The following is a 142,746-nucleotide window of genomic DNA, read 5'->3' as shown; positions in this document are numbered from 1 at the left end:
TCAGATTGTTTTTAAAAGTGTCAATATCAATCTTATCAATATCAGAGATAGGTATTGTTGGTTCCATTGAATAATTGTTCGTGGTAAGAAAGAGTACTTGTAAGGCCACTCCAAATAAATTCTCTGTTTCCCGTCCTGGACTCAAGCATATTTGCATGCGGGCGGGCGGTCCATTTCCATTATTCATTATAAGATTAGCAGCTTTTTAAGCCATTATTTGTCTAGCACAACCATAAAAAGTTGCATAAAAGCATACTTAAGTTTATTCCTTCCTTTTACGCAGCAAAAATAGCACAAACGTGAAGTTTGTGCCGACTTGGTAGCACTGCTGACACGTGAGCTGACATGGTTTCAAGTGAGCCTGTCAGTATACAACAATAACCGGAAAATAATGAAAGAATACGGAATAATGGAATATTTAGAGCTGACAGTAACTAGATGCGGGCGTAGTCTCGCGTGCCAGACGGTTTGTGTGGGGGCGGCAAATAAACCGTCTGGTCACTGTTGCACACTTTCCGTGAACTCACTGGAATGCAATTAGATTACATCACGGTATTGTTTTGCGCCAAGGATGAAGTAATAATCGTTCCAACCACTTCTGTCAGCAGACTAAGACGATAATTGTACTGGTATTGTCCTGGTGACGTATTTGAAACATTGCTGAACGTCTTCCTCTACAATTCCGCCGTTTCACAAATCCGTAGTGAACCATAATCGTTCTTATACCAACGCTTTTAAGAGCCCTGTACTAGAGAAACAAAGATCCTAAACCCATGGCGTTGTTAAACTTTCGAAAAAGTAATCTGTGTAGCCGAGATTCAGTTCTTTATTACACTAAGAATTTGAATTATTAGTGTCTGTTTCGTCACAGAGTCCGCGAAGCGATCTGATTGGCTCTGCCAACATTCCGGCAGCGGTCCCGGAATGTGTGCAACAGTGACCAGACGGTTTATTTGCCGCCCCCACACAAACCGTCTGGCACGCGAGACTAATGCGGACGGTGGACGGGAAACAGAGAATTTATTTGGAGTGGCCTAAACATCGATTCTTGAATGTTGGTAAGTGAAATAGCTTGAGGGGGTGGTTGGAACGAGTGTATGATACTGGAACTGATGGAGGTATACAATGATCAGGTATGACTATTAACCTTCTCAAAATTTTGAATAGCAAAGTAAGTCGAGTCATTGTCCTGTCTTGGAGACTATAGGCCATTCAAGGTATGTCAGCATTATTATATCTGTTACACTGTCGTGCTGTTGCTCACTAGATCTGAACCACAGTTTGTTTAGAACAAAACGAACAGCCTGATGCTGGATCATTTCAAGTTTGTATATACTTGTGTTGTGGTAGGGATCCCAGATGGCTGAACAATACTCAATGGATAGTTGTTTGTAAAGATGGTCTTTAATTTCTATTGGAAGGTCCTTTTTAGGAAGCCAAGAAGTTGATTAGCCTTGCTGCAAATATAGTTGATATGGGGGTCCCAGGATAATCTGTGATGAAGACGGATACCTAGATAGTTATGTTCCAATACTGTATTGAGTGGGATGTTGGACATTTTGTATGTAAAGCTGCTTTTGTTGTGATGTAATGTTATTTGTAAAATGTTACATTTAGAAATATTGAACTCCATTAGCCAGTCACTTGCCCATTTGGTTAAAGAATTTAGATCATTCTGCAGAATGTGATGGTCATTTGGTGTTGCTATAACTTTGTAGAGTAACATATCATCTGCAAACAGTCGTATTTCACTTTTATGTTCATAACAATGTCATTGATATAAATTAATAACAGTACAGGGCCAAGTACAGACCCCTGAGGGATCACTTCACAAATACTGTAGATGATTTGGAGCCTTCCACTACAACTTGTTGTGTTCGACCGTGGAGAAACGATTTCAGCCAATGTAACATGTTTCCTCTAATTCCGTAATATTCTAATTTGTATAGGAGTCTTGAATACATGTGCTACTTTATCGAATGCTTTGGAGAAGTCTAGTATTGCAGCATCAACTTGATGGTTGTTGTCCATGTGTTTAGCAATATCATTAAAGGTAATGAATAGTTGAGACTCACAGGAGTGTTTGAATCTGAAACCAAATTGGCTTTCTGATAGGATGTTTTGGTCTTCTAAATGTTTCATAATTTGACTTACTAAAATATGGTCCATTGTTTTGCACACTACAGAAGTGAGTGAAATAGGACGATAGTTTCTTGGGTCAGATTTTGTGCCTTTTTTAAATATTGGAGTAACATAGGCATGTTTCCATTCAGATGGAACGGTACCAGACTCTAATGATTGCTTTAAGATGTGAGTTAACATAGGAGAGATTCGGTTGCTATAGTTTTCAGTACGTATGAATGAATGGAATCTGGACCAGGAGATTTGGATGAATCACAATTGGATAATAAGTTGTAGACTCCTTGCTCAGTAATCTCAAACATTGGCAAAGATGGAAATAGAGATGGACCTTTATCAGGGATGATGGAGGTAGCCATCCTCGGTTGGAAATACAGATTTAGGTAGAAACTAAGATAGGAGGGTAGTTGGGAGCCACGTAGCACAGTGAATAGGATCTTTGCCTAACGAACTGGAGGTCCTGGGTTCGATTCATGGACCGGTCATGATATGATTTTCTTTTGTCAAAGTTTTTTATTCACGTGACTGCTGGACGGATATCCACTGCCTACTTTTTAAAACTATTGTGTGTAATAGATATGTGCAAAGCCACACCTACTTGCTTGCCTTTTGCAAACTTACGTGGAATCATACTGACTACGTACCATTGTTAAGTATAGATACCGCTGTGCTTAACACGCTAGTCGACCCTCAAAACTAAAACTTAGCCCTTGGCGCACGCCTCACTTTTAATTAATCCGGGTCAGCAGGTAACACAGATTCCTTGTGGAGTCTATACAACCAGTCACAATATTGCTTGCCACACATTGCAAGCTGCCCTTGGACCAGTGTAAAATATTTGTGACTCCATAGTAGTCCAAATTTATTTAAGAATTCTTCAACTTGTGTAGCTCAGCTGGATTGCATTCTCTGCCTGAAAGTGCTCATAGCATAAGTCTTCAACTCTAGACCACCAAATTGTCAATGGCTGCAAAATGTGAGCGGAGTTCCCCAGAGTAGCAAATCTGGTACTGAATGATAGACTTTACTGTATTCTAACATATTAACTCTTTAGTGAATGGCCACACCACACCAAGCAAGATACCAAGTTGTAAGTCGACCACGTGTCACCCAATCATACTTCTTCCTTTAACCTAGTGTCAACCAGTGTTTCATTTTGTGTTTGATACCTTTTACAGTATCTGGAGCACAAATAGGTCAATTAGCTACTATTCGAAGCACCGTGTCATGAGCTACACGTATCAGCCAATAAGCAATACTGTAAAGAACAGGTGAGTTTCACACCACTGAATCCAGTACAGTAAGTATTTTGTACATATACACAAGTCTTTGCTTCACTGTTTGCTAAACCTGGTGTGAAAATTGGCTATTGTATCACCCTTTTAAACCAGTCTGTGATGTAATTAATGGATATAGCACTGTTGTGAGACTAGAGTAATCCATGTGGATTGTGGTTAGAAGTATTTTACAATTCAAGGCATTATTCCAACTGACTTGGGTGAAGAAATTCCAGCCATCGATTGCCGTGCTGTACTTAAACAATGTATGTGTGTCTGTTGTACCATTTGAATAATGAAGTATTGAATTGATACACTATAATAAAAAAAATTAATAATCATTGTAATTTCTTGCACAACTTTTATTTTAAAATCACAACATGCCATTCACCTTATAGTATAGACCTCTTATTCATTTTCAAGCATTTGAGATGGAACCACTTGATTATACTAAACAAAAATCATTTTCCCTTCATCTAGACTTCATCGCTTGACTGGTTATGGGAACTAGGCTCCCTCTCCAAAGAGCCAAACACGAGAAAACAAAAATTACAATAAGGTACATCGCAAATAAAAGTTTGCAGGGAATAGTATGCATGACTCTGATCTAGCTAGGTGGAATCACTCATCTGTTTGATCAGACAAAATTGTCTATTATTTAATTGGCTACTGCATCTTCAATGCTGTCCTCATGATGTCTCTAAGGATACTTGATTTCCAGTATGAGTTAACACAGCAGTTGCATTGTACAATACTATCAGGTGAAGCTCCAATTTGTGGCCATCTCGGATTAATAAATAATCCATTTTCTAATAATCCATTTTCTAATACCTTGGTTATGATGTTCTTTCTTGACAGCCTTTATAGTTTGCTTGCTGGTGAATAGAGAATAACAAATTCTTTAATCAGGCTCTTTGATGGATTTGCAGTATCAGTATGGCACAGATTTCATATTGGAAGAAGTAGCTCTTCCAGCTTGATACCTAAACCACAGCTTAAAATTTGCTTGCTGTCTCGTTTGCAACTCAACCTGCTCAGCCATTTCATTGGTAACTGCAAGTGAAGTATTTTGAACATAAAACAAATGGTAGTACTTAAGTGTAATGTATTCAGGTTTGTGAAGTGAAGCAATAGGCTAGGGGAATGCTGGCAAAGTTGTCTTCAGTACATATGTATCAAAATGTTCTGGGACAACTGATAGCTGCTAAACAGATGAGCTAATTCATCAGTTATGGATCTTGTGCCCTCTTTAGAATGTCACACCCATCAATGATGTCATCTAGCTTTTGCATTTTTACCTCGTGCAGAATAATTGCACAGATTTCAGTGAAGATAGCATTACCTAAGCACACTGGCTGTCAGTATAGGTTCTCCCTCCTTTGCAGCTAAAATAAATATATACACTTCTGCCAGGCAGTTGCAGTGGACACAACAGACCTGGCCAATTATTATCCAACAATTCATGATCAAGAGTATCACTTGATCATTGGGAGTAAAACAAAAAGTGTAGCGTATATTGACAGGTAAAATTTATAATTCCTTACTCAGCTGAGATGAATTTCTTAGTATTCTTACTTCTTTTACCCATCCACATACGAGTCGATTGTACACTTTTAGTCATTTCCTTGCTGCAAATTATTTTGTAGTTGCAGAACTAGTCCTATAAGTACCAAATACAACAAGTCACAGGCATCTACAGGAAAACAATCATCACTTTGTTCTAAATCTGCAAGTGCCCTGGTAAAGAAGGGATCAATTCCACACATCCACATCCCTTATAGCTTGTGTGAATTAAGAGTGCTGAGCTACAAGCAAACTGGATAAGTTATATTTAACACACCAGCTAGCTATTTTCATTGCAGTGTTTGTGTAAATGTAGTATTTGTAAATATACAAACTTCTATCTCCGGCTACATTATGCTGCAATCTGATGAGTAAGAAGTACGTACTTTAGCTAACTTCTGGAGAACTGAAAATGCTTTTATCTGTAACATGTACTCATCTGCTTGAACCAGTTGTGTACCTTCCGTGTAGCTAATACAGTGTATTAGAGTGTCTGTTGTTTACCCCATAATGAAACCTCTTGTTTCTGAAATATTATTCTAGTCTCATGACAGTGCACTACATTGCAGACTGGTTTAAAGGGTTTGTCAAACAATGAAGCAAAGGCTTGTGCGTACGTGCAAAATACTTACTGTACTACCATGTACCAGTGTCTAATTTCCAATAGCGGCTTTTTGCTTCCCATCATATTTCTGGTAGCATCCTTAAGTGGCTTTGAAAAATTGAAACAAATTAAGCTGGCGCATTTTCACCAATTCACAGTAATTTGCAGTAATATTCATAGGAAAAAATTTGCGCTATTTACGAAAATTTTCCACTACAAAAATTTGACTCCATATGGTGTAGTAGTGTAAGTGATCTAGTTGACTAGCACCTAATGTTGGCTGTGCTTGTTTAATCTCGACCAGTTTGTACAGGCCCAAGAAAGGATAGCAGATCAATTGTAAAGGTTTTGAAACTTTTGGCATGTGTGAAGTTTGAATAGCACCTGAGTATGGTGTTTTGAGAGTTTCTGTGTAAGTTGCTCAGGGAACTAAACAGACCCTTGTACTAGACAGATGTTAACAACATAATGGGGCAAACCTGAGTGAGTCAAGTTGCATAAAATTGTATTTGTGCACAGTTGAAGATGCTGTACATATGCTATGTTGTGTGTTGGTATTTTGTAGGTGAATGAGCAATATTGTGCAAAATTGAAAAAGATAATTTGCTAGTAAAGGGCAAAGTATTTCTGACACATTTACTTAATTGCGACAAATCTATATCTGCATGAAATTCTGTCATTTTAGCAATGACACTTGGTTGATTAAGCCATATGGAAACTCTCTCATGTGCGTGTCATGCTGTTGTCTTTCAGTTGTTCTAGTGTTTCTATTTGTCTGTTATGTCTGTCATGTTCCCCTCTTCTTGCATGCTCTCCTCAATTCTGCTTCTTCTGGTGTTTTCTCAACTAAGTTCCCTGTGACGAGTATGGAGCAATTCAACTCTATCATCTGAACTAGCTGGTGTGGGGCTCACTCAGGCTTGCCCCAATGAAGAATTCGAAGAAAAAAAAGATGGTTAATGGAAAGGGCAAGGCTGACACCTCATGAAAACAGTGAAAAGTATGTCAAGTTTTCGTGACAATCCTGTGTGTTCCAGTGTAATCAAAAGAAATCATTAGTAGACTGTGTAATCCGTGATGTCAAAGAATACCACCGGCAATCTGCTGCATGTGCCGTACTAATCCAAACAAGTGATATTGGTATTACTGTGTGATGCTGTGTCGCAAGCTGAGACCACTGTTAATTTACCATGCAATCCCAAAATGATATTGTGACACTGAGTCGCAAGACAGGAACACTGATAATTCACTATGAAACCTAGTGATATTGTGTTGTTGTGTGATACTGCAAGCATTGCACTATGTCACTACAAATTACAATGAAATATACCACAATTTGTGAATGGAAGAATGCAGTATCTGAACAGAAAAAACACCAGCCAGTGACAGAATTACATGGCAAGAGAAGGCCGTCTAAATTTCCAGAATAAATTGTGATGTGCATTAAGAAATATAGTGCGTGGCGCTGTGGAGTTTGTAATTGGGGCAGCTTCGGGTATTGTTCAGCACATTAGGACTGACCTATTGGAGTGCAATGTGTAGGAACTATGTAATTAGAACATGAACAATGATAATCATAGATGCACACACAGTTGTACACATGTCCATATTGTATGTACTGTCACGTGATTTAATGATATGCCTCGTGTCAATCCTACATGGCGCCGCGAGCAGCTACGACTCTATTGTAACCAGCTGATTGATTCCCTGGTGCCGGTTAGAGGCACCCGCTAAGCATTCCACTGAGATGCCATACGCCTTCAGACTTAGCGATCTCCCGAAGCTCGACCTCCAAGTGGACAGAGGCGCCGACTTCGTTGCTTGGAAGACCCAATGGAGCTCATATGTTAGTCTATCCGGACTAGGTGAGGAGTCAGCTGAAACACAAGTGCACGCATTAACACTGTGCTTCTCATGTGAGACACTTAGTATCGTCGATAATCTCGGGCTAACTACAGACCAGCGTAAAGACTAGTGTTGGGAGTAACGCGTTACGTAATATTATTACTTTTGTGGTAACAAAGTAATATAACGAAATACGCTATGAAAACAGGTAATATAACACAAGATACTTTACTTACAAACGTAACGCGTTACCTAAGTAATATAATTACTGTAACGAGTCTAATATGATGTAATATTATTACTAAAAGTAACGAAGTTACTAATCTCGTTAGTAATCCTCTGAGTAACGCCTAACCACAATGGAGTAACGGGGCCTATTGAATGAACCTTATTCACTAGCTTCTTACTTATAACCAAGATTTGTACATTGTCCAACAACGCAATCATGTCACGTGATAAGGTGGTAGTTTCACACGTGACAGCTTAAGGCTGTGGACACAAAGTAATATAATATGTAATATTATTAGTTACTTTATTTTATGGGTAATATGTAACTGTAATTAAATAGTTCTGTTGCAAGTAATATGTAATATGTAACTAGTTACTTTTACTAAGTAACTTGCCCAACACTGGTAAAGACACGCAAGCTATTATCGCCGCTATTAAACGATACGTTGACGGCCACATCAACGAATCAGTCAAGCGTCGCAATTTTCGGAAACGGATCCAACAGCGTGGTGAAACCTTCGATGACTACCTGGTGGCTCTTCGTGAATTAGTTAAGACTTGCACCTTTTGCTCACCCGCATGCACAGCAAAGAATATCCGGGACCAGATCATTGAAGGTATCCTAGAGGGTGACACGGTTGAACACTTGCTCCAGCGACAAGATCTTACATTAGATACTGCCATCACAACATGTAGAGCAGAAGAAGCTGCAAAGAAGCAGCAAAGAAGCAACGCTCTGCAATTTCTCAGCCACCATCCTTACCTTACGAAAACAAGGACCATATCACAAGAGAGCTGGCCTTCAGCCCACCAGTCCCGATTGTCTAGGATGTGGAGGCAAGCCGCACCAAGGAGGCCGCAGTCGCTGCCCAGCTTACTCTTCCACGTGCCACAACTGTCAGAAGGTTGGCCACTATGCACGTGTTTGCCACTCTAAACAAGTTCAGCCACCATCTCATCCTAGCCTCCCGCCATCAACAAGGCAAATTCAGGTACACACAAACACAGGCTTTGAGACGCAACCGTCTACGTTATCCACCATCAAACAGGTAGCCACCAATGACCCAGCTCCAACCATTCCTATTCACCTCACTTCACTGAATGGTTCTTGCTCGACAAACGTTCTGCCAGACTCAGGAGCAGATATCTCAGCTGCTGGCACTAGTCACAGAGTGGTGTGCACCAATCGTGGTCACCCCTAAGAAGAACAGCGATCGCATCAGGATGTGTGTAGACTTATCTCACCTCAACAAGTTTGTGCATAGAGAACGCTATCAATCGTCCACACCTGCTCAAGCTGTGGCTGATATAGCAGCAACAGATGTAAAAATATTCACTGTACTAGATGCACTGAAAGGATACCACCAGTGTCCACTAGATGAGTCCAGTCAACTCTTAACCACGTTCATAACCCCTCAAGGTCATTTCAAATATCTCAGGGCCCCGTATGGCCTATCATCGATTTCTGAACATTATGACCGCAGAATGGCAGAAGCTTTTGCTGGTTTACAAGGCTTTCGTCGCATAGTTGATGACATTGTTATTTATGACAATAATACTTCAGACCATGCTGCTCATGTGCGACAGTTTTTACAGCGGTGCGTAGAGAAGAATATTGCCCTTAACCTGGATAAATGTCAGTTCTTTCAATCAGCAGTCACTTTTGCTGGCTTTCGGTTATCTTCTGATGGATATCAAGTGGACACAACGATTACTACGGGTATTTCACAATATCCAAAGCCAAACACCAGAACTGACCTTTGCTCCTTTTTTGGCTTAGTAAACCAATTGTCCTCAAGCACTGACGCCATAGCCGCACTCCTGACACCACTAAGACCACTTTTGAGTACTAAAAACGATTTTCTCTGGTCTAGCGATCATGATGAAGCCTTCGCAAAAGCCAAGGCGTCACTCACCAAGCCACCGGTCTTGTCATTCTTCAATCTCAATCATCCCACCCGTCTCAGCACTGATGCCAGTAGACAGGGTCTTGGATTCATCCTCCAACAGCAATCCAATAACAAGTGGACCTTCATCCAGGCTGGGTCCCGGTTCCTCACCGACACAGAATCTAGATATGCTGTTATTGAACTGGAGATGCTAGCTGTCGCATGGGCCATCAAAAGTGCAAACTATTTCTTTCCGGCCTCCAGCATTTTTGCCTCTTGACTGATCACAACCCTCTAGTCCCTATTCTCAACAGACGCCGCTTAGATGAAATTGAGAACCCACGCCTTCAACGATTGAAGTCTCGCCTGATGTCTTATAACTTTACGGCAAAGTGGATTAAGGGAAGTGTTAATGATGGCCCTGATGCTCTATCCCGCAATCCTGTATCTAATCCTCACAATAGTGATGCCCTTGCAGAGCATGACTCGCCTAATGAACCAGCCTTATCTATTACAGAGTTGAGAGCTATCACCACTGACATCCACGAAAGCTTGAAATTGCAAGACGTCTGCTACCATGCTTCTCAGGATCCAGAATACCAACAGCTGTACAATATAATACTCAACGGCTTCCCAGATCACCGCGGCCAGCTTCCACAGTCATGTAGACCCTACTGGAATGCACGTGAGCACCTTTCCATTGATGACAATTTGATAGTTTACGGATGCCGTCTACTGATACCACCTTCTATGCATCACACCACACTGTCACATCTTCATGAATCGCACCAGGGCACTGTACGCACTAAACAATGGGCGCGCCTTACGGTTTATTGGCCAGGAATGGACAATGACATCGACAACATGCTCACTTCATGTAAAAAGTGTCAAGATCTCCTTCCCTCCAATCCTCGAGAACCTCTTGTGTGCAAAGACAAGCCAAGTAGACCATTCCAAGAGATCTGTGCAGACTTTTGTTGCTATGGTGGTCAGGACTACCTCATCGTTGCTGATTGCTTTACAGATTGGCCTGACATAATCCCAATGGGCCACAACACTACCAGCTCCCACCTTGTTAGAGTACTGAGACAATGCTTTTGTCGCACTGCCGTGCCAGATATACTGTGGTCAGATGGCGGGCCACAATTCACTTCAAAATGCTTTCACGACTTCTCCAGACAGTGGGGCTTTATCCATAAAGTGTCGTCACCATATTACCCACAAAGCAACGGCAAAGTCGAAGCCATGGTAAAATCTATGAAAAAACTCATTGCCACTTCCTGGAACAAATGTTCTCTCAATGAAGATGCGCTTTGCCGTGCACTCCTACAGTACCGAAACACCCCATCTCGCAAGGATGGATTATCACCTGCTCAAAAACTATTTGGTACACCAGTGCAAGACTCACTCTCAGCTCACCACCGCTCTTTTCTACCATGTTGGCAAAAAGCAGTCACGGAAGCAGAAACACAGGCTACAAATTCATTGGAGCAAACACAAGCATATTACAATCTCCATGCCCACACACTACCAGACATTGGAATAGGCTCACACGTTGCACTGCAACATCCACAAACGAAAATGTGGGACATTTACAGAACTGTTGTTGACATTGGTCCTCACCGCCGCTATTTTATCAAGACTCAAAATGGCAGAATCCTGACAAGAAACCGCCGGTTCCTACGACGCAGAACTGCAACATCCTTGCTCCCATCAACAACACCAGCACCCCCTGAACAACCACAGCAAACTTTTCCACAACAAAGTACCTCAGCAGAAGTCTGTTCAAGTCCACGACATTCAACTTGCACCCACCAGGCACCCAAAAGACTTATAGAAGATCCAAACTGGCCTTAATTATCGTCAGCATTGTGCCCCTCACAAATGCTTGGGGGGAGGTGTAGGAACTATGTAATTAGAACATGAACAATGATAATCATAGATGCACACACAGTTGTACACATGTCCATATTGTATGTACTGTCACGTGATTTAATGATATGCCTCGTGTCAATCCTACACAATGGAGGGCATGTTATGCTACCAGTGAAAAAAGAACTGGGTAAAGTATCCATTGGGGAAGATGAGCTTTGTTAAGCAAAAGGCAACCACTAAAAAGCCTAAAATTTCAGTGTCAAATTTTGAGTATAATTTCCTCATAGATATTAAGGCTGCTGTTGCACTAGATGTCCCAAATGAGATGATCCTGAATTAAGACCAGACTGCCATCAAGTATATATACCAATTTCTAACTGGACAATGGCTACAGACGGTTCAAAGAGGGTTGAGTTGATTAGACAAGATGACAAAAGGCAAATCACGGCAACTTTTGCTGGTACTCTGTCTGGAGATTTCTTGCCAATACAATTAGTACACGAAGGCAAGACATCCAAATATCATCCTTCAGTTAATTTCCCGGAATGGCATGTGACACACACCACCAATCACTGGTGCAATGAAGACATCAAGGTTGACTACATTAAACTGGTGATTGTACCTTATATGAATAATATGAGGAAGAAGCTGGATTTGTCACCAGCATACACAGGCTTAGTGATACTGGATGCTTAGTGATGCTGGATGAGTTCAAAGGCTATACAATGTCAAAAATTGAGTGTCACCTTATGTATGACAGTGCCTCCTAATTGTACAGACCACTTACAACCATAAGATGCCATGCTTTTCATGCAATCAAAATTTGAGTCTTGGTATGCAGACCGAATAATGGCACAACAGCAGTATGGACAGGATATACAACCAGTGGACTTACAGTTCAGTGTAGTGAAGCCCATTGGAGCACAACAGATGGTTGAATTACATGACTACTTTAAGGGACATCCAAACATAATCATTAAATTTTAGACTCATTAGCTTTCTAGGCATCTCAAACATGTACTGTACCATGCTAGACTAACTGTTTTAAACCTTTTCCAACTTGAAAAATCACAAGACCCTCTTGTTCCAGATCCCTCCGACACCGTTTGTTTGGGTTTATAATCTTACATGTGAGCATCTACCTTCTCTTCAGAAATAACGAACACATTGAGCTTATCTTTTTTGGCAAATGCCCAACAATATTTCCACTTTGTTACTTTTATAGCAAACGGATCCTGTGCATTTCTAATCTCCCTCTGATAAAGGAGTATTTTGTCTCTAACCAGCATCCACCTATCTTTGCATATATGAAATCCTCTCACACCGGAAGAAAACTGTACTTGTGGCATTGTCTCCAGCTAGTTAGAAGTCCGTCTGCATCTCAATTAAATTAACTATATAATTACAAAAATTAACCACCAGTAACTCAGCATGTTTCTTTATTACATAAATTTTGTTTGGCTAATATTTTCAACTTTACAAAACTTTTGTGCTACAAAAATTTGGTGCTATATGGTATCTGTAGGAATAGGCAATCACTCTTGTTTCACTGTTTTTTGTTTTTTTTGCTATTCCCTTGTTTCACTACTTTTTATTCTTTGATCCCTAATCTAACTTAAAATTTTCCTTCTACTTGTTTAGTATTTAATAACTTCGGCCAGCTGTGGGTGCACGCCTGGTTTACTGAAATTGTTTTCGTATAAGTGTGTGTGTGTGTGTGTGTGTGTGTGTACCTATTTATGTTTGTCTGTACGCACCCACGTAAGCAAAAAATCGTTTAGTAATGGTAAAAGCAGCTTTTACATAAGTAAAAGTGAAATGAAATCTGTATTAAACTTCTGCACAGGTGAACTTTGCTCTGGGGTGGTTTCTTTTTGGCGGACTGAAATACAGGTGTAGCGACTTTCCTCAGACTACCTTCCCCTTTAGGTTTTCAGGCATTTAGCAACTGAAAAACAACGGTGCAGGCATCGTACAGTACACTACCAGGAATAGCCTATCGTTTCGAGTTGAAAGGGGGCGTATCCCTTACATATGCAAACGAAAATGAAGAGCAGCTTTGAGGCTTTGTCGAGAGAATTTGTGGAAAAAAACACTTTAGTCAAACTATAAAACAGTTTAGAAGATAGTTCTGTGCGTAATATGTTGGTAAAAGCGGTTTGTTTAACAAACGCTTCCTTAGCAGTGCATAGCAACATAATTGAACGAATATTTCATGAATTACGAAATACGAGAATTAGCTAATGTCATTGCACAACCCAAAATTACCCTATTGTAAAGTAATACATAGTTGGTCAATTCATAGTAGCACATACTGTCTATAGATGAGTTAGCTAGCTGCATGGCACCTGGCTTTTAGAAGTAGCACATCAACTTGTTTTTGACAACATAGTTTTGACTAATGAATCTGCAGAAAGAAAGAATGGCACCAGGCATGCCATAAAATTAATTTTGTGTCTCTAAACACATTCCCCAACAATCAATTACTGAAAAATGCAGTGACCATTATGCTTTGTCTTCCAACTATGTTCCACCCATTATGCAGCAATACAAATAAAGAACAGTATGAGAAGTGTCTGTTATCACTATGGAAAATACAAGTAATAAGCGTTAATAGTTACCACCACAGCTGGAGGAAAGCCCAGGGAAGCCATATTGCAATACCACAAATCAACACCTTGCATTGTCAGTAAAATATGGGACATAAAGGAGGACAAAGGCAAGCCCATGATGCGTGTATTGCATATACTGCAGTTGGTAAAAAGGCAAGTCTCAGGACAAAAGCAACAGTAAACAGTGAAAACATCAAGCCTGTAGCCTTATGTATTATTCAGTTGTTTGGTTATATAGAGAGAAAAATTCAAGTTAAATAGGAAATTTCAAAAATTCCACAAAACTATTTGGGATTGCTCTGAAGGCATTTTAGGGTTTGGTATAACACACAACACGTTACAGGTGCACATAGCTCAGTACTTTTTTGTATCAGTTAATACATTTCTATAACTGCTATTACAATGATATCTTATTTAAATTTGATCAGATTTTGCTGCTGGATTATGTAACTTATCAACCAGCTGTTACACAAGTACAATCAATTAAAACAGTTGTATTTTTCATGTGAAAGCACTTGAGAGGCTTGTAGGCTACCTTGTTGTGGTGTATGTACTGTATAATCATGCTTACTACTCCATTACTCATAATAACTTTCTTTTGATAACAATTACATTTAAAAAATATCTTAAAAAGTGGCTGGATGGGTGTGCACAAATTAATTAGCATATGCTTGCTGGTGTGTACTATTAGTGATATAGGCTATTGTTGTAGCTTAGATTTGTTCCTTTGTTGCTCCAGTATTATGGACATGTATGTACTTCAAGCAAGCATCAAGACACATATCTCATGCAATAACATTAAACACATTGTTTATGCATCAGTATGGTATGTATAGATAGGCTTCTGTACCTTAAGACTCTTACCCACTAATAAACAGTGCTAAGGATCATTGGCATAGCACAAGGTTACGAAGCTGTTTCCTTAACTAGGATGTACTCCACTCATGCAGGTATATATAGCTGTAAATGACCTTAACATGAATCAAATCTTGTATCTTGTTACGCAATACGGACTATCAAATCATGTTCACTAAAACAACCACTTACGACATGCACTTTTATCAATACATGACAAAAATGAACAACATTCAACAAGTATAAAATAATTAATCACAGCAATTTACAAATTACTACTAACATTAAATGCATGAAAGACAAAAGGTACAAAACCGCTAATTACATATGTACACAGTCTCAATGATTAAAATATGCATACAATCCCAATGATTAAATTAACAATGTATACATTCTTATATTTTCATAGACACACTTAACTATAACACAAGGCAAGCATAGTAAATCCATTCTATAAACCATGCAAGATCACAATGATTTGATAGGTAGTGTCAGACTTTAAATTTTCCGCTATATTGAGCTAAAGTCCGTCCGTCTGTCATGCTGCTTACTCGCCAAACTTGGTGCAAATCAACACAATCCGTTCTGATAATGAAGCACTCATCATCTGACTACTCTAAGATTACTATCCTGAGTTCACGTGTACTTCCGCTCATTCTCTAGTGTGTAGGCCAAAGTGTAGAGAAAACTTGAGTAACATTCCTTTGAAAACCACACCACATACTGTTCAAGTGGTAGAGCACCTGACCAGTGGTGTATCTACACCTGGGCATTTGCCCAGGCATCAGAAAATCTTCTGGCGTGGCAGCCACGCATGAAAATACACTGCTCACAATTCAGTAATTACGATTCTATCCACCATTGACTATAGCAAATGTTTGCAGCAAATTTTTGCATGGAAAATAAGCGCTGCACGTTTAATTAGGAGTCTGACTTCTAGTGTTGCACCGATATGAAATTTTGCCAATATTCCGATAACTGATATTGAATAATATTTTCAAGCCGATAAATGTAGCCGATCTGATATAGCAGAACATATATATTTTGTAGCAATTTTTACTAGAAATTTGGTTGTGAAGGACCAATTTAGCTTGTTTATAGCAGCAGTATTGCTATAACAACAGCTGACAGTACACTGAAGCAGTAATAACAACATTCGTGATGCAAGAAATGCAACTAAAAGTATTTGTAAACATCATTTGGTGTACACGATCATGTATTTACACACATCTGTAACCTTAAGAATATTGTACAGGATTTTTCTAAATTGCAGACCCTTTCTACCTTAGGCCAGCATTTATTAATTCCTTGTTTCCCGTCACCCGCCTGCATACCACTTTGCTTTCCGCATTGGTAATTATTATTGTAATTAGTATTTAGAAATACGAAATATTTCCGTGTTCTTACGGTGATTTCTGCTATATGTTCAAGAATATTCTTTGCCACGTGGCTATGTCGTTTAGTAAAACTATTATTGTTTACACAAGAAACTGTACAAATGTGCAAGTTACAATTGTATTAGGAAGGGTGATAGTTCCGTGGACTATTGTGGATTTCCACGAAGAAAACGTGACATTCAGTGAGTTCTTTTCTTGTATAAAGGCTGGACAATACCATAATGAAGTAACAGAGGAATTAAAGAGAGCGAGGTTACTAAAAACGTTTGTAGGGAACAAGATAGACGCTCTGGAGATGTAAAGTATGTTATAGAGATGTATTTGAAACTGGCTGTAAATTATTACATTTCAGTGTATTGTATTGTATTGTAGATACACTTACTTGTGTTTTACCGCAGTTTTTTGTAAGTATCATTTTCTAAGGTTTGACAGTAGTTGTTAATTAAAAGTACAAAATAATAAAATTTTAGTTATTAATAATAACCGCCCACCCTCACTAGTTGATTGGTTTCAAGGTGACGGGAAACAAGGAATCTTATTATGTTGGCCTTATGTAAGAGATTATTGATCTTTAGGTTTCTTCTTAACAAGGCACAGTGGGAGCAGCAAGACAATTTCCAGCTTCTCCAAATCACGTGATCACATCAAGGCCTATTGGCCAGGCTAAACACCAACCTTCCCATGTTTTTGGTCCGGATAGTAAGCTTCTGGCACGTACACATGTTCTCGCACCCTGTGCTGTAACTCTTCCTCACATTATACACAGAAAAACGTGTTTGGCAATAGGCAAGGAAGTTTGAGAAACTGGGGTTGTCTCGAGATGATTCAGTTCATAGGCAGGTACAACGCGCACATAACGGTACCACCGAAGATAACGCTCATCACCCCCAACTTACTTGTACGGCTTTTTGAATTTGTACTGGTAACACTATGACAACTCTTCCGTAGAATCACCCGAGGCTGAATCACTTCGTCCATCTGCAGTTGTAGCGTCTTTATTTGTCTTCTTCTGGAGTAGATTATCCGTCTATCAGAACAGCACGAAGAATCGCATTCACAATAACACAATCACCTCTTCAAATGTGTGGTTACTGTTTTTTAAACCATGAATACATTCTGGCGCCAAAATGTTGGCTCCTATTTTTGTATCTCTGCGATAAGATGTGATTGGCTAAACCATAGATACTAGAATACATAATACCAAGAGTTCATAAGGACTTGCAGCGTGACGTAAATCATCGTAATTGCTAAGCAACCGTAGCTGTCGGCCATGTTTCGGGACAGTGTTTTGGCTGAAAAGCGCTTTCTCAGGATTTGGTACAGGCTGTAATGAAGCGAATCAGTGTTGAGTTGTGTTGTAAATACCACACAGCTCGTTAAAAAAGGCGACGAAGTTAGAATTGGTGAGTAATGTATCGAAATTTAATTAGCCACCTATTTCACGAAGCCAATGATAAGATCTTCTATTTCGAAACCAGCCCCGCTTCCTAGTGCCACTATACCCAGCGCTTAGTGAATAAATCTCGTTACCTTCATTCTGACCCAATATGCGCCATAGAAAGTTGTCCCGAAACATGTCTGCCTAGCAACAGTTGCTTCACGAGTGCAAGTCCTCTATACCCCTGTTGAAAGGCGTATCGTGAAGTTATGACGTAACGACAGGATATTGTGGTTTGTGACGTACATGAAGCCGTAAAAGTGCAAGAATCGTTAGCACCGTTTCACACTTGCGACGCTCAGGATAGCCGTATTCGCGAATGGCCTAGTAAGAAACGCCTACGAAGCGGTCTTAACCCATGAAGGAACGATTGTAGTTGGGTGAGAAACGCTTAGAGCTGGAGTTAATTTGGTTGGTAGCGACGTTGGTTGGCACGCGTTCAATTTTTTTTTTTTTTTTATTCCGGCCCTAATGGCACTCCCATCCTCCCCGATCTCTAGCTAGAAGTTAAACCTAATTTAATTTATAAATGACAAAAAGCAGCTAAACCTACAGAGCCTACACAGGCCTACAAAAACACCGCATGGACCGCCAGCATACACACAGCAAAACCCCCGGACAGGGGCCTTAACAAGAAAGCCCTGCAGTCTACTGGCCAAACTGCAGGGGGTGGGAGCATGAAACAGAGTTCAACTCCCACAAAGGACTGCCAGGCAACAGGCTAAATAGATGTAAAAATGTCCGGGAATTGTGGCGCCACAGACAAACAGAGAGTTGCTCTAGCAGATGGCGGTATGCTAGGCCACGAGAAATGCCACTTCTGGTGGTTGTCCTCAAAGCAATATCCTGCAAGACAGGACGACTAGCAGCAGACCACAAACCCAAGGACTCAACCACCAGGGGGACAAAAACACCTCCAGCAGCCTGTACAAGCTCATCATGGTGAGCATCCTTATCTTCTTCTCCCTTAGCAGCAGCCACACCTGCTGAAACTGCAGACCGACCCAACAGAGATTCTTGTAATGGACAACGTACAGTAACATCGAAGTACGCAGGCTTCCCATGCACAAAGTCAGGGTGAAAAACATCACCCGGGCGGTCCAATCGGGAACCAGCACACCGTTGCTCTTTACGGCAACCAGTATTGTCCTGAAGTAAAGCATGATATATCACATCACATAAAGCATCGTGCCTACGTATACGCATGGGTCCATGTCCACAGCCAAGCAGATGATCACCAAATTGATCAACAACACTACCACATGGGCAGCGAACTGGAGAAGTGGCAGAAAAGAGAGGGACACCAAGCCAGTATCGAAGAGAACATACAAACTCCTGTGAGGACATGGATAGGCCTAAAGAATCACAAGGAATGGCCCGAAGCCATGAACTGGTACAGGGGTCAGCAGAAATTGAACGAATTCTGGCTTGGTCCCGAATGGTAAGTGAATTAAGCAAAAGGGTCTGACGAGCAATATCAAGTTCATGTTGGAAAACACGCTGCCCACAAGCTGGATGGATAAGATCAGGAAGGGAATCACTGTTAATCAAGGGCAGCAGAATTGAGGTAGCAACATCCTGATCCGGGATGGAAGGAAACACGTCAGGACCCCCACTAAAAGACTGGAGCAGACGATAACACAATTCTTGGGAGCTGAAACAAGAGCCTAAAAAGGCTGCTGAAGAGGTACTGGTAGCTTCACGCAAACCCAATCCTCCCATAGAACACGGTAGAGTGGCCTGCAGCCAAGATAAGTCAGATATAGAAGATTTGCAAATACGACCTAAAGCAGATCGAAGATTATAATCAAAACGTTCAAGTTGAGAAATAACACAATTTGGGGAAATAGTACGCAAGAGATGATTAAGTTTACAAACACCCAGGCAACTTCGGAGAAGATGGAGTTCAACTTGAGGGTTCCCCAAACCCCCAAGACGGTCCTGAAGAGAAGCCACCTTATCAACAGCCTTGCATACAAAAATTGACACTTTGTATCAATTTTTGTATTCAATGAATGGCAAATTAATCTACTAAATCCATTTATTGATTTAGTATCTTAATTTGCCATTCAGATTTAATAAATGGGTATTGCATAGCCATTTATTAAATCAATGAATGGCAAAGGGATAATCGAAGATTATCCATTTGCCATTCAGTAATAAGAATGATATTATTAATAATTTTTTTGCCGTTGATAGGGTGTGGTGCGGCAGGAATATTTGGAAGGTATTTAGGAGGTAAGGGGGCAGGAGTATTAACTACGGGCTTTTTGTTTATGAGTTTTGGTTTATTTTGTATATTTTGATATATGAATGTAGGTTGTCCAGTTATTTATTTGGAGTTAGGAAATTGAATAGCGTTGGGGACAGTATTAGTGAAATTTGGAATCGATACCATGTTCAACTAATGACATCATTAATTATACAAAGAAAAACGGGCGAACTCAGAAGTGTTACATCATAACTTCACGATACGCCTTTCTACAGGGGTATATGAAAGTAGGATACTCTCCTTATAGTATGTTCAAGTTGAGCTGAATCCTCAAAAACATTCAATAACTCATGGATGCAATTACTCACGATCTTGAAATTTGGCTCATTTGTAGTACTGCTTGACCCGCTAAAAATATTTCAAAATCTTTTTGTTAAAATGTTTGACATAATATTTACAAAATTTTCACAATACATTTCCTATGAGGAAGCCATAAAATGCAGTGTCCATTACATCCCTTTCCCGAACTTGTAATGGAGCCAAACCATACGTGTCTGTTGTTGACACCTTTGCTGTTACCAATAATCATCCGGTTGGCTGAAATGTTAACTCTGTTGAGAAATAATCAACATTTAAATTTTAGCTGTTTTTCAGGATTCAGCTCAGCGTGAACATACTATAGTATAGTGCCTTAGTATATATATTATGAACTCTTGATAATACATAATGGATTGGAAACGCAATACAAGCAGTAAGATACAGTCAAGTCCCCACCAAAATTGATGCTTACCATAGTTAGCTAGTTACCTCCTCTGTGTCTCATTTATCTTTGCTGATAGCGCAAGGTGTCAATTCGCACTAGATGGCTTCCCTACATTTTGATAGGAATTTTCTGAGCTTTCCGTTGTGACTTGGTTGATTGTAGAGATCATTCTCCTAGTGTTCTTTGTTTCCAACATTGTGTAAGGGGCTAAACATAGCGGAAAACAAAGCCACTTTGTTATTTCAGTAATTGATAGTTGGGGCGTGTGTTCAGACAAAACAATAAGCCTGGTGTCATTATTTCTGTTCTAATGTGGTATGCTTGGGTTCATCAGTCATAATAATGCAAAAAAGTTAACAAACAAGTAGTATATAAGGAAAAAATAAGAATTTTAGGGATCACAGAAACAAAAAGTAATGAAACAAGGGAGGTTGCCTACACCGACATTTTCAGTCAATACTCGTGACTGAATTAGGGATTAAATGTCCACTAAGGTGTTGGCGACCTCCCTTGTTTCACTACTTTATATTATTTCAGTGATCACTAATCGAACTAAAACTTCTTATACTTAGCTATAGAGTGGAACCTCAGTTATCCGAATCCCTTGGGATCAGGGGTGGTCCGTAAGTCTAAAGAGTCCATATCTCTCATCATTTCCGTAGTTCAGGTCAGGATAAGTGGGGTCCGGATAACTGAAGTTCCACTGTATATTAAAGTGCACACCTAGGACCAGCTCATTTCTACCTTATATTAATGACACAAAATTGACACTACAATAACCCATAAAGACCTTGGTATACTGTTTGATGATCATCTTAAAGTTCATGACCACACAACTGAAGTCATTGCAAAGGCCAACTGGGATTATAAGATCATTTGAACATCTTGACTCTTCAAAGTTATTTACAACATTACTTATACCCACAGTAATGCCATTTGGGGACCCCACTTTGTGCTTGACCAAAGAAAGGAAAAGTTCAATGTAGAGTCACTCAACTATTATCACCACTCCAGGATAAATCATATGCCGAGAGATTGTCTGCCTTCATCGTCACATAGACATTTGGGAGGACTTTTAATCTTACTGTACAAAATCCTGAACAGTTATTTTAACTGTGATTTCACTGACATATAATATATTATCCACTCATCTACTTCAACCAGGGGCCACCGCGATTTCAATAGTTCAAGCATCATTCCAGATCATTGTGTAGATCAAACTATTTCTTTAATAGAATAATTAATGACTGGAACCAATTGCCTGCAGCTATATTGTAAATTGAATAGTTTTTAAATCATTGTTAAAAATAATTTTACTAGAATCTAGATTTATTTTTGTATAATTATGTATTGATTGGGTATACAGGCTATAGCTACCTTTACCCGTATTATAAATAGTAATCATAAACTGTTACTATCATTTTTACTGTGTACAGAACCTCCATGCAGAGTATAGTACAACAATTAAATTGTGATTACATTTCAGATTCCTACTCAAATATAAAATTAATTTCTAATTTTTCCTTATATGTGTACTTGTTTGTTTACTTTTTGTAACAATCACTGGTGAACCATGCATACCCATTTGCCTCGTGTTCAGCTCTGTTCCATAGAGGTGTACAGCACAACTAACAAAGAACAGTGCAAGAAGGGCCTCTGCAATCAATCCACTCACTATTGAAAATTACAGACAATTCTCATAACAGCAGCCAGCTTGCAATGAAGCCACCATGCATTAACTACTGCAAATCAACACCTTTGAGGCAGTGGAGAAAGAAATAGGACACAAACAAGGACGTGCAGAGTTAAGTCCATGATGCACTGTAGCTGCTGTGGTTGGCAAAAAGGCACAAAGCGATATCAAACAGTGAAGAAATCAGGCCTGTAACATTAACCAATGTTGAGTTATGTTTGTCCGAAGGTATCAGTTAGTATTAAACAGGATTTTTGTAAAATTCCATAGAAACTTGTTGGAAGGATTTGGAGTAGCTTTGAAGGCATTTTTGAGCTTGGTTATGCTTAACGAATACCACCTAACTGTATTGAAGGAAAAGTGAGGCTGTTTTTGGGTGATATTAAAAACCAAACCCTCCATGATCCCTATACCATATAGTACCATACTGTGTATCATCATACAGTATAATAGTACTGTATAATTATTAAGGATCATGATGGTTTGGGCTTTCCTTGCCAAAAAAAATATCACCCTAAATCAGTACTTTCATGGCGCCTTGGCAGTGTTGGTTATGTATAACCAAGCCCAAAAGTGCCTTCAGTGCAACCCAAAACGTTTCCAAAAAGTTGCTACAAATTTGTATTTAGTGGAATTTTCTACCGACTGCCTGACTGATGCCTTCAGACAAGCATAACTTGGTAATGGTTTGATTCTTTCAGTTTGACGTTGCTTCAGCCTGACAGGTGCCTTTTGGCATACCTACAATGACTGCTTGAATGAGTGCCATGCAATGAATATTAATTTTACAAAGGTAACAACTCTATCGTGAGGGGCACATCTTCTAGTTTGATTAATACTTTTATTCATAAACACTTCTCCTTCGACAGAATTGTGAGACTTTGAATATCTCCATGTAAAGCACTTATCAATGTCAAGCCCCACCCTCATAATAGTAGGCACGGACATGGTGGGATTTGGCAAGCTTCTTTGCCCCAAAACTGAGCTAAAACTTGTGAATCTCTGCCAAGACAATAGGTGATATTGCTTTTGATTGAAGGCATATAGGAGATCGGAGTTTTATGCACCTGTCAATATCATGCCCCCCCAGGTGGGGTAGGATGATACAAGAAATTTGAAAAAATTTAATTCTACTGTCAAATTCTCCTGTGACTCGCCTTGCTCTTTCCATCTAATTTGCATTGTCTCTGCCTATACGTAAGCTGTACCAGTCTTATATTCCAACCAATGTATAATTGATGACTCGACTCAGCATTATAAACTGCTATAGTTAGTGAAGCAGACCTATGCCTGTTTTGTATAGGTGCAAAAAGCTGTAAACAAATTTAATACATGTGTATGAATAATTAATCACAAGTAGAAGGAAAAAGTTGGAAGATTACATAGGGATACAAGAGAAGTGAAACAAGGGAAGTTGCCTACACCTGAAGATATACTAGTGGCCCTACTTCAGTCTACACTCATGACTGAATTAGGGATTAAATTTCCACTAGTATATCTTCAGGTGCTAGGCAACCTCCCCTTTTCACCACTTTTATTTTCTTATTTTTCCTTCTACTTGTTTGTTTACTCTTTTGTAACATTATTATGACTGGTGAACCCGTGCATACTGCATTAGTAGAAATGGTGCCAGGCTTATTGTTTTTGTCTGAACTCATGCCAATTACTGAAATAGCGAAGTGGCCATTATGCTTCATTTCACAGTACAAGAGGGACCTCTGTTATCAATCCACTCACAACAGAGAACTCAGACGATTCCCACAAATGTATCACATGACGCTACCACAAATCGACACCTTGCACTGTCAGCAAAGAAATGGGAGGATACAGGTAACTCTATGAAGCACATATGTAAAACTTCAGTATATTTAAAATACTATATTTTCATTTGTTGGTACTAACTCAAAGTTAAAATTTTATACCAAAAACTTCACGTGTGCATCTTATAAAGTGTACATTGTTATAAACTGTTATTAGGTGTTGTTACTTGATACTTTCTAACATCTTGTAGGTGGTGTTTGTTAAGACTATCATTTATCCAATCCGATGTCACGATATGGATACCGGCATTTGGGGTGGGTACCTGTATTAATGTAATCATAGATTATGTAATACATTAATGGTTGTTATGGTAACCACACCTTGTCAACATCAGACATGTTACTAAGGACAACATGAGTGACCTCATTACTCACTGAACTACTAACATCACCATTGTATGTGAGGGAATGAGTTAAAGAGATAACACTCCTACTAGCTTGTAAACTCCTAATTTTCCTTACATTTATAGCATCTAAGATACCCAATCTATACACATGTACCAATCACAAAGGATATGCAACAACATATCTGGCCAGTCTTCTCTGCTCAGCCTCATTAAACCCATACAAGTGCACAACACAGCTAGTAAAAATGTCTGGTAGAGGTTGAGACACTTCCATATTAGGATCATGTGATCTCATAACTGTAGGAAGTAACATGTGGATCACATGATCATGAGCCCCACCCACCTGAAGGTCTATCAGTAGATTTAGCAGTTGTCCTGTGTCTTGCAAAATAATAGCTAATTGTCATTTAAGAAAATCAACACGATGTGTATGACTTATTAGTATTTCAGAATGTCATACAACACATCATTGCTTCCACGCATACACGCACGCACGCACGCACGCACACACACACATAGCACATGCACACACAACACACACTTTACAGTGTGACTTGTAATCCTTTGGGACAAAAGTTTATTATCTTATTAATCAGATGGCAGGTTACTTTGCACACACAAAGTTGGCTGGCCATAGTTCAGACAGATAACCTTATTACAGTGACCTTATTACAGTGACCTTATTAGTAGGTGGCAAGGTCAGTTTGTACACAACACGTTATCAAGTTGGACAGTACATGACCAGAGTGAAGGATACATGTAGGTTGGTATTCTTCTCATGATGAGATGTTTCCTAATCAGTCGTTCAGTTCCATACCAGTTGAAGTGTACAGTGGAGTGACCAATACGAGGAAGGTGGACACTGGCTGGAGTGGGGACAACACATGCAATAACAATGTAACATTATGTAATGAAGTGGTTGACTGGCCAGTATCCAAACATTAAATACAAAAAAAATTTGTGACATGCAAGACATTTTCAAGGGATTAAACTATGGGTTACTTGGAAAGAACTAGGAACTGCTAGGAACTTACTTACATTATAGAAAAGTGAGGAACATACACTATGCGACAACTCAACAGTAGTAGGGCACTTACTGCATACCCTCTCAAGGATATGCAGTTTTTTCTCGTTTCATGGTGGCACAAGAATACGCAGAGTTGCTGGGCAAGAAGACACAAAAACACTTGAGATAAAATAAGCGCGAATTTAATTACCACGGCTAGCCACTATTCGTAAAAATAAAGTTTTCGTGGTATACAATATTGCGCCACCTCTTCAATAAGTCTCATATTTGTGGTCAAGTAGACACCAAACACACAACATAACAAAGGCGATGTCCAATTGTCCATACCTTTCATCTTCTTGGCCTCCACAGCTACTCTTCTCAGTCCATCACTCAGAGCAGTCAATTTGATCCCTGATAACCTCCCATCCTTGTCTCGGGACTGAGCCACTATCAGTACCAACTGTAACATGTACACAAGAATATGAGAACTTATAAAGGTCTACTATATAATTATATTGTGTATATAAACTGGCATACAGCTGCAGTACCAATATTACATTGAAACAGTAAAGCATAGTTCATATGTATTTGTAGAGGAAAATACTTGCAAATTTATGTTTGCACTAAAACAATCTAATTGATGCTCACCATGTCTCTTCCTTGTTCCCTGCTCTGTAGGTCATCGATAGGAATAAGGTGGGCATCTCCTAGAGTAAGGTCCTTCATTTTTCCAGCTTGTTCATAACACATCTGGGGCTGTGTGGAGCGAGCAGAGAGTGCATCAAATAATCCTCCTTTACCCCATCGTCCTGAATCATCTAGAAGTGTTATTGTAGAGTGTGGCCTGGTTGTGTTAAGTTCAGCACACACTACTGGTTATGCAACCGCCAAATTTAATTCCCTATTAAATCTTCTGCTTATACGCTATATGCTTTTGCAAGGTACAGTTGCATGTGATCTCAATAGAGTGATTAATGGTTTCATTTTGTAAGCTATTTACTGTAATTCTTGCATTTATCATAGCACACAGATAATCAATATTGTTTTCTATTTTATTTCAAGTAGCTATTCAGGCTGTCCTTCGTGTTATGGCATATAAGCAATCAAAAACCATGGAGAAATCCAAGGGAAGAACAGTGAACCTATGAGACAAAGATCTAGCCAACATTGAAAGATACACTAGCCACTGATCATGGTTCCATAGCTGCAGCCAGACATTTCTCTCTACCAGATGTTTCGTACACATGCTCCTGCAAGGCATTCTCCTACCAGATAGCTACTGTGTACTGTGGTATTCTATGATACTTGAAGCCATCACTTGAGCTGCCATAACTATCAATTAGACATTCTGAAATTCTCAAATACAGTCCATGCATGATCAACGTGAAGCCGTCAAATAGATATATTGTTCAATTCGTCAAATATTTTTCCAGTTGAGTTTTCTGCTTTTTTCAGTAGGTGACATCTACCCATCCCAGACAGCAACTCTCTCCCTATCAACCCCCACACACAACACTCACCCACACAATGAACAATGATGACATCACTAGCTCCAGTATTCTGGGGGTGTGTCACATCACCCATGACATAATTAATTTCCTCTGACCACGCCTCCTGTCCATCCTCATCACCATCTGACAACACGTCCTCCTCCTCACTGTCGCTATTGACAACCACATTCAAACTAGTGTAGCCATTCCTCTTCCAGTACTCCAACCTGAATAGGCAAAAACATACAGTATGATACTAAACAAACTGGCATCCTAATACACTGTTCAAAAACCATTACATATGTGAATACTACCTTTAAAGAGCACTTGTACACAGAGTGGGCTTACCTCTACAAACCAACATACTCTAATAGCTAGTAGTCTTGCCAGCCAGCCTGTTATTTGGTAGGGACCAAATCACAAAAGAAAGTAAATAGCTAGAGTAATCAGATACTGTATTTTGAAATCAAAATTTTATAAATTTCAGTAGGAAAAGCTGATTTTTTTTGTGGTGCAAGTCCCCCACACCAGACAGCATGCTTCACATGTTGAGTACACAAGTTGTGTACATTATGTTAAGCAGTTACAACTCCCTCACTTAAAATTTTTGTTCCTTGGAACTAACTACAATGGAACACTTGAAATGTCCTAATTTTATGGGCTCATGTGGGACCATGGATAAGTGTCCTGATGATCAAGATGTCCTTAGAGGTACCACTGTCCTAAAAGGGACCACTCACAGTGGCTAGCCACTTCACCTTCTTTGTTTCCTTTCTTCCATTTTCTGTCGTTCCTCCTCCTCCAACAATCTCAATTTCTTCAGACGATTCTCTTCTCTCTGAAAATGTACACCATCTCATCAATATAGTAATGTACAGCACGTGTGTGTCTGTGTGTCTTCTCTTGCGTGTGTGCGTGCAGCTGCTGTTTGGGTGGTGGTTGCCACAGATTCTGACTGCACAAGGAGCCAAGCTCCGTTGGAGAGACAAGGTGAGGTAGGACCTGAAGAGGTTCAATATTGCTGAGGCTGATTGGCACTATCTTGCCCAAGATGAGAGATGTGTGCTAAGAAGGGCTGCAGAGTACTGCACTTTCTGCAGTTTACTTGTGAAATTTGCTATCATGAATTTTGAAGGACAGTACATCACCAGACACAAGTGTCAAACAACACATCCACGAGGTTCTATCCAGTAACAATGGGAGTGCCATTAGGGCTAGCTTCTTCTGGAAGTTAGACCGTACCAAACTAGCAGCTGTCACATCTAAACTAAAGATTACAAGTATTGTAACAAACCCCTCTAATTCAAAGATGCATCATCCAGTGGATTCAATGGCCACTTCAATGGTATGTGTGTGCATGTATTACAGGCATTAGTCTATTATGCTGGAATATCTAATACTGTTTATTTTACACAAGTTTACCTTCTTCCTTCGTTGTTCCAACTCTTCAGGTGTTAGTTGTTTTCTCTTACGAGCAGCAGGTAATGCTACCAGACTGGCCGATACTGGGATCACATGATGCCTGCTACGTAGGACCTTCTCCTCTGGTGTAGTATCTGTCACCACCAGTTGTGCTGTCATGGCAACAGGACACAAATATATCCACATTAAAGATACAAACACTTCCATATTAAGGACACAAACACTTCCATATTAAGGACACAAACACCTCCATATTAAGGAAACAAACACCTCCATATTAAGGAAACAAACACCTCCATAGTAAGGAAACAAACACCTCCATATTAAGAACACAAACACTTCCATATTAAGGACACAAACACCTCCATATTAAGGAAACAAACACCTCCATATTAAGAACACAAACACTTCCATATTAAGGACACAAACACTTCCATATTAAGGACACAAACACCTCCATATTAAGGACACAAATAAGGAGTAGTTAAGGACCAACAACACCAATAAGAAGCTTACCAGCTAACAACTCATCAAAACTCTTCTTGTCTTTGTCACTACACAACTTGGAGTAATCCTCTCCCTCGTATATGTACATGTTTTCTGCTGTAGTGTGATCTGATTGGCTATAAGTGACATCATTATGATGTTACCTTCTGGGGGCGTGTCTGACGATGGTGTTGCCATGGTAGCAGGGGTGGTGGTCGTTACCCAGCGACCACCACAAGTTGGTCCAAGTATACTAGTAATGTACATCATGATGATGTAATATTACATCACAGTATCTACCTTTCCATGTCCAGTTGTTCACTAGCAGAACTACAAGAAAAAGAAGTGGAGCTTAAATCTTCCTCACAGACTATCAACACACCTGTCTGTTGACTCCAGTAAATTATTCAGTCCAAACTTGAGGATTTCTTGTAATTCTTTCTCTGATCCTAACCCACCAGCACCTGACCCCACTGTGCCATGAGAGAACTGTAACCATAGTAACAATTGAGTTGTATGGCTTGTCAATCAACTCACCTGACCTTCGGCTATTACAGCACTGGTAAGTCTCATTTTAGAGCTGGCTCTATTTAGAATAATCTCCTCCACACTGTGTTGGTTGACTAACCGTATGACTTTGACTGGTCTGTGTAAAATAATAGCAATACAATAACCATAGAAGTGCACCGATATACAGTATGATAGTACTATATAGTAGGGACCACAAAGGTTTGGGCGTGGCACATGAAAAAACATCACCCAAAACCAGCCTCACTTTTCCCTGACAATCATGAGGCAGTATTGGTTAAGTAAAATTAGGTCTTCAGATTGACCTGAAACACTTTCAACAAGTTGCTATGAAATTTTTAAAAATTTTATCAAACAGAATTTTCTACTGACTGACTGACTGACTGACTGACTGACTGACTGACTGACTGACTGACTGACTGACTGACTGACTGACTGACTGAGTAACTGATGCCTTCAGACAAGTGTAACCTGATAACGGCTAAGGCTAAGGCTAAGGCTACAGGCTTGATTTTTTCACTGTCCGATGTTGCTTTAGCTGGACACATGCCTTTTGGCAATACAGGTGTGGCGACTCTCCTCAGACTTTGTGAATTACCTTCCCTTTGGGTTTTACAGGCGTTTAACAACTGAAAAACAATGGTGCAGGCCTCGTACACTACCAGGAATAGCCTATGCCTTCGAGTTGAAAGGGGGTGTATCCCTACGTATGCGAACAAAAACGAAGAGCAGCTTTGAGGCTTTGTCAAGAGTATTTACATGATATATGTTAAACTATAAAAAGATACTTCTGTGCATAACATGTTGTTAAAAGTGGTTTGTTTAACAAGCACTTCCTTAATAGTGCATAGCAACATAATTGAAGAATTACAAAAATTTCATAAATTACAAATCCAAGAACTACAATAAATTAATTATGTATTATTGCACAACCACTAACCTATTGATTAAAATAATCAAACGGTACAGTAGCACTGTTTAAGCATAGTACTAGTCCATATAATATATAAAACAGCGGATTAGAAAATTTCCCAATACATTTTGTATTGGGCATTTCGGGGCCATGTAATATATGGCATAATAACCTGTGACATGTGATAGTTACCTCATTCACTGACCACAGTCGCAAGGCTAGAGGCCAAACAAAGCAGCGCACAGCCGCCATTTTATGCCAAAATAACAAACTCACCAGCAGGATGTGCCTTTTGGGGTTCCGACAAGTGTAGGCCCTCTGCGCCTTGTCTTTTATTTTATCTTCAATCAGGCTACTTGTCTTCTTCTTCATCCAACGAAACCATATCAAGGCATTAATTTTCCGTATCAACATTTTCTTTCAGCAACATACTATATATAGACACCACAGAATTATTTCAGAGTTGGATTTCAGAAGTGCCCAAGTTCAGTCCTGGCGCTACCATAAGACTAGATATGTGCAAGTTTGCGATTGGGATCTCGTTCACGATAAGTTCGTGACCACGCCCATCAATTAAAGATCTAGGTAGACTAATAGCAATAGAGTACAGAGACCACACCTCTTAACAATCAAGTTATTTACTTAACAGTAAACAATGATCTCACCCCTTAGTGGTCTGGCTAGCTGCAACCTCTGGCTGACTTGAGATATACTCTAATACAACAGTCATGTATGATATTCTAATAGAACAGTCACAAGTTACACTGTAGCTAGCTGCGTTACAACAAAAAAACAAACTAGTATTTTTAATGAAGTAGGGATCTATGCAACAAAAAGTGGTAAAACAAGAGATGAATGATGGTATTACAGCATAGCTCGGTGGAAAAATCCCTACTTTGGCACATTTTGCATAGATCCTACTTCATTTTTAAATTTACAATTTTTAAAATACTAGTAAAATAGTAATACATAGTTGGTTAATTCCAGATGATTGCCTGGTTTTTAGAAGTAGCACAACATCAACTGTTTTTCTTTTTACAAAAACCTTTTTGGCAACCACCTTTTTGTGCTTTATTATCATAATATTTCAACATATATTGTGGTGCCCATACTGAAAACCGTTATGCTCAGATGTAACCAACACTAAAGAATACTGGTATCAGAATTAGTAATTTTGAAGCTAATTATTTCAGTAATCAGTATATTAGTAAAATCCCATATCGGTGCACCTCTACATAACCACACCATTGAGTGACAATGGAACATTCAGCTGTGGGTGATATGCCACATGTCCATATTGACCAACAGATGAGATGAGTATTGTTACTGACAACCTCACATCAACCACAGAAGTGGTTCATAATAGGGATCTTGTAAACCCTAATAGAGCAGTCATGTAAGAAGGCTTATATCAACTTAGCTAGACAAATGGTGTTCTCTATAAGAAAGACCTGGGTGAAATTTGGGGACATTTAAAATTGCAAATTTTACTATCTGGATAGTGAAATTCAGTGATGTCTGTTTCTCCATCATGTAGAGACATCAAATATTTTGTGCGCAACGTACGCTTGTGGTGATAATGCATGTATCATACAGTATGATAGTACTGTATAGTAGGGACATCGAAGGTGTGGGCGTGGCCAGTGATATAATATAACCCAAAAACCTGCCTCGATTTTTCCTCACAACATGACAGTATTGGTTGGGTAAAATCAAGCCCAAAAGTGTCTTCAAATTGATCCAAAACGTTCCTATCAAATTGCTACAGAATTTTATTTTTAAATTTATTCAACAAAATTTTCTACTGCCTGCCTGCCTGACGCCTTCAGTCAAGCGTAGTGGAAAACTGGCTGCAGCTACAGCCCTAATTCTTTCGCAGAAATGCTTCTAGTTCGCTTAAGAAAAAACCTTTGGTATATTGATAAACATACAATACTTGCACTATTGTCTTACCTTTTATCCTTCTTTACCATGGCCATCAGTCAAGGTTCTACCGCTGAGTGTTAACAGACTAAAGTAGGGCTTCCATCGACTGGTGTATATTGCATCAAACTATTCGTATACACATGGTCGTTGCACCAAACTATTTGAACACACGTGGCTCGCTGGTTTTCAAGTTGGTGGTTGATATCGATCAGTAAGAGCAACTTGCAGCGAACTAGCAACGTGTAACTCATTTAGTAACAATGTTAAAACTGAGTTGGGCCATCCAGGTCCCACTTTACAGATTATCCGGGTCTGACCCCACGTGCTAAATTAATTAGTGTAACGATGTGGACGTGTAGTAACATGTCATAGCGTAGCCCTGCTTCTTTCGTGAGCCACGCCCACTTATGTAAATTACTGTCTGTAGACATACACTATACCCATAAATTTTCGTGGTATGTATATTTCACGTAGGGCTGTACCAATTCCACTTTTTACCAATACTTCAAATACCAATACTTCAAATACCAAGTACTCAGCTGGGAAATATCTGCAAGCACAAGTACCAATACCAAGTACCTTAAGGTGGCGCTAAAGTAATAACGCGCATTCTTGACAACAATCTGCTGTGTCTCAACATGGTCTCAATTTAAGACATATTGAAAGCTAGTACTTAATTTTGCATACAAATAAACTATGCATACAGGAATCTATCATTCGTAGAGAGTATAAAGCGTAGAACTGCTCTCAAACCAAGAAATCGGTGGTACTTAGTGGACCACAGAAGACGCGTTATCTCTCAATAACCTCAAGTTTTAGCTCCAATACTTCACATGATGAAAGCATACTATTACAAGAATCATCCTACGTATCAATAAGTGGAAGCGATTTACAAGTCGAAATATATGGCGTTTAAAAGCAGATGATAGCCTTGTTTCACCGTTCGCACCAAGCGAAGAAGCCATAGAATGGACATATGATATACTGATACGTAGAATTATTCAGACACTATTGCTTACCATTCATACGAGGTTTCATGGCTGTTCAACCCGTGTCTACAGAGAAAAGATAATGTTTGTAACAGGCTGTAAGGCGAGTCGAAACAAATAATAATTATTAGTAGCGCTTGTTTTCACATTGTCAAGGTTGTCAATTTGTTGTAAAGGTGAGTTACATTCTACCTGAAATGTGTAACAGCAGCTGCTTGTTGTTTTTGCTAACAACTCACCTGTTATTGGTGGCTGTTTTTACGCTTGGTAAGTTTATTATGGTTCTGCGCCAATTAGCCGATATGTTACGTCATATGTATTTGCTATGGCTTCTTGTGCGCGTCATTGCTTTATTGCCACCTTAAAGTAGCTACTTCATAGTGCACACATTTATTATATAGTGCATTTCATGGTATTCTTGTACACGTTTTCAGTATGGTTCATGTTTATAATGAAGTAGCCAATCAAGATTCACAAAGAAAGAAGTCACTGAAATGCAAACCAGTGGATATTCCAGTATTCTTCTGGAGAAGTGTAGATAATTTCATAATGGTACTTACAAAAACACAAAATATTATAATACTGAAACAGTCACTTCTACCTGATTGCTCTATTAGAGTTATTGACTGTTCTATTAGAGTATATCGATCTTTTTCTCAGTAAAGCGTTTTTACACGTAGGTTTCAGCATAGATCAGTAATTTTGCTGGTAGTTAGCTATTAGTGTTATACTTGATGCTTTTAGGCATCCGCTGTGCTAGTAAAGTAAGCAAGTAAACAAACATTATTTTATTCTCTAAGCATGTGATAAGAATCAGTATCTGCAACAATATAATGGCCAATTCCGATACTCCATGAAAACAGCAGTATCAGCCCGATATCGATACTAGAATCGGTGCAGCCCTAATTCCACGGTTTTGTCCTTAGTCATGATTTTCACGTTTTAAATTTCACGGATGCCGCTTAGCCCAGAATTTTCGTGTTTAAATTTCACAGATCGTTGTTGCTCGATTTGAAATTTTTGTTCTGAACCACACAGCTTCAAAGGGTCTGCATTGATATATTTACTTCAATCATTGTACAGATTACTAAAGCATGTCTGAACCAAGTAGCACAGTAGCGGAAATCTCTGTACAAGGCATGCAGTAGGCCAGCTTTGTTCATAAGCCACGCCTACTTTAAAATCAGGAAAGTGTGATACGTTTGTAAGCATATGTGGAGTTCACATATGCCTACAACACTATCACACACCGGGGGCCACACTGATTTATTAGTGTATTAGTAAGGTGAGTAGGACTTACACGTGATAAAAAATTTCACGGTAGCTTTACTGACCATGAAAACTGTGAAAATTACGCACCGCAAAAATTTCTGGGTATACGGTATGGTAGCCATGCCAGTCTTAGTAGGGTAAAAAATAGTGGTTTCGTGACCAACCTCTGGCTAACAAAGTTTGATGGTTTAATATTGTACTTTAGGGTATTTTGAACAAAATGAGCTCCCACGCCGCTTTTTAAAATCCGGGGAAAGTTCAGTAGAGCCAAAAGTCCAAAATGGCTACTAGCTGACATGTGCAAAAATACAACAATGATAAAAAGTCAAATAAAGGTTCTTTTTAGACTAATTTGGGGTCAAGGAATCCATTTCTGATGTTAGTTTTGTGATTGGATGTTCTGTTAATGTAAAATGTTAACAATTTTGCTCAATAAGATGTAATGCATATAAATAGCGTGTTAAGTCTAATTCAAGGTTCATCCAATGACTCCAACTCATTTGATGATTCAGGTTCAGTATCAAAATCAGATTCAGATGCAGCTTCAGATTCAGCTCTGAATTGGCAGAGTCACAGCCATCCTGTTGCACTGATGGGACTGAAAGTGAAATTGGAAGGGCAGGTTTGTGTGGCACGCTGGTCTGCAACAGCCATTCACCAATTCCTAACCATGACCTATAGGAGAGGGATGTCTTCTCAGGTCATGGTGGCACTGAACATAGGCTAAAAAGTTGGAACATTTGATATGCTGCTCAAGATTGTCATCATCAGGAGGCAAACGCATTGAAGATTTTTTTCTTTAGTCTTTTCCACTTGGTTGCATGGGCTAGATTCAGAGAGGAATTTAGTGTGTCTCCGTACATGTAGCAGATAACAAAGGACTTTAGGTCATTCAAGACATCGTCACTCAGCAGAAGGTCTTCTCTATACACTTTGAGATGAGGCTATGGGCCTCGGTACGTTTTGACAATTTTTCATGGTACGTTTTGACAATTTTTCATGGTACGTTTTGACAATTTTTCATAGAGGGATATCTTGCTGTGCCCAGAAAAACAGCTGTTGGCATCACAGCCAGTCAAGACATGAAAAGGTATAAAAGATTTGGCAAAATCATCAGTACATAGACATGCTTCTGCAAAAAAAACAAAAAAACCTGCTTTTTAGAGGTATTATAATACCTGGAATGTCATGTGAAATGGCTGCAGCCTGAATGTACACATCTGTGTCTTCTGCATCAATTACTATGAGATTGTTATAGCCAGGTGATATCGATCTTAGAGCTGCATAAACAGATAGCATAATTGTGTCAGCCTCATCCTGACTAAAGCCCAGGCTTTCTTTGGTGTCACCAGTTGACAGACTCACACAGTCCTCACCCACTGAGTAGACTAGTTCCTGACTGATAGACTTAGACAGTTCTGAGAGCTGATGAGTTTTGATTAGAGCCTGGAGGCGTTTCTTATTGCCAGCAGTGCAGAGAATTGTCTTGAATTTGTAGGCCATGGGAAACAGATCAGCTGGCTTCGTATACACATTGGGTATGGAGCCTTGACCCTGAATGCACAATTCACGCTCATCATCTCTGGTGTACTCAGCATAACCATGGGGATCATTGATGCAGATGATGGTGGTAACACTGACATGCTGTGCCAGGATCACAGACACTATTTTGTTGGTGTAGTCACCCCAAGTGTATGGAGATCACTCTTGACCCATAGGTGATGCTAGGCACTACATCATGTCCACTAATTCTGTGTAGGAGTTGACATCAAATGGCTGTAATGCTAACTTCTGCAGAAGTTTACTCTTTTGAAAGTACCATTGGGATTAAACGGTGTTAGGTATTCTTCAGATATATTATGTTTCATGAGCTCAGGTAGAGACAGTAGACCACTGAAATCAACACGGATGCTAGTGTCCTGCTATCCATTTTTCCTCGTTTTATTTTTAGTGTCTTTTCAGAGACTTTTCTTGATGGAATCCCTGCAAAGGTGAGATGCAAATTATGTTTTATGCGATCATGGATGGATTTTTCTTTAGAATAGATGCGCTCATCCATAAAATTTTTATTGGCTGGGTCTCCCCATCTTGCTTGGCCTTCTTGAAGTCTAAAATGAGCTCAAGTGTAGCTGGAATAGCTAATTGTAAGGGTCTTAGAGCAGGTGGTGCTAGATCAAATGGAAAGCATGATGTTAGATCTTGTACAGCTTGCCCATCTCTGTGCATACGTGCTAAACAGCTAGCTAGTTGTTCATTCTGGTAGCTACCAAACTTAAATTTCTTGGTTATAAGACCATCCAATCACAAAAATAACATCAAAAATGGATTCCTTGACCCCAAATTAGCCTAAAAAGAACCTTTATTTGAATTTTTATCATAATTTTATTTTTGCACATGTCAGCTAGTAGCCATTTTAGACTTTTGGTTCTACTGAACTTTCCCCGGACTTTAAAAAGCGGCGTGGGAGCTCATTTTGTTTAAAATACCCTAAAGTACAATATTAAACCATCAAACTTTGTTAGCCAGAGGTTGGTCACAAAACCACAGTTTTTGACCCTACTATCTGTAGGCATGCACAAATCCATGTCCATTATTGTCTGCAGGCTTATGTAGAGCCACGCCCACTGATCAGTTGTTATTGTATCTAGTATAATAGTGCTGTGATTAACTCTTTTAAAATATTGTGACTGATTTTGTGAAAACTGAAAAGTAGTCTATTTAGTGGTCATGAGCTTGCAAAAAAACTTCACAAACAAGTATAAGAAAAAATTAGGAATTTTAAATTAGAGTATGCACAGTAGGGATATTCACTTCTATATGCACACACACACACACTACACACACAAACAAACAAACACACTACACACACACACACACACACACACACACACACACACACACAAACACACACTACACACACACACACACAAACAAACAAACACACAAACTACACACACACACACACAAACAAACAAACACACACACTACACACTACCTAGTTTGCCCCAGTCGGTGTGCCCTAGCAGCAGCCTGTAGATCATTCTGAGGGTTATAGTCAGAGTCCATGAACACCACTGTATCTGCTGTGGACAAGTTTAACCCTTGACCACCTGGAGAAGGAGGGAAGAGTACATCAATAACTATAAACAGTGAACACCAGTCAAAACACAATAACACATCCATGGTTAAGGTAAAAAATATATACTTGTAAATAATGACTTAGTGGTAGTACAACTAAGTGTCATTAAACTGACACAAGTGATAACAAGCTATTACATCACATGCGCTATGATTGGGCTGATAAATATAAATCTCTCTGGTGTACACACATAAACCACAGACTATTGTTATGAGGTAACAATTAGTGACCTCACCAGCCTTGGTACTGAGGAGGAAGATAAAAATATCCTCATCTTCAGTGAAATTCTTCACTGCTAGAAACCTCTCCTCTCCCCTAACTGATCCATCCAACCTCTCATAAGAATAACCTGTTGAATGAATAGTGTAAGTATGAACAGCATATATATGTGTAATTGAGTGAACATGCTACACACAAAAAAACAAAAGTATTTGGCACAGTTGGGAAATAGCTAGCATTCTGGATTACCCAGGCACAAGATCTGGCTGTCCCCATGCAAACTATTTAGCAAGAAATACAAGCCCATCTCTGTGGACTCTTTACTACACATTTACTTTTTAAAAACCTTTTTTTAAAGTGCATATATAGTTACTACGCTGCTGTTTGTGTAGCTTATTAGACTAACGTACTACTACACAAATAGTACAGAAGCTAAAACTAAACAAATGATGGAATAACTTAACATCCAGCCCCAATATCGTACTTCATTTTCACTCTTCTACTTGTACACACTGAGCATTTTAGCATATTTCATAACCAACATTTAAAAATTGAATAAACAAATGTTCCTCCTTAGTCCCACTTCCCGGCAGAATAGGATGGGAACCATAGGAATTAGCTTTTGTCTGTCTTTCATCAGTTTACCAATTACTTTACACGTCGAGCAGTTTCACCAAATTGCTGCACATGTTTTGACTCTCGAGTGCACAAATATAGTCAAAATATAGAATCACGTGATGCAGGGAATTGCATAGAAGTTTACTAAATTCACGGAGGAATTTTGGTAAATGTATACGCGATACCATTGTTGGAAAGTATTACAAAACACTCCCCAAAGAGATAGAATATGTATTTTTAGTTACAGAAGCACCTGGGCGAGCGCCACCATTACCAAGCTCGCTACCCAGGCACCAGCAATGATCGCCCGGGTCTGTGCCCGGGAGTCCCGGGTGTAGTTATGCCCCTGGTTTGGCTGTGTCTGTGAGGCACAACTACAGCTAACCAGAGAGTTCCAGTAAGTGTACCACTCATGTACTAGTAGCTAAATGAGATATAAATTGACATGGAGACAAACTAAACACGCACACACGCACGCACACACGCACGCACACACGCACGCACGCACACACGCACGCACACACGCACGCACACACACCTCGGTATCCAAGGTAATCTTGTATGATGTCAAGCATTCTTGTCATTTGGGAGAAGATCAACACTCGGTGATCACATGATCTCGCGTGTTCCAATAACTTGTCCAATGCCAGAAGTTTCCCTAGAGCATTAATACATTAGGACTATATCATTGTGGTTAAACAGTAAACACAAAAGGGACTGGTCGGGCCTGCATAAATATCTAGGATTGCCACAGAATTTCTTACTTTCCTTGCTCCTTTTTGTGTATTGAAGAATCAGTTTGATGTCTTAGTGTCCTAAATGTCTCGGCACTTGGGATGTGTTAGAATGTCTCAAGTTTCTTAGCTACAACCACCCATCCCTCAAATCCCATAAGGTGGATATTCAACAACCTAGAGTAATTACCTCTACCAAACCAAGAGTCCAGATTGGCTAAGAAGAAGAAGACACTATGACTAACTGTCTCAATCTGATCCCTAAACCACCAAGGAAAGATTTCATCAAGTTTATGGAAGACAGGTGTGTAATCACTATCGGGCCTCTTCAAACTACTAGTTGCTTCATGGGTGAAATGTCAAGTGTAATATACACACTTAAATAAAATATAAACAAAAAGGAGCACTTAAAAGACAAAGCACAAGTATAAGGGTTATAGTCTTGACTAAACAACATAGTTATTAGCAGCCATAGTGTGTTTTGAGAATAGTAGTTTATTGTATTGTATTGTATGTATTCTTTTTTTTTTTTTTTTGATGTTTATCAATCTACACGTATGAAGAAGGGAGGGTAAGTCATACAGACAAACAGTGACATGACCTAATGGACACTCACGTACATTACGTAAGTGTCTGGAATATAATTATGTAAGCATACGCTAGTGACCACAGTTCCAAGTTTCAGTTCTTACCACTAGATTCAACCAAGTGTTCTCCCAGTTCAAATGGTTCTGGTTCCACCCCTGAAATAAAGACACACGTGCCATTAATTACACCTCATCCATTCTTAAATAGAAAACACATGTTAAATCCCACACACTACACTACACACACACACACACACACACACACACACACACACACACACACACACACACACACACACACACACACACACACACGTACTACACTACACACTCACCATCAAACAGGTAGGGATGGTTACAACATTTCCTCAACTGCATCAACACATTCATCAAACTGGTACGAGAACCTGCCTCTCCAAACACACCTACAAACACCACACAGAACTTACAGTGCTGTACCCCCCCATATGTCAGCTCTACAATCACCACTACTAACAAGTTACACTACATACTCACTAGTGTCTCTCATTAAGATGGACTTGTAGAGCTTCTTCTGTAGAGAGGTCATTCCAGTGTACAATGTGACCTCTGACCTCTCAGGAAGATCAAGCAACACCTAATCAACAGGAACAACAAAGAGACATGATCAGCTCACTGAGCCTGATGTCATATACACACAGTATTGTTATCCATGCCAAACACATGTGACCATCGCAACAAAACCTGCACAGTTCAAATTCCTTTTTATTGTCTCACTAAAATATCCAAAAATAGCTACAAAATTTTCACGCTATACAGGAAATTGATATCCCTGCTCAAAATATTGTGCACATCATGCATGTTGTTTGTGGTTGCTATGATTACTGCTATATCCACTCTACTATGTGTAGTATTACTGACTACTGGGAGACCACCTAGAACAGTCATACACACACAGCAGCTTTTTTTTCTCACAACATCGGTTTTCATTGTGGGATTCTACATGTGCCTTACTGCATGACATGATGTTGCCTGATACACGTACCTAACAGCATGTGACATATATGTTTTTCACTAAAGTTACATGTAGCATGCACATCATTTGAAGCAGGAATTTCTTTGTTCTTCCTACTGTACGTGTCTAATTCCAAAACTTGCTCACCACAATAGACTTGGTAACCCATTCCTTGGACTCTAAAGATACCACTATATAAAATCTCGTAGGAAATAATTTTATACACAGCTGCCATCGCACATTTCGTTGATTCAGCACTACGAACTACCACATGACAGGATCCAGCTCTACTGTAATTTTCCTGCTCGTTGTCAAAATAAAACCTGCGCATACTCAAAAGGCGATTCAAAATGTCTACCGATGGTGCTGAAGGGCGAAGTTTCTGTATCAACCAAACAGCAAACATTACTGTTTCCCAACCAGTTCAAGGCCGTAACAATGTGAGACATTCTCATTCGGTTGTGACGCCTCTACGAACAGTGAATGGCACAGCAGTAGTACCTAGTTCAACTGTCTTTGTCAGTAATCGCCCCCAACCTCGCTCTGCATTAATTGATAAGTTAATTCTTAAAGCTACTTACAAAGAAGGAAAGTGTTTGTTTTAAGAAACATTGACTGCAAAGGTCAAGTGTTGTGATGATTTGAAAAATGTTATCAAAACACAGCTTGTATCAGACAACTTTGATGTGGGTGTGGAAAGTGGCGGTAAAGTAATAACTAATAAGCATGAGGACACAGGAAGATTTGTGGTCTAATGTTCAACAAGGGAAGAATTGTCAAGTATGGTGTGATGGTTTGAGGGGTAATGATTCTGTCAATAGTACTAAACAAGCTAAGAGGAAGACCCCAGATACAAGCTCCATAGTAAGAAGAAAAAGTCCAACCAAGAAGACAGGGATGAGAAGGTAGCTAACTTTGATTCTCAGTTAAAGCAAAAGCATGGAGACAAGTTTACGCCCATGCAGTGTAGGATACGGGCAGAGATACTATCACGTGGGATCCATGAAAGTTTAGACCAGCCTCATACTTGTTCAATGTTTAAGAGAGCAGGGAACAGTGACAGCAGTCGGCGAAAGCCAGACTCTTATTCAGAAGCTCTTACTAGTGTTGCAGTAGCTATTCAAACAATAGTACGCCAGTAAGTCAAGCTAAAACAAGTCCAGCTAAACACACTGAGTCTCGATCTAAGTGTTATAAGCAGTTAAACGAGCTAAGTAATTTGAAAGCTAATGGAATCATTACAGAAGACAAGTATACTGTTGAGAAAAGTGCAGTAATGGCTATTTTAAAGCAACTAAAATAAGCATGCTTCTGCCACACTGCACTGGTTTAAACTTGCATCATGTGATTTAGGTTTGAACGTGGTTTATTATGTAATCACTTATTACACATAACTATTATGTACTGTACATCTAAGTATTGTGTTCTAATAAAAGAGTCTTGACATTATGTATATCCACTGTGTTGTATATATCTGCAACAGTCTTCTCTTGTCACCCTTTCAAATGACATTGCAGTAATGCTGTTGGCATTGTGGAAGTTTGAAAAACTTGAACACCTCCTCCAGTGGCATCAAGTCTGGTGAGTATGGTGGTAAGAATATAACTTTGGCATGAGCTGTGTGTTCAGTTTGGTGAACAACATCATCAACATGGTGTATAGAGGCATTGTCCATGATTACAACAGACAGGGAGTTATTTCCATCGAACGGCTTGAGATGGGTAATAGTGTTTCAGTAACAAAATAGCTGAACCTTTCACCATTAACTGTTCCTGCCATGATGTGAACATCCATTACACCTCCCAAACTCATTATACCAATTGCAGAATACCTTGTACCACGAACAAGAATTCTGTGGAATGCCCCTAACTGAATAACTGTACTTCCTTTGACAATTACATCCAGTCTCATCAATCCACACGAACATACTGGGATCATAGATTGATATTTCTGCACCACGAACTTTGCTCTGCACTGATCAGAGCGTTGTAGAGCTATGTGTTGTATTTTCTGTCGAGTACATCCCATACAATGGAGGCTTTTGCATATTGTTGATGCATGAAGCCACACCCCACTCTTCTGCCATAGTTCTTGTTGAATTTCGCACAAATATATCCCAGGATTCTCTAGAATTATTTGCAACAGAGCCATTTCCTCTTGATCTCCAACTAAGCATGCAGGTCCAGTGCGATGGGGTGAAGGAATTACGTCACCACTAGTATAAAACAAGTTGACATAACTATAAACAGTTCGAACAGATACGTTCAAACTCTGGGCTATATGGTCAGGAGAAACACCAGTAATTGATAGCCACACTATTCTCCAATGTAAATCGACTGAATAAGACAGAGGCATCCTCACACAGAAGAGCTATATTGTATTGGTAGCCTCGTAGCTACATAGCTGGTTCGAAGTTAAACTTGCGCATGCGCAAAAACGTGTGGCTCTTTGTGACAACGAACCGGAAAAACACAGTAACAATGGCTAGTTTACCTGGAGAATTACCATGTGTATCAGGACAATGGTTACCGGTAAGAGATGAAATGCTGGCTTGCCAATATGAGACAGGCAATGTATACAATCCCTTTGCAGTCAAGGTTGTAAAAACTGGAGCTATCGTAGGGTACGTTCCGAGAAAGATTAGCTCTACATCATCTCTATTTTAGGAGTAATCACTTGTAAGATAAACCCTAAGAAACGATACTCACGAGATCTAGAGCAAGACAGCCTTGAAATTCCTTGTCTATTATTGTTTTAGGGTGAATGTGAGCTACTGGCTAAAGTTCGAATGGCTAAAGTTCGAAAGCTTTTGTCACTTAGCGAGAAGAACATATTGGTTAAGAAGCCAAGTGAAATTCAGGTTCATGATGATGTTCAAAACAAGATCAAACAACAGCCAAAGGAAAAAGCAGACTCCACACTGCCAAAGAGTAAAGGTGGAGGACACTGATGAGAAGCAGATTAACAGTTTTCCAAGAAGTTTGGGATTTGAAGTTCCTCCTCCTCCTCTTCTTCCTGCTGCTGCTGCTGCTGCTGCTGCTGCTGCTGCTGCTGCTGCTGCTGCTGCTGCTGCTGCTGCTGCTGCTGCTGCTGCTGCTGCTGCTGCTGCTGCTGCTGCTGCTGCTGCTGCTGCTGCTGCTGCTGCTGCTGCTGCTGCTGCTGCTGCTGCTGCTGCTGCTGCTGCTGCTGCTGCTGCTGCTGCTGCTGCTGCTGCTGCTGCTGCTGCTGCTGCTGCTGCTGCTGCTGCTGCTGCTGCTGCTGCTGCTGCTGCTGCTGCTGCTGCTGCTGCTGCTGCTGCTGCTGCTGCTGCTGCTGCTGCTGCTGCTGCTGCTGCTGCTGCTGCTGCTGCTGCTGCTGCTGCTGCTGCTGCTGCTGCTGCTGCTGCTGCTGCTGCCGGACATTAGAAAGCCACCTCCCCCCTCAATTGTGGACAGCTTCCTCTGCCACTGACTGCTGAACATGTTACTTTGCTGCGTAAGACTAACTGACAATCAATACATTAGTGACTTTGTATATTAAACAGTTATTTAGCAAATAATGTGTAGAGTAAGTTTTAAAGTGTTGCTGTGTTGTAACACACACATGCAAGTACGCATACACACACACAAACACACACACACGCACGCACACCTCTGACTTCACTCGACGTAACAGAAATGGTTGCAGTAACTGATGCAGTCCACCAGTGACCTCATCATCCTCTGTAATAACAATACCACCTAACACTGTGTACCTGTACCTGTATGTCCATACATTATATGTACAAAGAACTTTGTGTGGGAAGATCAAAAATAGTTCTATAGTTGCCATATAAAACAGTTTACATGCCCACAGTTCTATATCAGGTAGCTACTAGTAGCAATGACGCAACTTGTGGCAAAATAGAACTGTAAGACTGTGAAGGGTGGATGAGACACTAAATGATCAAAAGATGTTCTTTGACTATAAATCTATTAGAGATGACAGATTTCTAGACCACTGCTTTAGTTTCTAATTGCTTCACAAGTGTTGTTGAGACAGCCTCTACATCAGTTAAAGCATCATCTTGCTTGTATGTACTGTATGAGAAATATCAGACAAATATAGTACTCTGCTTTGCCTATGTTATATATGGGTCATTCCACACCAAATCAACAAAAAAAAAACCGGACCCCTTTCGATTTTCATGAAATTTGGCACAAACATGGACCCTATCAAGAAACTTTCTCACACCAAAATTTAGCTCATTTCATTGGTCTCCCTTTAAGTTATGACCACTCAAAGTTTCCGCTGAAAATTTTATTTTGCTTACACATCTTCAATAAAATGGCCATAACTTTGCTAGTGATTGATGTAGAAATTTCTAGTCTAGCTTTTTGAAATCTTTATTAAATTCTCTTTTCAGGTGATATATAATATTTTATAATTGCTCAAAGGAAAAGGTCAAACCACAAAAATGTAGCTTTTTCCTTTGATCTTCATTTTCAAAAATATATATTCTTTAATTAAATTTATTTTTGGTTTACATGTTGCTCTAATACCTATTATTCATCACTGTGAGTTTAAAGTTGGGACTAATAGTAGATCATGAGTTATAAGTGTTAATGTGTAGCCTTGTAATCACTACTGTTTGTATGGTATTTTTACAGTGTAATTTCTAATACCAATTGCAAGTAGCCTTATATTGGTATGTTAAATATCATTTATGCATTACAATAGTATTGACAAGGGCTCACTACAGTGAAACCATATTAACAAAGCCACTTTTAAAGCTAAGAAAGTTGGAAGGCTGCCTAATAAAGGAATCACTGGTTATGTTTTTGCTGTAAGTTCAGTGTCCTATAAAATAGAGGTGGCCACTATAACAAGGTGGTCTTATTATAGAGGTAGCTATATTCATAAGGGATTTACTGTACAACTAATGATATTCCAATCTATTTTTTCAATTTTACTTACTGTATCATAGTAATATTCAGCCACAGATTATGATGATAGTTTCCAATCTTATATGTGTGTATAATGGATGTAAACGACAGTTATTCATACATATGTACATGTAAAGTGGAATTGAAATGCCATGTCTTAGTGATATCCAAAGCTTCTTGGTCTTAATACCTAGATAGCTGCTTCATATAGTTGCACTAGAGTAGAAATATCCTATTTAAGTTGGCTCTTATAAAAAGGTGGCCTTTAAGGTAGCCGCTAAGGTATGTTACACTGTATATCACTTTTGAATCATACTTTGAAAGAGCAAGCCTACTACTGACCACTTAAAGGCCAACTTTATATGTTTGTACCTATAAACAATGCCTTTGCTGGAAAAATGTACACTTTTAAAACCACTTACTCGTCAGAAATTTGATGGAATAGAGTGGAAAGTTACCACCTGTATAGAAAGGCCACCACTTCATATAGGCCAATTTTAAATTGTTGCTATACACTTATGCAACTGTATTAAGCAGCTACCTGCACATTAAGGCCCAGACATTTTGGCCCTAAGGTACCTGACTTTAACTCCATACATCAACTGTATCATGATAAAAATAGCAATGTAGCTCTTCTATAATTAGAATCATAGAAATGTTCCATAGAAATCACATTGTAGAAAGGTTCACTACAGCAATTGCACACTGATACATATCTATAGCTTTAAGTGAAATACATTAACAATCGATTAAAGAAAGGGTCAAGGCAATTAACTTCAAAGTTAAATCAGAGCATTATAGTGAAACTTGAAACTGAAAGTGGTGCATATTGCATGACAGTCTCTACAATCATTCACATGTAACTTTGATATGCAATGAAATCTGATGCATTGATATCAGTACACAATTGAATTTTGAAGGTACGTATAAGTTGAAAAGACTGCTAATACTGCATCAGTCATTCATTACTACTTTTTAGAAAATCTCTAGTAGATTACAATATTAAAACATTCATGCCTGTGTTAAGAACAAAGAATGCAGCTACATAACATCATGTTTTATTTGTAAGTGTTTCAAATTACAGTGGAACTTGTCTTAGTGGCCACCTGTAACGAAAGGCCACCTTTCTATTAAGGGCCAACATTAAATTGTTCTAGTAAGACATTTATACACATCAAACAATATAAATAGCCATCTGAATATTAAGGCCAAAAAAATTGGCCCTGACTGGCTTAGACAGTTTTCACTATAGCTACATTTGTGTATCAAAATACCTACTTGCATATCAACAATCAGCATTAAATGCTAACAGTAGCAGTAGCAGTTACTGTAGCTAGTGAAAATGTCATCAAGTTCAATATTTCACTACTGTATAATAGACTTGGCATCATAATCGGAAACAATATATACAAGCTTGATCAGGGTAAATTAATTGAATATATGTATTTAAGTATAAGCTTTTACTGGGTTTTCTTACAAAACATAAACAAATTAACATTACTTACAAAACAACAATGTATTAATGATTGTGACATAGTATTATTATATAAAGTTACTTGCAATTGGTATTGCATCTTTGCATACTTGAACCATACAAACAGCAGTGATTACAAGGCTACACATTAACACTTATAACTCATGATCTACTACTGGTCCCAACTTTAAATTCACAGTGATGAATGATAGGTATTAGAGCAACATGTAAACCAAAAATAAATGTAATTAAAGAATAAATAATTTTTTTAAATGAAGATCAAAGGAAAAAGCTACATTTTTGTGGTTTGACCTTTTCCTTTGAGCAATTATAAACTATTATATATCACCTGAAAGGGAATTTAATAAGGATTTCAAAAATCTAACCCAGAAGATTCTACGTGAATCACAAGCAAAGTTATGGCCATTTTATTGAAGACATGTAAGCTTCATAAAATTTTCAACAGAAACTTTGAGTGGTCATAACTTAAAGGGAGACCAATAAAATGAGCCAAATTTTGGTGTAAGAAAGTTTCTTGAAAAGGTCCATGTTTGTGCCAAATTTCACGAAAATCGAAAGGGGTCCGGATTTTTTTTTGTTGATTTGGTATGGAATGACCCATGTGTCTCTTGCCCACTCTTTTTTGCAAGCCATATTTCACGTATAGCACTCGAAGAGATGCTTTAACTTACACAGAGTATGTAAAAACATACGTACACATAAACACACATCACCCATGTCACACACACGCACGCATGCACGCACGCACACACACACACCTTGGAGATTAGAGAACACATCACAGAAACTATCCAATGAGGTGATGTTGAAGGTTGTTGGTACAACAAATGACAACAGGGAGTATAGCTGCAGATTCAACCAATGGTAGCACAGAAATTGAGGGAGTGGCTCACCTCATTAAGATTATTCTGCACTGGTGTACCAGTCAGTAACAGCTTAAACTGGACACTCAACTATTGGATGTTATGACATAATGTGATGTCCCAAAAACTAGCCTCACTTCTTCAATCCACCTTGGCAGGAGTGGCCAAAACAACAACAAATAGCGAAGAAATTAAGCCTGTACCCTAAACCATGTTTGGCTGGAGGCACCATTCCATTTCTCAAAAGAAAATTCCCAAAGAAAGTTGGAAGGATTCTGAAAGCATTTAATTCTGCCTAACCAATACTACTAAGATGTTGTGAAGGAAAAAAGAGGCTGGTTATTACAAGTAACTAACCCTGCACATCTCTTTACCTCAGGGTGTTAACAATGTCAAACAGTGTTCAAAGCTTCTTATAATACCAGGCTAACACTGATAAAGAAGTTGTGCTCACGTTTATGATATAATTATTATGTAAGAAACTAAGTGACCTTGTAGCTCAGAAGAGCAAGTTACAGTAACTGATATTACCTGCAGTAGTGAACAGTGTAGCACAGATGATGGATTCTTGAGACGATGAGCTTCATCTACTATCAGACACTGCCACTGGAACCTGCAGTACAACAATGATGGAGGTGTGGATTACAGTGGGTGTGGCTCACTTTTTCAGGAAGCTAATATCCCTGATCACCACCTGAGGCAATCACTTACATGATAACAAATAGTGTATGGATTAGCTCATCTTACATCATAGTGTGCTAACATCACATCAAAGGGATCAGCAGCTTCCTACAAGTTGTTTGAATAATGACAACATGAAACACATCAGTGATATTGAACTTGAGGTTTCAATGTCCTGCTAAAACATTTTCAGTACATTAACCAATTCTATCTTTTGTTAATACATATGAGTGATTCAGTAACTACAAAGATTTGTATGCTAGTGCTGCAAACATTTGAGACGGATGAAAAATTCATTTAAAAAGTGCAATTCACAAATTCTTAATCAGATAAAGCCACAGCCTTTCACAACAAAAATTCTACACAGTGACATACTGTATGATTATGCGACAATGAGATAGCTAGTCACACTTTTATCAGAAGTGTAGTACTCTATTTGTAAGTAACAACATGACAAGTTTTTATATGGTAACTCATGAGGCCAGGAATGTGGGTGGGGCATGACATGAAGTGTACACACCTCCTCTAGTATTGCTTGTCTCTTCTCCTCCCTCTCTTCCTTGCTACCTAACATGTTGATGACCTTTAGTGAAGGGGTGAACCTGTATATTGTGACAATCACGTGATAACCAGCCCCATATTATAGTACCATCACCTCAGCAGTTCCTCCTGCCAGTTGTTCATCACTGATAGTGGACACACTACAAGTATAGGACCAGTCAGCTTCCTGCCCTTCAACACGAACAGCATTAGTGATATTGACTGTAGTGTTTTACCCAGTCCCATTTCATCTCCAATAATACAACCACGAGATGGGCCATATCGTCGTGCTAGCCAGTTTAGACCCTCCAATTGATAATGTCGTAAAGTAACATTGTTCAGACCCCAATTCTCCAAGTTTGATTGTGTTATAGCGGCAGGAGCAGCTGGTAAACTGCGAAGGTATTTATCCTTCTTCGAAATAAAGCGCTCCATTACTTTATAGGTTTCTGTATTTACAAATATCTACAAAGCATGTGAAATATTCTGTACACGGAAACATAACAGCACATTCTTCGATTGTCAAGTTCACAAACAAGTACAGGGAGTCATTCAGTTGTTCTTGTCAGTAGCCCAGTGATAGGCACGGTACATCATGGCCACGGTAACAGCACCAATCGCACTCTTCACTTCGCCCGGACTAATGTAGACGGGTGGCTTGGGTTCTTGGCCTTGTGGTTGTGAGAAACGCTGCCTACAACATACAACACCTTAACAACACGTAGCGCACATTGCGTTTATACTCACCTTATGAAAATGGGACACTTGCAGTCGGCTTTCACTTGACCGTTACACATTGCAATCTCTTAATCCGAATCTTTCACAGAAAAGCTCTCGATGAAGTATTGAAATGGAGGAAGAAGAGGCTCCCAACACTGTAGGCCGCACTCAAACTATCCTCTAAACACAGAAGAAAAACTAATAAACAAGTAAACACGAAACACTACCCTCTGGCAGCACGCGACACACTAAGGATACTACTCCGTATATTACCGTGTTGAAGGTGCAGCAGAAGTACGGGCTCGAAATAACACGTTCACTCATGGCTAGGACAATGAAGATGCCGAGGAAGAGAAAGCCAAAGAAGGGGAAGAAAGGAAAGACCTCCAAAACAACAGAAACGGAGAAACAAGTTGAGTCTATGGACCCTCCACAGGTCACAAAAGGTACGCTGCATGTTGAGGCATGGCAGCTCACGTGGTAACGTTTTTTTACATATGGGGCTTGTGTTTTACCATGTCACTAGTCTCGTCCTCCAGATCTATTCTCCGGGGTGGGCGCTTATCGATTGGAGATTATAAGCGTCCCATGGTGGGGCTTCAGAGGAGGGCGGAAGCGATGCTCGAAAATATTACGTTAATTGCATACCTCTGTTTAGAATTTCACGTGAGCCTCAATAGTCGCAATACAAAACTAGCGAACGGTGGGGATCACTGGGGATCATTAGATATTTAGATTGTTCTTCGTGTAAGTATTACGATGATGTACTTTGTTTTGCAAAATCACTTAGTTTTCAGGGCAAAACTGATGAAATAATTTCACGCGTAATACGCTTGCACTAAACCAGGTATGTATATTCTTCAACAAGACAATGATGCCACACTTCGTTACACCATCCACACGATTTAGTTAATCGCAGAAAACGAGCATTTTGTATAATTCATTTTAACGGCGCTTAAACCGCTTCCACCCTCCTCTGGGCTTATAATCTCCAATCGATAAGCGCCCACCCCGGAGAATAGACGATATGCACACTTTATTACTCGAACGAAAAATGATCAATTTAGCGTAGACGGCACAAAACTCATGCGAGAAAAGTGTATGGCAAGCCAGATGGCCTGCCCTTAGCTCGAGTGGTGAGTTATTGCTCGAGCCGCATTTGCTTCCCATACTTTTGTATGGGACTTCCGCTTTTAAGTTATCGTTGAGTTTTGCGCCATCTACGCTAAATTGATCATTTTTCGTTCGAGTAATAAAGTGTGCATATCGTCTATTGGTCTGGAGGACGAGACTACCATGTCACATCGCTCTACTGATCAATGTATACTTAGAGTAAGTGTGGCTATGATTGTTGAGTAGATATAGTTGGCCTTGGGATATCGTCGGAATCACCAATTGTAAATCTACAAGACCTTCCCTGTGGTACCCTAATCGAGCCTTGACCCTAATGATGGAGGGAGGGGTTTGTATCTGAACACGTTATCTACCCATATAGAAGAGTCAGACACGGAGAAACCATCTGCTGAAGACAAGAAAGTTGATGAGGCAGTTACGGATAGTGCTGGTAGTGAAGGTACTGGAGAGAAGAGTGTTAAGAAGGACCTGTCATTACAACTAAAGAAAGTTACAGGGACTAAGAGGTTAAAGAAAGGGTCAAAACCAGTAGAAGATGTAGAAACATGACTTTTGTGATGTTTATTCTGATTTGTTCATTTTTTATCATCAATCATGTACAGCTTTAATCCATCTTGTTATTAATACATGACCAGTTGTTTCATCATACAAGTTGTAAGGATAGTTGCTCTATTAGAGTAGCTAGTATTGGAATCCAAATAATAACGACATTGGTACAATTTTACTAAGGGGTTTCAGTTGGGAGCCATAATTGTTAAATACATGTCCTACACAATTCTCCAGTCAAATTTTTGCTGCAGCATGATATTGTACCGTTCAATGTAAGTGCATGCTGGACTGTACAGTCAGCTGAATAACAATTTGGAGCTCTATAATAAAATAATCAAAGACTTCAGCTCATGAAAATCGAGTCGTGCATTTTCAAATAGCTAAATGAACACTAGAAATCCCTAATTCATGTTATGTGTGGACTGATTGATGGGAAATTAAGCATAGTTGGTGGATGTCAATTTGGAAAATGACTGCTTTGAGACCATAAGGAAAGAGGAAAGAATAACAATTGGTAAGTGCAGCAAATTTGGCACAATTAGTCAAATCATGTTATAGCAGCCCTATTTGGGAGTTATTACACAGTGGTTTTCATAAATATGCTACTTGTTGATTCACATCATAATGGAGACAGGGATCGTATAGCTGTAATATTTATACACCTTATCAATCCTGGGAGTATTTTGACTCCTGAAATGGCTACTAATGGGTAATGTTTCAAGTATGATTGGGTCACTACAGTACATTATACTCACTACAATATAACTAGGAGCCCATAAGTGCCGCAACCCACAGTTAACATTAGTCAGAGTACTAGATATCACTTTAAGTATAACTCGGTGAGTTACAGTTTGATATGAAATTCAGTCAATCAATTTACACATAGACTATATTGACTGCTTGCCATGAAATTAGACATCAAAAGTGTACTATAGGCCGACGTGTAGTGTATATTATTGCAAATAAAATTTGTTTGTTTTCAAATGAATCTGTAGGGATGATGTGGTTCTGGAGTTGCAACTGTCTCGTCACGATTACATGACTATGATATATAGTTGACTTCTACTTAAGAACAAGGACTGCCTTCCAAGCATATCCACAACAGACTGTATATGGAGCAAATCACTACTTCTCTTTCAAGGATAAATACTCTAATAAAGCAGTCACATGGTCACTACACCATAAGATCTGTGTAATGTGGATGCGTAACCGTTTCAGGCAAGAGATGCGCTACACGTACCCCTCCAGGTCCCTCATAATGTTAGATGCTATACAAGACTTTACACCATGTGGTGCTGATCGATGCAAGAGTATCCCAACTAATCAATCCTTGTAGCTGTCTAGAACCACACTAGGTCATGGCTACTGCTTGACATATATGTTGAGGTTTCATTACCCATTTTAATTGTGCATAATTATGGCTATGACTACGGCTTGTGCTAACTAAAATATGCGCCTACATTTAGGTTATTATATTGCGCTTTAAAAGGAAAATTACACGTGGACACACGGAACTGATGGCTAAGAGTTTGAGATCAAAGCGAAAACAGAAGATAAAGCGACTGCGGAAGAAAATGTTCTACGAGAAAGACAAAAAGAAGGAACAAGAACACGCAGGAGACAAAATGGAAGGTCAGTTAACACCATCATCACACATCACGTGAAAGAATTGTCTACACAGCTGATCCACCTCAGGAGCAATCAAGTGATGTTGCTGCTACAACAGATTCCATGGACACTGCAACAAAGGTCGTTTCCAATTCCCAGTTGAAGAAAATGCGTGAGCAGAAGCAAAAGAAAAAACTCAAAAGGTTGAAGAAAAAGAGTGGAGGAAAAGGACGCTTCTAACAAAATGGACACACATTATAATAATTTTCATCTTTTCAGCAATTATTGCCTTCACTTGCCAAGCAACTATTTAATACAAAGTTTTTATTTATTATGTCCTGTTAATTGTCATTGTCAGTTGATTAGAAATTTTATCAGTCAAGTTGTCAGAATTCGTTTCAGTCATGTAAATCGTGAGTTGTCGTCAAAAGCGTTGTACTAAGTTACAAGTTATACAATAACAAATAAGTGTTGATAGAAGGGACACCATTATAACGGCTGTTGCTGCTTGGCATTGCTAGTTCATCAATTCCAGTTGTAATACGGGCCTACAAGGATGAGAGGATATACCATATTGAAAGAACTGAAATACAGCATAAATCTTCACAAATCGTACACACATATACAAGAACAACAACAGTACCTGGAGGAAGGCTGTTGTGTTTAGCTGCTGCTGCAGGGTAAGGTGGCATGTGAGGATGATGAGGTGGTCCCATCATAGGGTAACCAGGAGGTGGTCCCTGCATCATGTGATGTGGCGGTGGTGGTGGCGGCATCGGATAACGAGGTAGATGCTCTCCTCCATGTACCGGTGGGGGGATACCCATCCTGGGTAACGAGGAGTAACCAAACGGTGGAGGTCTCTGATCATGTTGTTGTTGCATGTACTGGTGATCATCATCAGGTAGTGACAGTAGTCCAGTCAGTGATGAGTGAGTACTGACTGCCTTCTGGTTAAGATCTGGTAAAGAAATGAACCACATGGTATACAGTGTAACTCTTAACTATAGAACCAATATGGTATAATGTGATGGGCTTATTACTTAGGTCATGGAGTACACTTTGGGACATGGTCACTACAAATCATTGATATACAACTATTAATGGCATCATGTGATCACGTCACTGGCTAGATACAAGGCGCGTTTCACTCACTACTGCTTTGAAGAGCATGACAAGACTATTTAGAACCTCTTTGGTCATTAGAACTGAACAGAATGGTTTGTAAGTTACACCCTTAGTTTTAAAAGCTAAATATTCCAACTTTGCTCAGTGTTGTAATACTCTCGTGTTTCTGTTCTTGTATGTCTACATAGTTGTTGTCTAGCAAAACTATTTGTCTCTAAGCTTTTATCTAATGCCAACAAAGCTGGCAGTACGGTGGCACACTTTGCTAATGGATTCTAATCCCTATCACAAAACCTGTAAAACTCCAAACGGCCAATGAATCTAGTGTGCGGTGCAATTATGAAAACCACATGCCCATTCAAAACACTGCTATTTTTTTAGTGTGTGTGTGTGTGTGTGACACTGTTTCCAGTCCCTATTAACAGTCGTATATCTATGCTACAATGAGGTGGATTTACTAAAGTGGCTAAGTGAAATTCCATTATACACTTAAGATTGATACAAGGTCATGAGTACCAGTACTGGTATTTTCACAAGGTACACCGTACGACTTTTAACCGATACTCCAACAATAGATATTTAAAAAATTATCCAGCCAATAAATAAGGCCAATCCGATATAAACCTATTCAGCTATAAAGTGACAGTGTCGGATTTCATAAATACTCTCTACTAATGTAGCCATCTACAACAAATTGAATGCCATGTTTCAACATGTACACACATGCAGAACCATAGTGACCTTCTAGCATGACCAACTAAAATATCACACTTTTAAAAGCTTGCTGTACTCATTATTTGCACAATCACACATCTACAACCTTCCTGCTTCTGCTGTTGCTCGCTCGCAAATACTTAACAATTGTGGGCAAACATTTTCACTAGATTAGCAAATCATAAAGCTTCTCTCTCTTTGAAGACTTGTTTCACTCTATAATTAACATCCAATATGTTCAAGAATGACTTCACAAAGAATTAACAAATAAACTGATATAAAGCAGCTGTTAGTATTTTAGCTAGACAAGTTAGCAGATATATCAATCATAGTCTAGGATACACTACCGGACCATAGACTGAATAAAGGACAGCTGTTTTCACAATAAACACATCAACACTATACCACATATACAAACCTTGTTCTAGCCTACTTGAAGGTTTATTCATCTCAGACATCTACACAGACACACAGTACAGTCAATGTGCATACATTGTTTATAGAAAAGTGTAAAACTTGATGGTCACAACTGCCTAGCCTATACACCCACAGGTATTATTTATATTACCGGAACAATTTATGACAGTTTGTAAATTAACCTGTCAATATCTTATTCACCTAATGAGCTAGTGTTACAGTCTACACACATCACAATGACTGCTCACATTTCTTGACTGCTTGAAGCTGTGTTTCATCACTGACGTGGGCATAAAGTTCAGTGGCTGGCTAACCATTGGAGGCTGAAATTACATTTGTGAATATGCAACCATTAAATGTACAGATATACACACCTTTGGTTGAGGTTGCATGGAGGGATACATCATTCCAGACATTGCTCTTTTCTGTTGCTCTATAGCCATCATTTGTTGATGCTTTATACGGGCTTGTTGTTGTTGTTGTTGTTGTTGCTGCTGCTGTTGTTGCTGCTGCTGCTGCATCTGTTGATGCTGGTGTTGTCTAAACTGTGCAGCAGCTCTCTGTCGGTGTTGTTGCTCCACTTGTTTTATTACATGTTCCTGCACACCTTGTTGTATATGGTGTTCTAATAGCCTCTTCTGGTCCATGTGCTGTTGTTGTACTGGTGGCTGCAGTGATGCCATCCTCTGTTGTTGTTGTTCAATATTAGCCAGCTCTACTGCCTTGTCCTCTTCATGCATGTACAGTGGACCCATGTCTTGTTGCTGATGTCTGGAGTAGCGGTCATACCCAATGGGCATGGGTAGAGGGTGTAAAGGTTCCTCAGAATGTAGTAATTCATTCAATGTGTACTGATCCAGTGTATTGTGTGGGGAGCCCCTTCCTTGTGAGGAATACATGACACCTCTTGTGTCTTGAGGAGATAAATGTCGATTGTTCTCCTGTAAGTGGACAGTGACACGTCTTATATCTCTATTGAAGCCAGCAGTAATACATGACAATATAGGATTTTTCTTGAAGAGCAAAGCTTCGTATCTCAATTAGATAAACGCACATACACAACTGCCCATACACACAGTCAGAGACTCCAACATGTACACACTACACAAGCACACACACGTTTACATACACAACAGAACAATCCATACTGCAACATGTATAATGATACAATGACTGCATACACACCATTAATGAAGCAGCACAACTACTCTGGATACAAATTGTACAATATATCACTTAATGTAACTAATAGTTCACTACACTCACCAATACTGGATTAATGGCAGATGTCATTCCACCATCTGGAGACTGCTGCTGTACAATGGCCAGTAACTTTTTAAATGCTGACTGGTCCCCTTCGTCTCCCTTAGCAGCGCCTGTAACATTGATGTTCTCTTTGGCTAACACTTCATCCAGTGTCAAAGCATTAGCTGGTATTTTGTTACCAACCACCATTGATTTGTGTTGTGGTACTGACTGGTTAGTCCTGTTTAGCTGGCTATTCCGGTTTACACCTAGTACCTGCATCAGTAGGTTACTGGGGTCACCAGACGATGGAGGTGGTGGCATTGCGTGATTGTGTGAAGCAAATAACTTGGACAACTGACTACCCCCAGCATGGCCTGAAGGGATACCATCATCCTGTGTGCATAAATAAAAAAGCACATGCCAAGAAGTTAAAATGTCCCATATATTGTACAAAAAGTATAACACATACATAACAAATACATATAACTACTAAAGAAAAACGCTATCCCTCACTACATTGACAGTACATTGTATGCACACCAAAAATCCTTGCAGACAGTAAAGGATTACACTACTTTACCACCTAATGAAGAATTATTTCACCAGGGCCCAAACAATAGAACTGAAAACAGTTTGATCAGTGTTAAGTCAGTTCTCAGTAATTGTATGTAGCAATTAACACTGATAGTCACATGGTTTGATCATGCTAATCGCTCACACTAACTTTAGGATTGAGCAAAGTTTGCAAATACATAGGATAAAATATGACTAACAAAAGTATCACAGTAAGAAGATAGAGGTTGCATATTGTTTTCTACATTGGATTGTCTGCATAATCTAGTACTTGTGCAATTTTTAAAATTAACATCACTAAGCGCATGACATAAATTTCATCCACGTACAGTACACCTGAATTTTATACATTGAATTCATGGGTTGACAAATCCATTTAATTTGATCACAATATTAATTTTATAGTTCCACATTCATAAAAATCACACCCACCTCCATATCATCGCAGATATTCAGGATACGGCTTAAGTCCACGGCAAACTCATCACCCGCACCACCAGCTAGTAAAGAATCAGTTTCCAACATATTATGCTGTACCTTCGTGTCAGCCAACTGGGGCTGTTCTGCACCCTGCCCCTCATTATTAAACACATCATTATCATGATCTAGTTCGTCATTGTTCACTGTTTTATCTCCGTTAGCTGTACCATCAAATGTTTCAAGGTCTCTGTCGGAAGAATCAGAAGGAGTTTCTGCACTGTCTTGCTTTGTAGATGTCTTGTTAAATGCCCGATCTACTTTCTTTTGCCTTGCCTTGAATTCTAATACAACATATCAGTAACTAAATACTCAGTGTATATATTACAAAAAGACAACCCCTTGGGAATATACCCTCAACAATCACAACACAACATCTAATCACATATCATACTAATGGAAAGCTAAAACATGCGTACAAGTTTTGAATAGAACTTGACAGCATATACGTAGAACAAAGTTTTTGAAGACGCTGATAGAGTCAGTGTCTATGTAATAGTTGCAACACGGGCATAAGGGCTTTGGTCAATGGGTCTGAGGGCAGAGGGCATACATATCAGGCAAAGCCCGAATGCCTCATGTAACAGCTAATATGTAACACTTATCAGGCTGATAGCCTGTACAGGGTGAACAATCACCCAAGCCAATATGAGTGCAGCCACTGGATATATAGATACCTAAATTTTTTGATTATGGGTCAGCAGCTAGTACGTTCTGGTTACATTCCGTTACGATGAACGGACATATCCTAGAGATATCACAGAGCATTTCAGTTACGCGAGTTTAATGTTTTAATCAGTGCTATTGAATCATTTATAGAAAAATTACTAAGTTCACTAAAGGCCTAGATAGGTAAGTTTGCTTGTAGAGTGGTCAGAGTGGTAGCTTCGTGATGGGGGTGTGTCCGTATTTGAAAACATGCAGAAAACGATCAGTGAATAAGCCATGGCACTCGTACTCACCTTAGCCCAACGTTTTTCAACTCGTAGGATGGCGAGGATAGCAAAACACTCTCTGCCTGAGTCGTTTTCAAGTGAAATCCAAGTTGTTTATCCTAATCATGCGAGTATTAATCAATCCCCACAATCAATTTGGCCTCAACGTATATATAGTGACTGCCAAGCTGTAGCCCGGGCTATATACAAAATGTAGCCTGGGCAGCTCCTTTGATCTGAGGTGTGAAAGTGTTACGTATCAACCTGTGAACTGTATCAAATATTGTGTTGAAGTTTATGGGTATATACACTCTGGCTACCAAAATTTATCTCTACCTTGATATAAGGAATTTTTTTTTTAAAACTACATTAATTGACAACAGAGATTAAGCTGATACAACCCATCACTTTTGCAACCAATGAGCCTATTAAACTAATAATGTGCTGTCTACATAGTGATTGATTGTTGGTGCAAAAATGCTCCTATCAAATATACACTACTAACATTCACTGGCATGTATACACAATCTATAGAATAACAATAACAGGAGATGGTTTGGCATGGAGGACTATTCCTAATCTAACCCTACACCACCACATTAGCCTATCCTACACTGGGTTAGTAGTAACCTGATTAATAGTGGTAGTATTTCAAACATTAACTTGAGCCAATAACATGTCATACACACCACACATACATTACTTAATATGGAGACAACACAGAGTAACATATTATATAGGCATCAAACAAAGACTTTCACTTAATAAGGGGAGATAAAACTACACCCATGGACGTTAATCTTTGCATACAGACACACATATTTCATTCAGTGTTTTACAATTAAATCTCTGCTACAATACTCTGCAATATAATTGTGGTTGGTTACAAGTGTTGAAATAATTATAAAGCCTTACAGGAATACCAAGCAGTAACAGTGATATCTCAGCAACACAAAAAGTCTCACATTACACCATTCACATGCCCCCACCTTCTCTCAATTTTTCAATCTCATCTTCTCCACCAAGCTCCATGAAGTCTGTCCTACTGCTGGGCCCAAATTGCATCCACTCAGGCTCTGGTTCACTATAGCTATCCTGCTGGTAATAGCCTTGAGAGTTTAGACTACCTCTAAATGAACCAGATGACTCGTGGTGATTGTACCGTGAGTACGATGGCCTGCTAGGTGTTTTTTCATCGTCCTGTGCAGTGCCACCATTGTAGTCTCTATAAGAGTTACCATGGCTTGTAGAGCGTTGCCAGTTATAATGTGACCCAGAGTGGGGGCCATGTGGAGCCCTGTACTGACTGAATTCTTTGTGGGCGGCTGTGTCATCATCTCGAAAAGTAAACCTTGAAGAGTCATCTGAAGTCCTGGAGGACAGAGGTGTGTTAGGCACATCACCAAAAGTCTCTTTGTTAGCCGGATCCTTTGTGCTCTTATATTTACAGCCACTACTGAAGCTGCCTCGCTGAGGACTCAGTGTCACCTCAGAAAAATTCCGAGACTCTAATAATAAACACACACATTTTAGCGATTATTAATCGTAGATTTTCAATGGACAAAATATGTAAACAAAATTGGCAAATTATAAGCCACGATTGCAACAACATAGAGTGATATAAACGAGAAAATTTCCACTAATATAAACATGGTTGAAACTACTGAATAAGCAACAAACATGTCTATACACAAACGTACGCACGCATGTACACACACAATACAATACACGTATGAAGCAGACACACACAAAAACTATATTATAAAACACTTACCATTGCCTTCTTTACGTAGTGATAATGTTGCAGGATATTTGGGCCTGTTAGGGTCACTGTTCAATAAACTAGACACACACAGCAAGTGGCAGCAGTTAGGCACATTCAACACATTACACAAATACTTTACTTCATTATTTCATCTGTCAGCTCTGCAGGCTTTAGCTTAGCTAGCTCACAATCCTTCAATGCCATTATTTCTTTCTAAAGTTAAAAGCGCGATGCAAGCACGATATGATGCAAGCATTCCATGCTATACCTTAGTGTAAATGATCCTTTCAATTGTTTTGCTACTCTCTACATCTTCATCTAGAAGATTATCATCACCACTGCCACTTCCTTGTTCATCCAAGTCTTCACCAGACTCTTCATGAGTTGTCTTGGACTTCTCCACATGTTCCTGTTGGTTACTTCTAATGGGTGACTTACTGCGTGCACTAGAAGAGTGTTCTACTTTTGAAGCTTTAAGTTTGTCACCCGGGGAATGGTGCTTGGTGTGTTTATTGCTACTGTGAGGCTTGGAGGTCACCTCATGAGATTTAGATACGTCATCTTCATTTTGTTTGTCGTGTGTTCTGTGGTGAGGTACCCGTGACTTATAACTGGAGTCTACCACTTTGTCATCCTTCTTTTGACCTTCACGGCCAACACTATTGCCCTTTGCACTACTGTGACTTAATTCAGAGTCCTTTTTCTCTGCAGTAGGTGTGTCTTTTTTTCTCGACGCAGGTGAAGGGCTTCGACCCCTTGACCGCCCAAGTGACGGCTTAAGACGTGAGCTTTGTGTCTTAATAGGTGCTGACACGCTGCGTGAAGGTCTGACTGTTGTATCAGCTGTTGAAAAAACATTAAAATAAGTACAGTTATGCAAGAATGAAGTGCATACCATTTTGTGGACGGTTTTGAGCAGGTTTCTCAGGTTTTGACACCGGCATTTCGACCAGTAATAGAAATAGTAGACTCCCCTCCGATAATAACACTTAAAACACACACACTTAGCACATTCTGACACGAATAAACTTGAATTCACCAACGAAGAGTAAAATTTCACAGTTCACTTAACACCAAAATATTCACAGAACCGTATTATATGAAAAACATAAAAGTACTAGCAAACAAGACAAAACGCACAAAACTGCGAATCTTCTCTTTTGTCTTCGGTAGAAATAAAACCCAAGTACTAAACAGCCTTTCAAACAGCGGCCATTTTTTAGTGTATCCGGAGTCCTGTTTCTTTACTCCGTATATCCACGTGACCTTCAACCGGCCTACTCACGCAGGCGCACAGCGGCCGCCCTCTTAGCAACGTGGCTCATGGCCAAGTAGCGGCAGGCTAGGGTTGTCAGTGGCAAACCAACCCTTGAGACGGTAGGACATCGTCTTTTTTAACCTATCTCAGTTATTTACTCAGTCATTTACTGATAGTTTAGGAATTAGATAGAAATTTTACCATGGCTGAGTGTTAGGCAGTTTAGCGCAGTTGAGTGTTAGGTTTGTAGGACGGTAGATAGCTCCCATCGGCTACTACTAGGCCCAATGATGGTCACAGCCCCCCCGCTACATGGCAGCTACCTTGGTGGTTATCACAATCGCTTGTTATCCGGTTCGCTAGTCAGCAACCTACCCTGTTTTTTGGCGCCTTCAGGATCTCAAGTGCCTCAATCGTCACCAACTAGATATGACATCTCGGAAGAGATAGAACCAGAGCGACCCATAGGATACGGATCATTTGGAGCAGTGTGGTAAGTTAGCGCGGTGAATATAAATGACCTTCCATTGATCGTATGTGTTTCACAGGGCGGTGCGTAATCCGCGTACTGGGTGTTCGTCAGCGCTGAAGAAAATCCCAAATGCTTTTCAGTCAGTTCTTAATGGAGTAAGGACATTCCGCGAGCTGAAGGTTTTGTGTGAATTTAAACATGAAAATGTAAGTTGTAGTAAAAGTATAGAGCATTTCCGGTACGTATACATTCACACGTGTGGGCTTGCCTTCTAAGAAATCGTACCAAATTGACCATGGGGTCAAATTATAATATTTTTTATGTTCTCTAGCTGTTGTGTGCTACTGATGTTCTGCCAGCACAGTCAGTCAATCTGATGAGTGATGTGTAAGTGAAGTGTGTAATGTATTTAAAGAATTTTCTCACACTAATAGTGTTAAGTGCGTGCCTCTTTCTGTTCAAAACATGGCTTCACCACTTGTTAAGGCTTACTGGCTTATGTAGGATGTTTGGTCAAAATATAGTTGAAACCACATTGGTTTTTCTGTTAGCAGAATTTTTACATCATGTAAAACAGTATTTTTGTGTAAGTTAGTGTTACAGTGTTGTACCCCTACACATAGGTATATTGTGACAGAACTGATGGAGTCTGATATGCATCAGATTATCATGTCCCCTCAGTCACTGAGCGAGGATCATATCAAGTTATTCCTCTATCAGATATTGAGAGGTTTGGAATGTGTAGTTTGTGACAGTGGCTGGGTCACCTTTGTTGTTGATTAGGTGTTAAGTTTCTCCACTCTGCTGGAATAATCCACAGGGACCTGAAGCCTGGAAATTTACTTGTGAACAGCAACTGTTTATTGAAGGTGAGTGTGTTGATTTGACCACAATGGCAGCCTTATAATCTTTATATAACACTGTGGTAAATCTGATGATTGTAAATTGATTTATACTTAACTTTTTTTTCTGTTTTAGATTTGTGATTTTGGGTTTGCTCGTGCTGTTGAGCCTAATCGTAACACTGCGATGACATTGGAGGTTGTTACACAATATTACAGAGCTCCTGAATTGTTGGCTGGATGCAAGCATTACGGACCAGAAATAGACATTTGGGCTGTGGGTTGTGTATTTGCTGAATTATTGGGGAGAAGGATACTGTTTGAAGCACAAGAGACAGCTGTTCAGCTGGAGATGATAACAGACCTTCTGGGGAGTCCTACTTTAAATGATGTGCACCACGTGACATCTGCTGCTTCTGTCAAACAATTACTATCAACTCGCAAATTAGTGAGCTATTGTTAAACCTGTTGTTACATGATATTCACATATTCTATTTCATTTTAGCCTCAGTTGCATAAATTGTATAACCTTTCTGGTAATGCGACACATAGTGCTGTTCACCTATTGACCCAGATACTGGTGTTTAACCCTCACAAAAGGCTATCATGTGCCGAAGCCTTGTGCCATCCATACTTGGAAGATGGTCGTATGAGATACCACTCCTTCCTCTGTAATTGTTGCTTCCAGAACATTGAAGGAGCTAGAGTGTTTAGTAAAGGTATTGTAAGTAATTTCTTTATCTAGTTTATTAAGGTTGTTTATTGCTTGTAGACATGGAACCAAACTCTACTAGATACTTCGATCCATCCTTTGAGAGAGGTCTGACATCTGTCAGTCGTGTTCGTCATCGAATGTTTGATTACATACAAGCGTTCAACAAGGGTAAAGCACAGTTGTACATCAATGCCAAATCTCAGAACTTCAAGCAGTTTCAGAAGTGAGTCAACAAAGATTCAAGTTGAAAAATTAAATGGTTTTTTCTCCTCACTGCAGTCATATGCCAGGAGGCATGGCAGCTGGGTTGCAGTAGAAGATATCAAGTGTTGTTCTATTATTGTGGATGCCACAGATTGTATTCAGTGTGTTGTGTTTGGTCGTATCTGCTGCTTTTGTCCTTATTTGCTGCCGTAATGCATGCACTAATACTCTAAGCAGACAAACGCTGTTTATTTATTTACATATTTGTGTTAGTTGTTGTCGTCGTTTTTGTTTTGTTTGTTGTAATGCAGTGAATGATTCAGAACTTGTAGATGTTTTTTTTTGTGTTGGTATCCACATTGTAGAGTAGCATGTCATATTTTTCTGTACTCAGCTAAGGTTTTGTGTTGCAACTGTTGTAATATTGCTTGTATTAGGCGAAAATTTAAAATTATTTCAATGAAAGTGAAAGGTCAAAAGGATGTGGGTTTGCGGGTACAAGACACGTGGTTAAGATGTTGGGTGGGCTGGAAGCTGTGGATAGCATCGTGTCTCGCGCCAAAAGAGGTGTTGATAAAATATTACGCATTCCAAAGACTACACAATCAACACATTGACAATAGAGGGTTGTCCTAGTCTGTTCACTTGTTGACAAAGCTATCTCCTTTAGCAATGTTTTTCAACAGCTCTGGTAACACCTGTGATATGGACATTATTATTAGACCTATTGTTTGTTCTCAGACCTCTTTGAGTTTCTCCTTTTCAAAATCAGACAGTTCTCCCATGCCTTTAACCACCTCAGCTCCATTTGGCTACAACAAACAGCTGTGAAGTCAAGTTGAGTGTACGATACTCACTCCAAGTTGGACTTCTGTAGCAAAGTACGGTGCCTCTGTTACATCAGAACGTACAAATGTACACTCCACTACATTCTTAGATTGTCCTTTCATTGCCCCTATGAGCTGGAGAGAGTATCCTTAAGATAACAGGTTCTTACAATATTTACTTACTGAGAAGACAAATCTAGCTCCAGCATAAGCCATAGAAAGTGTTGCAGATCCCTAAATTGAATTATTACAATATATCACCTCACATCTACACCACATACTGATCACAATGGAATGTACTGGACAACACTTAATATGCTTAACAGAAACATCAAATAGGTGAACAATAGGTAGAGTGATAATCTATCTGAGAAGCTCAGACGAAGAATATGGTTCTTGGCAAGCAGATTATAGTCCCACACATTCCTCAGGTAAGATAGGAATGCCAGGATGGCAGATGCCATACAAAGACCCCCAGTGGTTAACTACCACATGGCTATCATGTGGTGGAGGTAATAGAGCCCGCCAAAAACAGGACAATTTCCTGCTCTCATTGGCTTTACTAAGGCCTCTGCTAGAAAATTTTTTTTTTAAATTACACTGACAACACCTCTATATAACCTTCCACCTCTATATAACCTTCGACCTTATGACTTCAAGATACAAAGGTGTTGTTTTACTCACTGCTCCAGCTTTGGCATTCACCACCTCTGTGCCAGCATTTTGTATCCTATCTGTCAATTGCTCCAATTCTTCTTGAGTGAACTTGACTGAAGGATTTGTCTGTAATCAATGGACACCAAACATCACCACAAGCTTTAAATTATCTTAATGATTTAACAAACAAATTAGTGCTTGGTGTACAGCATCTGAGGCACGCTTATAAGGTTGTGAAACTAACAATTTTTGCTATCCCTATAAGTAAGGTAACACTCAAAATATTTATAATCACGAACAAAAACTTATCAAAACTTTCTGCTATTGTTGAGTCTCATTACAAGAGTATCATTATACAAAGTAACTCTAGTGTGTAAACAATGCCTACAGGCAGCATACAGCTCACCTGAGACAACAATGGTAGAATGGTGACACCAGAGTGTCCACCAATCACAGGTACCTCTACATCTCTGACATCCAAACCTTTAGCCTCCGCTACAAAAGTGTTCGCTCTAACTGAGTCCAATGTGGTCACCCCAAATATCCTGTGAAATGGTAAATCAAGAATAATATCTTTACTTTTGACCAGGCAAGAAACCACCTCTGATATGGTATACAGACAGGAAACCTGAGATATCACGTATATTATCAAGTACCATTGAAATATCCAACATTCCAATGTATAGGTAGCTACTGGTAGCCTCTAAGTGGAAGCAGTTAAACTGTTTGTTTTGCACACTACAGATGTTAACCATGATGTGGCAATAAAAACCATGATTACAAAATAGAAAACCATGTTCCCAGAACACATTATAAAAGGTATTCAACTTTTATTAACGTTGAAAGGCATTTAAAGGCATTTAAAGACATATACAATACTTGGAATCGAACCTGAATACATGTATAAGCACACCTACCTCTTAGGGTCATACACGCCAGCCTTCTTGTACACCTCTGAAGCTATCGGCATCGTAGAGTTGACCTGTCAACATAATAGTGGATCACATGATCCCCTAATCACCATGGTAACTTACTGGGTTGGTGATGATACACAACATAGCCTTAGGACAGTTCCTAGGATAAAATAACATTTAGATTAATGGCTGCTGTCAATTTGTAATTTATTCCATAGCAACAGTCAATCAGGCTCTGTGGCTATGATGTCACTGCGCTTGTGGGTTTTCATTTTCATTATAGAATACTACAAAGTGTTTTTCATTTTCCACAGGGAGAGATAATGTAATTTCTTTATTACAATATAACACACACAAATTGGCCACAGAACAAAATTAGCCACAAAGTGATGGTGAGAATTAACCATTATAATGAAAATCATACTTGGCAGCTGCTTCTGATAACTTCTGCACAATAGTAGCATTAGTGTTGAATAGGTCATCTCTGGTCATTCCTGTAACTCCAAATAATGCAGCACAGTGAGATGATGAGGGGAATTACCTGGTTTCCGAGGCACTCCTGCTGGTATAACAACAATATCACACCCCTGGAGAGCCTCATCAAGACCATCCTCTAAATATCCCTTCACCTGTGAAATATGAAATACATGACAGTAAACATGTGTGCATGTAAACAAGTTATAGACAAGTATTGAGTTCCTTGTAAATATTGGGGAATCCCTTAATTTAAAACCATAAAAACACATACTATCACAGAGACTGGTATGTAAGATGTGCTTAGTAAGCTGTTTTATAGTGTACAAGCTCCTAGCTGTCTTTGACAACCATACATTGGTGACTCCTGCAATCCTGGTTACTTGTAATGTTTACCCACCCAGTCAATACAGCTACTACAGACACTATGCCAAGCAGTTGTGTTGAGTCAGTAACACTATTGGGATATCAGCTGATGTGTGCAAGTTGTGTTAAGCCACTGAACAAGTAACAAGTTACCTGTAATGGCTAGCTAAGGTCACTAATACAAGCAATGATACATATTAATGGTTGCTAAGGTCAGGTTGTACCAGTAATTTGTACTCAATTAAATAGCAAAACAAGTCTTTGAAATGCACATGCAGATACAGTAATTCAATGTTTGCTAGGAAGAAACAGATTGAAAGAATTTAATAAACTGTGAAAACCCAGTGAATACCCACTGTGACACACATATCTTGAGCTCAATGAAGAAGTGATACGGGTACCCTCCCTATAAGTGGTTAGTAAATTGGACACACACACACACACACACACACACACAGCACAAACAGACTACACACATGGACAGACAGACAGACCTGAGCTGGAGTCTCGATATGGCTGAGGTCAGCAGCAACACCTACAGAAACACAAGAACGATGACTAATACATGATCACTATTATGGACTCTTGCTACACATGATCTATCAATTACACAACCCTATTACACAACCCTATTGCACAATCAGACATGTGGCTCCCATGAGTATTGAACACTGTGATGAAGACATAGGAACATATATCACCCACACTGTATGCTGACCCTGTTGTACAGTGTGTAGTGATTCTGTAGATGTGAGGTTGAGTATGTTAGTAAACAATAAGTCAGGTAGGGTTAGGCTGGATGGTTTCAGCTATAAATGAATTCACCATTTGGAATTGGACACTTCAGACCAAATAGCACATTGCCTTAAGTGCATCCGATCCTTGTTAAAATGACTAATACTACTGCACACATGTTAAAAAACACTTAGTTCCAAAAACGTTAAGCTGGTTGCTTTCAGTTGGTACCGACATTTTAAAATTTGCTTGTGGATTCAAAACTAATGTGGAATATTGCTGTCACATAGCCAGTTGTATGTTTAGTTAGCGCTTGCGTGTGTCTACCTACATATCTCTTAAAAACATTTTAAAAAGAATTCAGTTTATGATAGCAATAACTGTTGTTCATTTATACTGTGTAAATACAAGTAGTACTAAGGATGCTGTGAGGCCTTAACAAAGTGTCTAGATGCATATGTATAGGTGTCCACTTGAGTTCCCCTATAAAATACAAGTATGCTACAACATGTCTACTGTGGTGTGTACACACTAGACATATTATTCAGTTTCACATGCACACTTCGTCTAGCAGCTACTCAAGTGATCATTTCATAGAATGTATTATGTTGGTATACATGCTCTACGCCCAGCAGTTTTGCTGACACAGCACATTGCACTGTTCAACTGACTATATCCACAGCTGAATTTACATAATGGCTAATATACTCAATTTCTAAGTTTTACATAACATTGCAATATGCTTTGTTAATTTCTGAATTTATTCTTGGAAGTCCTTATGTAATGTTTGTTTACACTTTTAGTATCATAACAACAAACTTTGTATTCAACTCCTGGACTAGCAAATAGTCTAATAATGTTTCACAACTTTCCCAGCACCTCAACATTATCACTATCCTATCTCTACAATTTGTTCCCACCTGTTTTCTCAGACTGTATACTGATGTTTTCAGGTTAGTTTTTCACTACAAAGTTACACATGTGCAATGAATGGCCAATAATGACATTTTCACTTTCAGCAGCGAATTTGATTGAACTTGACAAAGAGTAAACTTTGTTGGCTATTTTCTGCACATACACTACATGATAGTGGCAGAACGAAAACCAGTGTACATGTTGTGGAGAAAGTGCTCTGAGTTGATGGCCAATAACTGTTCTCACACTAGAAAAAACATTTCCTACTTGCATATCACTGTTACTCTAAAAGCAAAACCTACCTGGATTTAGCCAGTATAACCAGTAACCCACCTAGTTTTAATTTATTGTTCCCTTACGTAACTGTTGAACGTAAAAGCGATCTGAGGGCTCACATGCAACATGCATGTACGTAATCCTGCTATCCTCCTGGGGTTTGTAAAATATTTCCAAGGCCACCCAACAATCATGATTTAACAGTGGTATCTCTCTTACAGGATAGCAACAAAGATTTTGTCCCGAAAATCACAACTCAAATAATTTTGGAATACAAAGTTTTTTTTTTTCTTAAAGGGTTGTCTATTTCCGTAATATTACAAAAACAGTTAATTGTCTGTAGGCATCCAACTCATGCAATCTACACCTGTAAACACCAGTGTACACCAGTAGTGCTAATTGGTGACAAGTGTCTTCAGATCCAGGGGAAGTTTGATACAACTGAAACTATGGAAACCGTTGCTTTGCAACTGAACACTCAAACATGTTTTGCATCCATCTTTAATAATAGTTGCCGTGGGATAAAATGCTATTCGACTTAGCAACTGTTGCCAACAACAATCATATGGTAAACAAGTACAGTCATGGTACCAGTAAAAATTATTACCTTTGGAGGTTCAGTGATTCTCCAGCACTGATGTTGCAAAGGAATAAATAATTGTCAAACCTGGCATAAAATGCCAAAAAATGCCAAAATCACAACGATAGATATTTTGTACAATATCCACCTAACTGGGTACTGCACATTCACATGTAACATATTGAAACTGACTGGTTGCTTTTATTAGTAAACATCAATCTCGCAGTTTTTAAATATGAATGTAGATTGATCAAAAGTGTGTTCAAATACATATCATTGTACAATTCATCAGTGTTGCTTACAAAGTTCATGATAAAACAATGAACATGTGACTATTGTCTAGTGAGACAAACAACCCCAGCTGGCTATACACTACTCTATTGGTGAGGTGTCCTCAATACAATAAGGACTCAAATAGAAAACCATTCAACACTATAGTTAACACTTCATTAACAACTTTTTGTATAAATGTGTTAACATTACAACACTATTAACACACATTGGATGACTAGTATACTAAGTGTAGGTTAGAGATCTAGCACGAGGATCTTTGTGGATTTTAAAAACCAAGCAAAGCGAGGTTTTAAAAATCCACAAAGATCCTCATGCTAGGTCTCTAACCTACTTAGAAAATGTATGCATTTTATATGGGCATATAGGTGGAGTCATTTAGGTTATATGTTATTCTGAAATCATCACACACTGTTAAAATAATTGCGGAAGACCAAACATGCTTTTGTCGAAGTTCTGAAAAAATCGAAGCTTGTACTGCTTCCTTTCACAAGTTCACAAGCCGTAGACTTGGATCCTACATAGCCGGGTCGAAACGGCAGTGATTGATAAGGTCGACCCGGGTTAGCGCTCGGAATAGCAGTAGCCAGTGCTCACAGCAGTGTAAAGAACACGTGTGTCAAAGAAGCAGCGTGTGTGGATTTATACAATGGAAACGATTGCCACAAGTTGTGTCTTCAGTAGCGACTTCATTATCCTTTTAAAGACCTCATTATCCTCCAAAATCAAAGCATATTATGCATATCATTTTCTAACAGTTTATATGCACTGGTGAGATTCATAATTTTATCTTCTTCAACAGAATTTGGCTAAGACTGTGTTGGAGGCTGATGGAATACCAAATAATATTCTCTCCACACTATGCAAATCCTCAGTGTAGTTAGAAGGAACACAGCACATTACCAGTGATGTGTATGAATAGTTGAATACACGCACTCACACAAACACAAACCCGTTAATACGGTCACGCCTACCCAGTGGAACATTTGTACACTACTCAGGTGCTATGAGCAGGCACAGGCACAGATATGCACCACACATGCACAGCATAGCATGTGTGTACTGTATAACATTGTATGTTACAATTGTCTATTTCACACAATACACAACATTACTCTAGTTGTTTGATCACCTATTACTGATCTTTAAGGTGATAATTGGGTGACAACTTCACAGACAAAGGACGGGATACATATTTTCATAAACTGTCATTATTTGTGGCTGGTTGGGGTACAAGTCCCTCCACAAACAATAGAGTACTTTTAAACAGTAATAAAAGGACAGACTCACAAATATGATTACACAAATTAAAGTTTTAAAATGTAAAATGTCCCATCAATCCTCTTACTAAAGCAAAAAAATAAAATAAAAAGACACCAGCCAACAAATCGCAGAACTTCAGCCATGCATTTCCAACACACATACAACCAAAGGTTACTATCTGGATCTCATAGTTGTTTCCTCCCTAAGGAGATCACCTTTCTAGGTAAATAATGAACACTCACTACATAGGAGGGGTGTGGTGTACATCACTGTTCCTATGATAACATACTATCACCAAGACACACACCCCTGACTCACCAGAACATTATGGTGCTAATGATCAAGTTATATTTGTATACTAGACAGATGCTAAAAGCATTGTGGGGCGAGCCTGATCTATAGCTAAAAGACTTGTATAGCTAGCTATACACATTAGGGATGCAACAATACAGGTAAACACCCTAATTGCGTATTGTCTTTATTGCATTCCACACCATGACCTTCTCGTAAAGTAACACTGAGAAACGAAGAATAATAAAGAAGAAATTACGTAGTCTCGTCCCAAACCACCCACGCGCTCGATCTTCGCATAAATTGAGACGGTGATGAATGATTTGAAATTCGATGTCTCTCCCTTGGATCTTCAAGTGCTGTTTCAGAATGTTCCGCATTCATAGCATCCTGTCTACATCTATAATTTTCCCTCCTCCTAGCCAATCTATATGAAAAGTATAATCAATTTTTATTATGTGATGAGCTATATCAAGAAACATGTAAGCAAGTCGGGTTTTTGCCTAGTGGGTCACATAAAATCCCATATTCAAAAAAACAGTATAGTCAGCTTATTACTGACTTATGTTGACATGCAATTTAGATGGCTATCAACACAGTCTCACTTAGTTTATTGAAAGTACTTAATACACAGTTCTTTGATAAACTTAATGTGTTACAAATTAAAGATACATACATTTAACACCCATCAACAGTCCTATTTTACCTGGCAGCACCTTGCTTCCCTCTGTTCATCAGATTCTGTTCCACATGTACGCCGATCTTGCTGTCTTCTGGTAAGCCTTTGGTGTTCATCCACGTTCTCGCGTCTAATTCTTTCATATTGTCTTCGCCTAGCCAACCTACAGTAGTATTTTCGAAAGGCACAGGTAGCAAGCTGCACTTAGTGCATGTACCGGCTATTTGCGTTTACAAACCTTGCTTGTCTTTCCTCCTCGGTTTCTCTCTCTCTTCTGAGCCTATCGCGCTCCCTTCTTCTTCTGAGCATTTCTTCTCTCTGTTCTGCACTTTCAACACTCGCCATGGTCACATCGCGCCACATGCAATAAAAGTGACCACTGTAAATTTTTGGAAACTGAATGTGACGGTCCCGACTGGGATTTTCCATGTTCTTTGCGTAAACGTTTGGGGATGCGACAATCGTACGGTCCAATGGAGTACTAACAGTGTGGAACTTTCCGTGTTCTTTGCGTAAACATTTGGGAATGCAAAAGTCATACGACGGTCCAATGGACTACTAACAGTGTGGGACTTTCCGTGTTCTTTGCGTAAACGTTTGGGAACGCGACAATCGTACGGTCGAATAGAGTACTGTAATTGTGGGACTCGCTCAGGCTCGCCCCAATAATAACAAGATTACTCCATTAAGCTGTCCCAACTTCCAAGTAAAAGCAATGGCTAAGCAAAAAGCGAAGTAATCATTATATGATTAATATACTTAATAACTGAATAAATTTATAAAAAATAATAAACTGCTCTTTAAAAGCTATTAATATCCATTAGTAATTGATGGGGTAATTGTCAGCATGACTCACTCCACTCCAGAGATAGCTGCATTTTGTGATGCTTTTATGAAATATGGAATTTCAGTAGTGTCAAGTATGAGGAAACTCAATTCTTATGAAATGTGTAATTGGATGTACAAGCAAATACATAAACACTGCACTCTACAGCACACAACTATTATTATATTATAAACTTATACCATTGGTCAATAGCCTCGTGGAGAAGAGAAGATACAACAGTTAAGCCCGAAGGAGACAAAATAGAAGAAACTAGATCGGAATTATCATGAATGGTAACTGGGCAGACTTAGATCAATAGCACTACAAACCTCCTTTAGCAGGAAGAAGAGACTGAACCCATGCTGAGGAAATGATGTTAATGTTGGTAAGATACATTGCAAACAGTCTGGAGGGAAGTGTGAACCAACTCATCAAGCTTTCCTAAAACCCAAGCTTGGGAGTGACAAAACAGTGATGTAAAAGATAAAAGGCATCGTGAGCAAACAAAGTCTCCAGACGTGAAATAAGAGTTTGAATACACCCAAGCTTGGACTCAAAACTTTGAAGGTAGTGCATCAAGAGCAATAGGGGAACCCAACCAAGTCACCTCCGAAGAATCAAGAAGACGGACACCAGGCGCAACCAACTATAGTTCATCAACAAGATGCACCTGCAATGTATGCTCCACATTTAGAAAGGTTTAAGGAGAGCCCCAGGGAAAGAGAGCCCCAGGGAAGAAGATTGGTCCAGAATAGTTGTAAAATCTGCTAATTTTACAGACTGTGGTGAGCCACCGAGTGTGCCATTATTAAGATACTACACATTAAACGACAATACAAGTTCACTAACCAAGGAATGGATGGCTAGACTGAAAAGGACTGGAACCAAGGGATTGCCTTGCTGCTCACCAGTAGCAGATGGAATGATGGAGTCACCAAAAAACAGGCGAGATAAGCAAGCCAGACAAAGGAATAAGCAACTAAAACTTCTCCTGCATGACATGAAGGAAGCGGTCACACCTGACACTATTGAACTAATATTCTATATTCAAAACCTAACACTGTTATACAGTGGCACTCCAAAATGATAATGGTATCCTTTAAGCCCAGTTACACACTGGATGTAGTAGTGTTTTCTCTTTAAATAGAATTGGCAGTAGAAATGGCTACGCTACGAAGACCAGGAGGAGACACATCACTGACCAACCAGTCCAAGGATAATAAGTATGCTAATACGAGCCTTCCTGGCAAAAAAAATTTGTACAGTTTACTCAGAGTCAGCTATCAAAGACATTCTTGAATGGTGTGAGTGCCGGCAACACAATACGTGAACTCACCAAACAATTTATGGAGTAATCCTTGTCAGATCTCACCAATTAAACTGAGGAACATTATAGCAGATATTGGTTCAAAAATCCAATACCTGGCATCAAGTTCCACCAGTTCCCAGATGTAAGTTGACTTAGTAACACAGTCACTTGAGAACTCTAGTATAATATTGACTACAACAACTGCTTCAAGTATTGCAGATGAGAAGATTGAGATCTACATAAGAACAATGTAATGTACTGTAATTATCCATTTATCTATTACTTCTTCTTGCAAACTCAACTAAGCTACACCGGCACGACTCATACAGAAATGCATATCCTTCCCCTGACAAAACAAATTTGAGCACCTAATATACAAAAAAAAACTTCTTGAAGAACTCAGAGAGAAGATTTGAGATACAAACAATAGCATTATTACCAGACCATAATCCTCTTCTAAAAGTACACACATGTCAGTCACATGGTTTCAAGGAAAAGGAACTTGTGTTATGAGGGCTCTTACTTTTCTCTTGATCACATGAATAGATTTTGATCCCAGTTGCAAACAGTTTTACAGGATTATCAGTAGCGACTACTTCTTGCAAAGAACCACAGATGCTGTACTCAATTGACACAAACAAAGAAGATGGAAATGGTCTCCATGCAGGACAGCACTCAATGTTAGTACCTTCTTAGCATTTCCCTGTGACTGATTGCACAGTTACCAACCACTGTAAATATTCTACACTGGTCCAGTAACGACTACCAAGGATCGCATCAAACGATCAATCAATTACGCCATCTTTCAATAATATTTAAAATAAACATATTGAGGTATCATGTTTAACAGGTTGGCCAGTCTCTGAACAGTGCCATCACCTATTCTACTAGTGGTAGTATCATATTAATATTCTACCTCTTAGCCAGTTACAATTACTCATATTCAAGTCTTCTTCTCCAATCATCTTAGTAGTAAGTTGATAGCTGACATTTTGGGGAAAGAAGAATAAAACGCTTGAGTCTACCAGAAGCATGATGCATCTCGCAGTATGTTGTAGTGGTTGTAAAACACTTGTAGAGTGTAGAAAATACTTGGCCAACAGATGCAAATAACTACTGTTAATGTAACCCAAGTTTACCAGCCTAGAATGTGTTGACAAATTACATACTAGCCCACTTGTGCTGTGCTGGGCCTGTTTGATGCTGCAATTTATTTCAAGCTGTACCTTTCTTTACCTGGGTTAGAAGGGGGTGATAAAGTAGTTATTGTATGGTACAGATGCCTATCAGCTGGCTCTCGCCAGTGATCACTGTGGTTTGGGTCCCATGACAACAATCATGTCAGCTGACATTGATAATTAGTCCAATGAATTGAATCTGATACATATTGTACAGTGTATAGTGAGATTTTATAGTGAAAAATTACTTTTAGCATAAAGGTGCAGATAAAAAAAGGTGCACATCATTCAACCCTTAAACACAGAAAACTGGATTTAATACGCATGCCTTGCACAAAGCACTGTAAGTTTCTAAGCGTCCATCCTATGGCTACGCAATTTACGTCACTCCGTTTGTGATGTAACAGGGATTAAAGTGATACCTAGGGTTTCTAAATGGTGAGGCCAAAACTAGCTGTGAAAATAACTTTTTGGTAAGGAAACACGCAAACCCTTTACATACTTTTATAAAATGATCGATAACTCAATGGTGGTTGCTCCTATCACCTTGCAACAACTTCAATTCAATTCTCCATTAAATTTTCTATCAGGCCATATATGACTCATGTGAGTAAACCCACGATTGAAATTAAACATGTGGAAAGAATTTTGAAACACGGAGATACAACTCATCGCTTCATAACAAGTAAGCCACTGTAGTTACAGCGTTCATACAACCTCCACGTAGCCCAGTGAACACACTTTTAATAGATGTATATTCGTGGGCTAAGGATTAAGTTGCCCCACCTAGTGTCGCCATGTGTGCCCATATTGTGCAAACAAGCATTCCCAAAAGTTCTCTGCAGGTTTAAGGGTTAACCTCTAACCATCATAACTGCCATATGGCTGACTGAGTACAATTTCGACTTTGCTATAGCTTGTTTGTGTGTTTAACAAAGCAGTGTGCTTACCCTGAAATCCTCAGGTCCTGGTTACTGGGGTAAACGGATCCCTCGTGGATTTTGTGAGAGAGATACATAATCACGAAAAAGTCTTGCCGTGAAAGAAAACTAGTTTTTTGTTAGTTGTTTGAGTTGTTAATCGTATCTATCATTAAGAAAAGACGATCTGTAACAATGGGGAGAGGTACAAGCTACTTTTTCAAAACACGGCATGGTGGCCATGTGTTTCTTTACGTATGTGCTTTGAGCATGACAGTGGAAAACCTAGACCTGATGTGAATCACTCTGTGAGTTAATACCTTGGAACAGTACTACAAGTACTGTGGTATTATACACTCTCAGTTAGTTTGATTAAGATAGAATTGTGTTTACAGTTGATTTTACCTTTTTGTGATTTTATTGATTAATAACAATCTTGTGGTTAATGCTGTGTGAACAAAAATGCTAAGTGAATATCTGTACAGGTGGTTGGCTAATACAGTGGAACCTGTCTCAGCAGCCACCTGTTTAGAAAGGCCACCTCTCTAAAAAGACCACTTGTAAATTCCCCAGGTGAACTTTATATGCACTGATTCACCTGTTTAAAGCCTATTAGGGCCAAAAAATCTTGGCCCAAAGGTGACCGTCTTAGACAGTTTCCACCGTACTCCATTTTTGCTCCTTGGTATGCTCCGCTGGAAAACCTGACAGTTAGAGGGTTAAGAAGGACTTTTGATAAGTATTTTGCATTTTAGCCTGCAGACTCAGCAGCAAGAGTCTATCTTTCTCCCAGCCTAGCTTAATGATAGATATGACTCAGTATATAAAGAGAATTCACAAATGCAATGCAATGGTGCACGCACCACTCCTAACACAGGCAGTATTCTTTGTGTTCACACTGCTAGTTAAAACACAACTGGTCTGTACATCACATTTTTTGCGCATGTCTTAATCAAGATTTCAATTATAGTGATTACCTTCTATTTCTAAATATTGTGCCACTATTATAGAAATTTAAGAACCCACACTTCAACATGTTTTATATAACCTTAATGACTCTTGGTCAGTCACAACACACAGCACCTCATCATCACAATATGATTACTGTAATCACTAACGTCCACTACTCCAGCTTGTTTCAGTACTTTTTACCAATGGGCTATGGTCCCTACTCTTAGTTGACAATTCTAATTTTTTTTGTGTACTTGTTTGTTAACATTTTTGTAAATAATTATGACTGGTGAACCCACGCATACCGCATCTGAAATAGCGCCGCACGCCCAAGCTATCAAAGTGAAGTATCCATTATGCTTCGTTGTCAGTTATGCTCAACCCGTTACACAGCATTTCGAATCAAGAACTGTTCGAAAAGCACCTCTGCAATCCACGCATACCGAAAGAAAAGGTTCCGCATGTCCCAGTTATATCAATTATCATCTGAAAAGTGAAGTATCCATAACGCTTCGTTGTCGGCTATGTTCAACCCATTACACAGCAGTACAAATCAAGAACTATTTGAAAAGCACCTCTGCAATCAAAATAGCCACTATGAAAAATACAGACAATTTCTGTTACGAAGGGAAGCCATCACGTGCTACCGCCAAATCGACACTTTTCGTTGTCAGCAAAGATGAATGGGACACAAAGGAGGACACTGGTAAGTCCATGAAGAATGCATTGTACGTACTGCGGTATGCCAAAAGGCACCTCTTGGGCAAAGCGACGTAGAACAGTGAAAAATCAAGCCTGTAGCCTTAGCTGTTATCAAGTTACGCTTGTCTGAAGGCATCAGTCAGTCAGTCAGTCAGTAGAAAATTCCGTTCAACAGTTCTTTTTAAAATTCCGTAGCAACTTGTTGAAAGCATTTCAGGTCAATCTGAAAGTTGTTTGAGCTTAGTTTTACCTAACCAGTACTGCGCCATCGTCGTCAGGGACAATTGAGGCTGGTTTTTGGGTCATGTTATTTCGTGGTACTCCTTTGTGGTCTAGTTTACTGAGTATTGTGGACAAGGGCAAATGTTATGTGGTTGATCATGAAACATTGACAGATAATGATCTAATTGCCCTTGGTATAGTTAGCAGTTTTCAGGTTTTGTCTCATTTAGAATTTTCTTGATATCATTCACATAAACAGCAACAACCTTACCCTTTGGAGTTTACTTAGCTATATTATGCAGTTCTATCATGTGATACATTGTAATATTGTATCATACAGTATGATAGAACTGTATACAGTGGAACCTCTCTTAACAAACTCCCCGAATTAAGGACACAATAGAAAAAACCTCCATACTAAGGACAAAAATTTTGGTCCCAACAGGTCTGGTTAATACATTTTTTACCTCTGAAAGAGGAAGGAAAACCTCTATATTACAGCAAAAAACTCTGGGTCCCAAAATGTCCATAATAGAGAGGTTCCACTACATTTATAATCGATCAGCTAGCAGCATCAGCAGTTTCTAATTTACACAATGTAACAAAACTATCTCACATAAATGTATTTTGTGTATACCACATAATCAAGACTATATACTCTTGACATAATTATGCACAAAATAGTTAAAGTTCTCTAATTAAAGCGCACCCACCTGGTGTTAGTACAATATCATACAAGGACAGCTCAGAGATGAGTGGTGACTGCTTGAATAACATCGACAAGGGTTGGCCTATTCCGCCAGACGCGCCTAGAACAGCAACTTTCATGTTCTGCTAAAAAAAAAAAAGGACGCAATGCTAGCTAAAGCACATCATCATCACTTTTATTTCTCTTTTTTTTTGCATCGCTTTATTGTATGTGTAGAGTACGCTAGCACTAGTATTATCGCGACTACTGCTGCAATCTTTGAGTGCGAAAAGAATTACATAAGTACCTACCCGTGCTGTGGACGATAAGCTTCTTGCCAACGCCACACGACGAAAACTGCTAATTCCAACTCTGCAAAACATCTTGTTTGAGGTAGTTTCCAGGAACCAACAAGTGAAGGTGTTGTGACCCTACTATTTCGCGCAGTGTGTGGATTTACAATGAGTTTGGTGCTTCTCAGTGAGTGTGACCAAGTGCTGTTAGATTTATAAGTGACATTGTTGCACCAGCATGTAACCAGTCCCATGTGGTCTAGTGGTTAGGATCCGGCGCTCTCACCGCCGTGGCCGGGGTTCGATTCCCCGCATGGGAAGTGCACTTTTTTTTTCGTTCGCTGAACCTTTTAGGAACACCTTTTGTACTTGTTGCTTAGTAACTAAAAAATGGCTATCCCTATTGCGTTGTGCGAACCTACGGAACTCTACAATGTTCTTACTGAGGTACAATTTACCGGTTTTGTTTTGCCATTCCTTATTATGCAGAACAAATCGCGATCGTTTAGGATGCGGCAACGCCAGTTTTGACTGACAAGAATCACTTGCTACTAATAGGTGAGCATGAACAAATATAGTTGCTAACCTATATATCACGCTATTTAGATTCTAGAGAAAGGAAAGCATACGAAGAAAGCCACGTCATTGTGGCGCGTCATGCGCCAATTAATGTGAGTAGCAAGTACATTTTTTAGTAACAACATGTAACAATATCATGAAAAACAAATTCAGCAAAGTACTTTATTTAACAGAGAACAGTTTAGCTTCAGCCTGGATTAAGTCAGTTGGCATTGATGTTAAAGATTGTCCAAAATATCCCTTAGATCTTGATCCTCGTAAACATCTAAAGGATGAATGTAAAAGGGAAAAAGATAAACAGCATCTCACCCCTCCCACCACATGAGGCCAGGCAAACGTGATTAATTGTTTCTCATCCCCGCCCACATTCCTTTTTACCCCATCACCTCTAATTTCATTATTGCTGTTACCAATCACGTGTGCACCTATTTGATGTTAAGAAGGCTGGCTATCATTTTACAGCACAGCAAAATTTCACTTGCACCTCAGAAATGGCGGTAAAACGGAAGTACTAGTTCTTAAAAGGCTTTAGCTATAATCTTTAGTAGTAACAGACAGTTTGATTTGGAGCATTTCCTTTAATAATGAATAATGAAAAATAGCCTCCCACCTGCATGGAATGATCCAATTTTTTGTGGATGAGAAACAAGTAATCAAGTTTGTCTGGCCTAAGGTGTGTCCCATTTGTGGAAAGGAGGGAGGCAAGATGCTTATAAAACACAGTAGCTTCGTCAGCCATTCCCATAGCAAGCGGTACATGCATACGTACTTATCTATTATTGCACTCCTCGACATTCCCACACAAGTGTTAATCGCTAACCCTCCACATATCGATGTTATGCCCCACCCTGAGGTTATACTCAAAAATTTAATGGGAGTCAATAAGCTTGTTCTATGTCCCCGTAGTCTCACATAGATGTCAAATCCGGGGTTGGAGGTGTGGCATGACATTGGTTGGTGTATTATGGGTAATGACCCATCTTACTACCACGCAGCCACTATAATATCTGATGGGAGTGGTGATTTCTTGGTACAAAAACTGTGTATGCCTGTCATTGACTCTGTGGTGATGATTGTTATGATCTCTTGCTGTGATCAACCCTTTAAGCATTTCTGGTTTTCACCTTATTATGACAATGATGTCCTGGAGTACACCTTAACTATGTTTGGGACTCACTATAACAAGGTGGTCTTATTAATGAGGTCACGAAGTATACCTTAGCTATGTTTGGGACCTACTTGACATGGTCACTATAATGAGGTGGTCTTATTAATGAGATCACGAAGTATACCTTAGCTATGTTTGGGACCTACTTGACATGGTCACTATAATGAGGTGGTCTTATTAATGTGGTCATGAAGTATACCTTAACTATGTTTGGGACCTACTTAACATGGTCATTTAATGAGGTGGTCTTATTAATGAGGTCATGAAGTATACCTTAACTATTTTTGGGACCTACTTAACATGGTCACTATAATGAGGTGGTCTTATTAATGTGGTCATGAAGTACACCTTAGCTGTGGTTGGGACCTACTTGACATGGTCACTATAATTAGAGGTGGTCTTCACAATGAGGTCAAAAAGTACACCTTAACTATGTTTGGGACCCACTTGACATGGTGAGGTGGTCTTATAATGAGGTACCTGATAAGTATGTGGTTTACACGTACAGGAGCTAACTGGACAAGTGACCACATTTGGTGATATTGATCTACCGATGGTAGTGAATGTGATAGTATATGACAGCAAGACTGTATCAATAGTGGAGCAAAGTTGGTGTACTATTGTTACATGATAATGTAGCTACATATGTGATACAGCACGAGCTATAAAGTGTGCTGAAATGTTGTATACTCTGGGTAGTAAGAATCCAGTTAAAGTTCTCAAAGGTGAGTACATCAACTTGATGATTTAGCTTACCTTGCATGTTGTATGCTGTTATCAGGTGGCTATGAAAGATTCTCTGCAGAGTATCCATTCTTGAGAACACAGAAAATTATTTATTCATCATTGGTAGGTGCAGATAATGAAATAGGGCGATTTACATTGCTGCATAGGAGTTGGAGCACATGCCACGATATCCTAGTGAAGTTCTACCACTATTCTTGTACGTCGGTGATCATGGTCATGCTTGTAATGCCTCAATGAACTATGACATGAAGATCAACAGTCACATCAACATGATAGCTGGACTTCCCCCCTCCTACCCTGGCTCCATTAGTGAACTACATGTTGATGTGGAGGATAAAGAGGACACTGACCTGTTGGCAAGATTTGAAGAGATTTATTCCTACATTGGTGTGTTTAATTTGTACTGTCAAAAGTATAGTTTCACATATGCACACTCGCGCACACACCCACACACACTTATGCACATTTATGTACGTATGTTACATATGCACACACACACACACACACACACACACATGCACATATTAATATTCCTATCACAGAGGCAGCTCGTCAGAAGAGTGAGCGACTGTTGGTGTTCAGTGAGTTAGGTATCAGTCGTGCTCCAGTAGCATGTATAGCTTATCTGATGAAAAAGAACAAGTGGACATTACACGTAAGACCAATTGCAACACTTACATACATTTGATGGTTTGAGATATACACACACATACTAGCATTGTGTTATTGAAATGCAGAAGTTTGCAATAAAATAGTCTAGCTATAAATTTTTAGTGTAAGGAAGTACGTTTGGCAGTAGCCCATTTGGAAGGAAGTACACATTGTGTTCAGGGGTCTTTATATGCTATTTACGTGACAACTAAGACTTATATAACTATTGTTTTTGTGTGTGTGTGTGTGCCAACAGAAAGGATATGAACATGTGTGTAAGTGTCGGAGACGTACCAGACCATTGAGAGTTTTCATCATTCAATTATCCAAATGGGAGGAGATGATACATGGTGAAGTATTGACTGATATCTCAGAACCTAACTATTAGTACTAGTCATTAATTCATCTGTATTATGTATAAACCAGCATTTAAAATGAATTTATGCATATTATCATAATATTATATGTATGTCTTGTGTTAAAGACACAATGTTAAAATCTGACGTCTGCTCGTTTCTTGCTGACTAATTTTTTCTTCCAGTCTGGCATGGATTTAAACTTTTCTTCTTCTTCTCTCTTTTCCCGGAGTCTTTCAGCTTCCACCTGCTGAAGCCTGGACAGCTCTGCTTCCTTTTTCAACATCAGTTTCTTCTTCCAGTCCGGAACTCCCAAGAACCTAGAATATAACACAGCAATATACAAACTACAGAGCTGGTTTTTAGGGTGGGCCGTGTAAGTATAAAACAAGAAATTTTGTATAATATGGTCTGTGCTCCCACGAATATTAATACTGCCCCCCGCATACACTGTGAAGAAGTTTTTATGATTATAATACTTTTCATAATTGATTTGGTCTAGCTCATATCAAAGTGCTTATATAAAAGCTTCGTAATGATAAGCATACCACATTGGTTTAAATTGCTAGTGCAAAACTAAGCAGCTAGTGTCAGCTATATAAGTAATGACAAGAGCCTCTATCACTACGATAATCAAACACATTCACACAATGAGTAATAATTGAGGAGTTTTACCTGTGATAAATGACTGTTCAATTAGGGTAGTTTGCTAACAATGGTATTTCTATTAGAGTATTAAAAGATTTTGCACTTTTGTTAGTGTGATGCAAATGTTTGGATAATTCAGATAGCCAAGGATCTGCTGTATTGGATTACTGGGATCAGTAGTTATTATTAAAAGATTGCTTATGTTGTTAATTTACTACTAAACAATTTATTCTAAATCCTTACCGAGTTTCTTCGTCCATTGCCTTTTGCTGCTCTGTCAAAAGTGGTTGATATTCTTTTAGCTTCTTCTTCTGCATTAGTTTCCTTTTCCATTGTGGCATGTCTTGGTCAATTTCATCATCTAGCATCTCAACAATAGCAGACTGTTCTTCTTCAATTTGTTCTTTTTGGCGTTTTTGTTCCCACTTCAGAGTATCCTTCTGTCCGATTTTGACCTGACTGGGCTTGACAGTAGGTGTTGACGCTTCTTCATCAGTACCACTAGCACTTTCATCATCTTCTGATGATGAATCCTTCTTTGATTTATTCTTTCTTTTTGAATCATGTTTCTTTTTCTTCTTATCCTTCTTCTTCTTCTTAGAGGAGCTCTCAGTGCTACTCTCATCTTCCTTTATCTCCCCTGAAACTTTTTTAATGGAATCCAGTTTCTTTCCTTTCCTAATGTCTTCCAACAGAAGGTTACGATTTGCTTCAACATCTCCTGATATCTTCTTTCCAGAAGAACTTGGCTCTGAAGTCTCTGCTGGTGACTTCTTATTAGAAGTAGGATGTTTTCCATCAGCTGGTGGTGGCGGGGGAGGTGGTGGAGGTGGAGGAGGAGGTGGGACACCCCCAGGAACATTAGGGGTTTCCCCTGTAGTGTCTACAGGGGGTGGGGGTGGAGGGGGAGGAGGTGGTGGTGGTGGTGCCTCATCTGGTGGTTTATCTTCATTCTTTGGCACATCCTCACTCCCATCTGGCGGTTTAGTCGCAGGTTCATCCTGCTTAACTACAGGCTCATCTGGTTTAACAGAATTTGGCTCATCATCCTTTACCGGTTTTACTTCATTGTCAGGCTCAGTTACAATCAAATCTTGGATAAGTTTGATCTCAGCAGGAGTAGTATCAGGTTCTGTTGCTCTGGTAATAGGTTGCACTGGCTTGGTCACTACCGGCTCAACTGGTTTAACAACTAGTTCAACTGGTTTAGTTACAATTGGTTCAACAAGTTTTGCTACTACTTGAGGTTCCTCTGAATCACTGTCCATTTTAATGTTATCAAATGACAGGCTAAAGGCTAGAGAGTCCAGAGTAGGCGGTTCTTCTTCCTGGTTAGTCGGCTGCTTGGGTTTCTTAGCTGCTCCAGTTGTGGTTTTCTTGGTCTGCTTCTGTTGAGGTTGCTTGCTAGCTGCTGGCTGTGACGATATTGGCTGCTGTACACTAAACAGATGAGGTTGCTGCTGCTGTGAAAACTGAGAACCTTGTAACCCAGTTTGCTGGAATGCCATGTTACCTGTGACTGTTGGGTTGACAAATCCACCTGCCATTCCTGCAGGCTGTACACCAAATGGGCCAGTATACAAAGCTGGATTACTCTGAGTTTGGAATGGCATCGCAGACTGTGGCTGTTGAAAGCCAAATGCATATTGTTGTTGTTGTTGCTGCTGCTGCTGCTGTTGAAAAGTAAACATCGGTGCTTGTTGATGAGGTTGAATCATCGGTTGTTGTTGCTGATGCTGTTGGGCAGGATGCTGTGCACTTTTTGCAGGTTGTGATGTTCTCTGTTTCCTGCTTGCAGCATTAGTACGGGATGACTTCTGTTGTTTAGTAGACTTCTGTTGTGTAGTAATCTTCCTCCCCTTGTTAACAGTTTCTTTGGCAGTTTCTTTGACAGTTTCTTTGACAGGTTCTTCTTCAGCAGTAGGCTGTGTATTACTGGTCCCCATTATCAGGTCAGACAGAGCATCAATGGTTTGTGTAGTGGAGTCTGGTGGAGGTGGGGGAGGGGGAGGAGGTGGCTTCTCCTCTTCTTCATCTGCAAGTGGAAATGTAAGCACAGGCAAGTCAGAGAATGGTGCTGGTGGCTTTTCTTTTTCTTTTTCCTTTGATTTCTTCTTTTTACGTTCAGTTTCACTACTTGAACTATCCTTGTCTTTGTGCTTTTTATCCTTCTTTTTTTCTTTTTCTGATTCAGAGTCACTTTCTGAGTCTGAACTGCTGTCAGGTTTTTTGGCGCCCTTTTCTTTATCCCTCTTTTTATCTTTCTTCCCTCGGTGCTTTTTAGATTTCTCATCTTCAGATGACTCCTTGTCTTTATCTTTATATCCTTTCTTGTTCTTGTACTTGTTACGACGTTTGTGCTTTGAATCACTGTCAGAGCTCTCACTGGCAACTTCAACTTCCTTTTTCTTTAAGGCTTTCTTCCATGCTGGTTGTTCAGACGGAGGTGGACCAACATCCATAAATTTCTTTTTCAATGCGGACACTGCTCCAGCTGCTATTGACCTACTTGGAAGCTCTGTCTCTTGTTTGCCAGACTCAAATTGTTGTCTTAGCTGGTTCATCCTAGCCTTCTTATCACTTTCTTCATCTTTTTGTTTTGGCTTTTCATCTGGCTCATCATCAGATTTTTCTTCTATCTTTTCAGAGTCCTTTGGAGTAGCAGATGGTACTGATGCCAGTTTCTTATCTTCAAATTGTTGCATTATCTTGGAGAAACCTGGCTTTTTAGCAGAAGGCCTCTGCTGTACAACAGTTGGCCTTGTGATGCTATCAACCTCAACTTTGTTGCCAGCATCAGTGTTTGGTAGACTGATCATAGGAGGAGGGGCTTTAGACAACCCTCGAGGAGGAGGTCTTGTACTAGAAGGGCGTGCCTTGATGCTTTGAGCAAACTTTGAGATAGAAATCTTCTCACGTTCTAAAAGATAAGACATAAGGACAGTAACGTAAACTTCACTGATCAATAATAATTGACCATCAATACATCTTTACATCAGTGTGCTTATCATAAGATCTTACCAGGAACATAATCTCCATTCAACACAAGATCATATATTTCTCTGTCATCTTCCTCAACCAGTACTCTTGCACCTGGCCGCAGAGTAATCCTGTAAGGTTAATATTGATAATGTGCCTGTTGTATAGTATGTTAACACACTAACTTTTCGCCCCTTAGAAGAATTTTGGTTTTCTTACAGAAGCCAACGACATCAGTTGTACATTTCTGATAGTCTAGCCAGTTCCTTCTTAGCTGGCGATATTCTATTACACTGACCATCTTCTCAACCTCAGCAAAATAGTCGATGTAATCCTCATCAAACAGTTCATCTTCCACCTCAATCAGCTCTACAGAAATGGCAAGAAAATTAATGTTTATATATACAATCTCACAAAGGCTGGTACACTAATAATGACCACTCAATGGTAACAGACTTCAATAATAATAAATGAGTCCGGGCATCTCTGTGATAAGAGGTGGTCCAAAAGAGAGAGACTATATTATAGTACCCTTTCTGTGCTACAAATACATTTATCATACCGGCCCATGGCTTCCGCTGCTTCTTTGGAGGTGGAGAGGGCTCTTCAATAACTGGAGGCTCTTCCACTGGGATAGATTCTTCCTTGCTTTTGGTTTGTTCCTTAAATGGAGAAGATGGTGGAGTTTTCACTTCCCTATCAGCTGGTTGAGTTATAGTTGGTGAATTATCATCAGCTATTGGCTTGTAAAATGGTGGAGGCGTAGTTATTTCAGTCTCAAGGTCAGGGAGACTTGCATCAAGCACAGGTGGAGGGTAGGTCACTATTGGAGGTGTAACAGTGCCATCTACCACATTGTCATCACTCTGAGAGTCACTCTTCTCTACAGAGAACTCACTATCATAGTCTAACTGAATTTGTTGGTCCTCAGCAGGTGACTTCCCAGCCATTGGTAGGGTGCTGCGATCATATGCACTACTACCATTGGAGCCTGACAGAATGGATGCTCTCTTCCTTACATTTGGTAAGCTTTTAAAATCATATTGTTCATGTACAAGAATAGGTTCTTGCCCTTCTCTGTCTAGTTGATCATGTGTCTTTACAACACCACTGTGTTTGGATACTTGTGATGACCTTTGTTTTAATGGTGATACTAAATTATCATCTTCATCATTTTCATTCAGTTCCTCCAAAATGGAATTGTTGCCACGCAGCATCAAGGATCCTTCAAGCTTTTGTAACAGGACATCTGCTTTGATACTTTTCTTGTGGTAACGTGAGCTGTGAGACATGTCTCTACCAATTTTGCGCTGCTTTTGTGATTGTGCCGAGTTTGGCACAGATAAGCTTTGATCACGGCCACTACTGCTACCAGTGCGGTTAAGAAATGAAAATTGGGTATCAATAAGGGACTCAGGCCTGTGTCCATCATACTTGACTTCCTGTGATATTGAGGCACCTGATGTGTTATTAACTGGGGATGAGGTAACTGGTGTAACCAACATATCTCCTTCACTGACTTGAGACAAATCATCAATGTCGATGGCTTTGTGAAAGTCAAAACTGTGCGTGGATTCTGATGAAATACGAGCACCCAGTGGTGTGTGACCTGATTTACTTTCCTTTGCAGCTTTCTTGCTTTCCTTTTTCTCAGCTTTGGACAGTTTTCTAGACTTTTTCCTCTTAGGTGGCTCAGATGGCAATGAGGGTGTAACATCAGTGGTGGAGTCAGCCTGGTACTGGGACATGAGCATCTGAAATGTGTCTTGTAAGTAGCCACAAATATTCCGAACTGCAATCTAAATAATAATGATATTGACATGTAAGCATCTTCATATAATTTATACTGTGCAAGAAATACATTCGTACATTATGATTGGCCTTCACTGTTGACAACTGGTCAATGAACACTATATCAGGTGGACGGACCTAACAAAGATTATTGTGTTGATGTTGGTGTATAGGTACTCAAACAGATTTACGGATATTATTAAAGAAACTATGTACTCGGCCAATTGTAAACCATAAAGATTTTCAGCACAACATGCACAACCATAGTCCTATCAGGTACTCATCATATGACCTCTTACACTCAAGTTCTGCTCTAAAATGTGCAATATGTGTAATAGTTAAAGCATTACCATGAGTGCATGTTACACAAGAAATAGAAGGGTGGGAGAGAGACAATGGTGAGTACAATATTCAGTCTTAATACCACTTGTTGAGTGTTATATTTTCGTATAGCACAGTGCTTGAAATGCTTTTTTAAAAATGTCAGGAAAATTTCCTGACATATGTAGAATTGTCAGGCATTTAGTTAATTTGCATGGCAGTTATAGTTGAAACTATGCAGATAACATTGTGCAAAGGGGGTCTGGGGGCATGCTCCCCACCCCCCAGGAAATGTTTTCAAGATTTGATGCTCTGAGATGGCATTTTGGGCAAAAATTATGGTGTAATGATGCCCTTACCTGTCTATAGCACTTCATAGCTGTTATAATGTATATAAGAGTACTTTGTATAATTATAAATAATAGCATAATTATACTTAACAAAATTTAACAAAAATTTTATATTTCATGATTTTTGTTTCCATAAAGCTGTTCCAAGGAACTCCATGTATGCTATCAATAACATTATGTCGATTTGAACAATGATATTTCTTTCCATGATAATGTAATTGTTATCTTGAACAATACTAACAATAGTGTGTCAGCCAAGTACATAATAACATAGAAGGGTAAAAGTTACAAACAAATTACATCAGACTGAGTTAGCAGGGTGTTGGATAAACCAAGTCAGATTCTGACTCCTCATCAGAAATACTAGAAGACTGGGGATTTTTCTTACGTTGTGGTATTCCATTTCCTGTTTGCTAATCTTGCCATTAGACTATTATAATAACTTCACAGCTGTTTCTGGGTTTCACTTAGCCAGAGTGAGTGCTTCAACATTGATGCATATAAGTCAAGCTATGAATGATGATGTTCCAGGCAGGGGAAGTGCCAAACGGTGCAGCGAGGTGAGTATATACAGTCGATTGCAGAATTGTCGAAATTTCTCTTCCCCTGCTGTAAACATTCCGTGGACTGGAAAACTATTTGTAGTGACGCTGGATCAGCCAGATTGAGGAAAAAGATTAGTGTGGTTCAATTGCCGTTGAATCCGTGGTAAGAACAACAAAATTTACTCACAGGGAACCCCTAACGGAAACGCTCACGGTATGGCATCCTTTTTCAAGAATTATACAATCAACTGTATTAAATTCAATATGTACATATCTATGAGATTTTTAATCCGGACATTTAAATTCTAACTCAGAAATTCCACAAATAATCCAGAAACTCACCAGTTGCTGGATGTTATTTCGAGCACTGATAGCATGACCATTTCAAAGGACTTCCAGTTTGAGCTTGAGCCAGTTGAACAAGAACACATGTAGCTACTATTATCAGTAGCCTTGAAACAACCAACTTTGTTCTCAATCGGATGAAATTCTCTGGAGTGCTTTCTTCTCTTGTTTTAGAGAGCTTTCTTTTCCTAATAAACCCATGTAGAGTTCTATAACTACTTCCATAGCACTGCGATCCCACTGTGGTCACACAGACCATTATGTTTTAATATTTCACTCAAATATCTTTAATATGACTACTCAAAGTGTATTATCATATATATACACGTAGTGTATGGGAGAGAAGAATCACATAAGACACAAAGTTTCAGGGTAGCCATATTGATCACCAAAGATAGCTTCCTAGCAAACTTTGTCTATTCAAGAAACTGTGAACAATGTGACTAGATTATGCAACGATTCAGAATGTTATGCATTCTACCAACTGGGAGGTGTTAAAGAGGGCTAGTCAACTGCTGATGAGCTGTACTTATTTGACCACACATTTCCCCACTATGACATAAAACAATGTGGTATGTACATATTAGGTAAATGATAATAACAAGTTCTGAATCCTTCAACACTAACTACAATGTCACACTATGCAGCAGCTACTGATTTCCTACCATACATAGTGATACCATACTAATCTACAAGCCATACTAGTTTAGATAAGTATTCCCTTGTTGTACACAAGCAACATGCACTTTTCATCAGCTATGGCCATGCAGTGAATAACAAAGTAGCAATGGTCCAGGGTTGACAATTGTACTGTGCATTAGGGATCATGTTCTGGCTAAACATATCACCCTAAAACCAGCTTCACAATACCTTAAAGACACCTTAGTAGTATTGGTTAGGTATAACCAAGTCCAAAAGTGCCTCTAGTATGACCTGAAACACTTTCAAAAAGTTGCTACTAGAAATTGTTGAGTGGAAGTTTCTACTGACTGACTAATTGACTGACTAATGCCTTCAGACAAGCATAACTCGATAACGGCCAAGGTTACAGGCTTGATATTGCTTTATACAGAGACGTGCCTTTCAGCATACTGCAGTACGTACAATGCACACATCATAGACTTCCACTTCTTTTAGCTGACAGTTGATTCATGGTAGTACACTAATGGCTTTGTGTTTCCTATGACGTCTGTAACTTTTGGGTCATGCATCAGATTGGTTGTAAGCTGGTTATCATTCTCTGTGTGTAGAGTTGTGTATAACCAGCAAGAATATAGTAGAAAGCTTCACGAAAACAGCTGCATTGCTATATATTTTGTATAGAAGCACTCATTTTGTCGTTCAATTATAACTTCACCCATCTGGTGCCCTTCTATTTTAATGCTGTGACAGAGAAGTTTACGAATGACTTGAGTGTGATAAGAATTAGGAAATTCATCAGCTAGTAGAGATCATTGCAATAAAAAGTACTTCAACAAGGGGACCATCACCCGAGATGCAGTGGCTCACATATTTATTGCTAATTTATGAACTAAAGTATATATGTATATAGTTTAAGAGCTATGGAAAGGTACAATACAGTGTATTTAGTAATGAATAATTGTAGCAAGTCACACAAAGAACCCGCATAGGTTTGTACATATCTATGGTAATTTAAAAAAATATTATACCATAAGGCTACTAATTGCCATTCTAACTTGCAGCCATCATAATGATATCAACTAGTATGGCTAACCACATCAGACTGTACCGTACAATATCTCTATTGATCTAAACATTATCACCAATCAAGGTGAATTACCAGTTATCCTTGTATAGAGAATTTTGGAACTAATCTACCCTATGAATGTTTCCTGACAAAATTTTAAAGCAATACACAAGTTCCAGTTTGTTCAGTATGACGAAAAAGTTCCCCCAGTTAAAAGCATTTTCCTAAATGTGGCTTTTAATTTAACAAAAATGGAATAATTTGAATCTCATGACAACTTGGGATATTGCAGTATAAAAGCGAGGTGTGTCAAAACATGATCATTCAGTGGATGAGAATTAAAACAACTATGTGGACTGAAATAATCCTTGTGATCCTGGGAGTAACTTTCTTTCCAGCAGGAGTGAAAGCTAACACACAGGTAAGGAGAAATTCAATACATTTATACTATATAAGCTTGTTGTTGAGTGGCCAATGAATGCTGCTGCTGCTGCTGTTATCGCTGCTGCTGCTGCTGCTGCTGCTGCTATCGCTGCTGCTATCATTGCTGCTGCTATCACTGCTACTATTGTTGCTGCCGCTGCCACTGCTGCTGTCACTGCTTGCTTCTGCTGTTGTTGATACTGCTAAATAATGTTGCTGCTTGCTGCTCCTGTCACTGCTGCTGGTGTTGCTATCACCATTCCTGTTGCTGCTGTTGTTTTGTTGCTGTAGCTACTTTAGCTGCTTCTTGCCACAGCCATGCTTGCTACTGGTGTCTGTACTATTGCAGCTGTTGTCACCAGGCATGGCTGTTGTCACCAGGCATGGCTGTTGTCACCAGGCATGGCTGTTGTCACCAGGCATGGCTGTTGTCACCAGGCATGGCTGTTGTCACCAGGCATGGCTGTTGTCACCAGGCATGGCTGTTGTCACCAGGCATGGCTGTTGTCACCAGGCATGGCTGTTGTTGTTTCTTCAGCTCTTGTTACTGCTAAAGTAGGACCTCCATTATCCCTACACCTGTGTGCCAGCTCAACCATAAAAGTGTTCAGATAAGAACATACACTTACTCTAACAGAACATTCACCTAATGATGAAATACTCTAAAAGAGCAGTCATTTGATTCGTATAATCGAGGTAGTGTACTGTCAAAGTTGCTGTTGATGCTTTTGCTATCACTTTTATTGCTGTTGATTCTGTCATTACTATTGATAGTACCACTGCAATAATTGTTTGTTCTTGCCACTGTTGTGTTGCTTTTTGATGATGATGTTGTAATTGCTGTTGATAATTTGATTAGCTGTCTGGATACTATAGTAAAAACATCTCTCGTTAATCAGGGGACCTGGTGTGTCATCAGAACAGTCAATTACTCTAATAGTACAATAAAAATACTATTTCGCTATATTTGTAGTTGTTAACCTAACTATATCATTAATAGGTACAGAAGGCGGACACTGTGCTACCATACCATCAGTTGATGACACCTACCTGGCTGCATACCAATGCTATCATCAACGGGCCTCATGGTCTCTTCCAAGAATACTTTGAAGTGATCAGTGCACCTCAACAGCCACTGCACCGTGCTCTACGAGTTCAGTTAGTGCCTCCTGGTATCCTAGCAGCTACCAGTCACGTGACCATCACTTTAACTATAGCAATGGACACAATCCTGGCTAATAGTAGAGATCATGATCCCATAATTGGAGTGGGTGATGGCGCATCTTTTAATGGCTTCAGAGTTCTTGACAGAGAGAATTACCCTACAGAATCACCATGTCCATTCTTTGAAGGTGACAGCAGTCGTGGGAGGATTGACAATCAACGAAGTGGGACAGCCCCATTAGTAGCCTCAAGGCGTTATTCTGGTGAAGTCAAGATCCAAATCAGACCAACTGAACAATGGGGTTCTTGTACTACTGAACATGATGAAGGGTACACCAGCGTTGGAATATACCAACACTCTATTGATATCACAAAAGGACTATTCTTTGAGTTCTATCGTGGTGATGATGTCATAGAAATGTACCGCATCAAGTATGTGGTGGCTGAAGTGAATTTGGACTAAATCTTGTAGTAACTAGTGTATGGGACATGTAGAATAGGTCTAGGCTATCATTTCACACATTTTGTATTATATCTACATACACTAGGTACACAAATTGCTTTATCATGATTTTGACATGTACTAAAACAATAATATACTGTTTGACTGAACAGATGTACAATGGTGCCTACCTCACTGCCACACTCAAGAACATGACAACAATACTCATCGATGCTTTCTGGTATTGTGGTCTTGATTCCCAGTATGTGTCTGCCATCATCATCAGCATATGATAGACTGCCAATCTTAACTGTCTTGAATTGAGCATACAGCACCTATACATGAGATGATGATTGTAGTTGGTTAAAAGTTACATAACAGAATGGAAAAGAACTTGGAAACCATGCAGTGAAACCTCTTTTAACAAAATTCCCTGACATAGTAGAGAAAACTTCCATAACAAGGGCAAAGATTTTGGTCTCAGCATGTCTGACTCTATACAATACTACCTCTAAAAGAGGAAAATCTATACATTATAGCAAGCGTCTATTAAGAGAGGTTCCACTGTATTGATTCACTATAACTTTTTTGTGGTTTACACTTGGGCCAACACCATACTAATTTTATATATCATCTTGTAGCAGTGACCCACTAGGTCAAAATAACGAAAATATAAATTATTTCAGTAGCAGCTGACTGTTTTATTAGAATATAAAAGACTTCTCTATTGGAGTATCTCAAGGTTTATAGACCCAGGAGCTAAAGCCCTTTTGAAATATGCAAAGTAGATATGTTTACCTCCACTTTGCTACAATACATGATGTTTGTGAGTCTACAGCCATATTAACACTCTTATGAGGTCACATGATTTTTATTCATTTTTGGGTTTGCCAAAACAGACCAGTTAAATTAATTAATCATGAAATAAATTAATCATGGTCTTATACATATACGCACGAGTCCATTATGAAGACAGCACACTCTAGATGTGATGAAGTCATTAATCTTGTACTTCCAGTTCCTGAAACATGCTGAAACTTGACTTGTTTATTACACACAAGTAATTGTTTTAGGCCACACATAAACTTAGTTTCTCATCTACCAATTCAGGCAAATTGTTTCATTATGCTATTAATTAGGTTAGTTATCTCAAATGTCTAAGAATGTAATTTTCTTATTCTACTCAGTAAGGAGCTTAATGGTTGGTTACATACATCCACCAATGGTACAAAAAAATCATTGATGTGGTAAGGAAAAGACAGTGGTAAGAATCATGGTTATGTAAGTGGCCTTATTTGGTTTGATTACAGAAAAGTTCTGATATGTATGTAGATTCTATGTACACAACAACACACAAGATACCGCAATCGTACCTTCTTTTTGTTATCAGCAATGTTAACCCATAGTGGGGAGATAAACAATAACTTGGGCACAGCAGAGTACCACATTAGGTTGCCTTTACGCTGCACAAGTGACATAAAGAGGTCAGCATGCTTCACACAATGTACTGTACCTGTCCTTCATCAACCATCTCCAGAAAGTCAGATCTTGACTCTGGACTCTGCCAGTCAGTGACACCCGGAATACACCCAAGATACTACATGTAAAAGATAGAATAAAATCTGTATATAAGTAGTGTCAGGTCATGTGTTAGTGTGCTATCAATCAAGTTGGCACAAACCATCAGCACAAATTCAAATTCATGTTTGTCAAGGAAAGTGAATGTAGTTTTTATAGTTGTAGCTACCAGGCAAATAATGGCTTGAAAAGCTGCAAATCGTATAAAGAGAATAATGGAAATGGACTACCTGCCCGAATGCAAATAAGCCTGAATCCAGGACAGGAAACAAGAGAATTTATTTGGAGTGGCCAAATATCGAGTCACAAATATATTTGGTGTACTATGTTAAGGTACAAAGTACCTGATACTGACTGACCCACATCATCGTAGGAGTTCACAACACCATAATGTCTTACCTTTATGTCCCATTGTGTGGACCCTTGTAGTAGACTACTGTCAACCTTCCCGATAGCTGCAAAACGAAATATGTTACAAGTAGGTAATGTATTTCTCACGTCGTTAATAAGTACAGCACCTACCTAATTAGCTACGTGTGACCATGCACTACAACAGCAGACTGGTATAGTGACTCACCTCTGTATGAGACTGGCTGTTCATCAATCTTAGGTGGCTCGTGATCTATTAGCGCTGACTGGCTAGTCTTCTTAGGTATCTGTAAACAATATTAACCGCGCATCATCACTAGCGCATACAAAATGAGAAGCGTGTGTCACGTATTACCAATTTGAAGAGAAACCCTTCACTCCTCTGTCGTTTCTGCTCCTTCGGCATATTGTTAATACTATACGAACTTTGTTGTCAGTTTCTAAAGAGCCACACCCAAGACCACGCCTAGAGTGACGCAATCATCGCAACACACCCCTTGCGTCATTAACACGTGGACGACCACAGGTGGACAATTTTTTTACTTCCTGCCCCAGTGGAGGAGGAACGGTAGCTTGAAAGATATAGAGTAGATGCTGGGGTCAGGGGGTATTGTGGGTCATATACTTTAAAATAAATTCAATAGGTTGAATTATTCATGCAGATTTAAGATGGAAGGGATGTTGCCACTTTAGATCAACATAAACAGTGATTATAAGTTAACCACAAATCCAATTTAGAGGTTACACAGGACTTTAAACTATGTCACTATAGAAACACCATTCCAGGTTAGCTACCTGTATACCCCTTACCATGTAGTAAGCAGGACAAAGATATGAAGTGTATGTACTAAGTTAACACTAAGGTGTTTTGACAGTCTTTAGAGTTCTTGCAAATGTTTCCATAACATTTACTGTAATTTTACATGAAATGATGACCTTATGAACATAGTGACTCGTAATACCAACACTTTACATGGCTTCAGGGAAAAGATCAAACGCCCAATACACGATAAGTAAATTTGCATATGATTGCACCTTTCCCTACAAGTAGTGTGAAATATTGGGGTTACTGCATGTATTAGGTGATAGTGGTGCTTTTAACTTAAGTGACTCTTAATGATCACAGCCACTCTATAGCACTTATAGTAATGCCTGCCCAACTCCCTGTTGTATAACCTAGCTAGTGCATGGCGACATTCTAATAGAGCAGTCAATGATTGCCAACATTATATCACACTTATTCCACCTGCTGATTAATAATCACGGCATGGCTAAAGAATGGTGATGGTCAACAAACTACATATACAGGGAGCCAACAGGGGTGCCCTATGTTTTAATAGTGTGAAAAAAATCTACAACACATGGCTGCTCTATTTGAGTGTCTTTATTAAAACTTTCAAGAAGGCTCATATCTAGTCTGTAAATTCTTCCCTGAGAAATGAATGTATAAATTGTTTGTGCTATAGTGCAATGCATTTTGTAAATCACTCTCTTGCTCACACACACACACACACACACACACACACACACACACACACACGCAATTGTCATGTAGGGAGTGTATACGTATAATTCAAATTACATCCTTGACAGTATTGAAGTAATGAACTGGTGGCAGAAATCCATAGACAGAATCAAAGTCAGTACTCATCTACCTAGTTTGCCAATGTGTGACTTTAAATCTACATTTGCTGACAATTACCTGTTCATAGCAATTAAAATGTACTGCATAGTGACACATCTTACCAGATGAGGGTTGCCTCCATCCTTGACAAATCAGCATCAAATCAACAAATCATGTAGATGTCAGTGTAGAGTTATTATTTAATGTATGCTAGGCTATCAGTGTAGGTCACTGGTAGACCATCAGAATTATTATTCTGTAACACATTATTACCAGATCAAGTATCGATCGCGAGTCTATGAGCACCAACTCTTAAGTTATGATACTGCTACTATTCTTTATTCCAACCCTCCTATAGTTGTTGGAGGCAATTTTGAAGGCATTCCCTAGCTTGCTGAATTGCTATGTCTGTTCCATAATGGCTTATAACACTTATCATATGCTACAAACAATGCTTTCAAAATGGTCTAGAATTCACCAGACCACAAGTAATGTAAACAGTAAACAGTGATGGCAGCTAGTTCCACTAAAAATGGCTGTTTTACTCAGTGATAAAGGAATAAGAGTGAGTTGATCGGCTCTCTGAATTGTAGAAAGGGTTTACGACTTCTTAGGGATTTATAATAACTTAAGAAATCCAGACTAAGAGCACATAAGATAGCTGTATATACACTAACTCATTAATATTGTTCCAAGCTACATGTATAGTTTACAGACAATATGCTCTGTTACATATTTGTAAATCATCATTAGACATTTCTCATCCCTTCATCAATACATTATTCTACCCATTGAAACTGACTTAGAAGTGATTACTATACATTGTTACTATGTTACAGCTCCTCATTTTGTTGCTTCGAATCAGTTCAAATTTTCATTCATTCAAGACCTAGGCTTTAAGCCTTCTCACAGGTCCTTAGTGGGCTATATAGCATCCACAGAAAAATTTTTCTAGTTTAAAAGGCACCTATAATTTACCATCTTCTGCATTAAAGCAGCCAAGTAGTTACCGTGGTTTTAAGAAGGAAACATTGTAACAGCTTCCATTTAGCCTTGATTTTTTTCATACCATGTAGCTGCAAATTTTTGTAGAATGGTACTTTTACAATTATGCAAGTAATGATACATATATCATAAACAATGTAAATATGTGTGTATGAATGTTGTCTGGGCTTGCATGAATTTAAATAGTGTTTTACAAAAGTTTCATCCCTTGACTATACGGACTACATGTATGTGTGCCCCTCTGGCAGAGAAGAGTAGCTTTGTCCAACAGTCTAAAGACTATTGATCAATCAATCAGTAAATTCTTAGTAACAATTCACTAGGCAAAAAGTGTACTATAACTGCAGCTTTAAAATGTGAACATGCAGTTTGTAGTTTTGAACACTTTTACTAGTTTAAGTGTTTAGAAGTTCCACATAATAAATTGAAACTACAGGTACAACAGTGCACAGTCATACATGTTTATAGCTGTGTGACCAACTCAGCAAAAACCTGTAGTTTTGCACATTCCTTGAATTCCACTTCATTGCTCCCCTATTATCTGTTACTGGATTTGTGAAAAGGTACCTTTTCCACACTAAGACTTGCACCCTGCTTGTCAGAGCTTTTGTTAATTGTGCTTTTATTTTACGCATGGCAAAATCCATAGGTTGCCTTCTTTGACCATTTGACCCGGTGAATAAGAGCCCCACCATCAAGCACATTAAATGTCTGTATGTTGTGCCAGCAAACAAAGTAATGTAATATTTGACTCCTTATACGATTTATCTTGCTCTTAGTTTCACAATGTAGCCACACACTTTAGCTGCACTATTGGAAAATGTCAGGCAATTATATGCAGTGATATATAAAAAAGTTATGAAGCTTCAAAGTTAAAAAAATAGGTCAAATTTTGTGTGCAGGTGAAATAGGTAATTGGTTACATATAGTAACATTAACAGTTTTACTTTTCAGAACATGCACATTATAGCTAGTAATGGACATGACGTGACGTGACATGCAGCTGTATCTAAATATTCCCAGTATAGAACACTAAAGACACCATCACTCTAAATAATAATGCACTGTACATTAATTTCAATTTGGAAATAAAATAAATGCGCAACTTCTGAACATCTACACACACTTCTATACTGTAGGCATTCAAAAGTCCTACAAATTAATTATTAAGTATGACACCTACACTTACCTAGTAGGTGTTCAGAAGTCTCACATGAAGTTAAAGTGTTATAACTGTTCACATATTTAAGCCATAGTTATGGTGCATGTACGTTTCTGCTAGTGAATTCTTACACGTTTAGCCAAGCACCAAATAATATATTGTTCTTGTATAGGTACTTCTTTAGAACAGAGCAAAATAGTTACAATAGTTTCAAAAGTATCTGAGATATGACTAACTGTGTTATCAAGAAGTCACACAAAAGAGAGTGCATATTTGTCAGCACAACAGAAAACTTAACTGTAAGGAGTTAGTGTTATGGTAGCTACTCAACTATCATAAAATTTTGTTGTACCTTTAGCTCTGACAATGGCTTTGGAGTTCTTAAGTTAGTATGAAGCTATTAATGGTGCTACTTCAAGTTCTTGCTGCAGTGTATGGTAAGTTACTATGGATTGTGGCTAAATTATGTCTGCATGTGTGAATACACCAGGCTGCATAACATATGCATGTGTGAGCAGCACAGCAGATATATTGGCAGTTTGTTGCACTATACAATTTTTACTCTCATAGATATAATATGAAGGTTCTACTGTACATGCAGTCTTTGGTTGGTTAGTAATCACAGCTATTGCAGGAGTCTGTAACTATGTACATAGTCACATAATGATTTAGTTTGTTCCAATAGTAGAAGTGCTCACATGGTTTGTTTTTATAATTGCGTAACTGAACAGAATACCAAAATATTTTTAGGGGCAAAATTTTCAAGGTTGAGCAATGTAAAAGAAAATTTTTTTGTGGATGTGCAAACAATCCATTTGTAATATATGGAAGTCTAAAATTTTCAAGCCGGGATAAAAATTTCAAAAACCTCAAAAATAGTGAACCCCCTGAAATATTTAGGCTATGCGGTAGCCAATGACATAATAGAATCATTTAAGCCATACAAAGTGAAACAAAAGTGATATAATAAATAGCCAATCAAATAGACTGACAATAGAAGTGCAACAAGTAACGACATTTGAATGGCCAATCAGAATTGTGATATGAAGCCTTTAAAGTACAACAACTGTACACACAATCATGCACTACACTATACAAATAGTTGCAAATGAGATGTGCTGAAATTCTAAAGATGCACATGAAAGGAGCTATATTTGTACATTTAAAGCTGATAAGGTTAATCATGTGGGAGATACTGCCTGTAATCTATACTACAAGCATGTTTAGTATTAAAATCAAGACACATGGTAGTGTGTCGTGCAGCCCAAGAAGCCGGCGCGCAACACCCGTGAGTATATTGACAGGACAAAGAACGAAAATGCAATTTTCGCACCTCCATAGCTCTGTGCTGCCTTGATGAAACAAGACGATTTTTGCTGTGGACATTCCCTCCAACTTCAGTACTCCACATACCAAATTTGAGCGAAATCGGTTCAAGCTTCCCCGAGATATGCGACTTCAAAAATTGGCTTAGTTTCTTAGTTTTTTTTTCTTCTTATTTTTCTCCCTCTTTTCGCACACTTGCAAAAACTGCTATAAAACGCAAACGCCATATCCGATTGCCTTGAAATTTGGCACACAGAAAGAGGGGTATAAAGGCGCATCTTGGTACCAAATTTGGCTGTAATACAATAAACAGGTAACAGTTATTAGCGATTATTCACGAAAAATAATACCAATATGTTGTCACACCTACAGGGTAAACCGCTTACGGGAAGAAGCTGAAAATCGGTGGGAGAATAGGTTAACTATCAAACTTCAAACCTTTTGTGAAATCGAGCTAAAAACCAGGAAGATACAATGAAAAAGCCAACAGTGTGTAACAATTATGCAATCGAGATTAGCTAATAAAAAACAACTACTTGCCACGCCTACCAGATAAACCGCTTGGAGTAATGCTTTGAAAATTGCTGTGCAGATGGAGTAATCATCTAAGAAAGGCTCTTCAATGGTGTAGAAGAATCAGATTTAAAGCCATGGAGTTATAACACGAAATCCAACTTGGTGTAGCAAGGTAGGGTTTCCACTCAAAATAGGAAGGTGCTTCATTTTGTTGTTTCTGGAGATTTTCACACAGATTTACCTTTAAGATAAAGCAGTTATTGGAATGTTTGCAGCAGTTGCTAACAGCGTAATTTTAACATATATCCAAAAAGTGGTCACATGACCAAAAATCCCTTCATATAGAATTTCCACCACAAAACAAAATGATATCTCAGTCTTTTTCATTGTTTCTGATGATTTTCATGCAGGCTGACCTTAAGATAAACCAAACAAGTGCTAATATATTATTAAACTGTCTATTACTTTCAATATCAGTGCAGTTTTAACTGTAAATACCCAAAGAATGGTCACGTGGCCAAAAATCCCATTACAGCTATAAAGAATGTGCTATAGCACTACAAGGTGTAGGAGTCTTCATTATAGGGTAAGAAAATACACTAATTGTGACCAGTCACCCCAAAATACAGTGATTTTCTAATAAGCTGCCCAATTTAACTATTGTGATATTTTTTGTCACGTGACTGCTTTTTGTATGTTTTTGTGTGTTAAACTTATGCTGATACCCAATGCTACAAGCAATCCAATAATAAATTAGCACTTGTTTGCTTTATCTTAAAGGTCAGTCTGTGTGAAAATCACCAGAAACAACAAAAGGAAGCACCTTCCTATTTTGAGTTGGAAACCCTAGTGCAAGATCGAGATACTCTAATAGAGCAGTCATCCTAATAGAGCAGTCACCCGAAGAATTCAAGAGATCAGCTAGAAACTAGTAACCTGTATAGAGATCAGCTACAAGCAAATCACCCTGTAGAGAGTTCAGCTACAAACAATTCACCCTGTAGAGAGATCAGTTAGAAGAAGTTACCTTGTAGAAAGTTCAGCTACAAAGAAACCAACATGTAGAGAGTTCAGCTACAAACAAATCTCCCTGTAGAGAGATCAGCTAGAAGAAGTTGCCTTGTAAAGAGTTCAGCTACAAAGAAACCATCATGTATAGAGTTCAGCTGCAAACAAATCACCTGTAGAGAGTTCAGTTACAAACAAATCACCCTGCACAGAGATCAGCTAGAAGAAGTTACCTTGTAGAGAGATCAGCTACAAACAAATCACCCTGTAGAGGGATAAGCTAGAAGAAGTTACCTTGTACAGAGTTCAGCTACAAAGAAACCAACATGTAGAGAGTTCAGCTGCAAACAAATCATCCTGTAGAAAGGTCAGCTAGAAGAAGTCACCTTGTAGAGAGTTCAGCTACTAACTAGTGACCCTGTAGAGACATCAGCTAGAAGGAGTTACCTTGTAAATAGTTCAGCTACAAACAATTCATCCTGTAGAGAGATCAGCTAGGAGGACTCACCTTGTAGAGTGTTCAGTTACAAAGAAACCACCATGTAGAGTTCTGTAATAAATGTATGTAATTTGTACATTTTTTAAAAGTATTCATCTGCTTCATCTTTTCTTCTTCCTGTGGAAAGAAAAAAAAGATGGGTTAAAAAAGCCCCAAAGCTGGCCATAGGCTGGTTTTGGGGTATACAAATACAAAAAGAAGTGAAATCTAATCCAAAACAGCCTAGCTGTAAAAAAAGAGTGCGGCCCTCAAAAAGGCTATGGTGAAAAAAGATGTGAAATCCAAGGTGGCGGCCAAGAAATGGCTGTGATGGTAGGTTAATGGATAACGACAATTTAGGTGAATTTGGTGCCGCTTGGTCTGGATTGGCCGCACTTTTTTTTACAGCTTGGCTGTTTTGGATTAGATAATAGTTATCTACTATTTTCTTGAAAAAGTCAAACTCGTCTGCTTGATGGACTAACAAGTCAGCAGTGGAAATTGTGCAGATGATAGTGAGGATACAACATTGGAACATGTATTTGTTATTGTTGGTTTGGTGGCAAATCAATGCTGTTTTGAACAGACCAGTGTGCTAGTAGCAAGATCTAACCTAGAAAGTTTCGAATCAATAGTGGTGATTGCCGATCATGTACTCATAAGTTTCCAAAAGTTACATGTGATTGTCAGAGTTGGGGGTAACTAGTTACTTGTGTAAGTTACTTGTGTAACTAAGAAGTTATATAACCAGTTACTGGTAAAGTAACTAATAATATAGTTACATGCTTTGTAACTAGTAACTAAGTTATGATAGTTATACATAGTAACTAATAATTATGTTTTAAAAACAAGAGCACCTTTCAATTTTTGTACTATACATACCACAGTCACATTAAGTATTCTATGTACTGTTATGTACTGTTATTCATGATTCAGCTTGACTACAGACAGAGCTGAATTGGCCACAGAATCATTATTTTCAGGAACTGCTCACATCTACAGTACACTATACACATTGTGTTTTTTACGGGTCAATTCCTCACTGTTGATGATATTGACTACAGTGTGATGACGTTGGGTGATTGTAAGCCAATATCAGATAAGAGGGCTATTTCTTGGGATATTTGCTGATTGCTGGTATGAAGAAGAAATGGATATCAGGCTACTGGTATGATTGAGGGTATCTATGTCGTGGAACATCTCATACCAAAGTATTAGTCATTCTGAACTATATAAAAGAAATTGAATAGTGTATTTTGTATTTTCTACATACACACATCTATAGGCCTATTTGTAGTTATTATAGCTACTGTGTACACAAAGCTCACAACCTGGAACTGTACGGCGTGGTCAACATGCTCAATGATAGGTTGCCATTTCATAGGCAGTTTAAGAGTCAATCTGGTATACAGTTAATATGTACAATTCAAATGTGTTTGCCAACAATATTGAATTAGTTGGAATGGACTGTGAACTCAAACATACCGATTGGTATATCACACAAGTTTGAAGAGTTACACTATTTTGTCTTTCTTGACATATTAGCTGATACTTTCAGTCCATTAGTTAATTTCATTAATTTAAAAAAAAAACTGCAGATAGATTGGAATCAGCAAGAGTCCATAATAGACTCGTGGTATCAGCTATAGATCATATATAGGACAGAACTGTGTACTGTTTGATATCCACCATCACATACAGAAATAAGAACATTTATTGTTAATACGTATAAGTGTCTAACTCAGTACAAATAGCATGTCATGACATAGTGGTAAATCATTTCTCATTTTAGCAGCGTGATGGGTTTAGCCCTTATGCATGCATGGCATCATTTTAGACATTGTTGTTTGTTGTACTGAATTTTCTAGTTTGCTGTTTAATATCAGCCTGGGGCAGTTTAATATCAGCCTGGAGCAGTTTAATATCAGCCTGGAGCAGTTTAATATCAGCCTGGAGCAGTTTAATATCAGCCTGGGGCAGTTTAATATCAGCCTGGAGCAGTTTAATATCAGCCTGGAGCAGTTTTCATGCAAACTAAAACAACACTGTCATAATCATCAGGGATTTAGCTGTTATTTATAGTCTTCATTGTGGTTGGAATGTAATGGGCATAATATATGCTTAAACACTACCACATCTTGTATGAAATACATAATAGTTTGTAACTAAACTTTATTTTATGCATAATTTATAATGCCATGCTGTCACGTGGTAGCTATACACACGTTATTGAGCTAAGGATACATATAATATTATCTTGAATACATAATTTTGAAGTTCACCTTTAAGAAAATTGAAAGTGCCAAGGACTTCTCAATAATGCAACTATAATGCATAGGGTTAACAGCTCACTCAGTTAGAATAACCACAAAACTTTATATACCCAATTTATGCAAGTGGGTAAGTCCACTTGTCCAAAAAAGGCCTACACAGTTCATCTACTATTTCTTCAGCTCGGCATAAATCCCTCAGTTCCATTCTGTATGTTCTACTTCTTAGTGAAATCTCATACTCTATAAAATTACTTATAAATTTCTCTAGCCAATAGTTTAATTAGTCTCGTGTGGTCAGACTGCTGTTTTCTCTTTGTCATTGGGTAGGGAGAAAAAAGGGTCTGGTCCAGTTTGAATCCCACAATCGTCTTGATTCTCTTGAAACATCACGAAGTTACGCCAAAAGTATGCAGTAATTCTGGTCCCATGCACTTAAACTCCGCTATAATACAACTACTGTAGTACAAAGATCCCGCTTACCTGTGAATCTATAAAAGACTTATAACTGATTCAGCTCGAGGTATTGATTCATTTGTAAATGCGTTCTTGTGATTCCTAGACGCGAGTGACTACTATTTGGAAACGCATCACGTTTCTTTGGTTGACACTACCCAATTATCTGGGTGAGGGATTCAAACCGGACCAGACCCTTTTCTCCCTACCTATGCAATGACAAAGAGAAAAAAGCAGTCTGGCCATGCAACACACCTTACAGCTATGCACATCACTGCAATATAATAATTCCATTGGAAAACACTGATCCCTATGTGGGAAACAGATAGCTGGGGAAACACATATTCATAGGCCTGTGGCAAGACGGCAAAGCAGAAATCCTTTCGCTGGCCATGGATTTGTTCAGAATTATTCTGCATAGAAAATTCGTTATATCTGTATGTTCCATGATAAAAAGTACACTCACCTACAGTGTCACTAGGGACCAGAAGAGGTCTGCTAAGTTAGGGTCCGCAATCCAAAAAATCAACTTTAACAAATTGATCTCCTACCATTGTGGAATGTTCATTGTAGTATCCCATTGCTAGATCCACCACGAAACCGGAGGCACGATTGTTGTCTTCACAGAAATATCGTTTTTGGTCATTCGTGAGATGCAAAATTTACTTTTAAAATTTCGTGCTCCACACGAAGGACTACATGAAACTTGCTACTTAGCCAGATCATATCCAGAGTTGTAGCAGTTAAAAAGTATGCACAGTAATAAGTAAATGATTTGCTGGGTGCCCAGCACAGGGTTGCTTTCTTTGAAAAAACTGACAAAGAAATACGAATTTTTGATTTCAAACTGCCCTACCACCCAGGGTAAGAGAAGCCAACTCTTCATCATAGTGTTTCAATATGGTTGGGTTCATAGTCTGTCTATGCTGTTAGTTTGGAAAAGATCTGAGACTTCTCACCATCTGGGTGATGAGCGTCAAAACTTTCTGCAGCAGTAAAGAATTGTGTCGCGCTTTCTAGTCATTTCCAGTGCTTCTGCAGCCACAACAATCATTACTTATCGACTAAAAGATGTCTCTGGATGTTTGGTAGCAGCGGTTGTCAATTATTATTTCATCCACAACTTCCATACCTAGCTCTAAGCTATGCACCACAGGAGGCAGCTAAATTGTCCAAATTTGACTTCACCTCTCATGCTCCACAACAGCTTCAAATCTATACTAAATCACTCTACATCACCATTATGTTGCAAAATATCCCAAAACAAACCGAAAAAAGCACAAAATTTTTCATTTTGATTCGAGCAGGGTGGAGCTCCTGGTGAGTTGCTGGTATACTGCATCATATGAAATCACAGAAACACCAACTGCTACTACTACCAAACGTTTGGTACCATCATTTATCATCATTCTAAACAAAATCAGGTGACCAGTGTGGTATCAGAAGTACTGGAAAGGACTTTGGCACCATTAAGAGAATCCCTTGGAGTGATGCACAAAAATTTTGACGTTCTTCACCCAAATGGAGAGAAGTCTCAGATCCTTTCCAGACTAACAGCATAAACAGACTATGCATCCAACCTTATCACATCACTATGAGGAAGAGTTGGCTTTTCTTGTCTTGGCTGGTAGGGCAGTTTGAAATCAAAAATTTGAGTTTCGTTTTCTGATTTTGAAAGAAAGCAACCCTGTGCTGGGAACCCAGTAAATCATTTGCTTATTACTGTATGTACTTTTAAACTACAATAACTCTAGATAATAACTAGCTAAGTAGCAAGTTTTATCTGGTCCTTTGTGTGGAGCACGAAATTAAAAAATAAATTTTGTATCTCGTAAAATACTAAAATCGATATTTCTGTGAAGACATCATGCCTCCAGTTTCATGGTTGATCTAGCAATGGGATACTACAATGAACATCCCACAATGGTAGGGCAATTGATTTGTAAAAGTTGAATTTTCGGATTGCGGACCCTAGCTAAGGCCATATCTATTTGACAAGTTGTTGCTCGGACCCGACTGACCCAATTTGCACAGATTTTAGTTAAGAAAAGAAAAAAAATCACAGCACGTGACACCTAGAATTTCATTTGTAATTGGTGCAAAATGATTGAGATACTCTAATAGAACAGTCAGTGTGTAAAATTTCAAAAGGTAACATTATCTATATGGATGTAGTTCCCTTAAAACCAGCATGCCTCTATGCTTCTTGGCTAGCATATAGCTAGTCTATATACTTCAGTGTCGTCCATGACTCATTGGGCTATATGTATGTAGCTAGCTACTAGCTACGTACATTTACAATAGCTAGTTATGTAGCTTGTAACTATAAAGTATTTGACTTGTCTGTGCAGACAGTGCAGTAGCTACAAAATATTTTGTCTTACGTATAAGATAAAACATTTCTGAAATTAGCTAGCTGTTTTTTGCTTTTACCGACCGACCCAATTTGTTGTAAAATAAATGCGGCTACAACTTTTCAAAATACGTACGTATAGCCTAAGTCAATAAAATACTCTAATAGAGCATTCAGCACCATTCTATACTGGGGTACTGCGTGCATGCTTTATTATGTGATTATTTACTCACCAGATATTCGGGTTGTTTCATATCTCCATTGCTCTAGTGATCAATAAATAATTAATTATACATTGTTAAATAAAGCGCACCAAAACTAAAATATGCACGTGGCTTCTAAATGTTTGGTGCAGGAAGACTAGCGTTCCATTTCCAGCCAAGGGTCGTCAGCTTGCGATATCTGCGTACTGCTAACCAAACAAAGCGAAAAGCAAAATTGGGAAGAGGAGGGAAGGTGAAGCAAAAATCTCAAAAAACGGGCCGCAGGAGACAAACAAAATTGGAGCTGGACCACGTGATTGAGCAATCGCAAGATGTGTTGAACATAGCAAAGCCACAGACCGTTTACTACCCTCCTCCGCATATTACTCCGGAGCTTGCTGATGAACTTGTACTCTATAAAGATGGTATGTATAACAGACATGTAGCTACATGTATATGTATGTCACACCCCGGGACTGGCAGAGATCGGGATTTGCAAAAGCCGTATTTCTAATAGCACACTCCTGGGGTTCCTATTACCACCTGGTATCAAATAGCTAACAGTGACGATATCCTGGGGACAACTTAAGGTGAAGATGCCTCTTTACCTGCTGCTACATGACTGGCATTAAATGTAACTATGAGCCTTTGTGTTAGGGTGTGAGTTGTGGATATAAATATTTTGATAACACAGTACTCCATCCCACCCTACCCTTCTCCATATATGTACATTTCTTGTGGGACGTAAATTTTTGGCTTTTTAGTAGCAACTGCAAAACTTCTAATAAGCAAGCAGCAATACAAGTTGTCCTCAAAATAACGAAATTATAAATTTGTTAACTTGTGACAATATACTAAATGCATACAGCTATAAACCCTTCCTTGTGTTGAGTGTTAACTTTACATCATGAAATTTACCACTAACAGTTTTCTTTTGGAAAATTTTTCCAGTTCTGACATCATATCCATGTAATTTGTGAACATTGTTACAATCACAATTATTGGGAAATATGATTTTCAAGCAGCTGCCACTCACTTCATGGAAATCCAACAGCTTAAGTTGTTGTACCACAAAGTAGGCAGCAATTATCCCCCAATAATCAGGTATGTAGGATTAATAGCGTGAGAACTGCAGCTAGTAGTATGCTTGCTCCGATAAATGGAAATAGCTTCATGGAAATCCACCAGTAGCTTTTATACTTCTGCAAGAAATGCACCAGCACTAAAGCACTGAAACTTGTGAGCTAGTAAGTACCTTGCATGTGTAGAACTGTACTGTGACATTGATATCAAGGATATTTTGTTGGTGTACTACATTTTTAGCTCCTACACATGATGAAGGAGATGCAAAAAGGTGTAAAAATGAAGTATCGAGAAGCAACCTGCTGACCATCTCTAAATCGGATGGCTGCAGGTTCGAGGCTACCTAGGTCCAGTCATGGATTTTTTCTCCTTTCTCCAACTTTTCAAACACACCTTAAGTAGCTAGTCTTTGAGCAGGCTGTAGGACCAGGTGTCCTACAGACCTTCAGCACTTGTGCTGTAAAGCATTAATAAAAAATAAATAAATATGTTCACCCACCACAACTATCCTAAAAAATGAGGGGTTCTCCTTTTCTACCTTATATGGGTGCACAAAATTGTCAAAATTCCACTACTTTATGCACCCATATAAGGTAGACCTTTAATTTTTATGATGGTATTTGTGGTAGGCCACCTAGACTAACACACAGGGATGGTCAGGAGGTTGCTTCTCGTTACTTCATTTCTTCACTTTCCATGCATCCCCTTGTAGGAGCTAAAGATACAGTGTGGGGAGATATCCTTGGTATTAGCTTAACAGTACAGTTTTACACATGCAAGCAGAGTTGGTGAAGTTGCTTCATGAAAGTAATATATTAAATATTATACTTTTATATCGGTATAATTTATTTTTGGCAAAGAGGCTAAAATAGCCTGTACACCAAATCATGATAGAAAAAATACGTATTATTAGTATAATATATTACAGTTATATATTAATTAGAACAAAAGTACATATTAAGTTACTAACTTAATAATATTAGCTAAGTTATTAATTTATATTAAGACAGCTAAGTTAAAGTTAACATATAAACCACATGCAGTCATGTGATGCACATCGGTCACGTGTACATGCAACACTTGAGCACCATTATAGATGAAAGGTCAATGGATTAAGGTGATTAATTAATAGTAGAATGGATAATTGGCAGTAAAATCCATTTATAATGTGGTACTTGTTCATCGTTACTCATAGTATCATTTGTTACATCGCGGTAAAGTTACTCATTGCTTTTCACTTCTATAGCTACTTGTTACGTAATAATATTACTTTTCGTTACTAGTAACGAATTTAAGTTTCCAAAAGTAACTTTAAGTTATACTACTGCATTTCCAAAAGTAATGCGTTATATTACTCAGAATCGTGAATTGTAATATATATTATGTAACGCGTTACTCCATCTCTGCATGCACGCTATTTATTTACCAGTTTCTACATTAATAACACTGGTGCATTTCTTGCAGTAGCAAAGAATCTACTAGTGAACATGGCTAAATTTTTTAAAAACGGAAGACATCCAAAAATACCGCCAAAAATTGTAAGGCTTGTGCTCTGTCTGTGCTAAAGATATTGAAACCACATTTGGTAATTGATAGCTAATAACCACAAATATATCATATCATTATAAATTTGAAAAAAATATTTGGCATTATTTTCTAGTATAAAAGTTGATGTTTGAAAGTGGATAGTTTTGTTCGAACATTGCATTTATCATAGCAAGCATACTGTTGGCTGCAGCTCTCACACTATTAAGCCTACACACCCGATTATTGGAGGATAATTGCTGTTTAGTGTAGGCTACTTTGTGGTACAACAATTTAAGCTGTTGGATTTCCATAAAGTGATTGGCAGCTGTTCAAAAATCATATTGCCTGATAATTGATAGTTCACACTATATATTCACTAGGTACAACAAAGCCTTTGTTTTTAAAGTAACTGCAAAATCCAAGACATGTAAATGACTAATCTTTAAAGGCTTAACAATTATGATGTTGCTTTATCATTTTTGAAAACACCATGCTGTACCTCACAGATGATATTGTAGTGATCAATAAACCTGCTGGCTATTCAGTTCATGGTGAGTGTTGTGTAACCAAATAATATGTTGTGATCACCAGATGTTTGCTAGCAACATTTTCTTTTAATTTATTCTGTATGTCTTTAGTATGGTACATGTAGTGGAACCTGGCTTCATACAAAACACAGTATTTCAACACTCCATTACAACAGTCACTACTCTAATAGAACAACCATGGTCAAAATAACTTGTGTTGAGGTTCCACTCAGAGGAGGTTGGACATGGTTTAAGTGCCACCTAAAATTATTGCCCTTAATTGCATTGTTTTATTTGGTGTTTCACATGATCCTCACATGATCCTCACATGATCCTCACATGATCCTCAATAGTTGCAATAGAAAATAAGCAAACAGTGTGGTAGACTGATGTAGACTTAATTTCAGATCACTCTTCACATAAGCTTTAAGGACATATACTTTGTGTTTTGCAGAATTGCTTAGGATTTTGGGTGAAAATACCAAACCACCTTTTAGCTCATATAACTTCATCATGCTGATCACATATGTGTTCATAAACAGAAAGGACGATGTTTTACTGTTTTGTATTGAGACTACTGTGTACATAAAAAAAGACTTTCTTGTAATTTATTTAAATGGTGCTTAAAGTGTCACTGTAGCTGTTTCTGATTGTGTTATCTTACTTACTTCAGGTGGTCCGGAGGTAATACATGATCTCAGCAATTACATGGTCAACTGGAGTTATGGACTGAAGGAGTCTCCACACTTAGCTCATCGGATAGACAAGTATGTGTAGCCACACCCACTAGCTGTTGCAGCAGTCTATGAGTGTATTTTTTTATATACTGGACCTTTGAATTATTTATTGTAGAATAGTTTCCTTTAGTCTTTTACTACTACTGCATAGTTACTACTGCACAGTTACTACTGCACAGTTACTACTGCACAGTTACTACTGCACAGTTACTACTGCACAGTTACTACTGCACAGTTACTACTGCACAGTTACTACTGCATAGTTACTACTGCACAGTTACTACTGCATAGTTACTACTGCATAGTTACTACTGCACAGTTACTACTGCATAGTTACTACTGCATAGTTACTACTGCACAGTTACTACTGCATAGTTACTACTGCATAGTTACTACTGCATAGTTACTACTGCACAGTTACTACTGCATAGTTACTACTGCATAGTTACTACTGCACAGTTAATACTGCATAGTTACTACCGCATAGTTACTACTGCACAGTTACTACTGCATAGTTACTACCGCATAGTTACTACTGCACAGTTACTACTGCATAGTTACTACTGCACAGTTACTACTGCACAGTTACTACTGCATAGTTACTACTGCATAGTTACTACTGCACAGTTACTACTGCACAGTTAATACTGCATAGTTACTACTGCACAGTTACTACTGCATAGTTACTACTGCATAGTTAGTCTATTGCAGTCAAAGTTTGAGTCTTCGACTGCCTGATGTTATTTTGCTGTTTGTTATTGATTATTATCTAGGATCACGTCAGGAGCTCTGCTGTTGACAAGGTGACAATTTCATTGTGCTGTTCTGTACATACACCTTGCTGTGCTTATGTGTGTAATTCTAACTTATATCACAATGGGGGTTATGCAGTCAAGGTACAATCAACCCAAAGGAACTTCTAAGATCTAGTTTTATATAACGGAACTTTCTACTTAATCAACTGACTGATACATTTATACTCTCCTGATACAGTCAATCAACCGTCCATGACAGACACACACGCACGCGTACACACTGACAAACTTTTTGTGTATGCTTAAAAGAGACATAGAGCAATCAGTTTTAGGTCCAAAACATTATATTTACACGTGCACTATACCAGAGCTTGAAATTATGGTCAGACATCTGCAACCATTTCTGGCTAATGTCTGAACACTTTTAGAAAGTTTTTGTACAGTAGTGTTGAGTATGTGTGACCACATAACAGCATTTGTCAGATCATTTCCAAAACATTATTTCAAACCCTGCTATACCAGTTGAGATATCCACTATTGCTTGTCACACAGGCACACTGACTCAGCTCGGAGGTTTGCGGATTTGTTCAGTGAAAGAATTATTCAGAAGACCTACTTGTGAGGGTGCTTAGTTAGTGTGTCCTACTTCACAGTGTTGTCTTATATTGTTAGGGCATTGTGTGTTGGAATACCACTGAAGGCCCAGGGCAGGATCCGGTTACCAATAGCAATGGCAAATATCGGACAAAAGAGGAGAACTTATCGTGTAAGCCAACAAGTTGGTAGTGATGTGAAATGATTGATATGGCTTTCCCCATTTACAGGCAGTCCTCGTAAGAGATGCAGATATTGTATATTCTGAAGTGAGTCTCATATTTCTGATACAAGGACCAGATGTCCTTTAGTAGGTACCAGTAATAGATGTCCCTGAAAAACAGGGCAGGGTTTGGGGAGGTGGCTTGTTACATAAGTACACAGTATGTAGGCAAAATAGGTTACTGTTGTGGGTGGGTGCCTTTGTTTGTACTCAAGTTACTGTATGCCGATCTCTTCCTTGTTGACAATAGCTTATTTCAAAACCATCTAGACTTGCATGAATTGTATTCTGTTCTCTTGCAGAAAACTCTTGGCAGGACCATAGACACTCTACAAATAGCACAGACGGATTACAAAGTGCTGGGCCAAGCTGGTGTACGCTGTTGCCTACTTCAACTACACCCAATGACAGGATTTCAACATCAGTTGAGGGTACATTTAGCTGATGGGTTGAATACACCTATTATTGGTGACAAGAAGTTTGCTGGACCTGTGCTGCGACGACAGAGCAATACACACTTGAGACGAAGAATGAAACTGATTGATGGAGCCATGTGTAAACAAGTGACTTACCTACATGCTTATCAACTAACTATCCCCAAGTATAAAGACAACCGAGCTCTAACCATCACAGCACCCCTGCCCAACTACTTCATACACTCCTTACAAAGACTGAAGATTTCACTTCCTAAAGGACACTCACTAGAAATGAAGACCTGGAAAGTGACATAATGTACATATTGAATGTCATTTCTTAAAAATCCTCAATAATAACTAATTTCTCCACATATACATATATGCGTACATATTATACGTTTTTGTGAAAATATGTGCTTGAAAAATAAGGGTGATTTATACAAAAGAAAAATTCAAGCGATTGTATATTACATGTATTAGGAGTACATTGGTGATTGCATCATGTGATCATCATGAAGATGTCATAAGGGGGCATGTCCTGGCACAAAGGAGCTGGTGATCTGTACCGATGCCTGATCAGCTGTCAAATGCTACAGAGACATACACAAGGTATAACATGTATGTTCAGAGCTTCCCCCAGCAAAATAAAGTGGTAATTATACTGTCACTGCTACCGACATCAAAGTCAATTTTTTACTTGAATTTTGAGCAAACTACAACAGTGCTGCACTGCTCTTTAGCAAAGCCCCTGTGTGTTGTACAGTCTATGGAAAGTACTGTAAATTGGGAAACAGTTTAGAATATTTCATGGTTGCCTCAACCAACAACACGAGAAATAATTACAGTGGAACCTCAGTTATCCGAACCCCTTGGGACCAGGGGTGGTCCATAAGTCTGAAAAGTCCGTATCTCTGAAACTGTATAAATAACCTTAAATTTAAGAATAATTTCAACTACCCTAATATAACAGTCAATAGTGCGTAGTTTGATTAACCAAGAATCCAGACAAGTGGGTCTGGATAACTGAGGTTCCACTGTATGCTTCTGAATATTTTTTACTTTTACTCAAAAATTGTTTGGCGCTTGAGTATTTACATAGGAATAAGTATGCTGTTGGATTATATTAAAATGGCCTGCCAAGTGACCCTGGCCTCTTTGCCACGATTAGTTTACACACCATTGTAGAGAGGTTGTCGCAGACTTATTATAATTGCTAAAACTGATGTGCAATGTATACATGGTTGACTAATTAATCAGTAAAAGAGACAATTGTCTCTGCTGTTACAACCAGAGCTGGCAATTTGTTACGTGTAGATATGGTAGTTGGAAAATAACTATATTTGCAAGTGTCAATTCTTGAAACAGTTTATACTCATGACCTCTGGTAGTGCTGGAATTGTAAACAATATAATATGGTGATTGTAGCTCAACTAAGTTGTGTTCAAATAAACAGGCTAAAGAAGTGATTACCTTATCCTTCTCTTTGTCCTTCTTCTTGCTCTTGTCCTTTTTCTTCTTCTTTATTTGTTGTCCATTCTGACCATCACCTTCTCCTGTTGCCTCATGTTTCCTCTGTGTGTTGTGATGTCAGCATCAATATTGGGGATTATCAGGTGAACTAACCTTTTTATTTCTCTTCTTTTTCAGTGGATCAACAGCACCTGGTGAGTACATCATATGAGTGTGTGTGTGTGTGTGTGTATGTGTGTGTGTGTATGCGTGTGTGTGTGTGATATGTCGTGTCCTGTATGTGTGTCGTGTGCGTATGTGAACTGGAATGTACAAGTGTTTTAATTTTTGTACACCGTATATTTTATTTAATCTCAGGTACATACCAGCTAGTGGCTTCATTCCTGAAGTTTGAGCTGTAGTGATCACCTGACCTATCCCTACTCCTGGGATCATGTGACCCGATGGTATATGACTATCAGCACTTGTTCCAGTAGAGCTCTCCAACGATGAGAGGTGTGGCTGCTCAGCTGCAGCAGCAGCCGCTGCTGCTTCATGTTTCTTCACCTCAAGTTTTTTGTGTTTGTGTTTCTTCTTGCGTTCATGCCTGATTGCCTCCTTAGGGAAACTCCTCCTGTACGGCTCTGGTAACTACAGGTGACATGAAACCTTATTAAGTGTTTATCAACTGATCAACCAGAAGATTGATAACAGTTGACCACAACTTGTACCCAATTGTGAAAATATTTGAAAACAATTTTCAGCTATACCCAGTGTCCATGTGCATACATGTACTAAATACCATATTGGCTGATGATGACAGAAGTAAATAACAATTTAAATAATACAACCTCTGACTAGGTAACAGTTAATACACATCTCAATGTGGATAATTGAGAATGGTTTATATGTAAAAATATAAGCAGGTGCTCTAAATCATGCTACGTGTGATCACACAACTGAATCACTTACTAGTGTATGAGACCATAACACTCATGCACACACAACACAACTACACACACAACACAAAATATACCGCTCCAGGTAGCAACTTGAATCCCTGCAGTTCAGACAGAGGTACTAGTTCTCGTTCTCCTCCCACTGGTGGACGATCAATAACTGCTCTAAGCCTATCAAACAATCAACATATCACTGAGAGATTTTTCAAAGGGTAAAAGGTTGTAGCAACGCTACCAGGTACCAACAGTCATAAAACAAACACATGTACACAAGACCTTAATTTAAATAAAAACTACTTAGACTTTAGTGCATAACACATTACAACTATATTTTCAAATATTTATACAAGTTCCTAGAATCATGAATGAGTCTTTTAGCCTGCCTCTAAAAATATGAATATCAAATTCTTTCAAGTTTATTACAAAAGCAATGCCAAATCACTAACTAAACATATATTTCCATAGCAACTACCACAACATCACGTCACACCACTCACGTGCTGTCTGATACTGGGGTAGCATCCAGATCACCTGTAGGTTACCATGACAATACTTTGTAAATGTGTAACCATGGTGACACCCTACCTGGTATATCTGGCAAGAACGCACTCAACTTGTCTTTAATTTTACGGGAAGTAAGCAACTTGAATGACTGCTCTAAATTCTCAAATGCTGTCTTAGCCTTTATCTCATCTTGAGTCTCAGCTATAACACAACATTATAAACACTCTCATAATTTTGATCATAATATGTTGCTTATGAAATGAAGTGTTGTGTACAACAAAAGACATGTGAGACTTTTGGTGACATGCAACCACAAAGGCACATTAGGGAATGACAAGGGACACAAAAACAATCAATAACAATCTGGATTGATTGTTTATTACTTAGATAAACCAAACCTGTCTTATAAAGGCATCCAGCACCGCGTTACGAATATACAAACAGTAGATGTAGTTTACCTGTTTTTCTTTCTTCTCCTACGAGGTAGAGTTTCATTGTGCCGGTTGCTAAGGACTTCTTGTCTTTCATAGAAGACTTCTGGCCTCCCTCGTTCTTATGTGACGACTGTCTAGGATCCGCTGACATCGTGCGAAAACAGACGAAATTGTCCAGCCACGCGCTTCTCTTCCAAGGTCGACGCCGGACTACTACTTCGGTGTTTCACCAGATAATTCCTTTTAACAAGCGCCTAATTTATTTTGAAACATTTTCCGACTAAATTATTGAACAAAGATCGATACTTAGCGTATAAACCTCAATTATTAAACATGATTGTACTGATTTGAACGGTCGTTTAAATTGTCTTAAGGTGATATTGTGTAAGCACCTCTTAAAATATTCCATATCAACTGAGGCGCCAGTATACGCTATAATTCCTAAGCTCCTGTTGTGGTGTAGGCGCGGATCAGTTATCACATTGACCGTATGGACGCCAATTCCGCGCCCAAGAAAACATTTCGTTCAGTGCAGAAGCGTGTCGTGGAAGACGTGAAGATGTCGAACGAATCTGCCAGTGGTCTGGGCTTCCATAATCTTCCCTTCCTTGTCCATAGAAAATCAGTGAAGAAAGGATTTGAATTTACGTTGATGGTTGTAGGTGAGTTTGTTTAATATTGCTGTGTGCTGCGCAGGCTGTGTAGGGGATGTGCCTACCGCAACACTGTGGTATGTTAGTATTAATAATTGCTGTACAAATGGCGGCGCTCCAGTTAAAAATAATAATCTAGAGTTTAGCGCTCAGTAACTGTAGAGTTGTGTCGTTTATTCGCCTATTACTAACAGTCCCAACAGAGTCCATATAATACACAACAGGTTATAGTGACCAGGCAAAGGATCTTGGAATAGAATAGTTTTGAACACTACTGAAGCCCGAGCTGAAGCCTGGTACCAAGTGTGCAAATACACAATTAAATTTGTAGTCCAGCTGAGATCATCTTCACCGTGCTTACCACCATGGAATGTACAATGAATAGATTGTGTATTGTTTATTATAGAGCAGCCATATAGCTAGTTGGATTCTTATCCCTTTTCATGTGGGTGTGCTGTCATTCCATAGGGGAGTCTGGTCTTGGCAAGTCCACATTGGTCAATACACTGTTCCTACATGATCTGTACGAAGAACGAAACTACCCCTCAGCTAAAGGTACTTGTTATTAGTTCATAGAACTTGAAATTAGGTTGTACATGCTACCATGAATAGATCGCATTATGCAGACGGTGAACATTGACACGTTCACTGTTGATATTGAGGAGAGAGGGGTGAAGCTAAGATTGACAGTGGTTGATACTCCGGGCTTCGGTGATGCTGTAGATAATAAACAATGGTGTGTTTGTCTGTATGTGTGTATGTCTTGTATTACTCTTGTGTGTACAACAGTTGGAAGCCAATCATAGATTACATCAATGAACAGTACAATGCTTACTTGAGGGATGAGTCTGGATTGAACAGGCGTAACATTGAAGATCATCGTGTTCATTGTTGTCTCTACTTCATATCACCGACTGGCCATGGGTATGTTGTGTTTGTGGGGGACCTGTTAATGTGGACATAATCCAGACACTTAGTTAAGGTCCGAAAGTATCTCTTAGTTCATAAATTGACCAGGACACCTTGATAATCAGGACATTAATCTATACAAACAGTTAAAGGTTAATACAATAATACTGCAGGAGACACTTTTATGTTGCCATGGAATAATTGATTGAGAAATTTTGCTGTGTAAAGTGGCTCTCAGAATCTTTTCAGTTTGGGTTACCTGCTGTTTTACCAGATGCCAATAGAATGCTCCATTGGCCTATCATGACAGCTGGTAAATGTGTATGCTTACATCCTCCAGTACTCCACAATGGGATACAAAATTACTGATGTCATTTTCATGCCCAATGATCAAAACCTATGACTTTAAAAGTAATAGCTGCTTACAGCATTATTGGGGGTGCACCTTCCTTATCCCCCTACTGTATTCATGTGCTATATGTCATGACAGAAGTGCCTCAGACTTGCCTCATTATCCTAGTGTGTATACTGTGGTAAGTATTTTTGTCTGAACGGAGGAAAGGGAAGGGTTTATTTTCAAGGGTTGTTTGTGTTATGTGCCCTATATAGAAAGTTTGCAAATTTTTGGGGGGTTAAAAATTGTTACGGGCAGCTAAGCAACACAGGTACCTTGTACACATTATCTACTAAGTTTACAGTTTCTTTAATACATGTCTCCCGTCTGTATGACATGCTTGTCTTCTTGATGGATTACGCAGTAAACTGTGTATGCTAATCTCCACAGATTGAAGCCTCTTGATATCGAGTTCATGAAGCAGCTACATGAGTTGGTTAACATTGTCCCGGTGATAGCCAAAGCTGACACACTAACCCCAAGTGAAGTGCAAACACTGAAGAAAAGAGTAAGTGATAATAAGATGTATGAGAGTTACGTAAAAAAACAAGTGAGCTTAAATCAATGTACTAAAAGGCAAACCTTGATACCCAATAGTTCTGCTGTTATGAGAGAACTGCATAATTGTGGCCTAACCACTACTATAGTCTGATAGTAATCACTGCTGGTGTGGTTAGTGTGGTCTTTGATATTACAATAGAATGTTCCATCTCACCACCCCATGTATCTGCTACATCTATAGGCAAGACTCACACTATTGTGTTTTACCTGTTGGTTTAGTGCATGCTGCTTGCTGTGCATGCTAGCCTCATTGTGACATTATGTGTCACTGTTACCTGTTCTATACTGTATATCCCATTATATCCTGTTGATGTGAAATGTAGTCTACAAGCTGGTGATTATTTGTTTTCTACTGTTTATGAGGGTTGAGTCACAATAATTGTTAGTTTGTAGTCGTGACACTATTGCCACCTCTTTATACAGTCTAACCTCCATATAACAGACACTTTGGAACCAACTGATTTTGGTGAAGTTATACTGTTAACATACTACTGTATATTAGGAATCATAAATGTTTGGGTTTTTCTAGCCAAAAATGTCACCCTAAAACTATATCTTCACAATGCCTTCATGACACCAGGTCACTTTTGGGCTTAGTTATACGTACATAACCAATACTGCCAAGAAACGCATTCAAAAGTTGAGAAAAAAAATATTGAGTGGAATTTCTTCTGCCTGAGTACAGGATTAATGTTTTCACTATTGACGTCACTTCAGCCTGATAGGTTCCTTTTGCCATACTGCAGTATGTAGAGTTCAATCTTTTCTGTTTGTAACACTGTGTAATGGTGTAACACTGTGTAATGAGCAGAGCATAACTGAAAACGAAGTGTAATGGCCACTTCGCTATTTCAGTAATTGATAGTTGGGGGGAGGGGGCATGTGATCAGATGAAAACAATGAACCTGGTGCCATTCCTTCTGTTCTAATGCAGTATGTGTGGGTTCGTCAGTCTTGATAATGTTACAAAAATTCTGATTCTGAAAAGTTAACGGATATGCTCCACTGTATAGTATTGTTCTAGAGGCACCTCTATTACCTCTCATGACATCATCATCAGGTACTAAAAGACCTTCATGAGAACAGGATACAGGTATACACTGGAGAGATGGATGAGGAAGATGATAGTCCAGAAATGAAACAGTTGAAGGTCAGCGGACTATTGTGTGCCAGACGGTTTGTATGTGTGGCAAAGAAAACCTTCACAGGATGCCTGTGGGTACACAATGTTGTATGGATATGACTATAATGCTGACCTTGTGTTGAGTGTGATGAGTAGACATTTAAATTTATCTATCATTGGTTGAAATACTTTATATAGCCAATGCCTTGTGGGTACTTAACAAATATCTAAACAAATTGTTGGATTATTGTGTTAAAATAAAATAAGCAACCCAGGCTTCAAGTAGGCCTAGATATTTTTTGACATTATTTTAGTAGTCATGTTTCACTGCAGGACGCCATACCACTGGCTGTTGTCGGTAGCAACACGATGTTGGAAGTTAATGGCAAGAGAGTGCGTGGGCGTATCTACCCCTGGGGTGTTGTTGAAGGTGTGGTTATGATGGTTGCTATGACAATGTGTTTAGCTTGGTGCTTACAGTGGAGAACAAAGACCATTGTGACTTTGTATTGCTAAGGGACATGATTGTACGGTAAGTGTATAATTGTTTGGTATGCTACATATGATAAATGGGTATAACAAAACACAAAGTGTGAGCGCATTACAATATCAGTGAAACCTCTTTTAATTTACTCTCCAAACTTGGTAGAAAAGTAAACATTCATAACAAAGATCAAGGTAATTGTCCCAACATTCAAGATGTGACCCTATTTGTACCTCTGAAAGAGGATAGTTAAAAACCAGTTAAAATTTTGATTCCCAAGTATTTATTGTAGAGAGATCCGGATGTGTCATGTGATTAGCTGCGTCTCCTCCCTCCACAGTACACATATGCAGGACCTAAAGGACATCACACAAGACGTCCATTATGAGAACTTCCGTAAGAAGAAACTTCTTCAGGGAGGTGGTGGGTGAGTAATTTCCTCAGGGGGTAAGCAAGGCCTGTTATGTTTATCACCATGGTTACCAGCGGTGGTCATGTGGAAGAGGTAGACATGGGACCAGCGCCGACTGGCGGCCAACAACAAATACAAGATGAAATGAGGAAGAAGGAAAAGGAGGTGAGAGGGTTGTAATGTGTGATTGTAGCACTTATAGTCCTGTACACCCAGACACTAAAGGTCCCTAGCATATAAACTGACCTGAGAAATCAGACAATATTGGCTGGTCCCAAGGGGTCCATATTACAGGTTTTTGCCATTGAATTTGGCGACTTTGCAATTGAATTCGTCCCGTTTGCAATTGGTTTCGTCGCTTTTGCAATTGAATTCGTCCCGTTTGCAATTGAATTCGTCCCGTTTGCAATTGAATTCGTCGCTTTTGCAATTGAATTCGTCCCGTTTGCAATTGAATTCGTTGCAATTGAATTCGTCGCTTTTGCAGTTAAATTCGTCCGTAACAAGAATGGCAGCTGGAACAAACACGAAAACATGGTGTAGCAGCTGCTACAAGAACTTGTTCAAGTACAACAGTAGTAAACAACTCTTTATAAGGCAATAATTCTTCCTCTACAGCCTCTCCAGCAACATTCCAAACTCTACTACGCCATTCGCGATGGGTGTGGTCACTTGCGAGCAAGCTAATTAACTTGTCAGACAGCCATCAGCTTCGCGTACTACCAGCTTCAATTACCTTCTAGTGTCTCAAGTGTAACTCTCCAAGGCATAAATAGTTCATCTCTTAATGAACGGGTTGGTTTCTTGGAGCCGTTTTGTTTATGACGAATTGTAATGCAAACGCGACGAATTCTATTGCAAAACCAACTAATTCAACTGCAAAACCGACGAATTCAATTGCAAAACCGACGAATTCAATTGCAATACCGACGAATTCAATTGCAAATGGGACGAATTCAATTACAAAGGCGACGAATTCAACTGCAAAAACCTGTAACAGTTCTCAGTAATATTGAGACTCAGCAGTAAATTACCAGTTACTATGTAAAATGCCCAGCATTTTACAAGTCGTTATTAAACCAGACGTGCGCCCACAGCCGGCCTTTTGTGGGCACGTGCCTGGTTTACTGAAATTGTTTTCTGAGAAGTGTTTTTATGCTTATGTTTGTATATTTGTTTGTCTTTCCACACCCACGTGAGCAAAAATTTGTTCGCTAAAAACAGCCTTTATGTGATAAATAAGGGCCACATAGAGCCTGTAGTAAACTTCTGGGCAGGTAAGCTTTGATGGTTAATACATGCCAGTTTGAAATACTGGTGAAATGAGTTAATAAGGATGCGGTAAAGGCCATACCCAAATAGCTCTAAGGATGTCAAACAGCTGAAAAACAACACAGCTGGCCTCCTGGGCATAACAAATTCCTTCGAGTTGAAAAGGGGGCGTGCCCGTACATATGCAAACAAAAATGAAGAGCAACTTTGAGGCTATTTGCCTGGAGAATTTATGTAAGAAAATGTTATAGACGAACTATGAAACAGTTAAGAAGATACCTCTGTGCATTATTAGTGGGTTAAAGCGTTTTGTTCCAGGTATGCCTCCTTAGCAACGTAATTACAGAATTACAAAATATTTCATCAGTTATGAAATACAAATTACTTTGATTCAATTGTGTATGTAGCAGCAAAGAAAACCCAATATAAATATTAATAGTTTAGTACACTGTTAATTAATTCAGTTAATTCCAGTTAGGTTTGTTTGCTGCATGTGGTCCTGGTTTTTTGAAGTAGCACATCAACTTGTTTTTCAAGAGAAAAAAATAAACAATAGTACTAAACTATCAACTGTATAGTTGAAAATTAGCAACTACACTGAGCCTTAGTCTAATCTGTAAATCAAAACCCACAATTAAACACTCTGTGTTGCTCAATATAACAAGTCCCTGGTTAGCCATGAGCAAACTATGTTCCCAAACATCTGAAAGAGTAAATCCTTGAAATGATACAACAAATTTGTCATGCATTAAAGACATTCACCTTACAATACGATCATCCTGGTCACTCATGTTGTCATTACCCACTCCAGCTTGATGAGATGAGGAGACAGATGGCATTCCTGCAGGCACAGCTCCAACGACAGCAAGGAATGGGCCAGAGTGACACAGTGTGATCAGGTGAGCTCTCCACATGAAATATTGGAGAGAAGGGACAGAGGCTTTTTCAAATCTAGTGTCAATTATTTAATAAGGCTGTGTAAATTTTCTTGTTAAGCAATTCTTCAATGTGTGCTGTTTTGTTTTCCTCACAGGAAGATGTATTTTAGTACCATCACATTTCATCTGACAGTTTTCTTGTTTGTATTTGGAATGCACATTATTTCATTATGTAACCTAGATGTAGTCATTTTACAATTAATTGTCTTCATGGTAACCAAGGATAATTGTTGGTTTGGTAATTTAATAATTCTCTTGATATTTCATTTGACAAAACTAAATACACAATGATATACAACATCAAGTCTTGGTACTTTTCACTGCTACAAAATGTTTGTAGAAGTTTCTTGTGGCATTTATCATGATGTCTTGTGTTGTCTCTGGTAATTCCCCTGTGATGGTTCCTATAGCAACAACATGGACATGAGCTTTCATTGTTATAACATGGAATATGGTATGGACCAGGTACCTGTATGTTTGACAGGTGACATTAAGCAGCTAGCTACATAGTGAAGCAGTTAAGTGAAATAAGTCGTTTACATAAAAGCACCGAGCTTGATTGATTAGATAGGGTATCATTAAAATCACCTATTATATCATGCACAATGAACCCAACAAATAAAGCCACTATAAGTTCAAAACTAAAACACTGAAAGTGTACACCTGCATACACACAAGCAAAGGATGGTCCAAACCAAAAGCTGATCAAGGGAGGTGTCCATCCAGGTGAGTAGGTTATAATTTGGGGAGTCACTTTGTACAGAAATCACATTAACAGATATAACAGCATGTATAAGTACAGATGGGCTAGTCATCATCAGTTACACCAATGAAAGATGGATAGCACACACACAAGTGTTGGATGAATTCTAATACTTTATGCACAGTTACACACAACATAGAGCTGTGAAACTTGTCAGAATGTCATAACTGGTTACCGAGCAGATCATAACTGTAGAATGACATTCCTACAACTTCTATACTGCACCTAGCATGTGAGCTACATACTCTTAACAGTTTGTCCTTATAGTGGCCTCCACCAAGCAGTTATACCCATTTTCTACTATAAGTGTAATATCAATGTTAAAACACTAGAAGTACCCAAAATCTTAGAGATTGGTTATTTGATAATTAATAACTGATAATTGGCCAGGTAATCGGTCTATACAGTAAGATTTCACAGTACTACCAGATACATACACATACGGTCAGGCCAATACCTGGAGATCCAGAGAATATGGTGAAGGGTGGTACTACAGTCTCTGGAGCTAGTACAGTGTTGTCCTCAATCTTACAACAATCTTTCAGCACACATGAACGAGACTAGAAGGATTGAGAGATGAAACAGTTAATACTCACCCAACACATCTTACTATGATACAGTTCTTCCCAATGTGCACATACGATCCGATGGCCTGTGCATTAATGATGCTGTTCTCTTCCACTATAATATGATCACCGATATGTATTGGGTAGAAGGCACCCCTAGAAGAGAAGTATACATGTTGTACTGTCTGTATGTGAGGACTTGAGATTAGCTAATAGTGTTCTGATTAGCAAAGCATCCCGTACTAAGGGATACTTTGGGACCTTAACTAAGTGTCTGGATCTACACGTTCTAATGAATATCAAAATAGTTGGGCTCCAAACTAATATAAACTGACTCAAGTATCTGGACACAAGACTCTGTAACACATTAAGGCTGATTTCCATATAGCCACAAACCACCTGCATTGTTGCCTGAGTTAGAGTAGCCTCCATGGCCTGTGGCATTAATCGAGATGGACAAAGCAATTTGCTACAGGTCATTTTTCACATTTTACTAAGTTTAGTGAACCTAGGAAAATGAATCTGGTAGCAAACCATTTGTTACAACACAGAGGAATTTTAGGAACACAGGATGATGGTTGATATACACATAGGCATCATATTTTGCTCCTTTTTGTTGAACACTACCGGCATCTGCCTGTGGTGTTGTATCTTTTTCTGGTTCTTCTGCCTGCAATACCAGAACAACCAGAAACACTGAACTTCTCCCAACTCTTGCGGTGGCTCTAACACAATTGTTGTGATACCAGCAATGTGTGCATCAAACAGTACAGTAGTAGGGATCCCCCCCCCCCCCCCCCCAATGCGCACTGCCTAAAATGTTGCCTTTAAAAAACACTTTACACAACAAAATCACCTTTAAGGAATAACATTAGAAAACAAGAAAACTCTTACAAGCAGCCAGATATATAGAATTTTTAAAAATCATCAAAATTTGAATTTTTATCTGCTTTAGACCAGCCATAATTTTACGCTACAATAACAAACTCACCAGTGGGATGTGCCTTTTGGAGTTCTAACAAGTGTGTTCCTTCTGTGCCTTGTCTTTTCTTTTATCTTCAATCAGGCTGGTCTCATCCTTCTTCATGCAATGAAACCATATTGAGGTGTTTTAAGTTTCCCTATCAACACTTTCCTTGAGATGCTGCACACTTATCTACAGCGCTTGCGCTCTGTAGATACCTAACTTCATGATAGGTTCAATACCACATCTATTCTTGGTTGATTAACAATGATTGAGTGCTGAGACAAGAATCCATTTACAAGATCACGATGACACACCCCCAGTCTAGCTGTACGCACAATGACAATATGACACACTCCCTGGTAGGTGAAAAGGCTGACTCACAACACTCCAGTACAGTCACACGCATATAGCTGTACAAACAAGTTGATGTTGTGCTACTTCTAAAAACCAGGCGCCATGCAGCTAGCTAACTCATCTGGAATTAACTATAGACAGTATATACTACTATGAATTAACCAACTATGCATTACTACTTTACAATAGGGTAGTTTTGGATTGTGCAATAATATTATTAGCTAATTCTCGTATTTCGTAATTCATGAAATATTCGTAATTTGTTCAATTACGTTGCTATGCACTGCTAAGGAAGCGTTTGTTACACAAACCGCTTTTACCAACATATTACGCACAAAACTATCTTCTAAACTGTTTTATAGTGTGTCTAGTGTGTCTAACGTGTTTTTTCCCACAAATTCTCTCGACAAAGCCTCAAAGCTGCTCTTCATTTTCGTTCGCGTACATAAGAGATACGCCCCCTTTCAACTCGAAGCGATAGGCTATTCCTGGTAGTGTACGAGGCCTGCACCGTTGTTTTTCAGTTGCTAAATGCCTGAAAACCTCAAGGGGAAGGTAATCTGAGGAAAGTCACCACACCCGTATTTCAGTCCGCCGAAAAGAAACCACCTCAGAGCAAAGCTCACCTGTGCAGAAGTTTAATACAGACTTCATTTCACTTTTACTTCTTACGTAAAAGCTGCTTTTACTGTTATTAAACGATTTTGCTCACGTGGGTGTGTATGGACAAACATAGATAGGTACACACACACACTTTTACGAAAACAATTTCAGTAAACCAGGCGCATGCCCACAGCCGGCCGAACCAGGCGCACGCCTGTGGGCATGCGCCTGGTTTAAAAACAAAATAGTATATTTAAAAATATTTTAAATGATGTAGGGATCGAAGCGATGAAAAGAAGTGAAACAAGCAATGAATGATGGTGTTACAGCATAGCTTGGTGGGAAAATCCCTACTTTGGCATTGATTGTTACAAGAGCTTATAAGCGCTGAAGGTGCAAAGCTGATAGTTATAACATGCCATTCTCACTGAGCTATGCTGTAATATCATCATTCATCACTTGTTTCAATACTTTTTACTGCTTGCATCCCTAAAATATTTTTATATACCCTGTTATAATTAAGCAATGTGTAGGCGGTTTGTGGTCAGCCTTAGTATTGAACTTAACAATAGATCAGCACATAACATGAAGCAAATAAAAGTTCAGTTGTTCTTACACAAAAGCAAGTTGTAAACAACAAAGGTTAAGATTTAGTGTTCAGTAAATTTACCACACAACCAATATCAAACAGTATTGTCATACTGTTTAGCAAAGCTCATCCCTAAGATGATGCGTGCTGCTAAAAAGCAGTGTCTAAAAACCATCATGGAAATATCATATGCAGAGAAAATCACCTTATATGGAATAGTCTTAATATCAATTACAACATTAGAAAACACAGGCATCCGGATAATGAATTTTTTTTAAAATTGCCAAAACTCTAAATTTTGTCTCAGCAGTGCACAGCCACCATTTTACGGCACAGCAACAAACTCAATGGTGGGATGTGCCTCTTGTAGTTCTGATGAACGTCTGCCTTCAGCACTTTACCATTCCTTTTATCTTCAATCTTCTTCATGGAAACCATTCCCAAGATGTTAATTTTCCCTATCAACACTTTCCTTGAAGGAGCACATTTAGACGCCACGGAACTAATTGAGGTGTTTAATGGAGTGTACAGCTATGCTGTGCTTTTAAAACAGTTGCCACAACAATTGATCTAGCTCTGTAGGAAAACAAGATATTGTGCTATGCCCATTAGCTACTGCATAGCTGAGTGGTGAGATTGAGATACTCTAATACAGCAGTCACACGTGTTTAACAAACTAGTGCAATAAAATTAGTAGGGTTTCAGCAATAAAACACTACTTAATTTATAATTTTTTTATTGCACTATACATATAAAGATCTACCCTGTAAAGTAGAGCAGTGACAACACCTCAAACCAATCAGTAGTAACTAGTGCATAATATTATTTGTAAGTATCATGAGAATCTCACGTCATCTCCCTCCCTCAGTGTATAGCCCTCAGTGTATAACACTTATCGATCATAAACTGTAAGCACTGTTACATAGTCTCAACCCAAATTTCCATATGTCACTTATTTTACAGAGAGTATGGTCTGGCCACACAAGACTAATGCACTGTGTGGAGGTAAAGGGTCTAGACTGCAAAGAAGCAGTTCCCAGGTAAATTTATCCCTCTGACTTACCCATGTGGCAGTTTCCTGAATGGTGGGGTGATGACTGTTCCTTTGCTAATCAAACACTGTCTTCCTACGTTGATGTTAGCTAGGTCGCCTCTTATGATACATCCTGACTGGACTATGGTCTATTACGTCATTGTTACTACGTCACTAGAAACTGCGAGTAGCTTACCTTCCCGTTTAGTACGATGTTCTGGCTACCACACAGCACACAACTTCGACTAACTTTGTTCCCAGACGCCTAAAGAGAATCGAGATATGTAAAGCAGTAAGTAATTACAATATGTGGATGTATATTACCGTCTCTATGTACTCCGCCTTGTCGTACGTAACGTCTTGCTGATCCATAGTATGAAATGATGAATGAGTACTGAGCGAGGTACCGAGTGATAAAAGTAATTTCAAATAATGCCCTTCATGTATAATCTAGCGCGTAAACCCGCATACAATGAGCGCTTATTGAAATTAATTTACAGATTAGCCTAATATTTCGAGGTTGAGCAATGTTGGTAAAAATAAAATTTCGCGGATTTGCGAACACTACCAAAATGTATTAGACTTAGGGTTTCCACAAAAAATAGGAAGGTGCTTTATTTTCAGTTGTTGTTTCTGGAGATTTTCATACAGATTTAGCTACCTTTAAAATAAAGCAAACAAATGCTAATTTGTTAGATTGTTTACGGCATTGGGTATCAGCATATTGTTAACGGACGTAAGCATCCAAAAAGTGGTCACATGACCAAAAAACCCTTAATATAGGCCCATGATTTCCACTGCAAAATAGGATGATGCCTCCATAGATATACTAACCCCAGGTACCTGGGGTTAGTATATCTATGATGCCTCAGTTCTTTTCATTTTTTCTGATGATTTTCACACAGACTGACCTTAAGATAAAATGAACAAGTGCTAATATATTATTAAATTGTGTATTGCTTTCAATATCAGTGCAGTGAGTTTTAACTGTAAATACCCAAAAAGTGGTCACGTAGCCAACAATCCCATTACAGCTATACAAGATGTGCTATAGTGCTACAAGATGTAGAAATCTATATTATAAGGTAAAAATACACTGATTGTGACTTAGATCACCCTATATGCCAAGATTTTTGAAAAAGCTGTCCAATGTAACTATTATAGTGTTTTTGATCACGTGGCCACTTTTTGTATATTTTGTGTGTTGAACTTATGCTGATATCCAATGCTACAAGCAATCTAATAATAAATTAGCACTTGTTTCCTTTATCTTAAAGGTCAGTCTGTGTGATAATCTCCAGAAACAACAAAAGGAAGCACCTTCCTATTTTGACTTGGAAACCCTATATTAGACTATATGGAGGTCTAAATATTTCAAAACTAATTTTTTTTTTGTTGATAAGATAAGCCCAAAAAATGCGAAATCTGCAAAAATTTTCCCCCTCGAAATATTTAGGCTATACGATAAAATTCCCCCCCTTGAAATATGTAGGCATATTTTAATGAGGAAAATTTTTGCTGATTTCGCGGTTTTGGGTGTTATCAGCAAAAAATTTACCCTTGAAAAATTTTGACCTCCATATATAGTCTAATACATTTTGGGAGTGTTTGCAAATTCACGAAAATTTTATTTTTAGCAACATTGCTCAACCTCGAAATATTTAGGCTATATATACGGTAGTTAGTGATGGGTTGCCTCATCTTTACCATAGATACATAAACCCCAGGAAATGAGGTATATGCATCTTATATCTTCACCTAAATGGTAGTGGTGGAAACTGGCAGCAGTGGCTCAGTGCTGTTAAGATGGAACAGCCCAAGTAACCGAGGGGTAGGTAACCGAGGGGTAGGTAACTGAGCGGCAGGTAACGACCTGAAATTTTGTAGATCATCTCTGAAATTATTTCTGAAATATGAAATATAGCCTGAATTTTACTGATGCAGTTTGAAATATGAAATTTGACGATCAGTAAAATGTAATGGTATTTTATGGAGTCTTAAAATTTACGGATTTACTAATTTTGAAATTACTGATTTTACAGAAAAATTTAACTGAAATTTCTCTTGAAAGATATGAGCAGTATATTTCTGAAAGATCAAATATGGGCAGTATATTTCTGAATGATCAAATATGGGCAGTCATCTTTGAAATTTTGTAGACGATTTTGGTTCGTTACTTACCCCTTGCAAGTGACAATTCTGATCGATATTACTACCATATAACTAAATATTTTGAGGGAGAAAATTTGGGGGTTAACAGCAAAACTTTAAGCCTTGAAATATTTAAACCTCAATATATATTGGGATTATTTGTAAATCATGTCTTATTTTTAGCTACATACATTGAAAATATTGCCCCTCGAAATATTTAATAGGCTATACAGTATAGCAATAGCAGAGATGCCAACCTCTCAATAATTCAGCTGCTTCTTAGGCTTTGCTTTTAGAATTTAGATATATGTACCTCATTGCCAGTTCAGATCCAGACATTTTAGCAACTGGTTTTCAAACTTCCTGCTGCAAGTGCACTCATAGTATGCTGGGCATAGCCCCTCCCTTCTCCCCAAGATTATTTTTGAAAATAATGTAGTTGAATGTGGTAGCTAATTTTGGCTAAAAGAAACTTTAAAGCTGACATGGCTAATATTGAGATATTATTGACATATGTATAGGCTGGCACAATATCGGGGGAAGCAGGTCAAGGAGTGTTACAACAGACATGGCTGCCATTCTGGGGGACTGGATACATACCCTCAGGAAAAAAATTTAAACACTCTGAAATAGGACTATTATGTTGGTACAGGTTAATTAAGGAGCTGAGATATTATTATAAATGTGGCTGTTCTATTAGGATGGTTAACTGCTTAGTCAGAGTCTTTTAATTTCAAACCCTACCAAATATTTTAATAGCCTGAATGTTTCTGGAAACCTCAGAACCCCCCTGGAGCCACCCCTGTTACCATGTAGGGTATATCAGTTATATGTACGTATATCAGTATACAAGGCACACAGTACAGTACAAAGTCAAAAAGGGTCTGTATAAGTAAATGTCTACTGCACTATACACTGTTACAAAGTCCTACACTAAAAACTTCTGTACTACGACAAAGTTAGTCCAGATTAATGTTGACTGAGATGTACTTCAGATCTCTTGAGATCCCTCATCATGTTCTGTGTGACAGGAATCCCATTTCTCTGTTGGTCTTATTTGAATCTTTACTTCACCAGAGTAACGTGTAGCAGACACCCGAGAGCCACTGCCTTGAACAGGTCTTTGGAGAATTCCACTTTAATGCCACTTTCAATACTGTGGCATGGTGAGATTGTAGGATAATTGTCTTTATCATAAACTATAAACCCCAGAAATGAAATGATACTCCATCACTTGCTCCAAAAGATATGTTATGGTCTCCACTTGAGTATCCATAGCAACAATAATTGCAACAGTGACACTATCAGTAGATGTTAGGATATTGGGAGGTACCAGTTGAAGTTGAATCAAATGTTGGTTTTCTATTCCAGTTGGAAACTCAATAATATATTGAGAGGACTGAGAGGGTGTATGGTGTAGTGACAGTTACATATACTTAGATATCCAGTTGGGGGTCATCAATTGATGGTAGGGTAGGATAGTGTGTACTTCCTGAACCTGATGGTGAGAATAGGAACATTACTGAACTGTAATGTCAAAGTGTAGCAGCAGCAGCAGCAGCAACAACAAAAATATGTACTAACATAAATATACTAACCTTTCTGTTAGCCTCCACTCCATCACGATTCAGGTAGACAAGTTGTCCCAATAGCACAAGGAGAACTACTAGTACTAACATAGTGTAAAGTGACTAGCAATTGATAATAGTTGATATGACTGAATACGATGAGACTAGTAACTGATGATGAAGTGTATAACGGGACATTGGAAACAGTGGAAATTGAAAACTGAAACTGAAAACTGAAACTGAAAAACTGAAACGGAAAAACTGAAACTGAAAAACTAAAATTTGTCAAAACTTCATATTAACAGCTACCTCTTAACAAAGACCACCTCTATAATAAGACCGCCTCTAAAATAAGGCCACCTCATTATAGTAGTTATGTCAAGTAGGTCCAAAAATATAGCTAAGGTGTACTCATAATGTAATAAAGTATCAATCAATCAGACAGTACTTAAAAGTTGAAATGACAGCTACAGGGTTGTACAAAAGGATATACTATCTTATCACGCCAATACCTAAAGTCCATGGTCATGTCACAAATGAAAATGGAGCAATTGCATGCATAATTGAATTTGATAATTTGATAATGGATTTCTCATGAATATTATTGTGCATGATTTAGGAGTTGCATAGTTACAAAATCAACATTAATGATTCTTGACTTTGTGTCTTAATAATTGTTAGGCACACATAATAAGCATCCTCGAAGATTTAAAAACCTGAGGTGACATCAGTAATTACCGAGGTGCAGGTAATTATTGACAGGTTTTTAAATCCTCGAAGACACCTATCACGAGTGTCTAACTATTATACCAAGACACAAAGTCCAAGATCATTAATTTAACTATGTAACTCTTAAATCATGCACAATTCATGAGAAATCCAGTATCAGCAGAGTAATTGTGCATGCAATTACCCCATATTCATTGTGACATGACCATGGACTTTAGGTCTTGGTATGGTAAGATAGTATATCCTTATGTACAACCCTGCAGCTGTCATTTTAACTTTTAAGTACTGTCTGATCGATTGATACTTTATTACATTATGAGTACACCTAATGGCCTCTTTGCTGGACCTACTTGACATGACTACTATAATGAGGTGGTCTTATTAGAGGCGGTCTTATTATACAGGTGGTCTTATTACAGAGGTGGTCTTTGTTAAGAGGTACCTGTTAATATGAAGTTTTGACCAATTTTAGTTTTTCAGTTTCAGTTTTTCAGTTTCAGTTTTTCAGTTTCAGTTTTCAGTTTCAGTTTTCAATTTCCACTGTTTCCAATGTCCCGTGTATAACTTGGTCAGTTTTATATGATGTTTACTGTTTGTGCTGGTCATATGACAATGGTATGTAGTAGGAGTAGCCAAACACCACACTAAGTATTTATTTGGTTTTGATTTGTTTCTGGCATGTGATTGACCACATCTATTTGCCTACTGTGTCTGTAGCTATATAGCAACGTATATGTGTGTATTATGCTCAGAAATCTGTAATACTTTATCTTTTGATGGGAACATTGTGATAATAGGGTGTTTGCATTTACAATACCATATAGCCTAAATATTTTAAGGGGCAAATTTTTCGAGGTTGAGCAATGAATGTTACCTACGTAATTTAATTTTTTTTTATGGATTTGCACACTCCCAAAATGTATTAGACAATAAAGGAGGTCTACATATTTCAAGGATAAAAATAATCTTCATTGGTAACCCCCCCCCCCCCCCCACGAAATCAGCAAAATCCCCCCCCCCCCCCGAAATATTTAGGTTATATGGTAAATTATGTGAAAATTGTATTTTCGCTTAATAATTTCTTCAAATCTTACTGTACATTATTTTTAGCCTGGACATTAGACAGTTTAGCTACAGCCATGTGTCATTTTTTGTATTTGATTGTGATATTTTTTTGAAAGTGCACCAGTTTTCCTTTTTCTATAATTTAATTTTAGCTACACTTGGCCAATTTAAATCCAGCATTCCAGTTCAATAATTGATTGATGTTGTTGACTTACCAAGCCAATATGCTCTAGAATTTTCGTAAGTATAATAAGAAGCTTCACAGTAACAATAATCAGTGTTGGGCAAGTTACTTTTTAAAGTAACTAGTTACATATTACATATTACTTGCAGCTGAACTATTTAGTTACAGTTACATATTACCCATAAAATAAAGTAACTGTAATAATATTACATATTATATTACTTTGTGTCCACAGCCTTAAGCTGTCACGCGTGAAACTACCACATTATCACGTGACATGATTGCGTTGTTGGACAATGTGTAAATCTTGTAAGAAGCTGGTGAATAAGCTTCATTCAGTAGGCTTCATTACTTCGTTGTGGCTAGGCGTTACTCAGTGGATTACTAATAAGATTAGTAACTTCGTTACTTGTAGTAATAATATTATGTAATATTAGATTCATTACAGTAACAATATTACTTAGGTAATGCATTACATTTGTAAGTAAAGTAACTTGAGTTATATTACCTGTTTTTATAGCGTATTTCATTATATCACAAAAGTATTAATATTACATAACGCGTTACTCCCAACACTGGAGTACTTAATTAAAACATAAGAGAAATACTTATAGAACTGACTAGACTGTAACTGTGTAGCTATTTTACAATAAACAGTGACCTTCCCTAATACTATGTAGACAGATTTTTTAGTTTTTGAACAGTGCTCAATGTTATAAGAGTGAATCACTGTGTTGTGAATGTATATACGTAGTAAAAATTATATTTAAAAAGGAGTTAAACAACTTTGGAGGTCCTAACTAAGAGATACACAGAGTTCAAGTTATATAAATCATGTCAGGTAGCGTGAAAGTAGTATAATGTAGTGATGTGAATGGAAGATAGATAATGTCTATATAAAAAACCTTAAAGAGATTTAAGTTACGGAGGTTCACAGCTTTGAGTTAGATATTATACAGAAAGAGATTGAGCCAGAGACCTGTAGTGAGGAAGACACTAAGCATTGGGGTTATTGATTTGTGAACTCAGTGAAGGTTATTTCAAAAGGAACACTATAATAGGGAATCATATACAGTATGGTATATATAGTAGAGAGCATGAAGGTGTGTAATTTTCCATGAAAATTGAATATTGGCCAGAAACTAGCTATAGACTTCATGGTGCCTTAGTTAGCCCAAAAGTGCTCCTGTTTAAACACTTTTTATTGTAATGGTCCTTACTAGCTAGCAATGTTTTCCTTTTTTTGTTAAGCATTTTGTACGCAACATAATTCAGAATGAAAAGGAATTTTCTGCAGTGTGTGAGGAGCAAACATTCAGATACCTCAAGGAGGCTATATTGTGTGAACATCAACTTGAATATTGAGGATTTAAGTAATTGTAATCTATATAGTTATAGCTAGTTAATCACTTAGATGACTTTTTTTTGTACATTAGTGTTATACCCTTGATGGGTTTTGCTAATCAATAAATAAATAAATAATATCAATGATTCATTAACAGAGTAGTGGACTAATGCCAGATATCTCAGCCTGAGTAGTGAGTTGAATCCAGGATGGGTCTATTTTACAGAATGGAATACTTTCTGAATCAAAACTTGCAGCTTGGCTAGCCGCTATCATTGCTGAAATTGCATTTTACCAGTGGAGCCTCCAGGAAAATGGAATAGGATAATAATAATATAATATTAATAGCTGTCTCGTGCAGTGATTGTTCTACTACCTGAAATATCAAGCAAGTCTCTTCAATTTATTTCTTGCATGACCAAGGCAAGCTTTGTTACTGCAATACAGTAGCCGATTGGATGTCAGTTGTTTCTGCTGATCTTGACAAAATAAATAGTTTAGAGGACCACTCAATTTCTTCAGTTTCAGAGCATAATATCTACAGAGAAATTAACTAGAAAGTTACTGGTGACAGGAAAAGGCTAGGTGATCATGACTTTATTCAGTCTAATAAACAGAACATATGAATTTATGGCTGATTGAGTGAGGTATCACTTTCAGAATGTTTAGACGACCAGCAATGTGATGCATAGATTCATGGAATTTTTGTTGCAGTTGGAGACATTAAATATCCAAAAGCAAAACTGACTGTATAATATTAATCTAATCCAAAACAGCCAAGCTGTAAAAAAGGAGTGCGGCCCTCAAAAAGGGTATGGTGAAAAAAGATGTGAAATCCAAGGTGGCGGCCAAGAAATGGCTGTGATGGTAGGTTAATGGTAAAATTTTAATAATGACAATTCAGGTGAATTTTTGTGCCGCTTATCTTGGCACAAAATTCACCTGAATTGTCATTATTAAAATTTTTACCATTAACCTACCATCACCAGGGGCAGATCTAGGATTTCAGAAGGGGGGTGCTAACAATTGTTGATTGGTTAAGAAAAGTGAAACAGGTTACATCTAGCTATAGTGTGCAAAGCACACTCAGCTTGCTCTATCTAGGGGGGTCTGGGGGCATGCCCCCACAGAAAAATTTTGCAAATTTAGCCTATTTAGTATTGAAATTTGGCAATATTTTGACTGAAAAATGATGCCACTTTGTTTAAGTGATTCACAATGCTTGTAATTAAAGCATTATGATTCACCTAGGTGTAATAATGTTGAAACGACACCATTATTCCAGAACAGTTGTAACAGCCACTAGCTGCATGTCATATATGGCCACAGCCAGTAACTAAAAATATATTCTTTACGAGAACAGGAAGGAGAAGGATGCAGCTACACATATGATCAATATTTGCCATTAGTATTGTGTTTGAAATACCTTAATTTAGTGGTACATTAAATTTAGCAATTTTAAAGTTTGGTTTTTTTGCTAATTGATTGTATCAATTCACGAATTAATAAATTTATATGCTGAATTCATCAATATACAAGATAGCTAGATTTATAGTGTATTGCTTGGCTTAAAGTATAGCTAGTGTGCTTTACAGTCTCATGGCTCAAACTATAACGTCCAAATAGTAACAATGAAGGAAGGGCTTGAGAGGGCAAGTATACACTCACCATGCAGTGTGTAGAGTACACACATGTAGAATTTTCCAGCTAGGGGTGATGTTCCTTCGGGAAATTTTTGGGATATAGCTATCACAAGTTTGAATCTGGAGGCTATTTTTAACCAAATGTGACCGGATTTCACATAACAAGGCTTCCACACACACAAAATCAAACTTACGATTTTACCAGAAATGGATTGCTGGTCTAATACACTATCATATTTCACACTGTACTTCCTTCAGCACTGACAAGTCTGGTTTCTGTAGCAGCTTTCTTCCGACCCTGTCAAAGCCACGAGTGTGAGATTGGCACCATTAAATGGCCATGGCTCTGTGATAATGGTGTGTAGTGAGCTGGGACTTCACAGAGAGCTCGCCAATAGTGTTCTCAGTCAATTTGGAGTAATCTGAGTGCCATGGAGGGCCATGGAGAGCCCAAACTTGGCCTCTGGATTCCAATCGTCTTCTTACTTCATTTTATACCCGTATATTAAGACCACCGTCTACCCCCACCCTCTCACCCTATTAGTACCGCCTGTGATATTATTACCCGCTCGAAAAAAGCTGCTCAAAACAGGGCAAATTCTGGGTATCAGAAATGTATACACCCACTCAGTGATAGCTAGTGAACAGATGAACAATTGGTGCAAATTTTGTTTGCACAGCTGTAGGCACTGGGAAGTTATTACACAATGATTCCTTAAAATCGCCATATCTCCTAACAAAGCTTTGTGCGTCGAAGCCTTGTTTTGTCAAATTCAGTCACAAATACTTTATTGTACTGAAAGATTGTGGGGGTACAAGATGGATGAGTCCAGTTGTAAGCAATTTTAGAAAACAGAACTATACTTTTAAATGCTATTGGATTATAAGGCAATGCATAACAGTGCATGGATTGTCAAAGACATACACAGGATTGGATCTTAAGGTCACTGTAGAGATTTAAAATGCACACAAAAATAACTTCAACTTTGTAGTATATATAGCCACAGACTGTTCTGTTACTATTTCAATCTGACTTTTTACAACTATATGGCCCCATCACCATATTAATATTTTACAACCAGAGTCCAAAGTCACTTACATATGCAACTAGTTTTTGGCCACAACTAACCCCCTTATATAATGTGACAGCATAAATGCTGTGGTATCATTTGAACTTATAAAGTTGAGCTTCAAGGGGTTTGAGAATGAAAACCCTGCAAGACATTAGCTTCAATTGATGCTAGATTCAGATAAATGCAGCATGGAACTTTGGTACTGATAAAGCAAAAACAAAAAGTTCTCAAATACTGTGGCCTTGTTAACTGTATGCATGCTATGAAATTAATCGTTTTACTTAAGCATGTCAACCCAATCATCAATGTAGCAACAACTGAAATTAAACTATTTGACAGAATTTGTTAGTGCACAGGTCAAGAAAACATGGAAACTTCTTAAAAAAAACATTATGATGGATGTTCTATTAGAGTAGTTGACTGTTCTATTAGAGTATTTCGATTTTTAGCAGTTTTTAGGTTAAGCCTTACACCACAAGTATAATTTGAACCCCTCTCAGTAATTCTAAGTAAAGATTAGCTATTCTCTGTTTTCTTTCCAACTGTTCATTGCCCATGCATACATATAAGATGCAATTGCATCTATACTGCAACCTCTAGAAACTTACTAGCTTGCTCATGGTAAAATTTTGGAGGGGGGTGCTTGAGCACCCCAAGCACCCCCCTAAATCCGCCCTTGCATCACAGCCATTTCTTGGCCGCCACCTTGGATTTCACATCTTTTTTCACCATAGCCTTTTTGAGGGCCGCACTCTTTTTACAGCTTGGCTGTTTTGGATTAGATTTCACTTCTTTTTGTATTTGTATACCCCAAAGCCAGCCTATGGCCAGCTTTGGGGCTTTTTTAACCTATCTTTTTTTCTTTTACACAGGAAGAAGAAAAGATGAAGCAGATGAATACTTTAAATATTTCTGATTTTATCAATAAATGTACAAATTATAAATCATATATTAATTACAGAACTCTACATGGTGCATGGTTTCTTTGTAACTGAGCACTCTACAGGTGAGTCCTTCTAGCTGATCTCTCTACAGGGTGAATTGTTTGTAACTGAACTATCTACAAGGTAACTTCTTCTAGCTGATCTCTCTACAAGATGATTTGTTTGTAGCTGAACTCTCTACAAGGTAACTTCTTCTAGCTGATGTCTCTACAGGGTCACTAGTTAGTAGCTTAACTCTCTACAAGGTGACTTCTTCTAGCTGACCTTTCTACAGGGTAATTTGTTTGTAGCTGTACTCTCTACAGGTGATTTGTTTGCAGCTGAGCTCTCTACATGATGGTTTCTTTGTAGCTGAACTCTGTACAGGATAATTTCTTCTAGCTGATCCCTCTACAGGGCGATTTGTTTGTAGCTGAACTCTCTACATGCAATGGTGGTTTCTTTGTAGCTGAACTCTCTACAAGGTGACTTCTTCTAGCTGATATCTCTACAGGGTGAATTGTTTGTAGCTTATCTCTATACAGGTTACTAGTTTCTAGCTGATCTTTTGAATTCTTTTCAGGGTGACTGCTCTATTAGAGTATCTCGATCTCGCACTTGCTACACCAAGTTTGATTTCGTGTTATAACTCCCTGGCTTTAAGTCTGATTCTTCTACACCATTGAAGATCCTTTCTAAGATGATTACTCCATCTGTACAGCGAATTTCAAAGCATTATCCCAGGCGGTTTTTCTGGTGGGCGTGGAAAGTAGTCATTTTTTAATTAGTTAATCTCGATTGCGTAATTGTTACACACTGTTGGTTTTTTCGATGTATCTTCCTGGTTTTTAGCTCGATTTCTTTCAAATCACAAAAGGTTTGAGGTTCAATAGTTAACCCATCCACCCACCGATTTTCAGCTTCTTCCCGTAAGCGGTTTAACCCTGTAGGCGTGACAACATATTGGTGTTATTTTTTGTGAATAATCGCTAATACCTCTTTGCCTGTTTATCGTATTCCAGCCAAAGTTGGTACAGAGATGCGCCTTTATACCTCCCTTCTGTGTGCCAAATTTCAAGGCAATCGGATATTGCATGCGTTCGCGTTTATAGCGGTTTTGCGAAAAGAGGAAGAAAAATAAGAAGAAAAAAAACGAAGAAACTAAGCCAATTTTTGAAGTCGCATATCTCGGGAACGCTTGAAGCGATTTCGCTCAAATTTGGTATGTGGAGTACTGAAGTTGGAGGGAGTGTCCACAGCAAAATTCGTCTTGTTTCATCAAGGCAGCACAGAGCTACGGAGGTGCGAAAATTGCGTTTTCGTTCTTCCTGTCAATATATTCACTTTAAAAAAAAAAAAATTTTTTTAAATTAATTAATTAATTTTTATTTATTTTATTTTTTTAAACCCGGACTTGATGGACTGCCCTTGCCACCACCCCCAGCACAAAGGCACATGCTGGACAACTGTAAAAGAAAAAGCAGAGTAACACAGCCAGCAAGTTACTCTGACAAGTGGGACTCCACTTGCACTAAATCCATTGGTGGTGGAGCCCTAGTGTAAGCACCAATAGATGAACGCACACCTCGAATGCACTGAATAGCCGAGCGGAACAGAGAAAAGCCAAGACAACACCGAAGCCAACCCAGGACTACAGAGTATTCATCACCCCACTTAGCCGATAGGAGGGAAGCCAGATGCTTATAGAAAACTGTGGCTTCGTGAGCCAACCCCCCTGTTGCCGACATGATGATAGGTGTAAAAGAAGCATGCTCAACTTCACGAATTCTCTGACCATAAGCTCGAAGCTTGATATTCTCATGCTTCTTAAAGGTAGAAGAAAGTGATGAAGAACTGTTAGATGGGGCAAGTGGATTAAAAACGCGAACATCAATAAAACATCTCTCAGAACGACTACCTCAAAAACCATTCATGGCAATGTCCAAGCGAACGTCAATATATTCACGGGTGTTGCGTGCCGGCTTCTTGGGCCGCACGACACACTACCGGTGTGTCTTGATTCACTTTCTTTATATTTTCTCCATTTTGAGCCTGTATACAAATAATTAATTCTTAGTCAATAGAAATCCTAGAATAAGACGGGAGAGAAAGTTCTTTATCTTTGTTTAGCTACCTATACTGTATACAACTTCAAAGGAAAATGAAGAAAACATACAGACAAATCAATAAAATTAGTACAATTACCATAAGGTGAATTAGATTAAATACTTGATATGAATTAAAGCCTTTAGATAAATTGTTCCAAAGCAAAATCATAAATGGAAAAACAAAGACTGGTGAGATCTTGGTTAATTAACGACATTAAAAGGGTAGTAACTTCTTGTTCTTAAATATGTCGCAAAGTGGAGGTACAAATCAAAATGGGATATCAATTTCATTATGAAAAATTTGTATACATAAATAATCTAGCATTACTGTATTCATTTGTCCTCCACTTAAATATGCTACAACAGTGTTGGTACATTGGCAGTCTACTTTGAAATCTCAATTCTAGAGTAGATCCAACACAGAGCAGCCTGTACTGTAACAAATACATGTGATCCCACTGTAATTTCATGGACCAGCTGGACTGGGAATCACTTGAAAATAGATAAACAAATTTAACCTGTTTTGTTTGAAGTGAAGCATGTGAAATGTTACAGGATTCTTAGGTGGTATGTAATTAATGTGAGTGCTCCATTTCAGGTCTGACTAGATACATTGAGATTACACACACACATCTTGGTCCAAATCACATTTGCCTGGTGGCTATGGGCATTGTTTCACATGCTTAGACGGCTTATAATTGAGATCTGGTTGATCTTGGAGTTTTAGCATATAGCCTGATTCAAGGCTAGCAGTCAGACACATCCTTGTAACAGAAAAAATCAGCTCACTATTGAACACGGCATTAGCCCACTGCACCGGGTGTTAATAACTCCATGCATACACTTCAGTGATGTTTGCAGAATATAGCCTCCTTGTGGTCTGCCAAAATATTTGCTCCTCACACACTGCACAAAATTCTTCAAGTTTTAATTCAGCTGGCTCTTTCCTGTTACCAGTGTCTTTCTGCTTGCTTTATTTGTACACTGGCTTATGACTTGAAAAGCTGGCCCAGACTGTTTTCTAAAGTCAAAATATAGCAAAACAGCTCACATAAAGTGCCCTTCTTGATATATCCGTAGA

At 38.7% G+C, this 142,746-nt stretch overlaps 13 protein-coding genes and 1 non-coding gene across 19 annotated transcripts in view; 6 read left to right on the top strand and 8 right to left on the bottom strand.

Annotated features, from left to right (window-relative positions):
• The window catches only part of LOC136245371 (uncharacterized), a 35,207-nt gene extending 17,309 nt beyond the window's left edge, over nucleotides 1-17,898 (bottom strand). Inside the window, exons 1-2 of one of the 2 annotated variants that reach the window (XR_010695818.1) lie at nucleotides 17,181-17,898; nucleotides 13,612-13,827 (exon numbers count right to left, since the gene is read on the bottom strand). Coding sequence is in view for 1 of the 2 variants with exons in the window: in XM_066036855.1 (XP_065892927.1) it covers nucleotides 17,181-17,262 (82 nt within the window). In the remaining variant the exon portion in view is untranslated. Of the gene's footprint in view, nucleotides 1-13,611; nucleotides 13,828-17,180 lie in introns of those variants that run through there. The other variant, XM_066036855.1, reaches the window with a different exon arrangement.
• Nucleotides 17,899-18,190: 292 nt separating this feature from the next.
• Nucleotides 18,191-19,763, bottom strand: LOC136245229 (uncharacterized). The gene is made up of 3 exons (XM_066036722.1): nucleotides 19,755-19,763; nucleotides 18,637-19,690; nucleotides 18,191-18,222 (listed from the first exon to the last, which is right to left on the bottom strand). Exons 1-3 carry the CDS (start codon nucleotides 19,761-19,763, stop codon nucleotides 18,191-18,193), a joined length of 1,095 nt encoding a protein of 364 aa, XP_065892794.1.
• A 4,490-nt stretch (nucleotides 19,764-24,253) lies between these two features.
• LOC136245102 (chromodomain-helicase-DNA-binding protein 1-like) lies at nucleotides 24,254-50,366 on the bottom strand. 2 transcript variants are annotated; one of them, XM_066036621.1, is made up of 30 exons: nucleotides 50,114-50,366; nucleotides 49,482-50,060; nucleotides 49,347-49,428; nucleotides 48,893-48,934; nucleotides 48,808-48,839; nucleotides 48,677-48,758; nucleotides 48,176-48,235; nucleotides 48,041-48,128; nucleotides 44,514-44,584; nucleotides 40,406-40,505; nucleotides 40,225-40,314; nucleotides 39,995-40,045; nucleotides 39,107-39,226; nucleotides 37,967-38,080; nucleotides 37,588-37,702; nucleotides 29,502-29,610; nucleotides 29,347-29,453; nucleotides 29,265-29,294; nucleotides 29,129-29,217; nucleotides 28,995-29,081; nucleotides 28,479-28,630; nucleotides 27,815-27,894; nucleotides 27,087-27,283; nucleotides 26,215-26,384; nucleotides 25,912-26,026; nucleotides 25,315-25,423; nucleotides 24,901-24,953; nucleotides 24,729-24,854; nucleotides 24,532-24,611; nucleotides 24,254-24,473 (listed from the first exon to the last, which is right to left on the bottom strand). In XM_066036621.1, the coding sequence occupies exons 2-30, from the start codon at nucleotides 49,799-49,801 to the stop codon at nucleotides 24,351-24,353; spliced, it is 2,994 nt and encodes a 997-aa protein (XP_065892693.1). In that variant the 5' UTR covers nucleotides 49,802-50,060; nucleotides 50,114-50,366; the 3' UTR covers nucleotides 24,254-24,350. The 2 variants fall into 2 exon arrangements, with proteins under 2 accessions (XP_065892693.1, XP_065892694.1); XM_066036622.1 differs by having other exon boundaries at nucleotides 28,995-29,078.
• Nucleotides 50,321-51,851, top strand: LOC136245110 (uncharacterized). Its single transcript, XM_066036632.1, has 2 exons — nucleotides 50,321-50,532; nucleotides 51,582-51,851. Exons 1-2 carry the CDS (start codon nucleotides 50,409-50,411, stop codon nucleotides 51,767-51,769), a joined length of 312 nt encoding a protein of 103 aa, XP_065892704.1. The 5' UTR covers nucleotides 50,321-50,408; the 3' UTR covers nucleotides 51,770-51,851.
• A 1,777-nt stretch (nucleotides 51,852-53,628) lies between these two features.
• Nucleotides 53,629-62,023, bottom strand: LOC136245766 (uncharacterized). Its single transcript, XM_066037243.1, has 12 exons — nucleotides 61,530-62,023; nucleotides 60,903-61,477; nucleotides 60,774-60,847; nucleotides 60,644-60,711; nucleotides 59,859-60,377; nucleotides 57,890-58,218; nucleotides 56,903-57,277; nucleotides 56,011-56,577; nucleotides 55,885-55,959; nucleotides 55,638-55,677; nucleotides 54,021-54,338; nucleotides 53,629-53,925 (listed from the first exon to the last, which is right to left on the bottom strand). Exons 1-12 carry the CDS (start codon nucleotides 61,576-61,578, stop codon nucleotides 53,903-53,905), a joined length of 3,012 nt encoding a protein of 1,003 aa, XP_065893315.1. The 5' UTR covers nucleotides 61,579-62,023; the 3' UTR covers nucleotides 53,629-53,902.
• Nucleotides 61,938-64,596, top strand: LOC136245768 (serine/threonine-protein kinase NLK2-like). The gene is made up of 9 exons (XM_066037244.1): nucleotides 61,938-62,385; nucleotides 62,441-62,570; nucleotides 62,696-62,751; nucleotides 62,988-63,094; nucleotides 63,148-63,233; nucleotides 63,343-63,654; nucleotides 63,712-63,925; nucleotides 63,979-64,144; nucleotides 64,201-64,596. Exons 1-9 carry the CDS (start codon nucleotides 62,180-62,182, stop codon nucleotides 64,235-64,237), a joined length of 1,314 nt encoding a protein of 437 aa, XP_065893316.1. The 5' UTR covers nucleotides 61,938-62,179; the 3' UTR covers nucleotides 64,238-64,596.
• A 99-nt stretch (nucleotides 64,597-64,695) lies between these two features.
• LOC136245769 (malate dehydrogenase, mitochondrial-like) lies at nucleotides 64,696-79,676 on the bottom strand. Of its 2 annotated transcripts, none has more exons than XM_066037245.1 (13): nucleotides 79,501-79,676; nucleotides 79,215-79,335; nucleotides 67,858-67,898; nucleotides 67,065-67,152; nucleotides 66,948-67,017; nucleotides 66,644-66,683; nucleotides 66,527-66,591; nucleotides 66,016-66,154; nucleotides 65,637-65,735; nucleotides 65,136-65,186; nucleotides 64,983-65,087; nucleotides 64,869-64,937; nucleotides 64,696-64,823 (listed from the first exon to the last, which is right to left on the bottom strand). In XM_066037245.1, the coding sequence occupies exons 1-13, from the start codon at nucleotides 79,570-79,572 to the stop codon at nucleotides 64,767-64,769; spliced, it is 1,017 nt and encodes a 338-aa protein (XP_065893317.1). In that variant the 5' UTR covers nucleotides 79,573-79,676; the 3' UTR covers nucleotides 64,696-64,766. The 2 variants fall into 2 exon arrangements, with proteins under 2 accessions (XP_065893317.1, XP_065893318.1); XM_066037246.1 differs by having other exon boundaries at nucleotides 79,215-79,332.
• On the top strand, nucleotides 79,208-83,130 carry LOC136245770 (serine/threonine/tyrosine-interacting-like protein 1). The gene is made up of 9 exons (XM_066037248.1): nucleotides 79,208-79,929; nucleotides 79,992-80,040; nucleotides 80,089-80,153; nucleotides 81,738-81,837; nucleotides 81,886-81,954; nucleotides 82,011-82,078; nucleotides 82,123-82,363; nucleotides 82,519-82,631; nucleotides 82,884-83,130. Exons 1-9 carry the CDS (start codon nucleotides 79,873-79,875, stop codon nucleotides 83,013-83,015), a joined length of 894 nt encoding a protein of 297 aa, XP_065893320.1. The 5' UTR covers nucleotides 79,208-79,872; the 3' UTR covers nucleotides 83,016-83,130.
• On the top strand, nucleotides 79,731-79,802 carry Trnae-cuc (transfer RNA glutamic acid (anticodon CUC)). Its single transcript has one exon. It is a non-coding gene; the product is annotated as a tRNA-Glu (tRNA).
• LOC136245765 (microtubule-associated protein futsch-like) lies at nucleotides 83,025-96,123 on the bottom strand. The gene is made up of 11 exons (XM_066037242.1): nucleotides 96,002-96,123; nucleotides 95,855-95,933; nucleotides 95,677-95,732; nucleotides 95,213-95,296; nucleotides 95,073-95,162; nucleotides 93,891-94,034; nucleotides 87,173-88,409; nucleotides 86,796-86,979; nucleotides 86,653-86,741; nucleotides 83,875-86,551; nucleotides 83,025-83,303 (listed from the first exon to the last, which is right to left on the bottom strand). Exons 1-11 carry the CDS (start codon nucleotides 96,050-96,052, stop codon nucleotides 83,120-83,122), a joined length of 4,875 nt encoding a protein of 1,624 aa, XP_065893314.1. The 5' UTR covers nucleotides 96,053-96,123; the 3' UTR covers nucleotides 83,025-83,119.
• Nucleotides 96,124-108,162: 12,039 nt separating this feature from the next.
• Nucleotides 108,163-114,374, top strand: LOC136245081 (uncharacterized RNA pseudouridine synthase ZMO0505-like). Of its 2 annotated transcripts, XM_066036587.1 has the most exons (8): nucleotides 108,163-108,472; nucleotides 111,164-111,208; nucleotides 111,858-111,951; nucleotides 112,695-112,724; nucleotides 113,229-113,294; nucleotides 113,349-113,442; nucleotides 113,501-113,539; nucleotides 113,796-114,373. In XM_066036587.1, exons 1-8 carry the CDS (start codon nucleotides 108,187-108,189, stop codon nucleotides 114,222-114,224), a joined length of 1,083 nt encoding a protein of 360 aa, XP_065892659.1. In that variant the 5' UTR covers nucleotides 108,163-108,186; the 3' UTR covers nucleotides 114,225-114,373. The 2 variants fall into 2 exon arrangements, with proteins under 2 accessions (XP_065892659.1, XP_065892660.1); XM_066036588.1 differs by lacking the exon at nucleotides 111,164-111,208 and having other exon boundaries at nucleotides 113,796-114,374.
• Nucleotides 114,243-117,624, bottom strand: LOC136245082 (mediator of RNA polymerase II transcription subunit 19-like). Its single transcript, XM_066036589.1, has 8 exons — nucleotides 117,280-117,624; nucleotides 116,903-117,022; nucleotides 116,815-116,848; nucleotides 116,395-116,488; nucleotides 115,745-116,009; nucleotides 115,533-115,570; nucleotides 115,380-115,481; nucleotides 114,243-114,499 (listed from the first exon to the last, which is right to left on the bottom strand). The coding sequence occupies exons 1-8, from the start codon at nucleotides 117,404-117,406 to the stop codon at nucleotides 114,431-114,433; spliced, it is 849 nt and encodes a 282-aa protein (XP_065892661.1). The 5' UTR covers nucleotides 117,407-117,624; the 3' UTR covers nucleotides 114,243-114,430.
• Nucleotides 117,608-124,218, top strand: LOC136245080 (septin-2-like). Of its 2 annotated transcripts, none has more exons than XM_066036586.1 (12): nucleotides 117,608-117,629; nucleotides 118,377-118,463; nucleotides 118,521-118,644; nucleotides 118,698-118,832; nucleotides 119,602-119,719; nucleotides 120,833-120,922; nucleotides 121,229-121,325; nucleotides 121,376-121,427; nucleotides 121,720-121,806; nucleotides 121,866-121,956; nucleotides 123,875-123,962; nucleotides 124,097-124,218. In XM_066036586.1, the coding sequence occupies exons 3-11, from the start codon at nucleotides 118,529-118,531 to the stop codon at nucleotides 123,956-123,958; spliced, it is 870 nt and encodes a 289-aa protein (XP_065892658.1). In that variant the 5' UTR covers nucleotides 117,608-117,629; nucleotides 118,377-118,463; nucleotides 118,521-118,528; the 3' UTR covers nucleotides 123,959-123,962; nucleotides 124,097-124,218. The 2 variants fall into 2 exon arrangements, with proteins under 2 accessions (XP_065892658.1, XP_065892657.1); XM_066036585.1 differs by lacking the exon at nucleotides 117,608-117,629 and adding an exon at nucleotides 117,671-117,917.
• A 22-nt stretch (nucleotides 124,219-124,240) lies between these two features.
• Nucleotides 124,241-129,340, bottom strand: LOC136245084 (dynactin subunit 5-like). Its single transcript, XM_066036590.1, has 6 exons — nucleotides 129,201-129,340; nucleotides 129,073-129,141; nucleotides 128,907-129,025; nucleotides 125,375-125,486; nucleotides 125,222-125,324; nucleotides 124,241-124,405 (listed from the first exon to the last, which is right to left on the bottom strand). Exons 1-6 carry the CDS (start codon nucleotides 129,246-129,248, stop codon nucleotides 124,302-124,304), a joined length of 555 nt encoding a protein of 184 aa, XP_065892662.1. The 5' UTR covers nucleotides 129,249-129,340; the 3' UTR covers nucleotides 124,241-124,301.
• Nucleotides 129,341-142,746: the final 13,406 nt, after the last annotated feature.

Source organism: Dysidea avara, chromosome 15 (assembly GCF_963678975.1).
Source record: "Dysidea avara chromosome 15, odDysAvar1.4, whole genome shotgun sequence".
Lineage (NCBI taxonomy): Eukaryota > Metazoa > Porifera > Demospongiae > Dictyoceratida > Dysideidae > Dysidea > Dysidea avara.
The sequence above is the reverse complement of the archived record's forward strand: the minus strand, read 5'-3'. Positions and strand labels throughout refer to the sequence as shown.

Excerpts from the sequence above, each read along its gene's own strand:
- LOC136245229 (XM_066036722.1), bottom strand. Across the intron at positions 18,223-18,636 it reads GCTTGTACAGGCTGCTGGAG|CTAGAGATCGGGGAGGATGG; the intron begins GTGTTTTTGTCC and ends TTTAACTTCTAG.
- LOC136245102 (XM_066036621.1), bottom strand. The coding sequence starts at position 49,801 with ATGGAGCGCTTTATTTCGAAGAAGGATAAATACCTTCGCAGTTTACCA. Across the intron at positions 40,315-40,405 it reads CATCTTAATGAGAGACACTA|GTGTGTTTGGAGAGGCAGGT; the intron begins GTGAGTATGTAG and ends TGGTGTTTGTAG. Across the intron at positions 26,027-26,214 it reads GGGAACAAGGAAGAGACATG|TTGGTACTGATAGTGGCTCA; the intron begins GTGAGCATCAAT and ends TACATGTTACAG.
- LOC136245110 (XM_066036632.1), top strand. The coding sequence starts at position 50,409 with ATGGCTAGGACAATGAAGATGCCGAGGAAGAGAAAGCCAAAGAAGGGG. Across the intron at positions 50,533-51,581 it reads CCCTCCACAGGTCACAAAAG|AAGAGTCAGACACGGAGAAA; the intron begins GTACGCTGCATG and ends CTACCCATATAG.
- LOC136245766 (XM_066037243.1), bottom strand. The coding sequence starts at position 61,578 with ATGCCGGTGTCAAAACCTGAGAAACCTGCTCAAAACCGTCCACAAAAT. Across the intron at positions 60,712-60,773 it reads CTGACAGATGAAATAATGAA|TTTATTGAACAGTGACCCTA; the intron begins GTAAAGTATTTG and ends GTGTGTGTCTAG. Across the intron at positions 54,339-55,637 it reads TTCAAGTAGGCTAGAACAAG|ATCTTAACCAGAAGGCAGTC; the intron begins GTTTGTATATGT and ends TTTCTTTACCAG.
- LOC136245768 (XM_066037244.1), top strand. The coding sequence starts at position 62,180 with ATGATGGTCACAGCCCCCCCGCTACATGGCAGCTACCTTGGTGGTTAT. Across the intron at positions 63,095-63,147 it reads CCTCTATCAGATATTGAGAG|GTGTTAAGTTTCTCCACTCT; the intron begins GTTTGGAATGTG and ends GTTGTTGATTAG. Across the intron at positions 63,926-63,978 it reads AGCTAGAGTGTTTAGTAAAG|ACATGGAACCAAACTCTACT; the intron begins GTATTGTAAGTA and ends TATTGCTTGTAG.
- LOC136245769 (XM_066037245.1), bottom strand. The coding sequence starts at position 79,572 with ATGTTTTGCAGAGTTGGAATTAGCAGTTTTCGTCGTGTGGCGTTGGCA. Across the intron at positions 67,153-67,857 it reads ATATCGAGACTCCAGCTCAG|GTGAAGGGATATTTAGAGGA; the intron begins GTCTGTCTGTCT and ends CATATTTCACAG. Across the intron at positions 67,018-67,064 it reads AGGAGTGCCTCGGAAACCAG|GAATGACCAGAGATGACCTA; the intron begins GTAATTCCCCTC and ends TTGGAGTTACAG.
- LOC136245770 (XM_066037248.1), top strand. The coding sequence starts at position 79,873 with ATGGCTATCCCTATTGCGTTGTGCGAACCTACGGAACTCTACAATGTT. Across the intron at positions 79,930-79,991 it reads TCTACAATGTTCTTACTGAG|GATGCGGCAACGCCAGTTTT; the intron begins GTACAATTTACC and ends GCGATCGTTTAG. Across the intron at positions 80,154-81,737 it reads CGCGTCATGCGCCAATTAAT|GAGCTAACTGGACAAGTGAC; the intron begins GTGAGTAGCAAG and ends TTACACGTACAG.
- LOC136245765 (XM_066037242.1), bottom strand. The coding sequence starts at position 96,052 with ATGCCGAAGGAGCAGAAACGACAGAGGAGTGAAGGGTTTCTCTTCAAA. Across the intron at positions 88,410-93,890 it reads TTCTTGAGTGTGGCAGTGAG|ATTGCAGTTCGGAATATTTG; the intron begins GTAGGCACCATT and ends ATTATTATTTAG. Across the intron at positions 86,742-86,795 it reads ATTCTTCTAAGGGGCGAAAA|GATTACTCTGCGGCCAGGTG; the intron begins GTTAGTGTGTTA and ends TTAACCTTACAG.
- LOC136245081 (XM_066036587.1), top strand. The coding sequence starts at position 108,187 with ATGTTTGGTGCAGGAAGACTAGCGTTCCATTTCCAGCCAAGGGTCGTC. Across the intron at positions 113,295-113,348 it reads ATTATTCAGAAGACCTACTT|GGCATTGTGTGTTGGAATAC; the intron begins GTGAGGGTGCTT and ends TTATATTGTTAG. Across the intron at positions 113,540-113,795 it reads CAGATATTGTATATTCTGAA|AAAACTCTTGGCAGGACCAT; the intron begins GTGAGTCTCATA and ends GTTCTCTTGCAG.
- LOC136245082 (XM_066036589.1), bottom strand. The coding sequence starts at position 117,406 with ATGTCAGCGGATCCTAGACAGTCGTCACATAAGAACGAGGGAGGCCAG. Across the intron at positions 116,010-116,394 it reads TCAAGTTGCTACCTGGAGCG|TTACCAGAGCCGTACAGGAG; the intron begins GTATATTTTGTG and ends TGTCACCTGTAG. Across the intron at positions 114,500-115,379 it reads AGGACAAAGAGAAGGATAAG|CATTTGACAGCTGATCAGGC; the intron begins GTAATCACTTCT and ends ATGTCTCTGTAG.
- LOC136245080 (XM_066036585.1), top strand. The coding sequence starts at position 117,746 with ATGGACGCCAATTCCGCGCCCAAGAAAACATTTCGTTCAGTGCAGAAG. Across the intron at positions 118,464-118,520 it reads AAACTACCCCTCAGCTAAAG|ATCGCATTATGCAGACGGTG; the intron begins GTACTTGTTATT and ends TACCATGAATAG. Across the intron at positions 121,326-121,375 it reads CCCCTGGGGTGTTGTTGAAG|TGGAGAACAAAGACCATTGT; the intron begins GTGTGGTTATGA and ends TGGTGCTTACAG.
- LOC136245084 (XM_066036590.1), bottom strand. The coding sequence starts at position 129,248 with ATGGATCAGCAAGACGTTACGTACGACAAGGCGGAGTACATAGAGACG. Across the intron at positions 129,142-129,200 it reads AGGCGGAGTACATAGAGACG|GCGTCTGGGAACAAAGTTAG; the intron begins GTAATATACATC and ends GATTCTCTTTAG. Across the intron at positions 124,406-125,221 it reads CATATTCTCTGGATCTCCAG|GAACCATCACAGGGGAATTA; the intron begins GTATTGGCCTGA and ends TTGTTGCTATAG.